The sequence below is a fragment of the Melospiza georgiana genome, chromosome 1 (genome assembly GCF_028018845.1).
Source record: "Melospiza georgiana isolate bMelGeo1 chromosome 1, bMelGeo1.pri, whole genome shotgun sequence".
Lineage (NCBI taxonomy): Eukaryota > Metazoa > Chordata > Aves > Passeriformes > Passerellidae > Melospiza > Melospiza georgiana.
Genome location: NC_080430.1, coordinates 109182787 through 109299127, shown reverse-complemented (window position 1 = coordinate 109299127; position 116341 = coordinate 109182787). Strand labels below are relative to the sequence as shown.

Genomic DNA, 116341 nt, shown 5'->3' with positions numbered 1-116341 from the left:
GGCAGCAGAGGCTGTTGAGGAATATTCTGGTGTGGTGCACATGGCTGTTGTTCCTTCAGCACTGTCCCAGCTGGAAGAGAAACTGTTGGTCAGACATCAAAATAACACCAGCTCAGCCCAGGGAAACCCATGAAAAAATGACACCTTGTTCTGTAACCTTCAGTGTAACAGCGAATCCTTGCATCGTTCCCTCTTGATTAAGGAGTTGGCAGCTTTGACTCTCCAAGCCCTTGCCCTGCTGAGTGTTAGTCAGCCTGTTTGGTTTTCAGGTTGCTCATTTCCCTCATTTCAAGCCGTTGTTCTGTCAGAGAGTGACATGGCCAGCCCCTTGTGTTACCATCGGCTGTGTCCCTGGGTAGCAGGCAGTAATTCCACGTTCTGCGTTGGAAGCCCTGCCAGCTGCTCTCTTGCAGAGTCTCTCTGGGCCACCTCTGCAGGCACGGGCTCCAGGCCTGTAGGATTTTGCAGAGGCACCACATCCCAATGCCACTGCACAGACTGCTCACGGGTTGATGTGCCAGCAACCACCACCTTTCCTCCAAAGTCTCCTTTTTTGCACTGTTACAGAATATGTGTGTTCATCCTGGTGTGGAAATTTCTATCAATGCAATGGTGCTGGCATTCCATTCATTTTGGTGACACTTTGCTATTTATTTAAGAAAGAAAAAGGGAAACTGTTAGATACATGTAACAAGGTTTCCAATATAGTCTAACAAAAAAAAAAAAAGTTACATTTTTTCTGGTTTTTATTAAAATGTGTCTGAGGACATCTTTAAATAACTGGCATCACATATCAATGGTTTGGAATTACTGAAGTGTGAAAATGGGTGAGGGAGGGGCCTCTAAAAATTAAGGTTCATTAGTGGGTTATTAGATCTTCAATGTGATGCTGATCTGTCTATTCACAGTACTGAAACAGCTGCCTCATTGAAAATGCTTGTTTTCAATTAGCAGCAAGAAGTCCTCTTACAAAATAAACAAATGCTTGCTCTTACTGCCCACAATTTGGTTGTTAGTCTGCATAGAAGTTGAAAGCTAAAACCCAGGGAAACAAATATTTTTAACAGATCTTCAAACTGTTGGGAGTGATGAAATTTGTGTTGTCCAAAAAGATGCCAGTCCCCGTGGGTTTGAGAGTCCATGGGTCCCAGTGCAAGGTGATGTGATTCTTCAGAGACTGCTGTGCAGGCTGGGGCTGGGAGGGGTGCAGCTCCTTTCCCTGCTCCTTGGCAAGCAAGCCCTGCAAGCCTGCTGCATCAGCAGCCCCAAAGGTGTCCCCCCAGTGCTGGCAGGGCCCACACTGCCTGCAGCCTCTGCGCGGGAGCTTTGCCTCTGATGCTCTCCAACATGTGGCTCTCAGAGCCAGCAGGTTGTGCTCTGCCGGTGGTTTTGCTTGCTCAGCGTGTACCTGTCCAAGTCAATGACCTTAAAGATATCACTGTGCTCCTTCCAAGTCCTCAGCTGGCTGGGCATCCTCGCATCAAGCCTGCTTTTGTTGTTGATGGAGTCAAAAATAACTCTGAGACCCTGAATGTAAATGTCTCTGCAGTTACAATGTGGTCATGGAGTAAGAGGTCATGAATATTCAAAGTAATGGCTGATGAAAAATGTATGCAGGAATAAGCTGGCTGTAGATTTTTAGAGAGCAAAAGAGATTAGTCCTGTTTGCAATTGAGGTTTATAACCATGTGTTTTTAAAATGTTCTTTAGAAAAACTGATCAACAAACAAATGAGCAATTTCTCCAGGAATGTGGGGGGAGTGGGGGGAACCAAGAAGGACCAGATTACTGTCAGCTTGTCTTTGGAGGTTAGCAATTTTGACATCTAAATTGATCTAATTTTTTATTAGAAAGTGTTGACTCCATTTTATGCCATTGATGTTTTTAATAACAAGAGGCAGAACTGCAGTGAGTGGTAGCTGCCAACGTGGTACTTCAGCAAGTTGGTTAAGCAGCTGCCAGGAGAACTCCTGCAGACGTGCAGAGATTGCAGATGGCACCAACTCCCCTTCCCACTGCGAGACGCAGGCAGAGGAATTTGGTCCTCACCTTTTCTTTGGGTAATGAGAATGCTGGATTTCTACAACAGCCATTGATCCAGGGTTTAGTTCTTCCCCTGAATGTACCAAACACTGCATAATGTAAGTATGGATCCTGGCATGCTTTGGTGAACTGAGTGTCCCATTGGAGACTGAACCAATTTACTCTGTGCTGGAGAAAGTGAAGTCCTGCTTTGTCACTGGGTTAATCTCTCTTTCCAGAAGCAGCACAGGTAAATAGGTGCTGCTAATTTATTCTGTCTTCAGGTAGGTACTAGCCAGGCACTCTGGCCCAATGAAGGATTCTCCTCTCTGTTGCCATATGTCTAGAGAAGGAAGCTGATCATCTCAGTGCTTGACTGGCACAAGCATGTCGAGTTGACACATTGTTTTATGATGCCCACTAAAATGCATAATGAAAACCAATGGGGAAAACTTAGTAAACTCCAAAAACATGAAAGTTGAGCCACCCATTCAATTATTTTCCTTTATGCTGAACAGGCACTGAATTCAATTTGAAGTCAAACATTTTGTTCATAAGCATAATTTTTTGCAGCAAGCTTTAAAAATTGATTTCTATACTAATTACAGGGTTTTTACTGACATCCAAATGACTTGTCAATTGAATTTTTCTTTAATGTTTCTATTGCATGAGTTGGGGGGGGAAGGGTTGGATTTTGGGGGATGAGAAAAGCATTTTTATTGACCAATGGTCAGTTTTTCAGAGAAATAAAAACATTTATTTCCATCTGTCATATCTTCACTGCAGAATTCTATATTATGAATTATTTCTTTGGACAACTGGTATTTGTATGTCGGCATTCAAGCTGCCTGAGGTTTATTTACAGTGGAAGTAAAACCAAGATATCCTTAGGGTCTGTAGACCAGTTGCTTTTTCTCAGATTTCAGTTTGAATGGTTTATTATTTCTTGAGGGTCTGGAGGGATCGCCACCACCAAAAATCAATATGTTGCACCAGGTCCCAGTGTTGGCTTTGGCTGCTGCCCCATTGATCTGTTTTTTTGAAGACCCCAAAACTGACTTAGCAAAGGGGTCCTCTATTTGAGGCTGAATTTGCTAAAATCATAGCCCTAATTCCTCTTAAAAAGAAAAAATGCAGGCACATGGTACACAAGTTCATCCTCTTGTAAGCTGAGCTAGTTCAGCTATCTGGTAACCAGGATGTTAACATTGATGCTGTGGGCAAACCCTAGTGCTAACCTGCTGAAGCATCTTCTGTTTGCACAAGTAAGGGCTCCAGAAATGGAAATGTCATCTGACACATGGAGAAATGCCCACTTTTCCTTGAATCTGTTTTGGGAGTTTTTTTGTTTGTTTGGGGTTTTTTGTTTGGTTGGTTTTTGGGGTTTTGGTTTGGTTTTTTTGTTCATTTGTTTGGGGGTTTTTCATATTTTTTGATTAGGGACCTAATAGGAGTCCTGTGCCCCTAAAATAATAGGGGTGTAATACTTTTCAGGTGATGTTGGAGATTATGGGCCAGATCCCATCTTCTGCCCTTCATACTCATGGTGAACTTGCCTCACACCCCAGTCAGAAGCCCAAGGGGTGCAGTGTGGCCATGGGCTGTCAGTGCCATTGCATCCACAGCAATAGTATGTCATCTCCGTTGCTTCTAAAAATACAATATTTTCCACTGCAGGTCAGTGGAAGTATGGGTTGATGAGACTCTTCTCTCTCAGCCTCATTGAAGCTCCATATACATGAGTTCTCTCTGGAGAGGCTGTTGCTAGTATGAGCAGGCTGGATTTGTGCTTCCTGGGGAGCACGGAGTGCTGGTGCCATGGCCCAGCCCATTGATCCCTGTCCTGTGGTCCTCAGAGCACAGCTCTGCCTTGCTGGTCTGAGGAGAGATGGAGAGAGGGACATTTGTCTCTGTGCTCTGGAGTTTGGACTGATAAATGATCTCATCTACAACCCTAAATGGTCTTGTGGCTTCTGTTATGTAGCTTGTCAGTGCTGTTATTAATTTTCCTGAGGAAAATGTGAAGCATGGGATGGCTGGCCTTGCCTCCTTACCATTAGGATGCAGTCTAAAAGACAGGGTGACATTGACTTAAAGCAAAAACTGCATATGGTGAAGTCCCCTAAATTCATGTACTGCATTCTTTCTGACTTCAGGTCAAACCACAGGGCTCAGTGAGGCTCAGCAGTGGATGTGTGATACTTCATTTGATTAACTGCCAAGAAATTGCAAAAACAAAAGGCAAAACAAGTAGAGCACGGATGCTTGTTCTGAAGATCTGGAGCCATAATTTCACTAATCCCTGCTGCTTCTGAATAAATATTTCAGTTCTGGGTGGCTTACATTAAAACCAAAAGCAGCTGTGCATTTCTTTCGCTCGCTTTCTCCAGCTCAGGAGGCTTGTTTTTCTTCTGCTGGGGGCTGTGCCTGGGCAGCTCAAGAGTAATAACTTTGGCCCTAATGCAATTCTTGGTCTCTTCAAAGCATTGTACAGAGCTTCAATTAAGCATCTCTCTACTTCTAAGTGAAGAAGGCAGCAAACTCACCTTGCAGCTGGGGAGGCTGAAGAAGCTTGACTGTCACTCGAGTCTCAAACTGCACATCTGGAGTCCCACTTAGCTGTCCTTTTCCACAAGCCCTCTTGCAGTACAGAAAGAGTTGGAAATCAAGGAGAACTGTGACATATTTATTTTTTTAAGCTGAGAGTTTGAAGCTATTCAAGCACATAGAAGGCATTGCTGGGATGTCTGAATGAGCTTAAAATGTTAGCATTACAACCATGTTATGCTTGACACACCTTTTGATTTCTTTTTCTAATTCCTTCCAAAGTGAGAGAAAAATAAATTAAATGAAATAAAATTTCCTTTACCTTACATGTTTTAAGTGAATTCAACTGATGGTCTACTTCATTTTCTTTCTCTGTCTCAGCTCTTCAATAGGGACTATCATTTGTTTATGGTTATGTTCCTTAACACAGAACTCGGGCATTAAAATGGGAGAAGGAACCAGTGCAGTTTGTGAAAGAGCTTCGTTTGTTCATACAGTGGTCACAACAAAATCCTGCTGCATGCCAGGATGGCAGGAATGTTTTCCAGGTGTGGTTGTTGAGATGGGGCAAGGCACGGCTGGCTCCCAGCTTCAAATGCTCCACAATAAAAATTACAACAGTGGGAAACTAGGGCTCAAACCCTCATGGATTATCTTCCTCCTTTAGCATCCGCTCATCTTTCTCACAGTTGAAGCCTTTAGATGAGTAAAAGCTGTGCTATCACTCTGCTGTAACCAGTGCAGCTATTCCAGAAGAAAGCTGCTTGGATCAGGGACAGCTGTTCTGCAGAAAAATTCTCTTCTGATGCATTATTGATAGATGTAAGTCAAAGCCATAAAGCTCACAGCTTTATCGGGCAATATCTACTAAATCCTGGAAGCATGTAAGATAACCTAAATGTAATCTACTGCATACCAGCTTCTTCAGTGATGGATAGCACCACAAAAGCAGGACTAATGAAAAATTAATGAAAACAGTTACTTCCATAAGAAAAATGATCTGTTTTCTCCTACCTTTGTATTGATTTTAACTGGCCCTGTAATTGGAAGTGTATAATTTTTTCCTCAGGTAAAGAGGATTGAGGGTGAGGGAGAGCAAGTGTATAATTCTATTCATGTTTGTGACATACTTTCAGGCTACAATAACAAAGCATTTTCCTTAGGATGTAGAAGCCGCCTGTGAATGCCGAGTTCAAGCATATTTTCTCAGCTCAGGCAAACTGCCATGCTGGTTTGCCTGAAACCAGATATTGCATGAGCAGAGTACTTGGCATACTTTGAAGGCTAGCAAGGAAGTACAAAGAAACAATGTTTAAGGAAAACCAAATGCAGTCCATGTACCTTGGTGGGTTCAACATGTTTCATGCATCTAAGTTCATTCCTGATAGATCTGCTCCTTGGTGAAAGGGAAAAATCGTCCATTGCTCTTTGGAGAGGGAAGGAATGTCAGGCTCTGAGGAAGGACCTTCTCTGTGAGACCAAACCAAATGCACCATGATGTTCATGTGCCAGCTTGGCAGAGAATTCACGCCCAAAGTGAGTCTCAGCCTCTTCTCACTAACATACTTAAACTCAACTGTCTTTTGCTCTAAATTTAATGGAGCATTTCTGTCTTTTTCACTATCTCACAGCAGAATTCAGTCAGATCTGCAGCTGCTGTAAACTCTATTTTAAATTATTCCTAAGTCTTTACCTGCTTAATGTTAATATATCCACTGAGCCTGAAGGGCAATGCTGAGATAATAAATCAATCAGAACAGCATATAGTTTGTTTTTCTAGGGTAAAAAAGTGCACACTTTTAGTGTTTAGGAAATGCTGATTTCCTGTTCCCTGTTGTATATGCTATGGGTCTTTTTCTAACCTCTTCCATCAAAGACATGATATGGGCTTGTAGTGTTTTGAGGACCAGGATGTTCTATACATTTGTAGCAAATGTTACTCTTAATCTTTGGGGATTTTTTTAGTTGATATGCCTTCATTTAAAAAGTACTCTTTTTTTTTTTCAACTTGAGAGATTTAGCCATGTCTTTGGTTTTTTGCTTTTATTCCTTGCTTTTCTTATTGGCCTGATAACAGCTGCAATACAAGATGAGCCAACCCTTTCAATGCATGTCTTTAAAAATTAGGGCGTTTACTTGTCCTCAGTGTTTGGCTTTATTTTTGTCTCAGCAGCCTGCTCTGGTCCAGCCTCAGCTGGTGCTCCACACAGCAGATGTGGTGACTGCTTGGCACCAGTGACCACAGAGCCTTTGTGACGGTGTCCTGCCCAGCTAAAGGGGCTTTGCTGCATGAGCGAGAGCTGCAGGAGCAGCACCAGTGATGGGAAACCACCCAAAAATGTTACAGCTGTAACCGTGCAGCTGCCCAGGGTAGTGCCTGTACTCACTGCTGGGGCTGGGAGAGGTGCTGCTGCCAGCAGGGGTTCTGGGTGCCCAGCTCCCTGTTCCAGCATCAGGCAAATCCTCTGGGTCCCTGGAGATAAAAGGCATCTGGACACAGCCCTGGGCAATGGGCTCAAGGTGTACCTGCTTGTGCCAGGTGAACAAGATGATCTCTAGAGACCACTTCCAACTTCAACCACTCTATGTTTTCTGTCATTTCCAAGAAGACTGGACTGACTGTGATGTGAAAGTTCCCTCAAGTGTGAGATGTGGCCCTCTTTACTTGGTGCCATTGTTGTATTATCTGGAGATTCAATTCTGTCTCTCTTTCTTTTCAATCAAGAGACATCTTTAACATTTTTTTCAGTAGGGAGCAGAATGGGAATTCTGTCCTAATGGGACTTGAAAGCCGTTGGGTGCAAGTGCTGGGCTTAATGCAATAAACTCTATTTAAAGTATTACTCACAGAAATTCTGTGAACAGTGAAGTTGTATCTCATAATTACATGTCACTGTTGCTGAAGAGCAAAAAAAGAACTTCAAGAAAGGCAGATGCAGAGCTCCTTCACATCTTTGTGGAGTCCTGATTTTGGAGGCATTTCAGATGCCCTTACATTTTGGTACAGTAGAAGTTCAGTCTTCATTTCATGGGACACCCACAGTAATGAAATTGTGTTTGTATTTCCCTACCTCACCAAGTGAAGACACAGAGGGGCAAGAATACACCAGAGAAAGCTTCCCCCAAGTTCTCTCTTCCTGATTTTTTGTTTGTTTTACTTATTGTAGGGCTAAATATTGATTTTTCAGCTCTGAAAACTGAAGACATAGCGTCTTCTTCTACCATGTTCTCAATATGCTCAAAATGATAAAAACACTCCATGACCACATTTTTCCCCTACAAAAATGTGAGCAATTAGCACAGCAGGTTCTCAGCTCAATATGTATAATTTATTGTAAAATGTATATAATTAGTTCGGCAGACAGCAAAAGCACCAACACAAGCATAAACCCTTTTATGAATCCATATGTAATACTGGATGGTGATGGATTATTACTACAGCAAGATGTCATGTTAAATAACTGATGCAGATGTACAGTAGCAAATAGTTTGCCATTTTCATTAAAAAAGGAAGCAAACAGAAAAAAATTCTTCATTATTTATTGAAGTTGGGGTTTTTTATACACTCACTGCTGGAGCATCTGGGTGTATTAAACAGCTGAATTCAATATCACATTAAGCTAAATTGCCCACAATGGGCAGCTGCCTCATTTCACTCTTCTTAAAAGTCCAAAATGTGTTTTCAGAACCTGAGGCATTTGTCTCCTTGCTGAAGTGGTGTGCTGGTTAGTATTTCACCAAAGGGAGAAGCAGTGGGGGACATGTCCTTCTGCTGCTAAGACCCTGGCCAAATCATTCTCAGTGCAGGAGAGAGGACAGGGATAGTAGGAGAGGTCAAACAGCGCTCCCAGTTTTGTCTGTGTGGATCTGGTTTAAAACCTGGCAGACAGGGAGCATCATGTGCTGTCACTGTGGGGCTGAATCTGAGGGAAGAGCCACCCTCCTCAACAAGCTCAGAAGTCTCCTCCATCCTCAGGCTCCCAAATATCAGTGTGCCATGTAGGGGTGGAGAGCAGCACAGGCTGCAGCCCTTTGGCTTCCTGCTCCGGTCTTGGGTAGCCCTGCAGTGCTGGACTGTGGGCTGGGAGCAGCAGGGGGGTGCAAAGAGGGATGTGGTGGGAGGTTTTTGTGTCTGGGTAGGGAGATGTTCTGGAGGAGCCACCTGGGTTTGCCCTGCTCACTGCTTGGACCCCATCCCTGACCTTGGCTTCTCAGTCCTGCTAGAAACCCTGAAGCCCTCAGGGAAAAGCAGGAATTCCTGCAGCACCTGTCCAGGCTTGATCTCTGGGGCATGTCCGGTAAAGTGGGCCAGACAAGGGACCCCCCCTCCATTCCTTTCCTGCTCCATTTTCCCCTATGTCTTTTTCCACAGAGACTACAAAGAGCTCAGACATTTTCCAGCCTCTCTGGAGGTGTCCACACTCCTCCAGGTGTTTCTTCCTGTCATTTGTGAGGCTCAGAGCCAGATGTCAAAGCCCCCTTATCGGTGCCTGTACCCAGAACTAGCTGTGTTTCACACCAACCTTCCTACACTTGTATCCTCCTTCTACATCTTCTTCGGCCTCTCTCTCATCTGCATGTGGATTTTCCAATTAATTTCCCACCTTTTATATCTTCCTCCTCCCTTAGCCCATTTTTCATCATCTCCTTCCAGTTGTCTGTTTTCTTTCTTCTATAATCCTGTACATTTGGATAATTTTCATTTGGACTGTTTAACATAACCACTGGATTTGTGTTTTAGCCTTGTTTAGCAGGTTGGAGGCTCTTTTTTCTATCTTATGTTCTGCATTTTCTTATCCCCCTTAATATGTCAGCATTAACAGACTGGGATCCATCTCCACTTTAGTGGGAAGTTTCACCAGTGATTTCCATAGGAGAAGAGGGAGAACATTCAAAATGTGTGAGGCTAAACCCAAGTGTCTGGGTTTGTCTACTGCTAGATTTCCCAAGCTTCTCCATGCTTTCAGCATCTCTTAGCTCCAAAGGGACCTATAAGTAGAAAGAACAATGTTTCTGAAAAGCAGGCCACATTTCCTTAAGTTACAGAGATGGAGGCAGCATCCTACCTGGAACCTTATCCCCAGCATGTCCCTGCTAGGCATGGTGCCCAGTCCTTCAGCTACATTTATACATATCAGTAGTATATTTAAAGGGAAGGAAGGAGAAAACCTTCTTTTGCCTTCCAACTTCTTTCCAGGGGAAGCTTGTAGAGGTTCATATGTTCCAAACAAACCAGAAATCTCCATCCAATCCCCCAGATTACCCAGTCACGCATTACCTGGCTATGGTGCTGCCCCACAGTTGTGTTCTGAGCACATGTATCCTGCAGACATGCTGCGGCCATCCCTAAATGACAACTGCTTTGGGTGAAGTCATTCATCCACACAGATAATCCAACAAAATCACCAGTAATGTACATTCAGTGATGTGCTAGAAAATACAGTTTTGCTGGCAGGATTTATTCTGTGACCCTGCTCTCTTCAAGCGAGCAAAGCAGTCAGAGATGTGAGGGATGCCTGCAGGAAGTCTGCCCAACCTCTGCATAGCCTGGGATGGCTGTGCTGCCAAAGCACTGCTAATACAGCCCTAGGAATGGGCAGCCCTGGTTGTTTTCAGCCTTGGTGTGTAGAAAGATTGCCACATTGCGCTCTGATCACATTCCATTTGGTTTTATTCTGCAGCTGCAAAACACCTCAGAAAAAGAATCCAAATGCACCTCAGGAGTGAAAGAAAAATGGAAGGGCAGCTGGTTTTGAGTGAGGCTCCTCTATCAAATGTTGTCAGTTCCAACCCCTCCTGTTCAGGAACAGCCCCGGTAAAAAAAGCCCTCCTTTCCAGCTTATCCTTGCTGCAGCTGTCACTGCACTGCTCTTTGTTCGCAAAGTTACCAGCACCCTGTCTCTCTATGCGATCTAGAGGCTCCCACTGTTTATTTCAATGTAAATATTTTTTTTGTTGAGAAACAAAAGGGGCTGGAAAAAGGGAGGTTATGGGAATATTCAGGATGAGATAAGGAATCTGAGGCAGAAAAGAACACACCAATTACCTCAGCTCACATGCTCATCTGCCAGATGAAACCAGTTTTACCGGCTGTTGCCCAAAGGCAAAACACCACAGGGCTTCTGATGTCATGTTGGCCTTTGGTTATGAGCCCGGGTAAATGGGTACCTGGCAGAGAGAGAAAAAGGGCTGTGCTGCTTAATGCCAGCTTCATTTATTTATGTTCCTCTAGCATCAATTAAAAATATCTCTGTCTCATTCTGCCTGCCTGCCTGCCTGCTACTGTGGTATTTGTTTTCTTTCCATAGCACTGCAGATTGCCTTGCCTTACAGTTTACAACAGTGAGAGCTGGCACTTGCCTCTGGCAGGGCAGAGGATGAGAAACCATTTCACTTTTCCTCCACTCTGTCTTTGTGTGGAGCCACAAAGGTGTTTGATGGGCTGGTTGTTGTGAAGGGGTGATGTACAAGGCCAGGGCTGTTGTTAATTTGCAGTGCTTCAATAGCATTAGCTTTTTCCTTAGGATTTAAATTGAATTGGTGGCAATGCTGGGACAATATAGTGCTGTAGATCTGAAGTGTGTTCTGTGTACTCATCTGTCTTTTTTTTCTTTATTACATTACCCTTCTTTTTCTTCCTATTTTTTTTTTTTTTGCCTTTTTTATATCACCAAGACCCAGTGAAGCAGATTTTATGCTGCAATAATTCTGCGTGTTTTGGTTATAAATATCCCAAAGCAAAGTTAAGGGTTTTTTCATATAACTATTAAAGCAAGTGTCTGCTTCAGCCCAAATTGAAAGGTATGTTTTACACATAAAAGTTCATCAGTGGATGGTAAACAGCTTCTGTCCTAATACAATTGCAAATATTCTGCTGGGGCACAGACCAACACCTTTGGTGAAACTGGTGGTATCTGACCTACACACAACAGTTCCCTGTGCTAGTTGTTGTCCCTGGAACTTAACCAGGGTCTGAGCATCCAAGAAATCCCAGGAAAATCAAGTCTTTTGCCCATAGCAATATACAACATGCTTCCAGTCTCCAGTTTCTCCTTGCATTCCTAGCTGTCTCTTTGAGAGCAAATAATGCTGCAAAGTAATTTAAAAACAGAGGAGGTAAAAATCAGTAACTTCAGCAATAGCAGCACAGACAGTTTCCTCCATCACAATCTCCCATCTAGATTTTCCAAGCAGACTTGCAATTTCAGTGGTTGCCTTGGCATGCGCCCAGCGTGATACACCTGAAAGCAGCCAGGCTGTCTGAGAGCAAATGCACAATGATTTTGAAAAATCAGAGTTCTTCAAGAGTTCTCAAGTTGATCATCAAATAATACTAAATAGTTCTCAGTTTTCTTCTTCCTCAGAGTTGCACACCCTCAGAATGGCAAATGCTTCATGATCCGAAGCCAACACAATAGCAATGGTATCAGTGGCTTGCAACAACATCTATTTGAAGGGATGTTTTAAAGCAGTCCGCAGCGCTGGAAGGCGGCCTCTGTACTGCTTCGAGCTAGGATGTGCTGATCTGAGCACTCGGCAGCATAACTTATTTATTAGGACTTCATACAATTTTTTTCCCCATTGACACAGGATTAAAATTAAACATTCCTAACTGCACAAGATGAAAGCATAGCTTAGCTCATTCAGGTACATCCGTATTACACGTGTGTAAGCGACTGTTCTCCGCTAGTTCATCCTGCTTTCGTGTACAGGCAAAACTCCCCCAAGATGACTTGCCTGAGTCGGATGTTCAGCTGAACCCTGGCTGTGCCCAGAGGTGGCAGTGATTGGAACACACCAGAGCAAACCTTCACAGCCTTTGATTCTCCAAAGGCTCCATCAATAGCTGCCATTGATAGTAAGGGGGACTGTGATGAAAGCTGAGATCCTTGGGAATGCATCAATTCCTCAGCCCCATCATTTCACCTGCCAAGCACAGTGCTGCACCCACATGCAGTGAAGCTCAGTAAGTCACCTCTTCACGAGCTGCTGGAGAGGAGGTGCATTCCCAAGCCATGCAGCTGCCTGACTGCCAAGTGCTGGAGGCACAAGACAGCCACCCCTGTGGTCACTCGGGCTGACTCCACTTCACTTGAATACTTAGCCCATACCAGTTACTAAGTCTGAGGCTAAGGGAAAGGGTGGTACCTTGCCATGGTCTCATCCCTGGATACTGCCTCTCCCAGAGACAGTCCAGGCAGACAGAAAATGTCTGGCTTAGTGTCCTGCTGCTAGTGCACAGCAACATCTCACAGGGTGGTGCTGTGGGTGCCAATATCCTAAGAGCAACCCTTGAGACCCCCAGGACCCAGGAGAAGGAAAGGAAAAGCATCCCCCACCAAAGATCCATTGTCAGGGAGGCAGCACAAGGTGCTGTGGGTGCTGGGAAAAGATCAGATGCCTGCAAAAACCCGGCTGGCAGGGAAGGCATCAGATGCAGGATAAAAGGTCTCTCTGCATTCAGCCACTGCTATGGACACCTGATTGACCCAGCCCTGAAAACCCCTGCTGGGCCCAACCCTGTTCCTGCAAGAAGATTGCATTCTGCCTCTCAGTCAATAACGTTTCTCCTGCTCCATCAAGCACTTTTATCCCAGTGTCTGGGTTGACAGGCATGAGTTTGGGGTTCCAACATGACAGATGGGGAAGAAGGACTCCAGAAGATACCACCAGCTTTTCAGGGAAGGAGTGTGACTGCACATCTTCTTCCCTTGGGGTCTTTGCTGCCCTTGCACCTGGGAGAAGAGTGGTGGGAAGCAGTCACCCACCCTGGCCATAGGACATTCTCTTTACCACATCCACCAGTCCTTTGCTGGTGGATGTGGTAAAGACAAGTCCAAGTCAGGCAGCTGATTTGGTAGTTTGTGGCATACTAGGAGCATGCACGCTGCAGACTTGCTTGAGTGGACTATGTAAAGGCCTTGTCAGGGATAGAAAGGGTTTTTTCAGGAGAAGTGTTACCTATGAGGGTCCCTAAGCTTTGCAAAGCCAGGAAGTGAGCACAGTGCTCTGAAAGGAGTGGGATGGACTGTGGTGGACTACTATGCCAGAGCAGATGTGGGCTTCCAGTGAAAACAACCCCTAGTGTTATGTAAAAGCTGAATGTTTCCCTGGGAAAGATCATGAAGGAGAGATGAAATATACCTGGAATATCATTGCTGGAAATATCACTGAATGCAGAACTTGTTGCCTTTTACACCACCTACTTTGAAACACATCTTCATCCTGCAAGGTCTGCTCTGTCCTTCAGACTCCCTCCTTTTGTGATAAGCAAGACGTGTATTACTTTGTCCATTGCTCCCTCTGCATACATTATGTGGTGACATGTGACGTGGTGATGACACTGAAACCACCTGTTGATTGCCCAAGGTTTGAAAAGGTGGCTTGGAATGGAAACTATTGTCATAAAAACCTTCACACATGGGTTGGTGTGTTGGTTGCTTGGTTGCTTGGTGACTACAGACTGTGCAGGGATGAGTGAGTAGAGCCTGGGCAGTTTTACTGTAAACACTGTGGTCCAAAGTTATGCTGTAGATGTTGGGGTGTCCTCATTCATGGAGATTAAAGCCCTCAATAGGAGAAGCCACCATGTTACTAATGCTTGCAGAAGCATAATGTATATGAAAGTACTTCCAGTGCTTCCATCTCCCCAGAAGTAAACAGAATTAAAATGTACTCTAAGTTTGCACACACAGAATCATTAACTTTGTATAGTTAGAGACTAGAGAGAGGGAGGGAAGGGGGATTTTTGGTAGGATTTTTTTTTTTTTTTTGCCCTGGGCAAAATTTTCAACATTAACTAATTAATGTTTATAAAGCACTTTGCATATATAGTGCCTTTCATCAGGGGATCTCCAAGTATTAGATTATATTATCTTGAAGGCCCCAGGCCTGTGCATACTAGCCCTATAAAGTATTAGCCTTATAAAACTTTAGTAATTCACTTTGGGTTTTTTCCTGGGGTTTTTTTTTGGTTGTTTTTTTTTTTTTGTTTTTTTTTTTTTTTTTGTTTTTTTTTTTGTTTTTTTTTTTTTTGTGGTTTGTTTTTGGGGGTTTTTTTGGTTGCTTTTTTTTTTTTTTTTTTTTTTTTTTTTTTTTTTTTTGTTTCAGTTGGGTTTTTAATCTTCCCTCTTCTGAATAAGTGCCAAGTATTTTGGCTGTGTTTGTAAAAAGGTGGTAAAAAGTGTGGTGTCAGCCAGAATGACCATATGAAAACTTAGGGCTCCATAATGAACTTCTCAAATCCTATAATTGGCAGGGTTGAGGAGTAGCAACTGTGCCAAACTAAAATTCAAGTATAAACCCCACTCATCAAGTAGGGTTGAGGGAGAAGCATCATCACTGGTGAGGGAAGCAGCTCTGACATTTGTTCTGGTAATGACAGTGGGGATAGGGAGAAAAGGGGAAGAAAGGAATACCTCTGAAATCCAGGAGCATCACGAGAAAAACCCCTTGCTCCAGCTTGGGTGCAAGCTGGTGGCTCTTCTGTATTGCATTAAGTTTCTGTTACTGGTGGCTGGAGGCTGGGAAAGCAAGGATGGGCATGAAACGGCACATCTGGAGTGTGTTCATTGCTGCCATCCTCCTGGGCAAGAGGTAGGGTACCCCAAAGCCACGCCAACAGCAGTGAATCTCCCATGTTCTAAATCTGAAAAGCCTGCTTGGGTGTGGGCTCAGTGGATGACTCAAACAATTACTTAACAATAGCTGCTTGCATGAGCTGGCAGGGATGAAGCCAGGTTCACAATGGAAAAAATGTGTGGGCATCTTGGCTTTAGCGAAACACACGGGGAGCAGACTTGCTGCTGCATGCAGGAGCTACCAACAGAGAAAGCAAGGCCTTGGGGAGCAGAAACTTGACAGGGACAAGGCAAAGGATGTCTTTGCCCTTACTTGCACATCTTACAGGTGGAATTCCCCCAGCTGAATTTAGCTGGATAAGGGCTGCTACTCTGAGGGAAAGGCTGAGCAGCAAATCCAGTCTTTTGAAGAGTCAGCAGTATTCAGAACTCCAGAATGGAGCCATCACTTGTGAGGCCATCTTGTCCACACTAAGTGCTCTTTCATGAGTGAAAGCTCACTGCAAGGATGGGAAATTCCTCTCCGTTCAAAGAAGAGAAGAATTCAGCAGTGATGGCACATGTAGCTACAACCAGACAGGTACTCTGTCATAGAAACAACCTGATAGCTCTTCAGAGTCTGCATACACTGAAAAACCTAATGGGGAGCTTGGAACACGTAAAGTGCTCACTTGCTGCTTGTGGACTGACATTCCAAATCTCAAAATATCCACTCTGCATGCAACTCCCAAGAGAGAGACAAGTGGGAGAAGCGTACAAGGCGGCTGTGGGGAATGGCTCTCCAGATAGGTTGTGGGCAGCATCTGGACATGGAAAATATCAGGAATCCTAGCAAGTAGGGATCACTCACCAGGCTTGCAATGTGGATAAGAGCTTGGTATGCTAAGCCTAGCACCCTGCACTCCTGGTCCCCAGGAAGAGTGGGAACTCCACAGAGATCTGGAGGGTGCTCACTGTGCAGACCTAGAGCAGCACTCAGATGAAGATCCAACTGTAGCGGAGCTCCTGCTGGGAGGGAACAGGCAGAGACATCTTTGTCATGTCCACATGCTTTATCCCTGGAGCCAGCACTGTGGGAGAGCAGGAGGCTCAAGTCTTGTGTTGGCAGATGCCCTAGGAAGCATGGCCCACATAGGTTGCTCTGTTGTTGCAAACGAGAGAGGGTTGTGAGGGCCAGCTGTACATTGAGAGTGAAAGAGAGAGAGTGTGTGAACTTTCCTGCTCTGGAGACACCACAATGCAGAGAGTTGGCCTGAGAGCAGCCAAAGGTCCCAAGGTCCCACCACCTTGCTCCAAGCCACAGCGTGGGCTCTTGTGATTGCACATCACTACACAATTGCAGTGAGCACTGAGAGGGACTTCTGTTCTTTTTCTCTCCCCTTCAGGCAGCTGTGGCTATAGAGGGACTGGGGGAAGAGGAATCAAAGCAAGAACTATGCTGTGATATGGCTGGGTCTGTTCTCTGGGCTCCAACGGTGCTTCTTCTCCTGGCATTGCCCTGTATGCTGGACACATTTTGCTCTTCCAGTTTCTCCAGCACTTTATGCACTGTGTTTGACTCCTGCTGGCAAGTGTGTATTTATATGGGTAAATGAGTCCATCTACCAGACAAAGGGCCTGTAACGAGGCAAGCAGACATAGTTACAAAAGGTCACTGCCACGAGCTGTCCATGTACATGTTAATCTTGCGTCCTCTTTGATGCAGATGCTTCACTTATGGGTCAGGCTAATAAGTCTGGTCTTTCAGGCCAGGATGCTCCCAAACTTGATATGCAGCAGGAGGGAGTGGTGCTGCTGGTATTACCTCCAACCTAGGGCAAGCATGGATTAATCCACACTCATCAACAGGGAGCAAGGCACCTTTTCCCTTTCACTGAACTCAGGAAGCAGACATTGCTGCACCAGGCCCTGGGGAGCTGGGAGCCGGGCATGAGGACTCACAGGTAATCATAGATGGGCTGTGAGTCATTCCTGCCCTGGAAACCGACCAGCTTCTGCTCATCAGCTACCATTACAAGAGCTGCTGCTCCTTTTAGATGTGAGTGGTTTCACTGCCTGCTGGTTGCTGTCCATCCAGTTGGAAGTCACCGGTACTCCTCTTTCACAGGTGGGTGGTACAAGTGCTTTGGAGCAAAATATGATGCTTGGCTTTGAAGGAGAAAGGCTGTGAGGTTTACCCATTGCACAGCCACAGCTCCACCCCTCACCAAAACAGGTGCAATGCCAGCTGCAGTCTTTAGCCTCAGCAGATCTGGGAGAATTGGGACTCTTTGGTTGCTCTTCCCATTTGCATGCAATTCCCTCTAACTCCTGAATCCTCTCCCTGCAACAGGTGATCTGCCTAGCCAACAGAAGCTCAGGAAGAGCCATGCAGCCTGGGATTTCCCCACATTTCACACTAATGAGTCCTGACTGGTACGAGTTGAGAGGTAAGAGCAACAAGGAGGCAACACACAAAGATGAGAGTGGCTTCGGCTGAAACAGAAAAGAAGTTGGTCCAGCGCAGGGAAGCAAAACTACCATGCTGGGCTTGGGTAGGCCATCTCATGGTGCTGTGTAGCCAATCACCCAGGAAGGGAGTGATTCCCATGGAGGTCACGCTGCTCCTTCAGGTGGGACAGCTGTAGCTGAGTAGCTGTAGCATGACCAAAGAGCTTGCAAGGACCGACCTTGTGGCGCAGATGGTAACTGAGGGACTCCAGAGGGAAACAAGAAAGGACTTGCAGCAAAGCTGACTCTGCAAGGCCGAGTTGGGCAACTGCAGTTTAGATCAGTTATAGATCTAGAGGCCCTCAAGTGAGACAGGAGACAGAGGAAGCTTCTCTCTCCTGCCAGCACATCCATATTTGGAGGTGTGGGCGAAGGCTGCTCCCTGCCTGGGGGCTCAGGCACCAACAAATTGGGCCACTTGGTCTAGTACAAAGGAAGTCTGCCACAGCACTCTTCTTCTCAGGTTTTTGGGGGTTTTGAGTAACTTTGAGGGAGGAGGTATTAATTTGTAACCCCAGATAAAAAAGCTTCAGCTTTGTCTTAAAGCAAGCTCCTGCAGAGTACGGAAAAACAATTGATGTCCCTCCAGAACAGGTGTTGCAGGCAGCTCTCCCTACCTCGGGCAGTGCTGAGCTGGCTTTATGGCCCTGGCTAAAAACATCTTTGGACTATTCAAAGCTACATCTCTCTCCTATTAAAGTCTGAGGACTAAATAAAGATGCCTCTTCCTCACCACCTATCCACAGGGAGGAGAATAATCCTGGTACAAGCAGCTGTCGTTGCCCACTGTGGCAAGGTGGGCACTGGGGCTTGGCTGTGCTTCCAGGCAGCGCATCGGGGATAAGTGGGAGCAGCAGCAATGCCCCACAGTGGGGAGAGCACTGCAACACCCAGGCTTGGGGGATTTGGAGGGCATCACAACCACCTCAGGCTCCAGCAAAGGGAGGATGGATTTATAAGCATGTGTAAGCCTCAACTCCAGCCCACCAACACTCTCTCCCCAAGGGAGGGCATACAGCTTCCCCTAGAGCATTGAAAACATGGAGGGAAATACCCTTCAGGAACTGCCCAGATTTCATACTTGGAATTCAGACCACCAGTCTTGTGATTCCTGGAGATCTGATTCATACTTTTTGAACATGTGGGTTTGGCAATCCTGTGCTTACACTTACAGCCATTTCCCAACCCCTTATTTTCCCCAGAGGTGTTCTTACTTTTCCCTCTTTTTACTCTTGTACACATGAAATAAACTGCTTGGGGGTTAGGGGGGTTGTTACTGATAGCAAAACTCATCTATTAAATTCACAGTCAGTTGCTCACTAAATAACAGCAAAAAAAATCCCCCACAATTTTATAGTCTAAACCAACCACAGCAGGTTGGAGCGACTCCTCACGGCTTTTGCTTTGCCTTGGGGCAGGATACACTGAGCAAGAGTTTTTTTCCCCAAGGAGCAGCAGGAAAATGCTGTCTCCCCACTGCAGCCATGCTGGGGGTGGCAGACAAGCCCTGTACCATTGTGGTGGATGTGACCTATCTGTCCCCACATGTTTTTGTGGGACAGGTAAGCCCCTGTCCTCCCCAGCTGCCCTGGGGAGGGAGGTCTGGGTACAGGGAGGCACATAAGCTCCTAGGAGAGCATCTAAGGGCCTTTCCTGGGGTCGTGAAAATAGGATGATTTTGTTCTGGGAGATTTAATGTGAGAGTTTTGAGCCCATATTAATTTCAAACAGCAAAAATTCCATTTTTTCCTTCCATATATTTCTTTTGTTCAGTCACAGAAATGATTGGATCTTTATCACTGTAGATATCAACCAGAGGCATAAGTAATACTGTAGCTGAAAGAAACAGTATTAATTATCCAAGCCCTGTGCTGAGCACCATTTGTATTCCCTCAGACAGCCTGCTCTTGGCACAATGGAAGGCAAAACCATGAACCCATGGGAGTGGAGACTGTTTTCCATTTTCTCTGAGAGCTCCCTGCCCATTTGAACACAGAGCAGAATCAGGAAGCAAAAGGATGAGGGAGAGGGCTTGCAAAGTGCCACCCCACAGTGGCCCCACATGCTCGGAGGTGTCACAAGATGTGACCTTTCAGTCAGTTTGGGATTCACTGCCAATTTCAGGAAAAGGTTTTGTTGTGGTAAATCTTAGGAAGGTAAGATATAGTGCTGTCCTTGGTCTACATTGCCTCAAGCAATGGGCCATGGACATCCATAGAGGATGGCACACTGGGAAAGGGAACTACCAAAAACTAGATGGAGGGAAATCCCCAGTGCAGGGTTTCAGCTGCTGAGAAGTGAACGCTTCCTTCTCATGGCATTCTCCGTGATGCCGCAGAAGCCTAACACCAGCAAGTTTTTATTGGCATCACAGCAAAGCCCAACTTGAACGAGACACCTGAAACAGCTTAATAGCCTAGAAGCGCAGCAGGTGCCTGGGACAGTGTGCCTTCTTTCTGCAGGAGGTGCACACAGGAATCTAGGGAAGGAAACCTGCTCCACCTCAGCTGTCCTTCCCTGGGAAAAAGGGAACCTGCTTCTCTGACACCTTGGAAAGGCAGAAATGACAGCAGAGACTTTTGCAGGCAGCACTCCTCAAGGCTCTTGAGAAGTTACATTCAAGGTTTGGAAGCTCTCAAGATCACAAATACCACAGGACTGGCACTGCTACTCATTAACAAAGATAATGGGAGAGAAAGTATCAGCCCTATTTTAGCCCTGTTCAAATTGATTTAATGTCTTGACACGTCCACAGGAACCCCCAAGTGCTCACAACTCCTGCCTGGACAACAGGTTTGCGATAAACTTTGTGAGCTCTCAGCTCAGACAAGGGGCAGCTGAGGACTTGCTTGTGCAGGAGACGTCTTCCGTGGAAGGCAATCAAAGCAGCAAACCTGAAGAAGGCTGAGAAGGGATGGCAGTCATCCAAGGGAAACAAATTATTTGAGGGATGGGGAGGAGAATCAGAGCAGCCATGGAAGCTGAAGAGGAAGGCAGGCCTTCTGGCAGAGCAGAAGTGCCCAACAGCTGTGAAAGATGAAGGTGGAAGCACCTGGTCTGGGTGTTGCTGGTCCATGAGCATTTCACTTGGGTTTTGCCTAAGCACAGAAGTTCAAGTCAGGCTGGAGGGTGTCTGGATGAAGCAGACAGTTCCCTCCCAGTTCAGAATTCACAGAATCATCATAGCGGAGCAGAGGGGCTGAATCACCTTCCTTGATCCTCTGACCATGTTGCATTTGATGCAGCTCAGGACACAGATGGTTTTCCAGGCTGCAAGTACATGTTGCCTGCTCGTGTCCAGCCTCTCATCCACCAGAACCACCAAGTCCTTCTCATCAGTGCTGCTCTCAGTGACTTCTTCCCACATCTGCACTCATGTCTGGGGTTGCCCCAACCCAGGTGCAGCACTTGCACTTGGTCTTGTTAAATCTTATGAGGTTTCCATGGGCCTACTTTTTGAGCTTGTCCAGGTCCCTCTGGATAGCATCCTTCAGGTGTCAACTGCACCACTCAGCTACGTGTCATCTGCAAACTTGCTGAAGGTGCACTTGATCTTCTGTCTATGTCATTAATGAAGATATTAAGTGACACCAGTCCCAATATGGACGCCTGTGGGACACCACTTGTCACTGATTTCCTTCAGGGCTCTGATCCATAGACCACTATCCTCCAGATATGATCATCCAACCAATTTCTTATCCATCTAATAGTTCATCCACCAAATTGGGTGGACTGTTCTCTCTTTAATTTAGAGAGAAGCATGTTGTAGGATATTGTGTCAAAGGTTTTACAGATACTCAGATAACATATGTAGCCCTTCCCTTGTTCATTGATGCAGTCACTCCATCATAGAAGGCCACTGGGTTGGTCAGGCAGGACTCGCCCTTGGGGAAGCTGTGATGGCTGTCCTGAATCATGTCCCTGTCCTTCATGTCCCTTAGCGCAGCTTCTGGGAGGATCTGTTCCATGATCTTCCCAGGCATGAAGCTGAGACTGACAGGTCCATAGTTCCTAAGGTCCCCCATTCTACTCTTCCCAGACATGAGTACAATGTTTCCTTTTTTCCAGTCATCTGAGTTTTCAGTTGAGTGGCATGACTTTTCAAATATCATGGAGCTTGACAACTACATCAGCCAAGTCCCTCAGGATTCTGGAAGACTTATGTACATTCAGGTTCCTCAGGTGGTCATGCTTACACAGTGGAAAACACTTTGCTCCCCAAGTCCTCATCCTGCTGTCCATCCAATTGCGTGATGTGGAAGAGAGGTTGCCATTGAAGCCAAAAAATTGTTGAGTACCTCAGCCTTGTCCTCATCTGCTGCCACCACTATCCCAGCAGTGTTTATTACTGGGAGTACACCTTATACTTTTAATATCCCAGGGGTTAAAACATCGAGAAAGGGAAGGCTGGGGAGAACAGCAAGGGAAGGCAGGCAGTGCTACAGCAGGTTTGTGCAAGGCACGAGCAGGGGGGAAAGATGCAAAACTAAGGCAGCTGTAGGGATAAAGAACTGGTGGAAAGGAGATCCAACACCACAGAAAACAGGTGGAGAGGACAAGATTGGGAGCAGAGCCACTGCATGCTGGTCAGATCTGCCTGGTGATGTTTGTTCCAAGAGCCAGGGAGTATTTGTGCTGCATCCCGACGGGAGGAGCTCGAGCCCCTCACACATGGCTTACTGCCTGCCATGCAGACTGGCTTCTCAAGGAGACCTCAATGAGAGATGTGCCAGAGGAGGCTGGTGCCACGTCACATCACGGAGTACCCAGGGAATCATGGCTCACTGAGGGCTCACACCCCCCCAGCCAGGCGTCCCACCCTCCCTCTGGCCGAGAGCCGCCGGCGCGCCGAGGGGAAGCGCCTTCCCCAGGGCAGGGCCTTTCCCTGGGGCTGGGCCGGGCCGGGCAGGCCCGGCGGCCCTGGGGCAGCAGGGTGGTGCTGGCTCCTCTGGGCCCCGAGCCAAGGCGGAGCTTTCTCAAGGCTGCCTCCGCCAGCGCAGCCTCTCCGCCGTTCCCGGGGCGCAGGAGCTGCCGGAGGGTCGAACGGCAGCGCCCGCCATCCTTCGGCCCTGTGCCACCCGCCCTGCCACAGCCCTGTGCTCATTCGGCTGCTCCCGCGTGTCAGGTGCCGCCCAAGGCGGGCGACAGCTGAACAGGAATTTTAAATCTCTTCTTGATCCCTTCTTTAAATCATCCGTGTGTTTCTGAGGGAGGGGAAAGAATCACCAAAGAATCACCCTTCCACTCTGCCAGGGCTGGGTGGCACCTCGCGGGCTTTCTTCCTTGGAGGATGCTGCACCTGGGGTCAGCCCTGCTCCCAGACATGGCTCAGAACTGCAGAAAGTTGAGCCTGTTGAGGAGAAAAAGTCTGAAAAGGCAGGAGTCTGGCTCAGGAGGTGGAGGAGCCTCACCCAGGCACAGGGAGGTCTGGAACAGCTGGGTCTCTGCAAAGTATTCAGTCCTACAAAGTTTTTATTTGAGCACGACTACAGAGAAGATAAAAAGAAAAGAAAGGGAGAGAGAAAGAAAGAGAGGAAAGAAAGGAATAAAGAAAGAAAGGAAGAAAAGAAAGGGCTCCTGACTCATTCTCTTTCCAAGACTGCCCTAGCCCAGGGCATTTTCCCTGCCTTGGGAAGTGTTGCAAAATTTGAGCTTGCCCTGGAGGGATCTCTCACTAATAACTGGATATCCTGGTTTTGTGTAAGGACATAGGCAGGACCTTCCCACAGTTCTTCTTTACCGCATGGGAAAAAAAAAAACTCGAAACGCTGATTTCTGTTCCAGCATCCCGAGCAGACTGCTGTGAAGGGCTGATTGCACACTTGAGGGGATCTTTTTCTGGAGCCATCCTCCCCAGCTCTGGGGCATCACTCCCCAACAGCTTCTAAGAAGTGTGGAATTTCAAAGGCAAAAACAAGCTTACTTTTAATATTTGCCCTCTGTACCTGATGTTTGGGTCACTTTCAGGTTTTTTTTTCCCTGTAATAAAGAAGGCTAAAGCTTTCAAATTAGAAGCAAAGACTGAGAGCTGTGTGAGATGAGGCCTCTTTGAGCTTGCACCACCCACCAACCCAGTCTGCAAAGGGCTAAGGAATGGGCTGGTGAAAGGCAGGGCGCAGAAAATTACAGACCTGGCCCTGACAAGAGGTAGCACAAGCCTGATTACCACCTCAGCTTGACACAAGGCAGGTGCTCACACGGGCTATAAGCCTCCAACCGTGGTTTATTCACATCAGTAGAGGAAAATTGCTTCAGCTACGAGATGTTGAGTAGCCCACGATGTATTTACACAGCTCCTGGTGTGTCTAATGTAGCTACACATTCTCCTTACTCCAGCTTCTTCTTTCAGCATCGAGCCACCAACTCCCATGGACAGCACGTGGCCCACAGCCCGCAGTAGCTCAGTTCTGTGCTGGTGATAGTACTTGCTACTCCTTCAAAGAGAGATGAGGTGATAATCGAGGAGTTTTCCAATTTTTAAGAGATGTGAAGTTAAAAATGAAAATTGCATTTAGCAGGAAGCAACAATATAAGGATTTTTTCCTCAGTAAGTCTGCTTCATTAAATACATAGCCTGCCTACATATAGTCACCTATTTTGTTTCTAGGAAGGTCCTTTTCTGTCTTTTCTCTAAAAGAAAGCTTCTGCCAGAATGCATGTAAATGTATCACTGAAGCTCCTGAAGAGAGGAGCAAGCTCTGTTTTCCGTTTTCTGTATGCATTCTCCTCTTCCTACCCTTCCTTCTTGAGACTTCCCGCTGATCAGCTCTTCAAGGGAGTCTTTATTCTCTGCCCAATTTTGCATAAAGGTATCAAAGGATTTTAACACATTAAAACTTGAAACCTCTTAAAGAAAGAAGATAATTTATCTCCTTCCTCCCTCTCTCCTTGTTGCTGGAGTTTCACACCTGGGAGCTGTTATAACTCAGTCTTTACATAGAGTATTTCTTTTTAAAAGTTACTCAGCCATCTTTATACACACAAAGTACATGTATATTCACACATAATTCCTTGAAAAAAATACTTCAATCCTCCTTTCCAGCTTCTAAGAGCAGAAATAAGAAACACCTTAAAATAACTGTAAATAATAAACCCCGTCATGCTAAACACTTCAAAGTAGAAGAGCAAATATCTCAAGAAGCTTGGGGAACTACACATAATTATGAATTAGCTTTCAAAAACAGATACAGATGATCTGTCAGATAATTTTTCATTTCAAATAGATTTAAAAATACTATTCCCTGTGATCTGGTAGAGACAGTAACTGCTTACTGATAACTGCAGGGCAGTTATCAAACAAAGCCTGTGGAGCAGGAGCATGGCATGCCAAACTGATAAAAGAGGCACTTTATGCCTCAGCAGTACCTATGCAAAGACCCCCACCTTTGCTCCCTCCCACCAGGGTGCAGCCCCAGGGGAGGTGGTCATTTAGTGACACTGGAAATGGGCAGAACTCTGGTGAAGCACATATTGGTAACCCTCTGGGGCTTCAGTGTGGGTCCTGACACCCCTCAGTGTCCACCTGAATCACACAGAACAGGCTCTGTACCCTTTGCTAGTTCCGAGACACACAGGGGACAATGAGACACATGGAAGAGCTGTGGGACTGTGGGATGGAGCTGGGGAAGAGAATGGACGACCATCTCTTGATAGGGTGTCCAGTAGGAACTTTGGGTGGCTCTGCCAGGGAAACATCCCCTTGGAAGATGGGAGGCACCTGCCACCATGAAACACCAGCTTCCTGCAAGGATTTTCCCGGAGCACAAAGTAGCAGCCTCAGGGCTGTGGGCTGACCTGTGCCACAATCTTCTTCCACTCAAGAACAACAAGTAAAGTCCAGGATGAAAATCTTCCTTTCCCTCCCTTCTTCACACCAAAAAAAAAAAAACCAAAAAACCTTCCAAAACCAGGTTCCTCGAAGGGAAACTGTGAAACAGGGGCTCATGAGGAGAGACTGGGTAGCAGAGTTATCAGCTAACATGCCAGAATGGCCACAGAGAGCAGGCAGTGAGTGACCAGCTCATGCCTGCAAGAGGAGAGAATAGGCCTGTGTAGGATATGTCTGAAAGGAAAAGACAAAGTTTATTGCTTATTCCTTCAGTGTTACAAATGGGGTGCTTATCTAGGTTACTGAAGGCCTGCACCAAATGAAACAGTGGCATTGTGGCCTGCACACAAGCAGCCTTTGTATCTAATGAGGGAGGGACAAGGCACTGACGCGTGGCAATGAACCCAGAACCCAAAGTGCCAAAACAGACAGGTCCAGTGTGATGTGCTCTTTAGTTTTGGTACTCAGCTTTGTACCCCTCAAAGGAGTGAAGCCTTCTCTACAGGTTGTAGTTATTTCCAGAGCTACAGCCATGGGACCTGGGATAACAATGCCATCCAGCTTTCACAGCATGCACAGACATTGTGTGCTGCATGCACAGGGAAGAGTGTGGAGCACTTGGCCTCAGAAACCCAGCAGCCCTCATTTGAAAAGCTGCTGGGAACAAGCCTGTTTCACCAAGTCCAATCACTTGGACTGTCTGCCCCTTCAGGACATCCTCACTTGCTTTAGTCTTTCTCTCTTCACCCCAGTGATTACAAATGAAGAGGAAAGCAAAGAACAGAGCAAAGAAATGAACCTGGAGAACAGCTGACAGCACTTTTGCTCAGCACAGTGCACTCACATGGCAGGACACAGGTGCCTACAAAGAGAGGGGGCCTAGAACAACTTGATGCAAACAGTAGCCTTAAGCTACTCGTGTCAAAGTGTCCAAGAGAGTGCAATGGCTTTGAGGAATCATCCAGCAATGTCTCACGATCCCCTGCTACCTTCCTCATTAAACCTCAAACAAAGCTGCAGGGTGTGTTAGTGCACTCCAGCTAGGCTTTCCCATGGGGAGAAGGGAAAAGCTGGAGTCAAAGACGGTGCAAAGGGCTAGATTCAGTGCTAAAACTTGAAAATGGCAATAAAAGGAAAAAGCAGCAGTTGGAGGAGAAACAGGCCCCCTTTTGCCAGCAAGTAGCACACAAAACTTGGCATAGAATGCTGCTGAGATAGTAGTAAAGAGCAAGCAACAACAGCTTTCCCCCCAACTGTACACCCTTTTCTCTGAAGGCTGAGCACTTCAGTGGCAGGGATAGTTGCCCAGCCAGCTCAGTGCATCACAAACAGCCACCAGGCTAGCAGGCCAGCTGGAAAGCAGGAAACGCCTGGAGCAAGCTTTAGAGCCCTCCCAGCACCCGTGGCACAGACAGTTCCCCTAGGTTCCCAAGTCTGAACATCAGCACACTGAGAACTGAAAGGCAAGGGAGCATGATAGCAGGTTTTGACCTTATAACTTTATGACTGGGATTTCAGTATTCCCATAAAGGGCAGGAAGAGCAGGGAAAAACATGGAAGTGAACCCCTGGTGATCTCTCCTTTAATTCCTGATGTAGCTGAGCAAAGCCCAGGTATCTCCTAAATAAATGCCATTTTAGAGGACACTTTTCTCAGAAGCAAAGCTGAGCTCAGCTGGGGGCAGGATGAACCCTTGGCAAGGAAACCAGTATTTTCAGTTTTTGCACCAAGGACAAAGTCATCCCTGTCTGAAATTAGGCCTAAAATCTTGCTGAAAAATCTTTTTGAAACATCTGCTACTCCTTACAGTAGGAGAATCCAAATTTTGGATTTGAGAGGTCTTTTGGGAGTGGGGTGGGTGTGGACATGACACATGGGGGAACAGGGAACACACAGGGAGAATCTACTGGTGAGAGACAACTTGTTCTGGCAGCAATAAAAGCATGTGATCTTCATCATAGGTAGGCCATAAAAACACCTGAATCATCCATAATCCTTTAGATATATCTATTTATCAATTATTTTCTCCAACATATTTCACTTCAGTATTGCACTGGTTTCAAGAGAATGAGGCAGGCCAATTTGCAGATGCTCTTTGTGGTTCTCCAGCCTGCATTTAATTAATTGTGAGTTGCTTTAAAAGTTATTTAGGACAGTGCTTCCACAGCACATTGCTGACGTCTGACACAGTTCATGCCTTCCCTTCCCAGAACATGTGCAAAGCTCTCACCTCTAGCCAGCTGTTACCAAAAACCACCACAACCCAGTCTCTGTGCTGACAGTAGGAAATCAGAGACATTTCTTTTTCTCCCTGCTCACCCTCCCTCTTTCCAGCAATCCTCTTCTCCGTCACCTCCCTGTTTTAAAACCCCTTCAAATTGAGATGTTCATAGTTAATATGTTACATGAGGAAGGCGTGCCAGCTCCTGTGATGGGCGGACAGCTGGGACTGGCTCTCCAAGTCACACCATTAGTCATGGTGCTGACAGCGTCAGATGCTCAACTTCTCATGTCAGGAAACAAAGTTACCAACTTATTATTTTTAATAAAATAATTGCTTTAATGCAGTATTTAAAATAATTTTTAACATCTGATCAATAAGATAACAGTACACAAATATGGAAAATGCTGCACTTTACATAAAAAGTAAAGCTAAGCATTTAATAATACAAAACAATTTTGCCTGATGCCATCAATATCTTGCAAACTATAGTCAAAGTACTGCTTTTCTTATATATATATATATGTGCTATATATACATATATAAATAATTTACAGCATTCATTTACTAGATTTGTTTACTACCGTTCCAACAAAAACCAACATAACTGATTCACAACTTTGTGAATTTGGGAACCATCTACAGCGGTTCTGACAGTGCAGAATAGTTGTGTGAATAGTTGCTTCAAGTTTTGAAGCAGCATGCCAAGTAACCCTAGGAAGCTTGTTTTTTGTCAAAGAAAAGAAAATTCAGCAGGGAGCCATTCAATAGTTGGTTGGAGCATGGTGCTGATAATGTTCTGCGTTCGATCCCTGTGCGGGCCGTTCACTTTAGAGTTGGACTCGATGATCCTTGGGGTAGATCCCTTCCAACTCAGGATATTCTGTGATTCCGTGAATGCAGTCAGTGTCTTTCCCACCAGTCCTGGGAAACAGCCATGCTATACAGTGCTGTGTCATGAAAGGCAACATGTTTGGAGCCTGGGGAGAAGGGTGACCCAGAGGGCTTTCCTTGCACCACAAGGCAGTCTTTAACAGCAAGCCGACAATCTTTGAACCTGTTCTAACAGTCTTTATAATCCAGAGTCCTCCTTCTCACTGAATGGGAACAAAGCAACTGTCTAAATACTTTCTATTTGAGAAGCTTCCCTGTTACACCACAATAAAGTATTAAAACAATATTCTAAAGCAGTGAATCCTGTGCTTTGCAAACACTGCTCCTCTCCAAGGAGAGTCTTCAGCTCCAGAGTTTCAATGAATCTCAACTTTTCTCTTTTTTGTAGTCAGTACAGGTTTTGTTAATCTCTTTCCACATCTATGTTTAAGTTCAATGCTATTTTTTGTATCCACAGAAAGATAAACTGTTTTTTTCTGTTTACCCTCCCTTTTTAGGATTTTTTATTCCTTTTATTTTTAGTAACTCCAAATTTTCCATGACCATCTAAGTATGCCCTAGCTACACTGTGTGGTGTACTTCAATCACTGATTTGTCCTCCTTCCCTCAGTCACCTTCTCAGAGGAAAGGCTGAAGGCAATTGAGGCAAAGTGTGGGGTACAAAGGACCCCTCATTCCTTTTACTTGCTATTTATCTCCACAAGTGAGCATCCAGTAGTAATTCTAAACACAGAAAATTTAAGATGTTGAGTCACACAAGCAATACATTAGCAGGTTTACTGACTGCTGGTTCATTATTAAATACAGTTGCCATGCTATGCTGTGCCATTATAATGATATTTGTTTCCCTAAATAAGATGGGGTTGGAAGGTGGCACTACACATAGAACAGATGTTGCAGACTCTGGAGTACTGAAACAAGTGGCATACATAAACTAGGGACACTTATCAAGCCCTCAGAGCTTGTAAGACAGTTCAATGCAAGCAGATAGGTGCTTATGTGTGCAGCTCAGTGTTTTCACTGGTTTACAGACAGATTTAAGCCAAGTATTATTAAAAACCTTACAGGTGCTAAGTTAGGTATTTAATAAAAATGTTTATCTGTAAACAAGAGTTATCCTTACAACGGATCATTTTCCAGAAACTGGAATTTCAAGACAGTGCAACAATGCTTCAGTGTTATCTTTGGCAGTAGACAGCACGGTGAAATGCAAGATTGAAATCACTTCAGAAGGGCACGGTACAAGCGTAGAGAATGCTTCATCTCCCTCTCTTGTTCCATGCAGAATATCAAGTCCCTGAGACAGACACGGGTTACTCGTGGACAGAGCATCTGCTTCGTAAGGCTAAAACCTGATGATCCAGCAATTCCATTGCTTTTCAAACCCTAAATGGGGGAGAGAGGAAGAAAAAACCCATCAGAAACATTAGAATTTCATGTAAATATAAGTTTTAACTAAACTGGTAGGATTATAATGCCTACTTGTATAAAACTAGCCCACAGATGTTCAGCTTTCCACGTTGAAAACCAGCAATCCAAAAATCCTTGCAGATTAGATACTGAAAATGACAAAGCAAGCGCTTGCCAGCTGATGGTTTATTTCAGTCAAAGCAACCACAAAGTTCTTTCTTCCTTTAAAATTATACAAATATGGTAGGATAAATAACTGCCATTTTACTGAAGTCTGCCAAACAGACTTGCACTGAGAAAGCATCAGCCAACTATGAAGAAGGTACTAACACACAGTACCTATGCAGAGCCCCAGGTCATGCACAGCCCTTACTACCACTTGCTCCAGAGGTTTCCATCTCTTCATGAGGAAAACTGTCACTGTGAGTGCACCCTAGCTTTGGAACATGGCCAGGTGAAACTCATCCCAGCCATCATCTGTGCTCTGTCCTTTAAAAGGGCAACAAATACTCAGTGAAAGCATCCAGATATTCAGAACACTGTATCTGAGCCTATCCACCTCAGTCAGCTGCCTTGCTTGGTTATGAAAATACAATTGGTAGGAGATGATGACATTGAGTAGTTTTATATTCAAGCTACTGGAATGAGCAACCCCCACGCTTTCCAAAATGCCCCAAGATTTATTATTAGGGGTGGGGAAGAGGAAGATTACCATGAGCTGCACAATAGACTGGCTACTTATCTTGGAGCCAATCTGTGCTGCACAGCCAGTCTCTTATCACTACTGGAGGGTTCTCGGTAATGAATGTAATTTGTACAAATACGAGTGCTCAGTCTCTGTAACTTCAGCAGGGCAATGCCTGCCAGCATCAACACCACTTGGAGATGGTGTTGCTTGGATGCAGTGTTAACTATATCAATTCTTACCCTAACACTCTCTGCAAGACTTCAGCAAAATGACTTTGCCCACTTTGCTTAGAGAAATCTGTTTAAACCCCCCATTTATTAGAAATGACTACCAGTGCTGGACTACATATAGCAGCAAATGCTACTGTTGTTAGGGTGGAAGCATTGAAATTTATTAAAAATATAAAGAGATTCACCAGAGAGCACATGCTAGCCACAGAAAACCCAGGGCACATTGCAGAAATGGAAGCTGTATTTTTTTACAAGCAGCACACAGGGTATTCAGCACCATTTCATTTGCTTTACAGTCAATACTATTAAACACTATGAAATGCCATCATTTGAAACTTTCAGTTTGTTAAATGGCTCGGAACAAATGCGTGCGTGGGGAAGACTGCTGGCCACATTGCACAGAGGGCACTGCTGTCCTGGTAAGACACAAAAGGGTCACAGTTCAAGTTTGTCATATGACAACCCTGAAGGATCCAGGGAAAAGATAGCTCTGCAATGCAGCTGCCAGCACGGGTTGAAAAGGAGGTCAGTCCAACAGGATGCAGCAGAAGGCCTGAGGCAATGTTATAAATGAAACAAACCCCAAGGGTTTTCAGTAACCCAACAGCAATGTCCTTTATAATTCAAAGAACTTTATTGAGGTGAAAGTATTTTCTCTCTAAATAAGTCATTAGACTGGAAGTCTTACCTTTAAAAAGACACCAAACAAAGCCACCTCAGTCCTGTTCACTCTTAGAAAAAGGGAGACAGACGGCACAAATCACCCAGCCCGCTTTGGAAGCTGCTGTAGCTGCAAGATGCTACAACAGGGAAGAAGCACCAAGCTGCCTGAATTTGAGTCAGAGTTATGGATTTGTTTATTCTTAAATTCCTACCCATCATGCTCAGTGCAGAGACATAAAGCGATATTATGCTGTAATACCACATCCAAAGTCAAAGCTTGTCCTGGGCTCCTGTTTACTAAGACAGCCATTCACAGCTCTAAGTTTCCCACAGCATCACTCTGGCATATTAAAGCTACTGAGCATAGAGTTTCAGGGGCCAGGGAGCTCTCTGACAACCAGCAGCTCCTACCACATGGAGGTCTTCGACAACCAACAGCTCCTACCACAACCAACAGCTCCTACCACTTTAAAAGAAAGTGTCCTTCTCTCAAAGTACATGTTGGTTTAAAATTAAAGAAGCCAACAGACAGCCTAGGTCATTCCAGTCCAGATAGGGACCATGCTGGGGAACTCACCTAAAGTGAATCTCTGCAGTGCTGAGCACCATCTCCTGTTAGCTACTGTCTTCCACAGTTGTATTGAAACACTGTTTTTTCCTGGTTTGGTTTTGGAACTTGGACCAAGCATTGGTCCAAGATCTGCACATCCCAAAGAACCATCACAGACCCCTCTGTTAATGTCCAAGTCTTTACTTATGAAATGCCAAGCTCTGAGCTCTCAAGCTGACACAAGTGACACTTTAGGGAGGGTCTCCTGCTGCTCCACTTTAGCAAATTCCTATTGGGCAGGAGGTCAACATTGTCTGGCCCTAGGCAACAGTCAATAATCCTCTCCTTTAGATCTCACATACCCCTTCCTCAAAAGCACAAAACTTTTGAGACTTGAAAAACACCAGCTCACTCCTTGCTCCCAGACATCTCCATTATGCTCCTTCCATTTGGGCAGCAAGCACTTGTGCCTTGCTGTTTTGGGGGATTCTTCACTGCTAGTCTTCAGCACACCCCAAGACAGCTTTGTCTGTTTCCAGGGGAAAAGTGCTGCTTTTCAACCAGGTCACAGACAATTCAAAGACAAACAAATAGAAAATGCATACCTGTAGAATCAGTTCTAACAAAGGGTACTGCAATCAGCTTGCATCCCCCTTCTGCAACATCTGATTATTAGTGCTCTAACTAGCGATTTCTTTTTTTCTTGCTCTTTTTTGTTTGTTTGTTTGTTTGTTTGTTTGTTTGTTTGTTTGCTTGTGGAGGGTTTTTTTGTTTGTTTTTTGTTACCTTGAAGTTCCCGCCTTTCAGTAAAGCCTCAGCACCCTGCCTTCCTTCCAGAAGGGAAATGACAGAGACATGCAGCCCAGGAGGGACAACTACCAGTGTAGATTCTACCAGTCTGCCTGGGTATCACAGCTGACAGACCCTGTTTGTAAGCCAGGTGAGGCACTACAGCAATGTAACTGCACCACTGGAAACATCTATCCCAGTACTGAGACAACAACTGGCTTAAAATCAGCCCCAGGAGGTCACAGCAGCAGCAGTCCTGCTTTTGAACTGTCCTCAGAACTGAGCCCAAATCAGCACCTTTTCCACAGCAGCACACTGTCACCCTTAGAGCCTTTTATAAACACCTGACAGAGATCAATTACACTCACTTGGCAGCAGAACCCATTGAGGTGCTCCTGCTGTAGTCCCAAGCTGTTGAACAGCCAGTTTCATTCAGAGGTTGCTCTGGAAACCTGTTTAAAGATCTCTAGAGCTCTCTCCAGTGGCTGGATGGAGAATGAAATACCAATTCTCTGACAAGGCAAGAGTGAAGTTAATACAGAGCCACCACTCCCACCTTACTTCTAGTCTGCAAGGTATCTGGAGCTTGGCATCTGCAAGTTTGGATCATGGATACCAACAAGGATTTCAAAAGTGCTCAGAGCTATTCTGCAGGCCCTGATACAAAGCTCATAGAGGTCTGCAGACATCTCCCCCCCCCCCCCACCAAGTTCCAGTCAGGTTCGTTCCTAGTGAAGTACACGCTCCCTTCCCAAATTCAACCAAAATTCAAAATTTTAGACTCTTGGGAGTGAGACACTTTAAAGGGGAAAAGTACTCAGTCAAATGTTTAAAAGTCAAGCCAAGAGTTCTCATTTCAATTTTTGGTGTGGCATAAACATATCACAGGCCCAGAGCCAAGATCCCAAGAGAGCAAACTGTTATTGCAGCTCTGCTGCACATAATAAAAATACCACCAGCAGAAGGAAGCAAAGTCATGAGACATTTTTCAATGACATCCCCAAACACTAAAAAATGCCAGCTGTGTGCAGCAGAGGTGTTGCTGAAAGCTGGTAAGAGCATCTAGTGAATTGAAGCAAAAGCTTCCAGGTTCAACCCCCATCTCAGTCACGTGTGGTCACGCTGAGATCAGGGATATCTAGTGTATGCAGTACTTGGCTCTCAGCTGTAAAACACAGAACACATTCCTTTCTCATAGGAAACAAGGGTTAAAAAACCACTGTGTTAACATACTGTGTTCAAGCACTTACCTGAGTCTCCTCCAGCAGCCAGGGGGAAAGGAACAGACCCTGGCAAAATTGTGACCTTTTTGCTCGTACACACAAGTGCCTAATGTAGGCCAGAGAAAGCAAAGTGAAAGAAGTTGACAGCAGTCTGGTGGCAAGCCAGCCTACTGATGCTGCCTATTCTAACAAACCTTGGTCTGACAGAAATACTCCCACATTCACAACACTAAAGTATTAGATGACTCAATATTTACAGGATTCTTTTTTTTAAAAAAAAGTTGGTTATTTTAGGTTGGGGTCTGGGGATTTTATTTTTCTTTTAACCTTACACACCATTAGGGTAGCCAATGGCTGAAAGACTCAGATCTCTATATCCAGACTGCTTCTTGTGCAGCTGAAAACAAACGTGTATTTATGATGTTATCTGCAGCCTACAAAAAAGCCTCACAGAGCTGTCAGATCTATATAATAGAAAACCTCCATTCAATTACACATTTTTCTTCAGATTTCATTGCAACATTCCTACAAGTCTTTTCAAATGTAGGCAACAACATGTTTTACATATTGAAACAAATTACTGTGAATGCAGTGTCAGTTTATTCACTATTATGCCCAAGATTCATGTACGCATGTCACTTCTTATGGGTACATCAGATGCTTAATCTGTACCTGGAGGTAATGAATCCTATACAAATATGTCATGTTAGTTAACAGAAAATTATTAAGCTGAAATTTTCTGGCTCTTTGCCACATCATTTTAAGCAATGTATTGTCAACTAAATTATAAATCTCTTGACCCTTCACATGTCATCAACATTTGTGCATTACCAATATGTTCAGCCTAAAGCTACAATGCAATTAGTCATTTAAATTGCAGATCTCTTTCACATATAAGAAGAATTAAGTTCATCTCTAGCACAGAGAAGGCACGATATGGGCCAATGAACTGTATTTCTGAAGTCTGTGAATGGCAGTTGAGAATATTTTTGCCTATTTACATGGGGAAAAAATTCAGATCAAGTGTATAGCCTAGACTGACAGGCACCAGGAAATTCAGCACAGAAACTGAAACTCTTTAGCTGACAGAGCTGTGCTTTGTTAGGTCTTGAAACAGGTAACTAAGATGCTGAAGACATTTTAGAACTTCAGTAACTTTTAGCACCCTTCTTCCCCAAAGGTATGACCATGTCATAGACACTTCAGCTGTCCAAAAGCTTAAATAAGAACCAGAAATTTAAATCAAGAGTCTACATACATTAAGCATATGCAAGGTAGAAAAAACCTCACCCTCCAGTATCACTTAATACCTATGGGCTGGGGGAAGGGGTGACAAAGATAGAAAGAGACACAGAGAAAGTGAGGGAAACCACTGAAGTGTAGAAACAGATTCTGTAGCCTTGTAATGAACACCTACTTATATATGTGGCCCAATTTGAAGTGGTTGCTTTTAAATTAATATTATGCAGCTTCGAAGAAAATACTTTAGCAGACTATCATGTACCCATGCCAAAGACCAGACAGTGGCTCCACTGCACAGGGAGCTATCATTTGCTACAGAGCCAATTCATGCCTTTAAATTCACACTTAGACACAGTCATGTCCATAACGCCAATACTGAAACTGATGAATTGTCCTGGTGTTCCCTCATCAGAAGAGCTTATGGCCAAAAAGAGTGGCAGTAGCTTCTACAGTTACTACTTACAAGAGCATAAACCCCTTCTGGAAATAAAAAATAAAATAAAGTAGAATAAAATAAAATAAGTCATTGGATTGTCACACACCAGAAAAAAACAAATCATTTCTCTCCCCATGCCACTTGGAAGAGTTGGGTTTGCTTCCATTCTGCAGAAAGGACTTGTTGCTCAAAGGCTTAGTTCTTCCTCAGACAACCTAAAGAACATTTCCAAAGCTCAAACAAGCACCATGTACAGAATATGTTTAATCGATGTGCATACCAGCATCCCAGAGTTGTAAAGCAAGAAGGGTAAGTTTAAGTCCTACTAACAATGATCAGATGTGGCAGACACAAGAGAAGATGACAAGCTCATTTCCTCCACCCACAGTCATACTAAAAATGGAACAATGACCACTGTGGTAAACAAGACATTTCTTCCATTTTTGCTTGCCAAACTTCTTTGCAGAAGGAGAATGCAAGTGTGGACTGCTGTATTAGATGTGCACAACCCTGGAAGTTATCACATTATTTCAGTATGTTGGCCAGGGCTAGGAGTTCGACAGAAAGGGAGTATTTGAATGGCTCTGCACTGAGCACAGCATATCAGCTGCATGATTTACTAATGTAGCAACTACTTGCAGTAGTTTACGCTTCCACAGCAAAGCCAGACTAGCTGTGACCAGGCAAGACCCACACTCACTAACAGAGCAGCCAGTCTTGGCAGGGGATAGAACAGACACAAGCAGTACCTGGAAAGAGGAATTTCCTTTGTCATTGGATCTGGCAAAAAGAAAGGAAAGACATGCGATGTACAACCCTGAGTCAGTCAGTGGAACCAGCCTGGGAGAAAGCAAGTGAAGAACTCAGCACCAACAGCAGGAGAGACTGCATCACTTTTAAGTACTTTAGGTGTTATCATGGAGCCGGAAAAGCAATGCAAAGCAAGTGTTCTACCCCAAAAAATTACACAGAAGTACTGGTATTCAACTAAGTTTTCCTATACAAAGTAGAAGAAGGGCCTGACCACAGTATTCAGATGAAGACCATAAGTGTAACAGCCAGTTTTCTGAGTCTTCTCTCAGAAACATTTGTAGATTTTTTTTCCTCCCTGGTGCATGATTCTGCACAAATAAATACAGAGCTCTTGGTTCAAGGCCAAAGATGACTTGCACCCAAGAAATCTCTGAATAGAAGGAAACAAAGTTTAAGGACTCAGAACCGTAGTCTTCAAACTTCTAAGATTCCAGTTACAGTGGAAATGAGAAAAAGCTGTTTCCAAAATGGCTTTGTCAACAGAAAAGCAGTAAAACTTAATAAAAAATATAAAAAATCCTTGACTATTTATCAGCATTGAAAACATTATGGAGCGTGTTACCAACCAGTAAAAGCTATGAAACAGAACAATGAATTGGGAAAATGAGCCTGTGGTTTCAAGTTTACTTTTTTCATATTTGTTTTAGAAGTGTCCTCCCTTCCCAAGATGAGTTACTTTTCAATTCTTCCTACCCTTTAATTCATTACTGTTTACCACATGCCCTCAAACTAGGGGAGGAGGAGAGGTGGGTAACAAATGCACAAACCCCAAGACACATATAAATGGAATCCAAAGGCCTCTCCTATTCATTCTGTCCAAAAGTGTCCAGAGGGATAAGAATGAGAGAGATGAAGATATTGCCACCTCTGGATTACAAGTAGCACCAATTAACACATTTTCACAACAGAGAGATTTTCTTACCAAGGCTTTCTCAAATTGCTCTTTCTGAACAATACCATTCAAATGTTAAGTTGCAGTGAAGAGAACATGCAAAACTACCCAAACTAGTGTTTCCAACAAGAAAGGAAAAAGAATTCCCATTATACTGCTGCCTTTTATTTTTTTTAATTAGGCCTAGAGCATTAGCCTTATTTTTTCATTCCATGATCATCATGGATTTGTCCCTACTGCTATTTCAACTTTCGAGATACATAAGCAATCATGGCAACATATAGATTATTCTTTTTATATTGCTTTTAGGTCCAAATTAGTTGCCAGGCACTCCTCTGGACAAGAGCCTCTTTCTGTACTTGTTACATTATGAGGTGATGAGGCTGCTGGCAAGCAGGCTTCTAGCTGGAAAGCACATGCTTGTGTCACCACATGTTCTAGCTACCACATTAAAACGACCCATAATTGGTCTCCTGGAAAGACCAAGTAAAGCACAATTTCAGACTTAAAAATAAGATGAACGTGCAGGAATCATGTGCTCAGCTATCTTGGGAAAAGCACTTTTCAGAAGAGGAGCAAAGCCCAGTGCTGGTGTGTGGAGAAATAGAAAACCTTGGGCAGAAAAATCATCCCAGTTAAACAGAGATACTTATTTGTGGATAAGTTAGCATACCATGCTCCCTAAAATGCTGGTTTGAGCCCTTCACATTTACTGCAACAGCAGGCAGCAGATCCAACCAACCCAGTCTGCTGAACTGAACTTTCCCAGTATCCATTACATTCTGGTACTGAATAAAGAAAGGCAAATAGACGACAAATTTGCTTACAGAGTTTCACTTTTTTAATACATACTGTAACTGATTATTTCTTCCCTGTCTGCCCAAATACATTAGGGCTTTGGTTTGCATCAATAATTGCTTGAAACAATTCCTTTCCTTTAATTATTGCAGTAGGCAACCATAAAAAGAAGCTGTACAGAGCTGACAGAGCCATAGGAGACACAAACATTGTACAAAGAACATTATCCAAAGAAAGCTGAAGCTGTAGTTAAAAATCTTAATCCAGTTAGCATCAGTGATTTCACTCAATAATGTTAAATATCATTCGCATTTAGGAATAACTTCTTCCATCGTACATGTCTACCAAGTTATCAGTTTTTAAAAATAAAAATAATAAAAATAATAAAAAATGGCACAGGAGTATTGTGCACAGATTTACTTGCCATTGCACAGTCTAGAAGTTCTGACATTTAAGATTATTTGAGAGTAAAGCTCTCTGTACTTTGTCTGTATTTGCAATTTGAAATGAAAAAGCACATCCTGCCTGTTTAAATTATTCTCAGACAGGTTGCCCAAAAAGATGATTTTAAAGATGCCCAAATGTGTATCAGCCTAAGGCCATATTGTACTTGCTTTCAGTTTCAAAGACCTCCTTTCATCTCTGAAGAATGGAATGTTGTTTACTGCTCAGGATGTTTTGCCATGTTATCATGAATGTATTACAAATGTTCTGCTTCTTGAACTAGAGAGTGTTTGTCAAAACCATTCTTTATTCTACATGAGAAGTCTTAAGCCTTTTATAAATCCTGCTTAGATATATTGGGACACTTAAAAACATTTAAATCTAAACATCCTTCTCAAGGATTGCTATCCTGCATAATTTCACAAAATAGAAAAAAAAAAAAAGTCTGCAGAGAAATGCTTTCCAGTAGCATGAAGCTTAAGAAGCAGGCACTGGAATGTGAGCTTGCATGCAAGAAACAAAAATGGTTTCACTGTCAGAATTACTTTCACCTACTGCCCTTACAAATCAGTCTGTATGGCAACCATATGAGAAGTTGCTTAAAATACAGCAGGTAAATTTGTGACAATGGAATGTTATCAAGGTTTATGGTCAGTTTTAGGCGTGTCGTGTCCACATTCTTTTGAAGTGGCAAAGTAAACAATGGATAACCAGCTTTCAACAGCAACACTGTTATCTGTCTCACATAATCTCATGAAGCTTTTAATAAAGCAGACATACCACAGATGATGAGAAATAACTGAAAAGTACTTAACAGGCAGACTTGTTAAATATTCAGAAACAAATCCGACAATAATTACAGAAAACCACTATGAAGAACAGGAATAGTAACCCGATAGAAGCTTGGGGGAAGATGAGAAAAGGATGGGGGAAACTGTTCTTGTGCTAGACTGATTTTTTCAAGTTTTTCCAGTGGTATTAAAAAAAAAAAAACAAAACATGCATTTAGCTTCATGTGAAAGTGCATTAAAAAAACTTCAAAGAAGAGAAGCTGCTCAAAAGCTGTGAACGCTGCTTTCTGCAGCTTGTTTAGAGAAAGATTGCTTTCCCTCACTTGTGGCTAACAGGGAGTATTCAAAGGCCTAATTTTACATCCATGTCAGGGAAAAAAAAAAGTTAAAAATTCACTGAAACAAGTCTATCTCACCTGCTTAGTGAGGCCTCTTGTCACAGTCCAGATGAAGAAGAAACCATGGGACAGCTGCCACCACTATCTCAGTTACAATGCAGATAACTGAGGACAAGGTCCTCCCAGACTCTGCTATGCTAAAATGACAGAGTAATTTCAATCCCACCATCTATTTAAGCTTCCCAGACAACAACAGTGAAAAAGACTGAAGGTTCATCAGAAAGGACAACTTCACCACAACTGCCTCCACACAAGAGTTACTTTCCAGGCTCCTGATCGTTGTGATTATGTCAGGGCAACCAGACTTTCACTTGAGCAATATCAAGGCTCCATGATAGAGGAGCAAAACTGGCTGTAACACCAATTTCTCCCATCTCCAGCAAAAATGATGACCTTACTATTCAGCACATTGAGAGATTTGCTCAGAAAAGGTTTGTTAAAAGCACTTCCAGTATCCAACATGAGCCACAGAAGATGATCTGGCTCATTGCAGGAAGTGAATGGTCTAGCTTTACTGACTTATTTACTGCTTTCAGGGAGAAACTAGCCAAGGTGAACTCACAGAATATTTGAGAAAAGTCCCTATGCATTGTGCATGGATTAATGTCCACAGTCAAATGTCAAATCAAGAACCATTTCAAAAGCCATCCAAACCAGGAACTGTGAACTCACCTAAGGGGTCATGACAATTGCCCACTGTGGAAGGCCACCACAGCTTGGTTACCCTCCACTATAGATGAGAATTTCTCTGAGTCATCATTTCATTTAGTCCTTTACACACAGCACTCTTATGTGGTCTTTCCTTTAACACACAATTACACACTCCCATCAAATTTACCAGAAACAATCCTTTCAAGCACCTAACTCACAAACTAGGTTTCTTACAGAATGCAACAAACTATTTTGTGTGAGAGAATTCACACTTCTTCCTACAGGGAAAGATAAATGTAATTCAGTATGAAGATTAACACCATGCAAGTCATTACAAGCCAGGTCTGTACCTCAATGTTCAACGAATCCAATGGTCTTTTCTTCCTTGGTCCAATGGCTGCCAAAGCTGTGAGGTTGGCTTCTCTTTGTTGCATCTGTGCTAATTCCAGCTGCTGCATCTAATTTAAAAAGAAAACACCTACATTAGTTATGACACACATTATGTTAAAGGTTCCTTTTAGAGCTGTTTCAGATAGCTCTGTAGCTCCTTCAGAAACAACGTGTTTCACAGCATCTCTCCCCTCTTTCTGGTCCCTTCTGATGAATAAGGTTTGTTATTTCTGGTTAATGGAAAATCTTGGTCTGAACTGGTTTATGAAACTGGATTAGTATTAAATTTGAAGTTACCAGGCTATGTGACCTGGTTTTATTCTTATTTCAAAATCTCAATTCCTTGCCTATCAAGCAAGATACCCAATTTCCCTACCACCTGAACTCAACACTTAATATTGCATTTGTGAAACATTGTACTACCCAATTTAAGAGGATGCTGCTGTTTGACTGCTAGTCTTTATTTTCCCAGTATATATTTGAATGTTCAAGAACATCTGAAGCAAGGCAGAGATACACTGCATGTTTATTTTCACTCACCTCCAAAACTGTTGAACACTAAGAAATCATTAGAAACAACCTTCACCTGGGTTAGGTAAACTTGGGAAGGGATAGAAACCCACAGTAAAGAGCATTAAAAAAAAATTAAAAAAAAAAAAGTTTTATTCTTGTATTTTGAGATACATTCTAATACATTCTATTCAATAATTATTGATGCCAGCTGCTCTGGAGTTCAACCCAGTCAAGTCTGCTGACAGCCTTACTGTCTTAGATCAGCCACCCTGCTAATACAAACACACTGCTTCCAGATCCACCAGCTGTCCAACCTGGAGCATGGGTGGAGAAAGAAGGTTTTCCAAACATAAACCTCTAGGTGATGTCAGCCTGGGGATGGTCTCACCTGCAACTGTAGCCCATGTCCTCCCCTAAGAAGATTAAGACTAAGAAGATTGCTCAGATGGGGATTCTCTGCATGGATGTGTGTGCATATCTTAAAAAAACTGAAGTACAACCATACCATGGGTGGGAAAGCATCCAGATTTCCTCCACTCCCCCACCATAAACCCAGTGAATTACCTGGACTTCCTCACCCAGTCAATACAGATACCTTGCTTACCAAGCTTGCAACACTATGATTTTGCTTGCTTTTCAGCTCTCAGAGATCCCACTTGGAGAGGAGAAGAGCAGCTGATAACAACTGAGCTTGCAACTGAGCTTACATGGTGTTAAGTCCCCTACTTGCTGCCACTTAAATAAAGAAGAATCCACAACAACGAAATACTTTGGGGCTCATGGGGAGTGTTTTGGGGGTGAAAGACTTTGGGTGGGTGGTTTCTAGGTGGGTGGTGTTACAAGCCTTATTTTACATTATATAAGTAGAATTTAGTGATGGTGGCAGCTTCACATCAGATACTATAGCAACTAGGCTATTTAAATAAAAACAGTATTTCAGGGCAAGATTCCTAAAAGGACAGTGTTCCCCAGAAGACTCAGGGTTTTTCAGCAGAAATCAGGTTGAGTGAGATTTTAACAAATATGCTGAGAAGAAAGTTTTCAGGGGGTTTGTATGTTTCAGTTTTGAAAACAGCACTATTTGCAAGTCATCTTTGATCACCCAATGTAGACTTTTATTGTAGTAGTACTTCTTCACACAGCAGTATTTCTTCAAAGCTAGACACCATCCTTCACTTACCATGCACACTATTCTTGCTTTTGTGTGCAGTGTACACAATTAAAACCTTATTTATCAAAATTTACTTAATTCAGTCAGTTTGTTTTTATCCAAATATAAAGGATTGCTTTCAGGAATACTTTACACACTATGAACTTTCAAACTACTGGTATTTTGCAATTGTCTGAGGTTAACTCCAGTCAGCTTACTAGCATAAAATGTGTAGGATAAATTTTCCTTTAATCTCATATATAGAGTAAATCTCATATCTAGATTAAATCTCATATCTTTATATTCAGTAACACACTTCAGCCAATAAGACATGGGGGAAAGTGAAAATAAATTAAAAGAAAAATTTGAAACTTTGCAAACTGTGAAAGATTAAGGCAGGAGCAATAAAATGCTTAGAGTAAGCCTTAAATCTCAGCAATAAAATGCTGAGATTTTTGGCAGAGGTAGGTGCTGACTTCCAGCCTCAGCTGCCCAGGCCTCCAACACCTGGAGCCACCCCTCCTTATAGGCAGCTATGGAGCGTCCCTGCAGAAGTAAAGCACTCCTTCCTGCAGCAGGGAGGAAGTTCAGCCATCACAATGGTCACAGGTACACCACAGTCTTCTTGCCATGAGAAGGGGCACTGCAACATGCCATGCACACAGCACCCCTCTGGGGAGAGATTAAACTCCTAAAGGCTCCAATGAAAAAGAAAACCAGAAGGGGAAAGGTGATTTGCTTTAATTTAGAAACCATTACACTCAAAGTAAAACAACTTTTAAAACCATTAAACTTAAGACAATGCAAAACAAAACCAAAAGCCTTTATTAGTCCAACCGTGTGCTTCCATCCCTGGGAACCACTGGAAAACACATCCCCCTTCCCTCTCAACCCTACAAAACACACACTAACCAGCATTACTGCACTTAGACTTGTCAAAAACATGTGGCTGCTGAACACCTGTGTCTTGAAGTAACATTGAAATAAGCCCCTCTCTCCTATTCACAGCTGCTGTTGATGGGCAGCCATGGCCAAGTGTGACACAAAAGGCAGAGCTATGAATTAAATACCAAGAGGGCTTTGGGTTGGCATCAGCACGGGGTGGAGGGGACTGGGCAAGTGGAGGCTCTCTTGGTGGAGCATCAGGATGCTGCTCTGGTTGAGGACTGGGCAGTGCCTTGGCACCACCACCAATTACCCCACGGAATTCTACTGGACCGACTGTGCTGCTGGCACAGACACACTGCAGGAGGGAGCAATGCTGCTGGAGAGCAGTGCTGGCAGAGGTAACAAAGGAGGGAATGACACTTGGGACACTGTATAAAAAAAGATGTGCTTTCTAGAAACAGAACTGATGTATCTTCCACCAGGCAGTTTCCAAGACAATGCTGGAATCACACATCATTATCAACATCTGCTCTCCCCAATACATTTTCCACCTCCCAGCTAGTCAAAGGATTTTTCAAATCATGAAGAATCTCACCAGGGTTTGAAGCAAAAGAAGAAAAAAAATCGTTGTCTTGTTGCGTTCTACACATCTCAGGGATTTTTCTGAGAACATAATTAAGACAAATGAATTTAAACACTCAATTTCTATAATGGACTCAACAGATCCCCATTAAGCGATATGGGCAGGCATCCAAATTACCCTGCCGAAGCCAGCAAAATCATCTTTTCATCAAGTTTTGTTCCATTAAAAATTGCAGATTAAATGTCTAAACATTATGTGAGCAGTTAAAAGCACAGGATAAGGAGAAGACAGGCAGATAATGTCAAGGGATACCCGAGGATACTGGCTGGCTAACTACTGCCAGATTTTCCTAAACAAGATTAGGAAAGAGCAAGAGGTGACTGTGTGGAGTCAAATCTTTCTTTAATGGTTAGTTTTGTAGCATGTAAGTTAGGGAAGAAAAATCACTGCATAAGGGGCAGCAAAAGTGGTAGATACACTTTATTAAAATATAACACAGAGAAGCTGCATGGTTTCCCTTCTAGAGGTCAGTTTTATTAACATTGCTGTCTTTGAGTATGATAGGATACAAAGAGAACTGTCACACCCAGGTGAAATCATACCATCATACTCATCTTGACAACAGATTGATCTTCTTCCTTGAAGACTGAAGTATGTGATGGCAATTCCAGAGGAGCAGGGGGGAGCTGCCCCATATGTTGGACCTCCAAACTAGCAGGCTGCCCCTCAACCTGACCTACTTAGTCTGCTGAAAGATGCTGCTCTTCCATCACAACACAAGAACCCAACACATGCTCTATTCAAAATTCATTCCCCAAGAAGGGCAATAAGAGGGGGTGGGTTCCAGGCAAGTGGCAAATGAATGTTCATGCTTCCTTCCCCCCTTTCCGATTTCACATATGCTAAGAACTGCAGTACAAAGAGTTCTAAAAACCTGTGTATAAAGATCAAATTGCTATGAAAACGTCTCAGAACTTGTAAAATAGACTTTGTTGCTGCTGGCCTTTTTAATAATAAAAATAGGGTTTAAAGTCTGGTCTTGCAGCAAGCAGGAATCTCTAGGGTGACACAATAACCATTTTAGTTAATCTGACCTGCAGCAGAAATCAGGAAATAAGGTACGTTTTAAAGTCCTTCCTTATAGTGAAATGGCATTTGCAGCATGGCTGTAATCACACAGAATGAAAGGTTTTAAAATTGACCTCTCTGTTCTTCACTCAATCCTCTGAGAAAAGTATTTTTTTTTCCTGCTCACAGAAACTCTCTCACGTCTCACACACCACATTTCAGAAAATACTCAAAATCTATTTTTACTGTTACACCAACGACATTTTTGAGGCACTTTAATATTAAAAAATAAATTCAAGTTGTATAAGAAGACAAGAAGTATTTCACCTATAAGATGCTGAAACTTTTACTTAAAGCAATACTGCAGACTGGTTTTAAACCCTTTTGGTTACAAAGTACGTGATAATGTGGTTGCCTGTCTTATCAGAGCCTCAATAATGCAAGTTATGCAAATCTTAAGGCTTTCCCTAGAGAAAGAATATCCCTTAAACACAACTGATGAAAAGTATACGCTGCTATAAATAAACTAATTCACAGCAGCTAATCCATGATGTGTACAGCAGAAGGTGGATGTATTATCAAAGGTGGGGGAAAAAAAAGAGTGTTATCTAGCTGAATACAAGTTCACCTTGGAAAAAGAGTAGATTAAAGTCTTTGTGTCTGGTCACAAAGTCCCCAGGACAGGATTCAGATATTTGATATAAGCTTTCATAGAGGACAAAGTACATGAAACATTTGCTCTCTAGATCCTCAAAAAACAGATTTACCAGGGAAGGTTTTTCTACAGGTAGAGATGAGATCACTGGTCTTAGCCAGGGCTCCCAGAGCAGTAACAGGACTGAGGTTAAAGAAAAGCCAGACAGGCAGCCCTTGTCCAGCAGATGACACGCCAGCATCGTGCTGGCATGAGAAATTCATACCACTGTCTGCTTCTGCAGGCACTTCAATGAACAAAGTGCTAGGAAACAAATCTGAGGAGCGGAGAAAAGAAATCTCTCTTCGTTTGAACACTAGGAACTTATGCCTGGGGAAAAAAAAAAAAAAGCCAAAAAATTGTCTTGGCAATGCAGTAATAAATAAATTCAGCTCCATGGATGTAAATGAGCTCAGAAAAAATGCTGGCAAGACAGATGTGGCTAAACACCACAATTTTGGACTTGGTTATAATTAATATAAGAGAAATACTTAAAAATACATGTACAAGATACTGGGTTTAATATTAAGTAAAAAGTGGTGATGTCTCCAGATATGACATTACAGGCAGATGGAGTACAGGACAGATTAAATAAATATTTAAACTAACAGAAGAACTGGCAGGAAAGGAAACCAGGGAAGGCTGAAGACAACTTAATGTATGCCTAAGGGTTATGTGTGCTATCCAGCAATAAGTACATCAGGAGTAATAAAAGCACTAAAGTAGATGAACAAGAATTTTTATAAGACTTGCAGAGGGTGAGGGGGGGAAAGAAAGGAATACAGGCACACAAAAGAGACAGAAGCTCCCAATCTCATCAGCTCCCTCAATACAGAAACTAAACAATAAATTAACAAATAGTAAAAGTCAAAGAAACTGTGACCAAATTTCAATGTCTACCTTTTCTAGCTTGCAACTGTGAAAGAGAAACCTCAGGACCTCTCTGAGCCTTTTACTACCCTTTACTGTGTATTTTTAATGAACTAAATACTGAGATACCTTTTTAATGGGTCCACTTATACCACTGAAATGACTTTTCTCTTTTTTGTATCCATTCTCTCTTTTTGACCAGCTTTTTCAAGCAAGGTTTCACTGGGTTTCATTATGTGCTCTGTTTAGTGCTTTGAAAGTTGTCTACTGCTCTCAGTCACTTCTCTCTTCATTGTCTTTGGAAGAAAGAACGGCAATTTTTTTCACATTCCCTTTAAGCATTTTAAGGAACTTGAGAAGAAAATGAAAAATAAACCTTAAAATCTGCTTTCAATCCCAAGCCTCTCACACTGGTTGTCATAAAGCTCAATGAGCATTACTGCCTCCAGCCTCTACCTTTCCTATACAAAATTTTCTGCCCTACAGGTTGAACGCAGCTGAATAGCAGACTTCTCATATGGGGGACATTCTCTGAGGAAAACTGACACTTGGAGGCTGCATATTTAAACATTTACCATCCTCTCCTCTTGCCTATAATGCAGTTTCTCTTCTTGCAATTGCTCCCTTTCAAACTGTTTTAATTAGCCATACAATTAGTTTCCACTGACTTTTCCCTCTGTTGTAATTTAGATTTAACAGCAGAAAGGCAGAATAGCATGCACTAGTTTGAAATGCAGCCCTGACTTATAACAGAGCTGTATTTAGTACTGTAGATTTCTTTCAGGTTAATATCCCACATACCTGCTTCAGTGGCAGGACAGGCCCTACTGTGGCTGTGTGCCCCAAGACCAGTGCTTTGCCTGTCTAAAAGGTTGCAATTAAATGTTCTGAAGAACAACAGAACAGTTTTCCAGGACACCCACAAAGTAATCTACTCATAGGAGGGGGGAAAAAAATGGCATTTTGAGTTGATATTTCCTAATATATAATTAACTCCACATGAGGAAAAAATCCAGGGCACAGTGACTTCCTGACTCCTTATTTTGTCCACTCTTGGTAAGAATTTCCAATGTGTTGGAGTGTGTATTTCCTTTTACCCATTTTTTTTTGTTTGCTTAACCATTATTGATACGTTTCTGTGTTTTCTAGGACACTTGGAACATGATTTCCCCTGTGCAGTCCCATCAGCTTGCCTTACTTGGAGGCCCAGGGAGGTTCTTGGGTGTCCAGCATCCACCATCAAGCTCTGTGTGTGCTTTCAGACCCTGCTTAGCCTAATTTTGCTGCAAGGACAAGAAACAGACTACAGGACCCCACACCAATGCAACATAGTCCACAGGTTTTGCTTCAGATGCTATCACTTAGAAGACTGTTCAATGACCATCAGCAGGCAGGTCTGTCCATCTCATCATTCAGTCCACCCAACTCTTCTTGGCAGATAACTCTCTGGATCTTCATTATCATTTTCTTTTTGTACTTTCAGCCCTAAAGTTTCTTCTATTAGCAAATTTCTAATCCAAGGTCATACTTACAACCAGTTTTTTGTTCATTCTCTGTCTCTCAGACAAACTGAGAAAAGGCTGCAAATCCAGGAACACACTTAATGGAATTTGGGGGGCAGGGGAGAGGCTGTTTTTCTGTTTTTCACTGAAGATAGTTGTTGCCATCTTTCAGGCAGATGGTTTTAGGGTATCAGGCAGTGTCTCAGCTGCTCTTTTTTTACATTCCTTCAAAACACCAATATGAGTGTCACAAACAGGCATTTGGTTTGCTTTGTAGCTCACCCAATAATCTAACACATCATCGTATTTCTATTCCTGACTTTCTATACAAGACTTGTAACACACTGAATCTCTGATGATTGCCATTTGTAATTTGTAAGGCTACACTGCAGCTAATGAAATGTTTCTCTTTGATTATCATGGTTTGGTTCTTTTGTTTTTCAAAACATGCAGAAGCAGGTAAGAAACACTACAGAACAATAAAGATGATATCAATCAGGTAATTAGGCAGAAGCTCTTAGGCTGCCACTGAAGGCTCATAAAAAAAAGCCAATTGATAACAATGAAATCTTGTTTTTGTTTGCAGCGATCTGTACTTGCTTTTTTGAGAGGTTATGGTTAACTTCTGCCCTGCCACAAGAGTGGTCTAAAATAATTTGAACCATTGGGTCCAGAAGACTAGATAGAGAAGCAGCACAAGAGGAAAAAGAAAATAAAACAGCTTGAAAGTGTGAGTTGGAGGTGGGGTAGGGTAAGCAGCAAAGCACCAAGTTACAGTAACTTGTTACCTGAGAGTGTGAGAGGAAATAAGGGAGTTAGAAGGTTATATAAAGAGGAAAAAATGATGGTTACTGTTGGAAAAGGTACTACAGAACAACTAAAATTCAGTCATTACTAGCTAAGACCAAGAACACACTGGAATCATGCTGGCTCTTAGTTTGATGTTTTCTGTAAGGGTTGTTTTGTCTCTACAAAAACCCTAGGGTTTGCCATTTTCCTCCCAGTCAGCTGATACTAAAGGTATTGAATTTGCTCAGCATCTCATCTACTGCCATCTTGTATCTGTGTCAAAAAAATGCACGAGTGCATCAAGCAGGCGGGAATAAGGAGTGGGAAGATCTGTGCAACCCCAAGTGAACAGACTCTCTGCTGAGAGAGCAAAGAATGGAGCCAGCAGATCTGCTGTCCCTCAGGTGCTTGCTCCACACACTCCTCCCCTAGCTCAAGATGCAGCTGCTCCCCTTTATGCGCTGACAAGGTGACACAAGGTAAGAGCAGGCATAAAGGTGGCTACTATGGAAATAAGCAAAGATGCTCTCAGTAAAATACCTCTTCACCTGCTCAACACCAAGCAGGTATCTTGCCCAGATACATTCTGAAAGGTTTGCCCAGGCTCAGCCTTAAGCTTCCTGAAGCTGTACTACAAAAGCACTCATTTTGAAGATGAACAGGAGTACAAAAAAATTGGGAAAAATTCCTTCACCAAAAGGGCTGTCAAGTGTCTGAACAGGCTATCCTAGGAAGTAGTTGAGTCACCATCCTTGGAGGGATCTAAAACATATTTAGATGTGGCACTTAGGAATAGGGTTTAGTGATGAACCCAGCACTGCCAAGTCTTGGGCAACAGGTTGGCTCAATGATCTTAGAGGTCTTTTCCAAACTAAACAATTCTAAGGGATCAGAGTTTATATTTAGAATTATACTACAACTGTTTAATACTGACATTTTTACAGGTCTTCTGCAATGAACTGTTCATATGGCTGGCTTGCACATTTGACAGTATCCTACACCTGCTCAATTTAGAAAAGCTCATTTCAGGAAAGGGGAAGAAGCCACAGATAAACTATAAATACAGCAACAAGAATCACATTGACTGAACTCTTTCTTTGTAACTGGAAGCATTGTGGAAAGTAGAACAGGAAATAGCAGAAGCCACCTAAAAAAAGTCAGGGTTTAATAGTGCAAACATCACGGACAATGAGAGGGCTGCATCCCCTCAGCCTGAAGAGGCAGACAAAGCAGAATGAAAAACAGGGGTAATTTACCCAGACTGCAGGAACGCCACTGCACAAAGAGCTGGTCCGTGAGGAGAGCAAGGACAAAATTCTTGAGTGCACAAAGCAGCAGCTTGGGGCAAGCCTTGCAGCTGTCTCAGAAGGAATGTGCACTTTCCATAGGTATTAAAATCTGCTGAAATAGGTGAAAGAGGGAAATAAATACAGACTTAATTCATGGCAAGCTACATAGGCTAAGAATATAGGAAAGTAAATGACTTAGCATAGGGGAAGTTTGAGGCAATAGGTCATGCAAAAAGGGATGAAAAGGTCACAGCAATTATGTATAGCCTTTTGGATAAAAGAATCCACTGCAGAGTCTCTGGATGTACTTCCAGCAATGTTAAGATGTTGCTTCCAGCTACTGGATGACAGCACATCCTGGATTTATAAGTATTCATTGTCAGGATGTACACCCTGCATTTTGGGAAACTTTGCTTTAGAACATGCTGCAGTGCCATTACTCCACACCCTCTTCCTTCTTCCAGGGGGTCATCATCAACATACAAAAGACAGCTTTGAGGAAGGCAGGTCCATATTAATGCTTAAATAACTATAAGCAGACAATCAGATGAGGCTTTCCAGCAAATACTTGACTGGAGTGACCTGGAAAGGATCTGATTCCAGATGACAGAGGCATCAAAGTTTCCAAATTTGGTTATTAGGAGCAGACTATAACCACAACACGGCAAGACAAGACAGACAAGGGTAAGCCATTTCAAGCCTTCATCCCACTGTACACCATGCTTCTGTGTTACCAGTTTTAGTCTTAGGACATTTGTTGATTTTTATTTTGCTCTTATTCCAGTCCTATTCATGCTTGCATTTTTTTAATGCAAATGTATGCTGACCAGTTTTCTCCAAACTGTCAATAAAGTGCTAATTTTTTCCAGCTCCATGTGCTCTCATTTCCACTCTCCATCTTGAGATGGTCCCAGATGAAAAAGCACCCCAGGCACAGAAGGTGGGTGTCCCCATTCTCCATGTGAAGCTTGGAGAAGCTTCTGGCTGCCTCATTCTCTGGAGAACAAAGCAGCAGGACAGAGTTCTTTAAGTGAATACCAACACAAAGATCTGTGCTGCCCCAAGAGGCACATCTGCCTCCTCTTCTTCTGGTGGAGCAGTTGGAGACTGTCATTCTGGGAGCAGCACAGCATGGGAAAACACACAGGACAAAGAGTGATGCAGGTTGTGTTAGTCTGGCACAAGATGAGATTCACTGAAGGAGGGGAACTCAAGACATATTAGAACACCAAGCACTAAACTTATATGCCTTCCCTGCTCTGTTGGCTCATTTTTTTGTACACCACTATGCCACTTTTTAAGAGAGATCTCATGAAAAATATCACTGAATCTAATCTAACCTTCTTTGTGCTCTAAATATGCAAACCACAGAGTACTTTTAATGATTTTACACATTATTGTTCAGAAAACAAGAGAAAAGAAGCTGCATAAATGAATTACTTTGCAGTCTTTATGAAAAGAAAGTACATCTAGAAACGATCAGATGATGCAGAGGTAAAGTCACCTACAAAACAAGACAGATTAGCATCACCCACTGATTGTTGATCCTGGTGGCACTAGAGGCAAACTGGGAAGGGCTTTAGGGCAACTTTGTACTCACAGATTGTAGCAATGAAGAAAGAATCGTAAGCAGAAACAAAGAATTAAAAGATAGATAGTAAAGCAAGTTCCTTCTTTCTAATTTTACAAATTTCATCTACTGTGGTGCAAATCCAGAGCATTGATTCAAATACTATTTTACTGGATTTCCATTTGTTTTGCCTGGGCTCCTACATTAATCCAAACAATAAGGGCCTTTAAAGCATTCATAAATAACCTGCTGCTGCTGCTGGCACCTAGGAGCCAAGTGCAGCAATGTTAAGCAACAACAAATTTCATAGTTCAAGAGGCACAGTTAAGGAAAAAGGTTGCTCAGAAAATCACTCTCATTTAGCACAAAGATCCTTAAAAATTGCATGAAATCAGTCAAGTAACTATAGAAACCAATTTCTTCAGCTCTGTATCACACGTCTCACACCTCAATTGTCTTTATTATCGTCTGCTGTCAGATCCTTAATCAGAAATGTGAACAGGCTTGATGATTTATTCAGCAGGGACAAGAATCTGTAGGTCAAGTGAAAAATTTCACACACACATACACACGCACACACATCTTCAACCTTAGGTACTTTCATTTCATTCTGTTCCCAGTAGCTCTGGGGGCAACTCCAGTGAGATCCAATATTAAGGCTCAATTAAAATAAGCTCCAATTAGTGGAGCTTTTTTCTCTCAGGCTAGAAAAGTCAGGAAATGGATATTGGGAAATGTAAAAAGTCAGCTACTGAGAGGAGGCTGCAGACATAAATGAACTTATTTGTTGATTTCTACAGTTGCTATGCAGAGGCCTCTGGGAGTAAAAGCTTAACCAGTCTAAGCTATAAACTAAAACCCCTGCAGCTAAACATGAACTGTGTGAAACAAGGGCTCCATTCCAGAACAGAAAACTGCTGGGCCCAGAAAATTAAAAGCCAGAGGCGTTTTCCATTTAAAACTAAATCCCAGTACCGCCTCCCAGCCAAAGAATTATAAGCAGTATCAGATTTACAAAACGAACAATTACCCTGGAAAAATGTAGCCTATTGTACAGTCCCAGATGCTAAATCTCAAAGTTTCTTTTTTTTTTTTTTTTCTAATCCCACATTATATTCCTACCAAGTGTGCCGCTGCAGTTTACAAAGGACTGTTTCGAGACAGGACTGAAACTGCAAAAATAAAATGTTAAAAAAAGAGAGCTCATAATTCATTGACCTCATTTGAAGCACTGCCCTTGCCTGTGGCAGTTCCTGTCCTTCCCCAAGGCCTCTGCAAATGGTATGCAGCAGCAAAATAAACCCTGACCTAATTGCCAGGACAGGGCTGCCAACCTTCTCTCAACACACAAAGGCAAGCATGGTAACTGCAAACTCCTACCTCTTTCGCTTTCTGCTTTAACCGCAGTTGCTCTGGATCTTCTTTATTGGAACGGCTCTACCAAAGAAAGAAGATAAAGATTGAATAGAGATTACTGGAGTCCAAACACCATCCTATCTGTTAAATATTTAATAAATGACAGTTTTCTCTGGTGATTGAAAGATTTAGCTCCAGGGCTGAATGCCTCAATCCAGACTGGCTTCCATCCCCCTCCACGCACATACGTGCACACCCCTCCTCATCTGGGCCGGCTGCCTCTGCTCTAGCCAGAGGCAGGATTAAGCTGAAAATGATGCTAACACTGTCAGTCAGGTCCAGTCTAGGCATGATGTTGTTCATGTCAGCAGCAGACACTTAAAAAGGACAGGAAGTATAGGAAAGAAAGGGAGTTCTATTCAGGCAAGCACAACACTGTTCGTTCAGCTCTAGACTAGGCTTCCACCTAAGCAGCTCCAGAATTCGGCTTGAAACAAAACCAAAAGAAAAGAACCAACAGAAGATGGTCAAGTCACAGCTGATGGAGCAACATCTACTGTCATAGCTTTTCTTCCCTCCTCTTCCTGAGGGAAAGGAAGAGAGAAGAAACTTATTCTGTACTAGCAACAGCTCCATCAGAAATTCATGGATGCTGTGGAACCAGCTCCAAGGCTAGCCCTCTGAAAAGGGAAAACAAATACACATTCAAGGGTGGTGGATCTCACCAGGCTTCTGTTTCAGTGGCAAAAAGAGATACAGGAAGGACATTTATAAATGTTTCTACTGGTCAACATGAAGTAAAAAATCTCAAAAAAGTAGTTCACCCACCACACATTTCAAAGAACTCTTGTGGACTTTTGAAAAAATGTAAATAGGTTAAATCCTTTCTATATACCTGCAATTGTCCTAAACATTATAGATTTTCAGTGACAGAATTAATGGTTACTATATTTAAAGCAGAAGTAGGAGAAACCCGAAGATGGTCACCAATCAAGAGGACATGACTACTTCCCTGGAAACCCAGAGTCTTACCTTGGCTGCTCGAAGCAACATTTCACGTTCCTCTTCATCTTTTCTCTGCTTTTCTAGGTGATCGAGCTTCTCAAGAAATCTCAGTTGTGCTCTGGTGTCACTACATATGATGTACTTGTCACTCCCCTAAAAAAAGAACTTGCTATAGACAACCAGGAGTTCATAAACCTAATGGGAACAATCTGAGAAGAACAACACTGTTTTTCAAAGCTGAAAAGTGTGGGCTGTTTTATAAAGACTTCAGGTGGTAGGTAGTTATTTACATGTCTCCTCACCACTGAAGCATGTTTCCAGGTGTCTGTGACTAGTAAGAGGTTATTGAACAAGTGACATTAACAACATCCAGTCTATACTGACTATAATAACAGAAGTCTTCCCTAACCTTAGACTAAAGAAATTTTGTTTTAAACCACCAACTCATTATCCAGTAAACATGTCAGGGAAAAAAAAAGAATTGTAAAGCAGCAGGGCATAATATCTTTTCTCCTTTGAAGAGAAAAAAAAAAGGATTTGACATTATAAATTTCTAGTGCTTTGAGTTCTAGTTTCAGCCATTTAATGCAGAAGTTGAAACAAACATCATCTGGTATTTCCAAAAAGATTATTTATGTACTGGAGGGATGGTCTGGAACCAGTTATAATGAATCTTAGGGGTGAAGAAGGTGAAATATATTATATCTGGTTTGTTATAGCTTTAAGAATAGGTATTTTTGCCTCAGTGAATCTTTCAAGTCCCAGGATAGCTTATGTTGAAAGGTAACCTAGGGAAGTCATCTGGTCCAGCCACCTGTACGAAGCTGGGCCAGTGAATAGTGATGATCAGTTTTAGTCCAACAATCACTGGACACACAGGCATTGAAACAGGACTGAGGTCCTTTTGGTCTCAAGAATAGCAATCAGTAGTTTATTTTATGTTCTATTTTTGCCCCCACTGGAAAGCCTGAGTTGACATTTACTTTAGCTCAGAAAGGCAGAGAAACGAAAGATCCAAAGCATGGTGAACTGGCAATGAAAAGCTTGGTTTTACTACTCTGCTTTTCCAAAGACAGACTTCTTGAGCCATGCGTTGGCCAGATGGCAATTAGGCAACACAAGACAAGGAGCCCATTCTAGATGAGGCATGTCTGTGCCACCTGTTTGTACCACTTTTTAGTGCACATCCTACAGCTGTCTTCTTTCTCTGTTACTTTGTGAACTTGCCTTTTTTTTTCCTGAGAAATTTATCCTGGGGCATTCATCAGCCAAAACCACCATGTACTTTCAGAGTCTCTTCGTTCTATCTTACACCAGTCACACATTGTACTGAAACAATTCTGACAAACAACTATTCTAAAAGAAGCACAGGATTAGGCAAGGTTATATGTTAAGTATATGGACTATCCATGACTTCAGTTATTCACTTTTTAGTATTCAAGGACACTATACTCAGACTCTTCTTCCCACACCCAGTTGTGCACTATGACAAGACAGAAGGAAAGTTAAAGTTTTCTTGTGGAGCATTGTTGTCTCCTGATCTGAATTTTCACAACTGAGTCAGAGCATGAAATCAATCCCTTTTCTGGTATTACGTTTGGTCCTTTTCAATGAGCCACCTCATTGTCACATATTACCAACTGTGGCTCAAAACACACCATAGAGTGCAACCAGAGACTTTCCCAAGCAGTCTGTGGCTCTGCAAAAAAGTCCAACAAACCTTTTCCTCTCCACTTCTGTCAATGCTCAAATCTTTTTTAACTGCTCTTCACAAAGCATAAGCTATTTCTGAGTCACTCTCAGTACATCAATACAACTTGTTTTGAAGCAGCAGTTTATAATAATCCACCACCATGCCACAATCCTTTTAAAAGGACAAACAAGAAAGCTGTAGTACCAGAAGATTATTTTTTCCAAAGTTTAGAAGTGTTTCGCTTTGGAATAGCCAGATATTTACACATTTTAAGACAAATCCATGACCCTATACCAACCAGCAATGTAAGTCTCTCAAGCAGAAGCTCCCCAGTGCACTACCATGAGCCTATACGGGACAAGAAATAGATGCATCTATTTCAGTAACAGTATTTCAGCTCATCACCTGATTTAAGATAGCTTATTTCAGGAATTTTTAGAAGAGGAACACCTCCAGTTGTATTTTGTCCTACTCAATGAACATCTCTGTGGTCATTCAGCAGGGAATTGCTGACACAGAAAACATTACATTGTGCCCCATTGTATCATGACTTGTAGCCAGGGCTGTTATGATGAAACATTATCCCCCCCATCCCATGGCCCTACAGATAATGCAGCTTAGTGCTGTGGTGTTTCAGTGCTACTGCATGAGGGGAAAATGTTCTCTTGGAGCATCATTTATAGCTCAGCACCACACCATGCCTCTTGGAGCCATGAGCTCAGGGCCTCCAACCACAGGAGCATGGCAGCTCCCATGAGCTCAGGGCCTCCAACCACAGGAGCATGGCAGCTCTTTCATGCTGGGATGAATCCACATTAAAACCCTTTCCCTTTATGGTCTTCCAAAGGCTCTACATGAGCGCTGCAACAAGAGCTGCATCACAGAAAGCAGCTCCCAACCATCTGAAAGGCTATTCCTACTTCATATAAAGAGATCACCATCATAGTTTTATCCCAATTAAGTCTAATTTTAATTTATTTTCTTAAATTTAACAAAAAAAAATTACTGAAGTTGACAAGTCTATGTGATGGCATAGCATGAAGCTTTTACCCTGCCAATTCACTCTCTCTGCAGGGCTATCTATCAGGTGAAAGCTGCTAGGCATGAGCTGAACAAACTGGGAAGAAGAGTTTCCCGACTATGATCCCATGAATTACTGGCCTTTTTACACCAACTCCCACCCTAACAACAGTTACTTTGGTTTCACCACAACTACCTCTATTGCTGTCTTTTTGTAATGAAGATGGGCCAGTACAAAACCCCTTATGGAGCAACCACCCAACCCTCCTGGAAAGACTCTGGGAATTTATCTGGCGTAGATGTAGCCCACATGGTGCAGGGGTACCAATCAAAAGCCATGAGGGAAAAGAGAACAGGGGGTAAGCACCAGGGCAGATGGAATACAGGCCTGTATAAATATCTATATTAATACATAACGGGACTCCAGCACCCTGCAGTGCTCTCTTCTTGAACTTTAGATTCCTAAAAGCCTGTCAGCATCTCTCACAATAGCATTGCTCACAAAGGTAATCCTGTAGGACACTCCTCTGTCACATAATACCATCTTCCTGACAAAAGAGGGTATCTGTGCCTCTAAGATTACTGTGCCCGTTACTTTTGATTTTTTTTTGTTTGTTTTGCTTTTGAGAAAAGAGGAAAAGAAAGCCAGCTTATTGCAATCTTATAATCTTATCACTGCTTCTGGCAATTCAATCAGACAAAAACCTGTTTTTCTATTGCTTTAGTTCAATGAGAAAGAAACTAGCCCTATCCAGCCTACTGTCCAAAACCATTTCCTTCTGTTCTTGGTGTCTGCAAGACACTATGTCCTACTGGTTACTCTGGACTTCAGCTTCCTCCTCACTTTTGCTCACAAGCTCAATAGTACCTCCCATTTTGGAGAAAACAACATAGAACAAGTGCAGATTTCTGAAGTCTTTTCATACAGAACTATGTACTTGTTCTGTATTGATTTTCTTTTACATCTTCTTCCAGGAAGTACTCCTACTGCTCCAGAAAACACCATAAATACTCAGAAGTTTCCAAATAGTTGCCCTCTTTACTATTGCTGCTCCAGTGCTGAAAAGCCAATAAAAAGTGTTCAGTACAAAAATAATTCCTATTCCATCAGTTGGTTGCTCTTGTTAAATTTGATTAAGTATAAAGTTCTTGTAAAAAAGCTCAACCTGAACAAACAGGAAACTAAGAGTTGACAGATACATTTGCTTCTCTTTCTTTTTTTTTTTTTTTCTCTAAAACAGCTTCACATTGAAAGATGTAAGGATTAGTATCTTGCTATTGAATGACAAAAGAAAAAAAGAAAGAGCTCGTTTGGCCAGTAAATTATCACTTCCCATTTGCACCACACAAGCATCTTAAGGGATACTAGCTCACTGGGACACAGTATACTTTATATTGAATGAAGCTAAAAAAAGACTTAAGAGGACAAAAAATCTTAAGATGAAAAGAGCCTCTGCCTTCATGGAGCACTTTCTAAAAGTAAAATAATCAATTCAGTTTCCCAAGGCTTTTTACTGAGCCAATACTGACTGCAATTCCATCAAGAGTAAATGCATAAAGAAAACACAAGTCCCTAAATCAACCCACCATCAAGAGCATTCAAAGTCAGCTTTCCATTTACCTTGTAAGAGACTTTTTGTAACAGCCACCACTGCTATGGAAGAGAAGAAAAATATGCATTCAGTCTTATGCTGGGTTTTAAGAGCACCTGTCCAACAAATCAAATGGAACAGTTATATGCTGGGCTAGACACAGCTAAAACCAGCCTTTGGTAGATACTGAGAAGGCAAATGTTGCCTGTGATGTGCCCACACTTGGAAGAGGTTTACCTTCAAGGCTGCAAAGCAGGAAAACTTTGAGCAAAACTTGCTAATGATTTCCTTTACCTTGTGGGTTGATACTCTGTGCCGAGCAATTACAGTTAGTTTTTCCAGGAGCCCTCGTAATCTTTCCTGTGTAGCGTGGGAGATCAAGTTCACAACATCAGAGTTAAGTTCCATAATGTCATGCCTTTTACCTGTGGAAGCAGAGAAAATCCATTATGTGTTTTAGTAGTAGCTGATAATTGAAATAATTAGCACAGCAGGTATTCTGTTCCCCCTGGAAGTCATACCCATTATGAATAAAGGTTTGGAGATTATGATTTTCCTGGTAAAGTCACAACTTCAAAGATCTTAGACATTACATTAATAAAACTTAGCCTGGAGCTTCAGAAAATATAGACATTGTTTCACTTAGCCTCCAGAACCACTCTCCTTGCAAGGTCATTTATAGGACAAAGTTAATAAGAACACAAATCAAGCTTCATGTTCAGGGAGGGGGAGAAGCGGTAGCTGTAGAAATTAGTGCCATATTCTGTTAATTCCAGTAATTAAAAAAATACAGAATTACATTTTGCCCTGCTTGACACCGTGCTTGTTAACAACTCATGACATTTATTTGACGAGCAGGAACGGGTTTTGCAGCGCACTCCAGGCACACGAGACCCTCCAAAGTGCCTCGGCCGACCGGCAGGGGCAGCCAGAGCCAAGGGAGCCACAGCAGCCGCTGGGACAGCGCGGATTCCAGCCCAGCCGGGCTCATCCTGCCGCCACCTTCAACCTTTCCTCCCGGGCTGCTGCTGGATCTCAGCGTCTCAGCAGCTGCGGCCGAGGCTGGTGCCAGCTCCAGGCAAGGCTGTGCTGGCCCTGCACCCAGAGCTGGGCATCACCTCTGCGACCTTGCGCGGCTGCGGGCTGCCAAGGAGAAGCCTTCCCTCGGCTGACACCATCCATCACTCAGCGCGGCTCCCCGAGACACCTGGGCGGCTGCGGCTTTTCCCTGGTGGGCACGGCGGGCAGCAGCTCCACATGCCTCGTACGCTGTACCTGTCAGAAGCACTTTGCCTTGCCCTGCACTGCATTTACAGCAGCTATAAGACTTTATGATGCAATATACAGCACGCCTTCAAAACCCATTTCAGTATTTACTGCCAAGCGAAGTGTTAAGAATGGATAAACAGAGCACTGTAAAAAAACTAATCACCTATTTCATTTGCTTTTGCTACTGTAACTGAAAATGAATGACAATCTCACAAGGCAGGGAGAACCTAGAATGTTTTTTCCCAGATACAATCAAAGCATTCCCCTGTTTGATCAGTAAGCACTGGCCTGTAACTTAACTGAGTGCAAAGCTCATTTTGCTCAAGCACCTTGCAATACTTCCACTGCAGCTTCTCACTAGACTATCAGATTACTGAAACACCAACTCAAAGACAAAATAAAATCCCCCCAAACCTCAAAACCTCCCTACACACACATTTCTTAATCCGGAGATGGCTCGATTCAAAAGCAGACATCTTAACTTTCTGAATTGCTCTACTCCCTGGCAGCATTCCTTTCCTTGCAAACAACCACTTATCATTTATAACATGAATTATTGATATTGCTATGATTATTATTATTAATTTGGAACAACTACCACTCTAGCTATGAAACAGCCAGGCTTCTATTTTCCATCCTTCAACACAATGTCTTTACACCCACAACCAGCAAATTATTCTAGAAATAATCTCTCTGTTTTTGCAGAGCTCTTTATTTTTCCTTATAGCCACTTCCCACAAATGACTGATTCATCTTCAAATGAACTTTGAGAATATTTTCTAGGCACCAGGCCTGATGTGCATTTTCCCTTTGCCACTAGTAACACAGCATTTGCTATGCCCCATACAGCTCGAGATGACACATCTGGTCATCTGACTGGGGCAGGAGCATCAAGGTCACAGGCAGCATTTGCAGGTTACATGCTTGTCACAGGCTGGCTCCTGTGTGTGGAAACAGAAAGACTTTGTGAACACGTGGTTAAGCCACTGTGACAGAATTGTGACTGTACATTCAGGCTTTCCTGGATGCCCAGCTGTAAAACTCAGTGTTCCAGTACAGCAAGTACTGGGCAGAGGGCACGAGCAAGGAGCTGAGCAACAAGCATGAAGTTTGCTGATGACAAACAGCAAACTGGGACCAGCCAGTGTGCTGCTACACAGCTCCATGCTCCCTGCTCTGACCTAACACAACATTACTAAGCAACACTTACTATTTTTGCTCAAAAGAAATGATAGCTACATTAGAAACCTCCTGTAACACAGGCATTCATCATACATTCCACAGTATTATTCATTATACAGACAAACAGCTTAAACATCTCTTTTATATAAAATTAACAGAAGTTTTTTCCACGAAGGGAGTCATAAACAAAGCTGTGCTCTGTCTGCATTGGAAGTTTGAAATTTCTTCCTAATGTTAGTCAATAGAGTCAAATTTGAAATTTCTTCCAAATGTTAGTCGATTGGCAGACGAATGCAAAAACTGTTAGGGAAGTCAGTGTAATGCAACAAGTTAGAAGCTGCTGAGACTGAAAAAGCACATTTAAGTGTTTTGAGGCTAGCACCTTTATGGTTGTTAAGTGTTGCATTAGGTTTAATAGTAAGAAAGTTGCTCACTTCTCACATGTTAAAGTGGCATCAGTTTCTTTTTTCTGGTTGTGCTTCATACTGTTTCCATGTAAAGAAAACCTTAAAGGACAGTTGCTTCCTAGAAGGGGAAGTGAAAACTCAGTACTGTTTGGTGGAAACACATGAGATGGTAGATCATAATAGTTCCAGGTCCTTCTTCAAAGACTGGAGGCAGGCTGATGAAAGAGGCAAGGGAACAATACATCCACACATATCTGCTGTGTGTGCTCTGTTCTCACCTATGTTCAAGATCTTACTCTGAAGAGCCTCCAGAGACAGAAATGGTTCATCTGCACAAGAGTGAATCACTGTGCCAATGAGCTCAGAGTTTGCTGCCAAAATGCAGGCATTCTCCTCAGTGAGATTAACCCCAGCCATAGAAGTCACATCATTCAGGTCATCTTCATCTCTACAAAAGACGAGACCAACATTTTATGCTTTGTTTAGAACAGACACAATGAAAAAGTCTCAACTATCAACAAGCAGCCACATTCACATTTCCTGTATGCAACAGATGTTCAGCGTGGGTGTGGACAGGGAGCTCCTAAAGCTCCCACACTTTTGCAACGTGGCTTTGAAACATTAATTTGGCTAATGCCTCAGTTGCTAGGCATGCAAATCCTTTATATGAAACTGAAATTTTGAGCCAGCTTGGAAACCTAGGACTGAGTTAAACCCAGATTAAAAGTTCCCACAACGCCTAACCCTGCACCACCACTCTCGCAGCCTGAAATTTGTTCTAAAACTAATTCACCAGGTAGAACCAAGTGTAGAATGAAGTCAAATGTCGACTCACTGGACTATAAACAAGCTAGTTTTCTAACCAAGATGCATATCTTGCAAACTGAGGCTTAAAGCACAGGCTTATTAGCACAGACATGATCTTCAGTTTTCTTTAGCGAGTTCCCTTAAAACACAGGACACAAACACTCCTTGATTACTTACTAAAACCAATCCAGACCTTGTACTTTGGATCAGTCCTACCATACTTGTGTACATAGCAGAGAAGATGCCACTGTTTCTGAAGCACCATGCCAGAGCTCTAGCTGATAACATCATTAGCTGGATTCTCATGTAGCAGCTTTGGACTGTATGTTAATAATAAAAACTCAGTTAGGGTGAACATCATTCAGACTAGCTTTAATAGCCTGTGTGCTTCAGCCTAATCTTTTTTTTTAAGAGATCATTTAAGTTAAAATACTGAATGAATTTTATGGGAAAAGTTTTTGCACTACTTTGGCAGTGAAACAATCCAAGTTTTTATCAAATGAGTTCAGACCATCAAGAGAAAGCATTTTTAATTCACAATGTGACAAAGGCCCTAATGGAGGCTTCAGGGATTTAGGACCAATCCAAAACAGACATCCACAGTATTGGGACAGATAAGTAAAATCACTCAATCTGAACATCTTTTTATTTGGAAAACACAGAAAACAAAACCAGCACACACACACCCCTCTTGAAGAGTATTCTCTGGCAAGGTTTGATAAAGTTCACCTTCAGAAAACATTGCGTGGCCTCAATAACTCTTGAACAAGGGTTAGCCAGGAATTTGTCATTCTAAGGTGAAATGATATTTCTTGGAGGCTATCCTTTGACTGACTAGAGGCAGAAGCTAAAGTTATTAGAACATGAGTTAGGGTGGAGGTTAAGCAATACTCAAAAGACACAAGAAAATGTTAGGATATTTTTCTTAAAACTATAGATGCATTTTCTCTTTTGGGTTTCAGTATATTTCTATGGCACAATTCCTCTGCAAACTTCCAGTGAGAGACCCAGACAGAAAAGGAGTCCAGCCTTGAGTCCAGCCACCTTCTACCCCTCCTTCCATTCGTGTGCCCTCAGTGGCTAGCAGTTCCTATGTGTGAGTGTGTTTAGGGAAAAGGAGACCCAACAGATTCTCAAACCAGCTCCAGTGCTTTATGTCTAACTAGACACAATAGCTTCCCAACCAGACCCGTGCCCCAAATCCATCATGCTAAGAAAAGTGTTAAATCCCAGGACTGTCAGAACAGTTAGATGTCCACAGCTACAATTTAAAGCTGAAGCCAAGAGTGCCAGAACAGCTTCCCTCCTCCTTCCCTCTCAACCAGCAGCTGAGCAGCTCCAAGTGTCAGGCTAACAGAGACCCTGAACTTCCAACAAGCATGTCAATGAACCTTCATGGGACCATAATTGAGTGCTAACTGATCTTCACAGGGGCATTCCATTTTCCTCTTCACAGTGACCACTACAGAGAAGTCTTTGCTGATGGCAGAAACAAGAATCCAGATGAAGCACAGTGGCTGCCACATATCTGCTGACAAAATCAGCACAACCAGCACCAGGAACACACATCACAAGCCATCGGTGCTGGAACCTGACATTACTCCAGTGGAACTGTTTATGGAATGCCAGGAAGGACGCTTGCCTTCCCAGGTACAACTGCATAGCATGCAGTTTCAGGAAATCATTTTTGCTTTTAATCTGACCACATACTCAAAACACTCAAGCAAAGAACAGATAAATTTCTATAATGTACATCTATCCATTTTTCTACAGAGAGGAGTTTAATTTCTTTATAACTTGCCATTAACAGGTTACTATTTTCTTGATTATTTCCATGCACACAGTCTCTCTAGTGGGTACAAGCATACAAGAGTTAAATGCAAGCATACCTGTACTGTTCAGTACAAATTCTAACTTTTTCACTGAGACACCTAAGCTTGCATTAAGACAAGCTTTGATGAAATATATGAAAACACTGTTGCACTTACTTCACTTAACCCAAAGAAATTACCACTATATTCCTTAGAAAAGTGCTCACTAAAGATTAATGGAATTTTCAGAAGCCATGGTAAGTTCACACTTTTTACTACTCTTTTTTCTTTGTTCAAACAAACCTCAATCATTTTAAGTAAGGTGTCATGTACTTTGAGTAAGCTGTAGAAATCATTCTACTAAGGTGATAAATTTAAAATATTACAGAGTGTACACGAGGGTGTTTCTGATGGATATTGACTTGCTTTCACTTTCAGCAATCCCCCCCATAAACACCCTTTCCTGCACCACTTCCTTTAATGCTCTTTACATTTGATCATGTCACACTCAGAAATGAGCAGGAAAAACTCACCCAGCTGTTACAAGCCTCCAGTGATTTAAGTTTACTAGGACAAGGTGGAAAGCAGAACTCAGGAGTTCTGAGAGATAGACCACAAAAAGTCAGGTTTGACGTTTCTACTGGATATTCACTGCAAAAGAAGCCCAAGCAATGCAGATACACCTCACATCTGTGAATTTGCCTGCTGCCTGAAAACTGAGTCTGTGGCACCCTCTGGTGTCTGACGGCCGCACTTGTCTCCTGAATCCCTGTAATTTACTCCATTTTATCCAAGAGTCAAAGGGAAAACTAGGAAGACACACTGAACCCAAACCTCTGTGCACCATCCTTGAAAACTACCCAGGCCAGAACAATTCCAGCCAAGCCAGAAAGTTGCATGTGCTTTGGAGAAAAACTCTATTAAACAGAATAAATTCAAAACAAATATTTGAAGATGAAATATGTGATTTTTTTTTCCCCAGAGTGCTCTGGCACATTCTTTACAGAAATGTGTAGATCTGTTTAAAAAAATCTTGATATTTCAAAACCAGGCTATTTCTTGACATGCCATGGTGCAATGTCCATGCTTAGCTGAAACAACACCTAGAAGGCTGGAATGCTTTGTGTTTTGTTAGGTTTTTTGTGTTTGTTTGCTTTGGGGGCAAACAAATCTTTTTACTGCTATCTCGGGCAACCTAAAGCAGCGTGTTAAAGAGCAGACAAGGTCAAACTGCAGCTAATTAAGTACAGCTCAGTGAGTAGAATGTCCTCAAATCCTAACCTAGCCCAGTCACAGAACGGCACAGGGAGTCAGGCTCCATGACACACTGCAGTGAGAGGGCACAGTAAGGGCACTCTCATTAGTGCCACATGTGTAATCACATCAATTACAGGACACTCTCTGCTTGTAACAAAGTTCATCACAAAACCTGAAATCAGGCCATGGTGCCTCTCTCTGCCTCACACAGGATCGGCAGTTGACTGATCGTAGGTAAGAAAGTTTGATTATAGCAGTGAAAAGAAGAAACACCAAGGGTGTATCCAAAGACAAATTCTTTGTTAGAGATTTCCTATCTAAATTCTCATGGACTTATGCTACTTTGAAGATCACAATCCAAAAGCAAGAGAAATCTCTACTGAATCACATTGTAAAAGCAATTTTTTTCCTACGCTACGAATCTAACAATTCATGATTTACAAAAATTCAAATTGATGATTTACAAATGATTTACAAAAATTCAAATTTCTCATGTAAGACAGCGAATATATTCAATTTGGAAGATCACAGAAATTTTTTTTCTTTTTTTGGTATGATTTGTTCATTGTTGCCTTTTTTATGACTATATTTATGAAGGGCTGTTTTTTTTAAACACCACTACCCAAAATTACATCCCACATTACATTCTAAAGTAGATTTCATAAGACCTTGAGGCAGATGAACAGAGCTGTTGCTTTAAATATGAGCTTTTCATTTCAGCTTCTGGCAACCACTCTTTTTAAGTGTTCACCGTATATTGTATGCTACTGTAAACAGCAACAGTTTTCTGTGTATACCAGTGCATTCAAAGCTGCAGCTTTCAACAGATGATAAGTCAACTGGTCAACAAGTTAGAGGGTGTCATCATGTCTGCTTTTTTCCCGTGGAAGAGCAAAGTCAAACTTGCCCTGAAGTGGTAAGACTAATAATGCTTATGGCAGTCTGTACCTCTGTTAAAATATCACACTTCATAGCTGCAAAAATAATTTCTGCCTTTGAAAAGTTAATCAGTTGCCAGCAATAAAAGCTTTAAGCACTCTTGCAATCCAAAGGCCTAGAGAACATGTTAGAAATCATGTAGTCAAAGACTTTCACCATACACACAGAAAAAAGGAGATAATTAAAGATTCTGAAATGCAGCACAGAGCTTTAGACAGGTTACAAGCCAGTCCAAGTAGCAGTTCACTGCTATCAGACTATATGCAAAAAACAGAGGTTCTGACTGCTTTAATCCTGTTGAGAGACTTTACTACAAGATAACTAGATTAGTAATTGTACTCATAGGATGGAAAACGTGTTAGTGACAAGCTGACACAAAACCCAACCTCACCAGGACAGTTTTCTTACACTAAGAATAATTAACATCTGTGTAGAAGTTTTAAGGTTACCCATTGCCCATGAGTATTGTGACATGAAAAACATGTATCAGAAAAAAAGCTTCTGAAGAAAGTTGCTATTATTTGGGCTCCATTCCCATCTCTATACTTGCTTCTTCCTTTTGTTCCTTTTATACTTTAACTTCTGATATTGTTCATTTTTACCTGAAGGAAGTTGCTCCATTCTCTTTCATTTTCACTTTTTGAACAGGAGATGCTTGAAGCGACAGAATTTTATTTCTTGGCAAGGTAATTTGCTTCAGAATGGAACCTAAAACAAAACAAAGAGCATGCTGTAGTACAAAGAAAAATGCTAAAACAACTGTTTAGTTAGTTAATTATTCTAGGTAAGGTTACTCAGACTCAGTAACAACTAATTGGGTCCATCTGAAAACCAGACACTCTAGAATCTTACATTCTGCAAGTTCTGTATGGCCCAAAGTCTCACACATTCCCAGCAAACACCCTCCCTTCTGTGCTAGCCAGGGAAATGTTTCAGTGAAAACTCACTGGCTGAGGCAAACTCTTATTGAGCACCAACCTGAACCTGTTGAAGGAAAAAGCAAGGCCTCATGAAGCAACTCTCAAAATCATCAGCTTAGAGGAAGTTCACTGCAAGGAGCTCAGTCACAGTACTTTAACAAGTACAAATATTTGACTGACGTGCTCGTAACAAGTGCCAGAAGTAGATGTGACATTGATTTTCTCATCAGAGCTCCAGACAGTAAAGATGTTCAACAACACACAGAGCTGCTTGCTCCCGACAGACAGCCACATTCTTGCACTCCTACAATCCACCAACAGCCTGCATTTATCTCTACACCTCAGCAGTCCTCCCCCTTCTCCATGAAAGGGGTTCTTGCACTTTACCTGCAGGAAACTGGCTGCTTTGAACAAGTGTATTCAGTGGCATTTTCTTCTCAGCAGATGTCTGTAGGGTGAGCACTGAGGGCTGTGGGAGTGTGGATACTTGCTTGACAATGGCTCCTGATGGTTGCTGGACTACCTGGAAGTGGAATATCCAATATCAACAGTGAGAAGAGATAAAAATACAGAGAAGTAAACAGCATCAATGTTTCAATTTAGCCAGAAGTGCCACTGGGCAGGTATGCTTGTCTAGTTTTCAGTTTAAAGCAAACAGCATGCTCAGAAAAGACCTTTTTTTTTTTTAAACTTCATGTCAAGAAATCTTAACAAGTGGCAGTGAGCTTTAAGCTCATTCAGTGAGCTCTAACAGACACTTCACCTCTATTCTCTACTGATGACTCCATTTGACAAGTGTCACTAATTATCACACAAGCCATTACACTGAGAGGCTTTCCTCTATGTAAGTCTTGCTCAGCAGGCTAACCATTAAAGAGTGAGTCTGCCAGTAACTTCAAAAGGGTAGGTATCACAAACACCTAGTCAAAAAGGGAGAACACCAAAACAACTGAAGTCTTGCACAAAATACTGTACCTGCTAAGAATTAAAGAGTACATGCTATAAAATTACCGATGTGTTTTTGGAATTGCAACATCAATTGTTAATTGAGACGCTGAGTTTCAAAGCGTTAAGCTAAAATACACCTAAACAGTTGCCAGGAACATGAAGCACATAAATAGCAACACCTATAGCAAGTAGAGCCTCTACACAAAGACATCAGCACACAGCTGAAGGGTAAAAAGGAAGGCAGTTCATAGTTTTGTTTAAAGAGACTCTTCAAAGAAACAAAACCAGACAGCAGGATGTCACCACAGCACAGACCTACAGGCACAGCCCATAAATACTAATCCTTCCTCTGCAGGGGCAGCTATTAAAATGCAAGAAAGTAATAAAATTGCAGCATCCCTAAAAATCTCACTTCTAAGCCTCCTAACTAGCAGAATGTGGGCTGCAGCTTTGATATATGCTTTAAAAAGTTCTTGATTACAGGCAGTAGAAAGATGTTACTTCACCAAAGCATAAAATCAACATCTTCAGACTGAATCCTATTTTTTTAGCAGAAGAAAGCTAAAGAAGAAAATGTCAGAGTCAAGAAGCCTTTTTTCTCCTCTGCATCTTTCATTCTTACTTCAGAAAGTCTAGAGGGTACTTGCACAAGTGTAATTAAAGAATTGACATTTACAATACTTCAGAAATTAGGCTCTCTCCTGTCACCAAACTTCTCTGCTATTAATACATGGCATCAACATAAGCATCATACATTCACAAAAAGATACTTTGTGTATCAAAGAGTCAAGATAACCTCTCAATCATCTCTGTATTGTCAGCACTAAGGCTTGGTGTAGCAGCAGTAATAGAATAACTGATCTGAAATTGGTATCTGAAAACCTGACAGACAGTTAACATTAAGAACTAGAGGAGGAAAGAACTACAGGAATACAGGGACAGACTGTGGACAGAGATGAGGCTCACATATACAGCACTCATGGAGCAGAACAGATGCTAAGGTCTGCTTCTATGTGTTTTTCCCAAAGCTCAGTTTGATCTCTCAGAAAGATCCAGCTTTCAAAACTGCAAGTTGTGAATAATGTCAGCAGCATCTTTTGTGAGTTCAGGTAACTAATGAGGAGTCAAGCAGCTTGGACACACTACTCACAGGCTGCACTAGCACTAACACACACCTAGAGATCCTCCTTATCACCAGGAAGAATGGTGCTTCATCCTCAGCATGCAAAACACTGCAACAGCACAGGAGGAAACACAAGCATTCCAGACTGAGGTACAGCAGACAACAGAAAAGAGATAGCTTTGTTACAAGAATGGTCAAAGTGGAGACTGGGATGTAAATCAAGTAACCAAGGAGGCTACATTGCCAAGAAACAGAGAGGATGTGCTGGCAGTAGAGCTCATTGTCTGTTTGCCATTCTAACTCTAGACTAACAAAAGCTAGAAGTCCTTGAGAGCTGCAATGGGAGAGAACAAGAATACTGGAAATTTCAACATGGATCCAATGCCAAAATGAAGCATTACCAGCATCAGTAATATCTGTGAGAATATCCTTTCTCCAGGTTAGCAGCAAGAAATAATAAAGAAAAGGGACTGTTCCTTTGTGCCCTGTTAAGCAGGCTGACACAGACATCAGAATAAAATTATTGATGTTCTTAGGTTAAAAAAAAATGCAACACAACATTCAGCTGACAATGAAGAGACAGCTGCCTGAAAGAGACTTTGATTAGCCTCACTGAACCTGTTTTACATTCATAAAACAAAGTTTGGAGATCAGCAGAGGAATGCTCAGGTATCATCACACACAGGCAATATTGCTTCATGAAGGAAGCCTCATTAATTGAATGCAAGAGCAATAACCAGGACAAACAAAAATAATGGAGAAGGTGGTTCATGAAAGCTCAGCTCCAAGGGGCCAAGACACTAACAACTCACTAAGAGCAAGCAGTTGCAACAGCATAAACACTTCACTCCTTGGTTCAATCATTAATAATCTCCAGGCAGTGTGTCTCACTGCTAACTGTGGGGTTTACACCATAAACCCCTAGCTGGTTATACCTGACATGAAGCTGTAATCTCACAGCAGCTTTCTCACCAATGGATGCCAGCATCTGGTAATGTAAATTTTCACTTATTGTGCTTCAACAAGAGACAAAACAATACCAGAGCAACAAAAACTTTATTTCCAAGATGAAAAGTCTTTGTAAGCCAACAACCTTAAATGAGGTGGTGTTGAGAAAATCCTTCCAAATATGCAACTTCCACAGCACAGTAGTGCAGTCAATCCCAACAGTACCCCTGAAGAACGGGCCCCTCAGTGTCCACACAGAGTTTTGATAACAATGCTACAGAAATGAAAAGTTTCATGTTGCATTGCTCCAGTCAGAATTTTGATATGAAAATACAGCAGTGCTGCACTCTTGAGCACCATCAATATTATAATGGAGCTGGCACGTGAAAGTTCAAATTCTCTCAAGCACAAGAAGCCAAAACTAGAAAGGGTCATATAGAGGGAGTGTATGGCATCAAACATCCCTGTGGGCTGAAAAGGGAAAGAATTGCTGGCAGCATTGTACAGACAGATTTGCACAGCTGGCAGTGTGCTTCCTTTTTCAGCTGGCAGTAGGACCCTTCTGTTTAGGGAGGGCAGGTCCAGATTTGCTTTCTTATGGGAGAATATAGACCCTCTGCCCTTTCAAGAGAAGGCACCAGGATAGCCATAGGAGATACAGCCACTTCTACTGACTTGCCCTTTGTGCTAGTAAGTTGTCTGAGCAAACACCAAGCTCCTGATATGGCCAAGCTGTGAAGTAGTCAACTCAGTCCTTCAACTGCATCTGAGAAGAGCAAGTATTTTAATCACTGTGCCTACCCAAATGAGGATAAAAACATGTTTTGTATGCAATTCAATATATGTAAGGCACAGCAAAGAAAGGCAATTGCAGCAGACTGCCACAGTGCAGCAGTGTAGAGGCAGAAGCCATTTCTTGAGTTCACCAATATCAAATTCAAGAAGTGTTTTGACTCCCCTGTGTGGAGCTAAGCTTCCTTGCCTATTTGTACAGATGGTCAACCTTTCCCCTGGATTACAAGCCTTGCTGTGTAGCCAACAAACTGTTCTCCTGCCCTTGTACTACCTAAGAAATTCTCCTTTTCTTCTGGCTGGAATTTCAAACTTAGTCCTCAAAGACAATATGAGTACCAACTCCTTTTCCAATTTGACTTTAGCTACTACTAGCGAAGATGCCAGTGCATATGCTTAATAACTCTTCTTTGGAGTTTTGGGGTTGAGGCTATTTTTCCTTTTTTTTTTTTTTTTATTTAACAAATCCACTCAGAAAAAGGACTCCCCATCCATCCCATACAGTTTTAAGCAAGTCTGGAAAGGTGAAAACTCATGCTTACGCTACCACAGCATGAACTCTTTATTTAGAATGCAGGATTCTTGCATTATATCTACCTTATTCCCTTTGAAAGGAAAGGAACTAAAAAGACAAACCATTTTAGGGGTCTGAACACTGTTAAATCAAGTATACACAATATCCAAGCTAAAAAGAAAACTCACACAGCAGATGTCCTACCATACCTGTGAAAAGTAAATCTAGTTTCACAGGAAGTCTAATGGTTTTCCCACTTTTTAAAGAAAACTAATCTTTACAAGGAATTCCTTTGCAAGAATTGAGTTCTTTATCTGCCAGAGGGAGACTGATTCTCTCAAAATACTTGAAAGCATTACTTACAGGTAGACCAGCTGGACACCATGCTACTTGGTATCTTAAACACCTATAAGTCAAACCTAATTTATTTCACAAAGTTGCTCTTTCGGGTATACCTGTGAACCACAGTTTCTTGGTATTTAATATTAATATTAGCAAGAAGTTAACCTGTGCCAAGAATAAAAAATGTTAACACTTTGCTTTTGAGAGTATTGTTTTAATAAGACAGTTATTCCTCCTGGAATTTGTTAGCTAATGAGGCCTGATAGAAAAAACTCACTTTTGGACGACTTCATAATTAACATGTCTTAGTAAATGTGGAGGTCAGAACTCAGCTCAGAAAAGCTCCTTGAGGTAGTTCATGCATTTCTGATAACATATCACTGAACAATATCAAGCCACCTGTGCCTGCCAAGTAGCCAGGGCAGGAACTACCAGGGGAGAGTGACTGGCATCCCTGGTGGCTAGCTGAGGCACAGCCCTAACAGGACATCCAAGAGCAATTAATGTAAGAATCTCATCAGCAGTTTCTGCTTCTGACACTTGCATTTCCTACCTTTTCTTCCAGGTGCCAACCTAGCCTGGCTGTGGTCTTACTGGGGGCTAGACCTCGTATTTCTCTGATTCTCAAAATGGGTGTTCAGTCTGGTGAAATGGTGGTCAATGTGTCTTACAATAGAGCAAGCTGACAGCTCGGCCTTAGATTCACCTTTCCAGCAAGGGCTCAGCATTTCTAAACTATCACAAACATAACTGCTGGACTCATGACAGACTAGTTTCACATATTAAAAGAAAAAACAAAAAAAGAACCAGAGGTCCAAACTGGTATCCCCTTTATTAAATGGCAAGAATCAAAGTAAAGGAGGCTGGTTATTACAGAGAAGCAGAGAATCCACCTTACCAGCTGCTTCACTTTAACCACCTGCGGAGCACCTGCTGACCGTGCCACGATGGAGCTGGGCTGCGAGATTTTAATGGCAATCGGGGTTCCCACGACTGGTTTCAGAGGCTGGAGAGGGGTTGTTGCTGAAGATGCCACAGTAGAGACCAGCACTGGCTTTGCAGCCTGCAGAGAGGGCGCTGGCAGCGCAGAGGTGAGGACTGGCTTGCCAGGCTGGACAGCGGTCAGCGCCGACGATGCCACGGTGAGGACGGAAGCTGCAGGCCCCAGAGCCACTGTCCCGGTGGCCGGGGAAGGAACAGCCTTCACAGCCTGCAGAGGAGCTGCTGCTGATGTGCTGGCAAGGACTGGTGTGACAGCTACAGGGGCTGTGACCGCTGCAGGTGAGGGTTTTACAGCTGGAAGAGCAGCTGTCGCTACAGCCGAGGTTGTCGCTCCTGTGGAAGGAACTGGTGCTGCAGAGGGACAAGTGGAAACCTCTTCTTGGGCTGGAGCTGGCTGCTCCATACACTGCTGGATAAAGCTCTGAGCATCAGGCATTAGCTGCCGTAAGGCAAGCACACTTTTCTAAAAGAAAAAATGAAAAAACGCTGGATGTAGTAGCAGCAGAGTTTTCCACAATAATAATACATTTCTAACTGAATCCTCTTCCTCCTTTTCCAATTAAATCTTTCATGAGACAATAAATGGCAAACAAGTTTTGCTAGATTTCAGGCACACTTAAATTGATGACAATCTTGTTCAGTCAAGATGACAACACCAACACCAGCTGAGCAAAGGTCAACCATCACCACAGCTACGCTACACACAGTAATCCCATCTATGGGGAAACTCGCATATAACTTTGTTCTTCTGTTTAGATTTTTCAATTTGGTATTTATGTTTCAGAGTAATATGATTTTAACTGCTTTATTACCTCAAAGAATTTTGTTTTGCCAAAAACCCCTGCTATATTGGAACAGCTGTGTTTATTTCATGGAGCCTGACAGGGAGCTACGAATTATCCAATAAAGTCAGGAACAAGCTCTGAAGACAAGACACTTTTATACCAATACAGCTGTATCTACACTAGGGGGGGATACCACTTTAATAATGTCTGTAGAGCTGCAGCAACACAACCTCAGCCAGCTACTCCTCTGCAAAAGGAGAAGAAAAGTAAAGGAATCTGGCAACATCTCGTTTTTACTACAGCTGTGCTTGAGAAGGTTAATGGACAGAATAATCTTCAAACTCTCTACAGATTTTTCTCCTTCACTGTTTTATAATCTGCTATGGCTCTGAACCAGGGGAAATCACTTCTGCAGCTACCTGTATATTCTTGAAAACCTTTGTATTTTCTCCTCCTCTCTTAACAGTTGCCAAAGTTTCTAAGAGCTCCTAACACAGTGCTGCCACTTTGGACTTCATGCAAAAGGTGCATGTCTCACATGCTAGTGTACCAAGTAATCACACTGTTTGCACAACTGGACCTTTTGCATCCCATCTGTTTTTTAACATTCACTTCCTTTTATTTTAAAAAGCTGCTTAGCTCCTGATGCAATTTTTGTACCAAAAGCATCCAGCAGACTTGAAAATCAAGCAGGTTTCACAGCCAAAGCCACAGTACTTTTTCCACCTCTTGGAACAGACAAAACCAAACACATGCACAACTTCATCAAAAACCTGCAGCTCGAAGATAAGAGCTGGCTCCAGAGAGACCTCCCTAAAATTCCACTTCACTAGCTAAAAGTGGATTGGCAAAAAGCCGTATCACATTTCTTTCCAGACTCAAGCTGCAAACATTTCCCCCACAAACAAGGCCAGCACTGATCCTCTTAGCACCTTCGAGAAGTGCTCCTGAAGTCATCCTCCAGTTGGCACTCAGTCCTGTCACAGCTGCTCAGAGTTACAGATCAACCTAATTGTGTGTATCAGCCACACAACCTTACAGTGTTTCAGGAAAAGACAATCTGGGTGCAAGATGTTTTAAAGGATTGGCAACACTGCAAAGTCAGCTAAATCTGACCATGTCTGAACAACACTTCTGAAGTCACAGTATATCTTTGTTAATGTAGCACACAACAGGGAGAGAGCACCATGCCAAGGATTATATGGTGTGGAGACTGCCCAAATCAGAGAAGCCTAGATGATGCCAGTACCTGGCAGTGCACTGCAGAAGAAACACACAAGAGCTCTGCTGTGACAGGGCAGGGTTTGACCCACACTGATGAACCCAACTTAACCCCTGCAGAATTGCCTTGAGTTCTCTGCATCAAGTGTAGCAGCTCTTCACATCGTTGGATGGCTTCTTGTAAGAGCTGAGCCCTTCTGTGAGTGCCAGTCACACTGACCTTGTACTCACAGCCTGGTCCTTCTGCAGCCAGAGCCACACTGCATGCAGAAAACCCATTCTCAGAGCTGTTTATTCTTCTGGCTTTTGTACAGCCATTTAAGAAGCCTCCAGAAATTAAACAGGTAATAAATGACCAATCATAAAATTTTATGTATCATAGAGTCATCAAGGATGGATGAGACCTTATACCTTTAAAATCATCAAGTCCAACCATCAGCCCAGCACTACCACTGTATCCCCTAAACCACTAAATCTCATCACCTAGCACCAGATCCAGATCCTATTAAACACCTAAGGGATGGTCACTGCACCACCCCCCTGGGCAACCCATTCCAATGCCTGACCATCCTAACAGTGATTTTTTTTTTTCTAATATCAAATCTGAATCTCTCATCTCAGCCCAACGTCCTGCAGAGAAGATTGCACTCTTTCACTCATGGTAAACTTGCTAGCAAGGCATTTAAAAGTTGCCATTGTAAGGAAAATTTTTATCCCAGATTTGAGCAGATGAGCACCAGCCATCTAGAGCACTATCAACATTACCATATGCATTGTTATATGGCCTGTCCAATACCAAGGAAAAGGACAAACAAGAAAAACTCTGTCCCAGCTATACCACTTAACTATTCTTCCTTTATTCACCATCATGCCTATAATGAATGTACAGGTCTAACAAACCTAAGAGGATGGTGTACATCGGAATTTAGTAAATTTAATATAATTTTCCATGTTTTCACTGAGATTTAAAGCTTGCTATATAATTAATTTTTATTTTGTTAATACCATTCTATAATATGATTAAAAGTCTCAAGGAAGCATTTTTTCCTTTATATTATTATTTGCTTGAACAGAAGTAGAGTCCCCGGAATTCTTTTCCTAAGCTACAGTAGTGTTGTCAGACCCTTTCTGGAGCAAGGGGTAGAGGTTCTTCCTTCCTCCAGCTAAACATAAGCGAGCAGAAGATGAATAGCTTTATGCAGATTCTTTGATCTTTAACATGGCATAAGCTTGTGCATTGCCACTGTTGTTAGCCTCTGAGTTAGAATTCAGAATTGCTACAATTTTGATGAGAAAGTAGGAGGTCATCTTAACACAGCTGCTCTACTGTAGATTAGATGCACAGCTTCCAACACACCAGTCTCCACTAACACCTAGAGGGCAATTACTCTACATTAGGAACACAGCGAAAATTACTCCTCAAAAACTGCTCTTCCCCTTAAGAAAGTCTTTCCAAGCACAACAGTCACAGAGGTAACCTAAGCACCATTCTTCAACTGACCTGAAAAAATCTGAATGCCCCAACTCTCTTCTCTTTTGGTCCTCCTCCCTTCCCTCTTTGAATACTATATATCCATAACCAGCCACTTACTTTGAGGAAAGGAACTAAATATGGTTGTGGAGATGACTTAAGCTCTGTGTACAACTCCTTTGTAAATTCTTCTGGTTCAATTTTTGCTTCCTAAGAGAAAAATAAAATTACAATTGTATGTTATATAATTATATGTTATAAAATTACAATGGTATGTTATAAAACCACCTCAAGACATATCAAAAGATCATGGAAACTTAGATTATCATATCATTGTTAAATTTCAGTACTCAAATGATTTTTTCCTGCTTTATTTAAAAAAGGAAAAAAAGGGGAGTCAGGATAGAATAATGTTGTAATGTTCATATAGTATTACCCAAGTTGTTTATGCTTTCTTCAGCTACAGGCAGTTAACACACTTAGGGATAGGTGTTCACACCCAGTCACTGAAGTGAAGGGATAGAAAAAACTTTATAAGCAGCACTGATCCTTTTGAGTATCTCACTGTTATGCAGATATATTTTAAATCAACTACTAATACTTCTTTCAGTAAAGGTAGTTTATCTGCATAAAAATAAACTTAGAGACATCGAAGACTAATAACAACTTAGCAGTTTTTGTAAGACAGTTGCAGACTACTGCATACACAGCATAAGAGAGCATCTAACAGAGCCTTTCCAACGCAGTTAAAACATTTCTGCATACCCTCACAGTAACAGTCCTCTGAATTGCAGAGTACTGGTTCCTTCCTTAATGCTTTCCAGCCTGTCCCAACACAAACACCTGACTCAAGGGCTTGGGAGGGTTAGGAAGCTGGAGTAAACTTCTGAGACCCTTCACTTGTTCAGAGGGTTAAGCCCCAGACTCTGCAGCCCTTCCTCAGCATCCCAGCATCATCAAGAACATTACCTCCTCCAAAAAGGCATAAACACACAAAGGGAACACCAATCTGCATTTCTGCTGAGAAACTACTCCTCTCACCCACATTCACCTCTGGAGAAACTGTTCCAGGTTGCTAGATAAACAGGACAGGGATTTTAGAGACTGTGTTTTTGCAGACAAACAGAGCTTCCAGCAGCTCTCCCATTTAGCCACTTGATCTGTTGCCTGTTAGATTCCACAGAGATGCAGACACAGGTCACCAAAGTCTCACTGATAGCGATGCAAGTGGTTTGGCACACTAAAGCTCAGTGCATACAGGGTACTTGACACCCACTTCATGAAACGCTGCCTTAAGCATCATTCTGCTGCCCAGCTGCAATTTACTCATTTCTCTCATACACACAAAACTTTATTTTGCATTTAAATAATACACATACTGAATAGCAGAATTTTAAACTACTACAAAAAGCAAACAAGTGTGCAGTTAACAATGTACTAACATATCTTAATAACTGCTCTTTAAAAAGAAACAAAACCAAAAAACAACAAGTACTGTAAGCACAAGAAAGAACAACTCAATTTTTCCCACAGAAGGAAGGTGTACTGTCCAGTAGGGACAGAGGCTAAGGAATCAAATTTTTGCAAGGCTGCATTCTTCAAACAATCTGCTCTCTGAAATTAGACCTGTCAACATCACACCTTCCCAGACTGAAAAGCCCTTTGGTACCACTAGCAAAGCCACCCCTCTCCACCAGCACACAGCCTTCTGCTAGGGTGGAACAACAACAGAGCAGCAGCGGTCAAATGCCATGACAAGAAGTGGCAGGAGAAATCGTTACCAGGAAAACCCAGCTGTGCTGGGATACAGCACGGAGCACCATACGGAAGCCACCTGCAAGGAGAGATCTTGGCAGCCACCACACTGCTTGCTCCATCCTACTGTTTTAAACTATTGATAATGTCATTCCTGTGCCACTGCTCAGTTCTGTCTTGGAGTAAAGCAGTAGTATGGACTTAGTGCTGCACTGCGACCTCCACATCAGATTCTTGCTACTGAGGACTCAAAACTACACTAACATGAAAAAAATAAACCCAGAAGTTCTGTTAATACTACCAGCTCCTCCTGCTGTTGGTTACCTGTGTGCATAAAGTGAAAAAGAAATGTGAGAGGGGAAATAACACAGCATGGGTTTCAGTTAAAAAAAAGTAAGATTTATAACATAAGACTTAATAAGGGTCAGATGCATTCAGCCACAAGTCCAACTCCTGAGCTTTAAAAAAAAAAAAGCTATAAAATAACAGGAACAAAACTCCGATAAAGTAAATGTAAAAAATCCACAGACAAATGACACAGACTTTGTTTTGAAAAAAAAGTCTCACCAGTAGGTTTTGCACCAGATTCTTCACATTCTGCCCCATCTCAGGGGCTTGAGGTCCGCTAGACGCCAATTTTACTAGCGTAGCAAGAAAATTCTTGCATTTCTTCACATTCTCTAGCATCTCCTAGTGTGGAAATAAAGAGGAGACTGTTAGATGTTGCACTGTCTCTTCAACCTCTGATGAACATACAGAATGTTAATTTTTAATTAAAAACTTTTTTTTTTCCTTACTGTAGAAGCGCTGGTCTGTGCTACTGTTGTGCCCTCTGCTTTCACAGAGACTGCCTTTTGGGAGATAGCTTGTGCAGGTGGTCCTGTAACTGGAAGTTTTACAGGTGTTCCAGTACTCAAAGGCTTTACAGCAGTAACTGTAGTAACACTAGCTGTTGCAGCTGCTGGCTGAAGAGAAAAATTAACACTTTTTAACCAAGGAACAACGTGACAAACATACTGGATTCTGCTAGCATACAAAGCAGCAACTTCCCTGCATTCTGCTAGCATATAAGGTAGCAGCTTCCCTCCACACTGCCATCTGAAGCACAAAGAAACAATTCTTCTCCTTGTTTTTAGAGTTCAGATTAATTTGTTTTGGGAGGCTCTATTTAATATAGTAAGTGACAGCCACAGCAATAATTCTATTTATAAATCAAGGGTAGAGGGAAGAAATTACAGAGACACATCCAGACCAAAGCACTGCCTGCAACTTCGAAGGAAGAGGAAGGTAAAATTTGTCTTGAAGATACCAATATATTGACTTTGCCAGGCTCCTACAGTCTAAGACTAATGGATTTTGGACAATGCTAAGCCAGGTGATACTACTCTGAAGACAAACAGAACCATAAGTCATTATTTATCTTCCAGTCTTGCCCTGAAGCTCCTCTCCCAATTGCAACACCCCTTGCTTTTCCTATCACACACAGAGCAGGCAAAAGACATCATGTCAACTTTGGAAGGATGCAAGTGCCAGCAGAAGCAGCCAGCTCAGCAAATGGACCTAACAAGTTTTTCCTGCTTTTTCCTCGTGGGCAGCAATTTGGATCTCCTTCTCCTCTGCCCTGACAGAAACTCTCACAAAATCCAGTTATTTTGAGACCCGTTTTTAAAAGCTCATTATAATTTACCAACAGATTCAGAAGCTCCAGCAACAGGAGAGTAATTAAGGTTTAGGAAAAAATACCTCCCTTCTTTGCAAACTAGGCTAAATGTAAAACCCACTAAACTATTTCTACTTCAGATTTTAAAGAGTACAAACAAACAAATGATACCCAAAACACCAACACAGTTCGTTTGATACAACAGAATACAATACAATTAAAACAATCTGCCCAGGCAAAAAATCACAACTTTTGATTTCTCAACTTAAAATCTGAAAAGCCAGAGGGAACCCGCAGGCAGAGTTCCAGGTTAACATTTGAAACCTGGAACTTTATTTGAAATAAAGTTGGCTGTCATCCCCCCTCCAAGCCTGTGAAGAGGAAGGGAAAGTCTGGTTTTGTAGTTCAAATTTTAGGTTCAGATCTGCACAATGTAATGGGTTTCACTCACACCTAACACATTTAAGCACCCCAGCTTAGTCAAACAGGCACAACTAACACTGGCTAATTGCATCAATCATAAGAGAGTTAGACAGGAGTCTAACTTACCATACCATGGATAAAACAAAAAACTAATCAAAAGTGGGACAGACATCACACAGAACAGCAGTCTTTCAGGATAGGGAAATTAATGAAGAAACATTTAAAGCTAAAGCAAAACCATAACGCTTTTGTCATACATTTACAATTTTTTCTTTTCTAGGTGGGTGTCCTCTCCTCCCCAAGCTGCTGCCAGCTTGACATGAGAGCAGCAGGCAGCTACCAGAAAGCTTTCTAGCTCAGGCTCCCACTGTTGGTAACACTTTAATAGCTCTCTGCAGGATCTTTGCCACCACCACTGCCTCTTCCAAGGATGAGGCTCAACAGCTCTGAGACCACAGGGAGGCAAACTGGGCACAAGAATCCCACAAACAGATGGGCAGGAGGAAGACGGAAGGGGACACAGTGCAGATCTGCCAAGTTGCAATGCCCTGGGCTTCTAAAAGTCGAAAACAGGAGCTGATCTCTTGCAAATTCCAGCATGCTTACACATCAAGACTAGAAGAGCATTTTATCAGCTGAGGGAGGAAACAACAGGAAGTCTGCTGGACCCTTTTCCCAGGAAAATGAATATATGGAAATTAATTTCTGTCATCTGCCGTCAAGCTCTTTCGCTACCGACAATTCTCATTCTCACTTTGAGCAACAGAGAAACGGTCACCACAAAAAAAAATGGCATTAATCCTGCATATTTTGAAGTCATTTCAAGAGAAGAAGTGCTCTGCATCTAAATGAAAGTGTCCCAGCATGATGCTAATTAGACACTTTGCAGCTTTGTTATGCCATCTGGGAAACAGGTAAAAAAATAAGAATGTGCAGGTAATTTTGTCTAACCTCAGAGCTTACACATTCAGGAATGTCAGAAAAGGGAAACATTTTCGATGATGAGGAGAATAATCCTGCAGTCAGTACCTACAGGGAGTATTCCAAGTTGGATTTCACACGAGACTGAAGATGCAGAATCAAGCCAAGTATTATTTCCTCTCCACCACTTTCTGTGGTGACATCATACTTCCAGAACAACACTCCTGTGACCTCCAAAAATCATCAAGACTAAGATCAGGAAGTTATTTTAAGACTGATGAATGAATTGCTGCCAAGGAAATCAGACTCAAGGGCTCTGCCATCCTTTCCTCGGATGGTTCCATCAACTTTTTGCACTGGCTCCCTTTGCAGCACTCTTCTCTTGTCCACCCCAGGGTGAGGAGCAATGTGACCACATGATGGCAAGATGTATCCACATTGCATCTATTTACTCTTCACTGTACAAGGAGCTCCTACAGAGGGCTTTGCAATCCTCTGTAAAACAGAGGGGCTTCAAGGAAGCCACTCCAAACAAAACAGCTCTGTTAATGTTTCCTGGAGTCATCATTCCTGCTGTCTAAATCTAGCCCTACAGCTCATTCCAAATGTTCCAGTTTCTATAGTGGGGGGGGGAAAAAACAGCTTACAAAAACCACTCCAAGTCTATGTCTTTAAATATCTCAGAAGAACACAAGTTCAACAGACTACATCAAAACTGAATTAAAGTACAGAAAAACCAAGCCAAAGGCAGATAGAAGTTTTAAAAAGAGAAGTTAATAGCATGATGAATCTCAGTGTTTACCCACATGAGAGTGTGAGGATGCATGCGACTTCATCCATCAGATGATGGACGACCTTCATCTCTTTTCCCCAGTGCAAGGGTAGTATAGTAGATGACTATTGTTTTTATATCCTAAAGACCTCTATGCAGAGATCACAAACACAGGGTTTGCAAGCTAGTATTCCAAAACAAAAGTAAGGAACACCCATTACTGTATTTAGACACAAAGCATACACTGTTTCCATTCTGAGCAAAACAGAAAATGTTTTAAGAGAGGCCTCTGGGTTTTCCACTTTAGCCCCAACATTATCCGTCTGTAGTGAGAGGGAAGTGAAAAAAGAGCACAGAGTGTGAGTAGTGTTCAGCTGCTGATACAGAAGAGCAGCAGAAGGATGAACTTGTTAGTCAGAGTGTTACCACTGTCAGCACACACATCGCCAACCCTTCAAACACCCTCAGGGTCAAGAACATACATCCAGCATGTTTTCTTGAATGACTGATCTTGCTCATTTACTGAGTGTTTTGTCAACTGCTACAGCTCAAGTCTCCTTCAAAGTCTTGTCACAAAACACAAGTACAAGCCGGCTTTCTTCATGACTTCTCCTGCAGATTACGAACAGAACATACCATCTGCAGAAAAATGTAGGTTTTTCATTCCACGTGCTTATCCAGAAGCCTGGTCCCCAAGAACAGAGGATGAACCACACGTAGGAAAAACCTCATACTCTGCAGGTGATAAAACCCTCTTCAGAAGAGAACTACAACATTTTTTCTCTAGAAAAAGCAAAATAAGACCTAGGAAATAAGACAAAATACTACCTGAAAATAATGAGGCATTTTCAACCACTGCCTATTTACAGCTGTACCTGTGGAACCCATCTGCCACACTCAATTAGAGAACAGGTCTTCAGCTATGACCTTCCTTCAGCTTATAATGAGGGGGAAAAACATCATATACATGAAAAACAGCTTGATTGGTGCAGACAGCTCATTTTCCCCTCAACATCATCTCAGGTATACCATTTTCTGCACTAAGGAATCAGGGAACCCCAACAGCATCACATCTCCCAGAAAAGATTCAGCAAGAGGTTGCAGGAGCTCTGTCACAGCACACAAAAGCACTGGAAATGGCTCTCTGAACTATTCACTGTATTCATTGTTCATGTGCTTTCTACTGTAGTGAGATAAGATTATCTGACACACGCTGACAGAAGCCTAATTAAATTATGCATTTAAAAAAAACAGATTTGGGAAATAATTTGTTATGAGGACAAAGGTTACTAAGCTTACTGAAAACCAGATTACAGTTAGAAATAACAAGAATGCATCCATATTTTCTCCAGTTCTTTCTGTCCCTTATTCCACCATACTATAAAGCTTGCAAAGTACCTGTATTACAGCAGGTGTCTGAACAGTAGAAACCACAGCATTTGTTGTTTGAGATAACGTTTTCACAGGAGCAGCTGCTATTTTCTTTACTAACTGTGTGCCAGAATTCTTTGAAAAAAAAATTAAAAATAATTACACATGGGCAGAGAACAGTTGTCAGACAAGTCAGTGACAAAACAGACATTGAAGTTGGGGTCAGATACAAACTGAGGCACATCCTCTTAACAGTAACAACACAGGCATCATTCACACAGTCCATATAATTTAAACACTGCTCAGCAAAGCTCTTTGTCTACCACTTGAATATTCAATAACAGATTCAGAGACATTTAGAGAAAATGCATAATCAGAATAAAATGGTTAAAGAAATACATGAATTGTTACTTTTATGTAGCTCCTTACTCTTGCATGCTGACCACACTACAAGAGATGGAAGCAAAAAGCCAGCAGAGTTCAGGGAAGGAGGAACATCCTAGGGACATGGGAAAGCTCCTCAGCTTTGGAGAAATATCCCAACAGAGGATCACAAGGTTTAGATAGTAGCAGTAACCATTTAGGCAATTTTGACTAGGATTTTGTTTCTTAAAATGGTTTACATCATCATCGAGAAGTTCACTAATTTGACCTTTACCATATGTAACAGGTCTCAAGTTTTCACCCAAGCAAGAAAGCAAAGCACATAGTGATGTTTATTGGTGCAAAAGCAAACAGCATCACCCCACTCAGAAAGGGTTCAAACGCTTATTTAACCCTCCACAACTTATTTGCAAACCCTGTTCTCACTACATAACATATAGCTATGCCAAACTAAAGTTATGAGAGAAGTTACCTGCACAGCACATATTCTGATTGCAGGTGTGCTGGTTGGCACAGATGGTCTCACACTTGTGTTGTTTTGTGTCTGGTTCTGTGCTTGTCCTATTGACTGTTGAGATACCAGCATTAGGTGGCCATTACTGCTTCTGATAAGAACAGTTCCTGTTGAAAAAAAAACACATTCAGACTGTGAAATTAAGTTATATTATGGCTTTCCTATATTTCTGTGGAAGAAATAACTAGACCACACTAGAAAATGTAATATTTACTTTATTACTCCAAGGAACAGCTGCCAAGAATTATAAGAATAAAGTGCACATCAGCTTGACTATGCATCTCATGGCAGAAAATAATTCCTAAATTCAAGAGAAAAACTTAACCACTGGCCACGCTGAAACATGGTGTGCATACAAGATGCAAATTGCAAAGCAGCTCACCATTTGAGTCAAAAAGATATTCTGAACATTAAAAAGACAGACACACAAAATATACACACACTCTGGGATTACTTTAGCACTACTTTTAAGCAGTTCTTCGTCTGCAAAATTCACCACCACTATCGCACTTGGCTGCCTCTTCAGTTTCTGAACACTTAGGCACATACTTAGAGGTGAAAACACAGCTTAGAGAAAACTAGTGAGAACTGAAGCCTGATTAGTATCAGCTCACCTACCTGTATCAAGATCATCCCCTCCAGTCAAGAGGGCAGTGGTCTCCCATGGAAATCAAAGTCACTGAGATATTTGAACCTCTCCCTCTGTCAAGGGTGTGTCCAAAAGCATTAAAAGCCAGGGTTTTATTGGAACAGTTTGAAGCCAAATAGGGAGATTCCAGTGGGAAAGAATTAAAAAAGAAAGTGGAAAAAAAAAAAAAAAAGACCATTCAGCTACTAAAGTCTCCTCCCCTAAAGGCTCATCTCTGAAAAAATCAGAGGATTCAAAACAACCACAAATACAAAATGCCAGCTGGATGCTCAGTCTGTACAATGTCAGATCCTTCAAGGCAGCTACAGAGGACCCTACCTTTGTGGTGTCTCACCTCCTTTGCCTCCAGCAGCAGCTGCTGCAAGTCCACCACTGAAAACACCATCCTCAAACATCCTCACTCAACACTGATCTTTCAAATAAAAGGAAGGAGGAGGTACAGGAGAATCCAGTAAATAAGACTACCTCAATGTTTCTGGAGGAGTGCATTAAACTTTCTTGCAAGTTATCCAATATCTGAAACCCAGATCTTCTATGCACGCTTACAATCTTTCCTAGTGTAAAACAAGACGGCAATTAAAGACTTTTTACGACTTGGTTAGTCTGAAAGCTGACAAAATACAACCATACAATACAGCCTAAAACACTGTTTCTGTCTGAGTTCAAATGCATACAACAGAAAAAACCACAAGCTCCCCGAGTTCGGTTTTGCTGAGTATGTTTTGGGGTTTTTTTTTTAAACAATCAAGCTATAACCACATGCTTAGAAACAGCTTTTCATCCTCCACATCTAAAAGCATAAGAGGATATTGCAAGACGACACAAAACCTGGTATAAAATTCTGTAGCATCAACATATTGCCATTTACATAGCAGACATAAGCTGAGAATTGCAAGAGCAGCATCTACATGATCCCCTCCTTCCTCAAGCAGCTTTTACTACACGGGGCAGATGCACAAGGCAAGTTGCATATTCAGAAAAACACTGTTAACTCCATCTGACAGCTCAGCTTTCTCCTCCTCCACTGATGACTTGACTATAATTATATTTAGGTACAGATGGATCATTTAATTTAATCAATGAATAACCGGAATTATAGAAAACATATTAGATTTCTCATTTTCTTTTCACGCCATCTCATTTAGACAGTGATTCATGGCAAACAATTTATCATCTGCCAGGAAAAGAGCATTGTCTCCCTTGTTCAGACTACATGCTTATGCAGATTTCACCGAAGGGAGAAAGTTGACCACATTTTGCTAGCAATAGCATTTCTCTCTGCTCTAAGTCTACATTCAGAATGGCAAAAGTGTTGCTACTGGAGATTTTAGGCTGTTCTTTTATAAGCCTGGTTTAAAACATCACTGACAGCTATACTACTTTGAGAAGGCACATATAAACTTATCATTTCATTCCTTTAGAGGTTTGGAATGCATTAAGAGTAAGTTTTAATGTACTTGGATATTTTGTCAGTACTCATTTGTCTGTTAAGTCAAATTATCAGAAGTGTATTTTCTGCTTCTGCATTTGAGAAACCACATTGATACCAGTCAACTTGATTACAGGGCTGGGACTGGTTTTGCACTACTGTTCTGCATTTTCAATTGGCATTCAACAGAGATAGAGACCCTGCTGGAAAAGTATCCCATCCTCCAGTCACCTGAATGGGGTGAGTTTCCAGCACAATCTACTTGCTTGACAGGAAATTACTTCAAGAGAGTTAGAAAGTTTATACAAATACAATACAGTTCACATGTAAATTCATTAACATCTCCAAAAAAGAAAAGGGAAACAAGTAACCCCTTTACATTTGAGCAGGAGAGCAGTGATCCTGAAAAGGATGTAACCCAAAACATAAAGCAGGTTTCCAGCCCTAGCAACAGGATACGGCAACACAAGGACGTCCACACTGAATTAAAATAACTTGGTGAAAGCATCCACAGAAGAAGTTACCTAAGGCTAATCCGGTGGTCACAGCCTTGATTGGAACATTCAACGATGATAATGCCTGTTACTTGAATATAAGTTAGAGTAACAAACAATCATTTCCCTAACTTTGTTCCATTTGGCAGAACTTTTAATGAAGCGTGGTAATCTTTTCATGGCAGCAGATCTTTGTGACGCCGGCAAAATTGTAACTCCAAACCAGTATTATGGTAATCTACTAACTACTGCTTCTGCAGGTTTAATGCTATTGATGCCTGATGCACAGATAAAGCTGAAGGCAAATTTGAAACAGCTGTCAGAGCTACAGCTCCACACACTGAAGAGCCACATCTTGTCCAAGCAGGAGAGACAGTTCTGGGCAGTTACAACCTGATGTCACACAGGGACAGTAAACTGACACATGAATTGCCTGGAACACTTTGAAAGCTGTTGAGAACAGCGCTTATTTTTTACCTCTCATTGCTACAATTTAATTACAGTTTTTCACAACTTTGATACTTCCCTTCCGCCTGGAAACAAAAGCAATAACCCCACAGCACAGCCAATAGCACAGACCCCAAGAGGCAGCACAGGAGGTCTCTTATGCCAGAAGAAGAGGTTCCATGGCTCTCAAAACCAATGCCTGAAGTCTCATACACTTTATACAGCTGCACAAGTGTGAAATGAGGTAACAGCAGGTGATGGTAACCTTGAGGCTCTCAACAGAAAGGTCACGTAAACAGACTCGTGCAGCTACCAGGACACTGCTATCAGAAATGAAGGTAAGTGCAAGAATCCACATTCTCCACTTGGCAGGGGGGAAGATAGTACTTCTTATCAAGAGCTGTTTTCACATTCACTAGAAGGCAAACACTAACAAAATAAACATAAAAACGTGTCTGGCAGTCACTGCAACTCCCCAAGAAAATGGGAGGAAGAAAGAGAGAACACATGAAACAACACAGGATCTCTGAACAGCTAAAGCACGAAGTTTCATCTAACACCTCTCAGCACTGTATTTAAAAACAGAAAAGGTATTGGCAATTTGGGCAAAATATCAGCATCAATGGTAGTAAATGAAGAGCAATGAAGCATCCTCATAACACCAGAGATGCCCTCTTCTGGGCTGCACTTCCAGGAACATTGTTTGATAGTTTTACTGGAGTTGTTTCAGAGAACAGGAATGACTTCCCCACTATTTAGGCACTTTGATAGGAAGAGCAAGGCACAATCCCTTTGGGGCCACAAAGCTGTTCCTGTTTTCAAACCAAAGTGACCAGTTACCATCAGGGATTATTTCTTACATGCTTCACTGAAGGACTCAAGTGCCTCCAGCAGATTAAAAAACAAAAACAAGCCTTTTTGCAATTAATTGATACTTCTGCCCCCAGATATTCTGTCTGTCCTGCCAAAAGCATACTTTGGAAAGTTATTTGGTTTTCCTACACTGGCTGAAAACGCAGTTAAAACACAATCAGCTCTTTCAGTAATTTGTTCTCTGCACACCTTCATTCATCTGTAACGCTGTGAAAGGAGCTAGAGGGGAAGTACCTGACAACCAAAACCCACATCAGTTTCCTCCAAAGCTACACAGAAGGAGCCACGCTACACCTTCTTACCTTGAAGAGGTCTCATTGAGCTCTACACCCAGTGCCCTGCCTTCTCCTGGAACCAGGGCTGCAGGTACCCTGCTTTGAGGAGGAGAGCCTGGCAACAGTCCTGCAAAGCTCTGGCAGCCACCACCCAGATCAGCCTCTACTGAGACATGCCAGCACTGTGAGCAATGGAAAATCAGAGGTCTTCTAATGAAACTTCATTTCATTTTGCAAACTTGAGATCCCTCTGCTACAAATTTTCGCTGTCACAACACCACTGGTGAAGGAAACCCAGCTTATTCTGAAATAGGTTTAGCACCCAGCCCAGGAACCAAGAAACACAGGTTAGCAGCTTCCAGATACCTCCACATTTTAACTAAAAAGCACCAAAACCTCACTGGAGACATGAGCAAGAAGCTGTGGGATAACGGCAGAGATCTGTTTATGCCACCTGCAGGGGCTTCACTGTATTTCAGGGAATAGTGTTAAGGAAACCACAACGCTGTTAACACAAACCCGTGCTGCAACTGAAGCTCTGGGCTTCATCCAGCAGCACTGAGCACCAATGAATGCTGAAAGCATCCCACCACAAGGGCAACCTCCACCATGTAACACGAGCCTGAGACATGTCTGATGGGGAACTTCCCCCAGGAATTTCCTGAGATGAACCAGCTGGCATTTGCGCTCCAGTGGAGATACACCTTATGCTGTTACTACAGGTGAAGCTCAAGTTGTCACGTTAAGCCACCACTTTGATCACAAGGTTTCTAACCCCACTGCTCAACCAAGCAGCTCTTGGGAACTGCTGCTTAGGGAATAACGTGAGGAAATGAAGAGCAGTCTTTTGCTCCTAAAATAAAATACAAGGAAGAACCAACCACAATGAGACCAAGCTCATTTAAGAGAACATAAGTCACAAAAGCTGCATTCAAAGACGGGTAAATCTAGCTTATTTCAAAACAAGGAGTGCCTCCATCGGGTATGCTGCCAATCTTAGTAAAGTACACTTAAACACAATTAAAAAACAAGGCTAAATGGGGACTTCCAGGTCTCAAATCAGTATCTAAACAACAAAAATGTTTTAAAACAACAGTAATGTGTCAGAGCTCTCCGTTCCTAAACAAATCCCGTTCTTTCACTGAGCTAGTCAAAACAAAGCAATAGCTTTTAAGGAAGTTATTTCAAGCTAAAACCAAGCTTTAAAGGATGTTTTCATAGGAAACTAAGTGGCAATTAAAAAGGAATAGTGGTTTTAAGTTTCTTTGACTATTTAGGATCATTCAAAACTTGGAAAATAACATACCAGACACTACTAATCCATGCAACAGGTTTGAATACAGGTTTTCTCTCTAAAGACATTCCGTAGGCTATAAAAGCCTGTTTTTTCCTCTTCAATTCCATTTATTGAGCCCCACAGACTAGGTCACCTAAAAGTATTAAAAAATACATTACAGGAGTGAATAAGACAGACCAAAAAAGGGACTTATTAGAGATGTAGACTGTTCCTGTAGTGATTGTATCAAGGTGCATTATGTCAGTAGGTTAGCTGAAAAAGCGTGCTAAAGAGGCACAAAGTGTTAATGAAATACTGGGAAAGACAGTAATTAACTTCTACATGATTGACATAATCCTTCTAATACAAAGGGGCTGTAATGTTTTCAGAAGAAGTTTGGTCTGTAGTGCATGCAGGAGAACTACTTACTCCCTATGAACCTCACTCAGTACTTGAGTTTTCCTAGATGTCTACTGCAAATTTCTGTAGTGGACATGAAGAAACAAGGACAACAGCCCAGTTTGGAGGACATACCTAGCTGTGCTTTTCACTGCTTTAAGAATGAAGCCACAACAGTGATCTGGAGGCTACTCCAAGTTACCTCATCACAGGCTCCCAATAATGTTCTCTACCTTCTATTTTTAAATGCAATTGACTTCAGACAGCAGTTCTTTTGTGAAGTCACAAAGACTGCCTGATTTAGGCTTTTCTTGGGAAAAACACCTGTGCTTGTTCTCATATTTCCCAAATAAGTAGGGGAGAGGGCTCATCTACACTATATAGGGTCAAGATAAGTTGTTCAGCAACTACACTATACCCACAAAACATTTTGCTCCATACAACAAATCATTCCAACCTTTGGAAGTTAATTCTAGATGATATAAGGATTCAAAAATGTCCAACCCACAATCAAGTACTGCTATTTCATCAACCAGAATCACTCACCACAAGGCCCTCAAACAATTAATTCCATTCACATTTTGTTTCACAAAATAAATAATTACATATCTCAGAAATCACCCTCTGTGCTCTTTCCCTTTGTTCTAGGGAAGCTTCTACACTAATGGGTCTTCATAGCAATGGCTCAGGACCAGTGACTAGCATGTAGATGTTGCAGAGTCACAATGAAATGTCATTTTGAATTCCAATGAAAGACACCTTGTTTTAGCCATGGATATGGAAATCCTTAATTTCCATGTCAGGAGAAAACTTCAAAGGGTATAATCCCCATATTCTTTCATGCTACAACAGAACACAGTCTACACACAAGGTTATACCTGTAAGTATTTTAAAGATGTTGGTGGCATCTCTGCCAGCTGCACAAACTGCACTGCAGACTCATACAGACTCTGGAATACAGCTTTCAAGGCTGATGTCTGACATCTCACCTTTTCAAAGCCAGTGACCATCTTTAATTGCAGACACCACTGTCCAGCTGACAGCACAGTTCCACCCACATTAACATTTCTCAGACTGTCTGGGTTGCTCTGAGCAGTGTTTTAAACAAGCACCATGTACACACCAATAGCTCAAGGGGTTTGCACTCCAGCAAAGGCAGCTGCCTCCAGTAACTCCAACCTGTCTCTGGCTAAGCATCTTCCTGTGCTAGCAGCAGGTACCAACTCCTGAGATAGCCAGTGTAGACACAGGCTTTCCAAGCACAGAAATCCAGGAAAGGGATGATGCTATCTCTTCTAGGCAGGATGGAGCAGACTCTGGGATCCTACTGTTTGAAACAGTCTGGAATAATGGACACCACACATCTTTCTCAAGAGTGTAAACAAAGTCCCCTCTCCCTCCCTTTCTCCAGGAACTAGACACAAAGTGCTAAAACTGCAAAATTCTGAAGCCAAGTTCCACATGCTGCTCCACCAGCAAGTCTTATCCAAGCTGTTGAAGACTAGCTGCTCATCAATGTATTTTGGTGCCCAGATGGATATCTGTTTAACAGTCTAGCAACTGGGCCCCCTTAGTTTTCACATTTTCTGATGCCTTTTCACAGAACACAGGCCCACATTTCAGCATTAAGAGTTCTCCTCGACGGCGCATACAGCTGAGCTTCTTTCCTTGAGAACACATTTATACCCACGTAATTTTACAGTTATAGTAGAACTCTTAAGCAAAAGTATAACTGTATGACCAACAACAAACAACCAATAGGTTTTCTGGGCATAGTTACAAGATGGCAATACCATTTCTATTTGGATTCAGAGTGTATTTATTACACTTGAATCCCAAGAGGTGCTGCTTTTATTATGTGTAGGCATCAGGGATTCTCAGCCAACACTGTGCATGGTGCAAATAAGGCAGAGCCCCATTTGATATTGTGATAGCATCTAGCTCTTGTCCTTGGGCCACACCTTTCAGCAACTGGGATCATTTCCCATCAGCATTTCCCCATTGCATCTTTGTGGTTTGCAACTTTGCACCTTGAGGCTTGGTTCCTTTCCTATCTGAGTAATCAGACAGTTCTAGGACTGTCTACAGCCAAGATGATCTGACTTGAGCATTCCCTGGGACCAAAATTACCTCATACAGAAGCTTCAAACATTTGCTGGGGACTCAGCTGATGGCAGTGAAATAGTACCTCAAAGGAGCAAAGTGACACTTCCTTACTCTCAAGACAATTCCTACTGCACTGAAAGAAGCATTGAGTCTCTATACCACATTATCTTGTGTACTCCTAGTATTCACTGGAGTGAAATTCTTCAAACAGCAAGTTATGTGCTTGGCACACGGCAGCCATACATGTAGAGCAGACAGCTTTCTAAGGACCAGAAGGTATGCCAACACCCTGCACTTGCCATTCCTGGAACAGCCACTGAGCTGTTACTGAGAAATCTGAAGCTGAAATGTTGAACCACAAATCTTAACTTTAAACCAAGAGTTGCTGAAAACATCATTGGTGTTTTAAAAAAGGACAAGAGCAGGCCCCTCTAAAACTCTGTCTCCTTTAAGTAAGAAGAGACTCAAGTCAGTTAATTCAGATTAATTTTACAATGTGACATTTGTTTCCTCATTGCTCACTTGGGAACCAGAAGAAAGCTGAATTCCACTTCTGAAAGTGCAAATTCATTCCTTGGCTGGTTGGTTTTTCACTTGCAAACAAGGGATCAACACTGAATTTTAACACTGATCACCACCTTGCTCTAAGTGTGACGGAGCAAACAAAAATGATTGCAGAAGACAGCAAAACCTTCATGGGAAGCATTACCTTCTGTCTACACAGATATTGTGGAAACTGTCACCAGAACTGTGTGATATTTGTCAAGCGCCTGGTATGGCAGCCATGTGTAAAGGTGTTCTGAGTGCACTAACCTCCTTGAACAGAGAACATGAGCTGCCCTACTGAGTAATGCACCACTCACCACCCACCATTCACCATTCACGGGACCTGGCCTCCAGGGCTCGGGCGGCAAACTGCCCCCGGGCAAGCTGCCAGGGAAAGCCTTCAGGTGCTGTGCCAACCAGGGCATGCTGTTTCACCCAGCTGTTACTCTAGCTTGGACACCCACCCAAGGAACGCTGACTTCCCAGGCGACTCCTAGGAGCAGCCAGAACTAATGAAAGCATCTCCTCTGCCCCCACCAAGCTGGAAGTGTGCTCTGGAAGAAGCCTGCAAACATGAGCTGTGAAAATTAAGTGTTACCATATCATCGGACTGTTCTTACAGCACAGTAAGATCACTGAGCTTCAGCAGTTCTCCAGCCTTAACAGACCCTGGATTTCCTCACTGGCAACAAGAATCTTCCATCTATTGCCATTTTTACCACACTTCAGTTGCAATAAGAGACTATTTCCTCAAGACACCAGTGGAAAAGATCTGTTAGTGGACTTTGTTCTAAAGGTGATCCAGATAGCAGAGCAGACATTAATCCTGGCAACCTGAATAGTAAGACACTTAAAAACATCTATGGTGATCTTCTCAATTTTGCAAATTACACCTAGTTTTCTTCTAACATCATCAATTTTCAGAAAATGCCAAGAGAATTCTCAAAAATGTATTTGCCTTTTGCTTTTGTCTAAATGGTTAAGGCAGTACTAATTATTCATCTTTGATAGTTATCAAAAGTGTTGCAATTTACATCAAAACTTGCATACACACATCCTACCCAGGCACAGCACAGACTCCAGCCAAGTGGCATAAAAAATACCTGGTTCTCTAAAATGCCTTAAAAATCCTGGTATGGTTGCTACTCAAAATAACAACATATGAGCTTACCAAGATTTTATCAGCATATTTGGGAAAAAGAATACTGAAACATAATTAGTATTTCCTCCAGCTGTCACCTGTGTGAGTGATGCTATTTTTACTGCTACAAGCTGAAAGGTCCTTTAAATACTGCAAAAGTAACACAAGTCATGCTCACGTTCTCTCTCTTTTAAGGATTAAAAAAAAGTTTACTGTTCACCAAACTGTGGCTGTAATTCTTTGCAATACACTCCAATTGACTGTAAAATCTGAACAGCATTTAACATTAATTTTACTGAGCATCATAGTTCCATGCTTCAGGTTTCAGAATGCATCTAATTTTTTTTCCTGTGTGTTTGAAAATCATAAATCTAGGCATTAGCTTTGCATCTTCTGCCAAGATTTAAATCTTAATTCCCTCATGACTGTGCATTTAATCATATGAAGGCATTATTTTGCTAGACATACTCAGTCCTGAAAGCAAAATCAAGTCCTACAGTGCAGCTGAAATTCCAACTAGTTACAGCACAACACATTTCCTCGCTATTATCTAAGTTTGACTTAGTTCTTCAAGCCCACCAAAGCTTTGCTCACCCTTCCTCAGGAAAAAGAAAGTTGATCAGTGTCACCTAATGTGAAGAGAGAAGTTTGCAGAGAATCCATCCCCAGAAGCCTGCTAAACACAGGTCGTTATTGGGATACAAAAAGTTACAAGCACTGATGTAGCCCCTACTGGTCTAAGCATAAATACTATGCTCAGACTTCACGGGATTACCAACATCCAGAAACTGCATACTTTAAAGGAATTTCTATGGTTTTCTGCCTGTTGAAACAAGAAACCTTTAGAGAGCCTACTCCTACTCAAACATAATGTAAATCAAGAAGTATTTTAAAATCAGCATTTCCTCCTATTCTAAAGCAACGGACCAGATACACATATGAAAATATTGAATTCCTCATATGGTTTTACCACTGAAAAACTACAACTAGAACATGACAAGGGAGATTCACAGCACTCTGCATGAGACGTATTAGGTCAACTTCAAAAGCAGAAGGAAGCATAACCCCAATGTTTATCAGCCCTTACCTCTTCAGGTTATCTACCTTATGTTCTGCAGACAATTAAGAGAAACTCGACAAGACCAGGCTCCATCCCAGCCCACTGCAGTTTTGGAATACCCACACTGGGTCTTTCCTTCCCACCCACAGGAGTGCACATGCTGCCTGCCTGCTCCACACCACACAGCCCAGCCGCCTGACACAGCAGTGGCTGCGCTTTCTGAAGTTACCCACTATCAGCCTAGATAAGCTGCAGGCAGTGGAAAACCTGCCACAGACGAGGCAAAACATCCAAGCAAAGACAACTGAGCTGCAAACAGAAACCAAGAAGCTGAACTTGCTGCTGTTCCCCTCTAAGTCAGGTGCAAAGGAAACCTTACACGGAGACCATGCCTCACACCACACTGCTAGTGAAATTACAGCACACTCAGGGCACCTCCTCTTTGCTGACACCGTGCTTGCTCAGCCCCACTGGTGTTAGCAGTAATGGAAAGCATAAAACAGAAACGCACACACCAGAGGCAGCCAATGCTACAGTGCAGAGTGATGGCAGCTGCTGCCACAGCCCTGTGTGGCATCAGGTGAGGTTTTCAAAGAATTTTCCTGCTCTAAGCAAATTGAAGGTAACAATGGAGGATCCCTGGCATCTGGTTCAGTTCTGTCCTTTTTCATGGCATCAGCAGAGAAGCAGATTTATATACTAAATGTCCTCTGAACACCTGCTTGTAATGAGCATTCCAGGTCCAGGGATAGACTGAAAGTACAGACACAGAAGTGACAAAAGCCTAAGTTCAAGAAAAGTAAACAAAACCGAGAAACAACATTCTTTTTGTTGCTTTTATGCTCTTTTTCTACCCTCCACTTCTCCAAAGCAGTGTGAGGCCCAAGGACACTAAGGTGAACTATAGACATTTGTCACGGCCCTTGTCTCTCCTTCCCCTTCCCAATTATTTCCTCCTGTCTAATAGCACAGCCCATCCATTTCTCCCCCTCATTAAGCTCAGGTTAACCAAGGACACAATTTCTTGTTAAGCAGATGGTCCATGACACGAGACTTTTGCAGGTTTGTAGCATCAGCACAGGCCACATGGAGCTCAGGACTGAGGCAGCGCTGCGCTCACCACGCCGCTCTGCTCTCTGCAGACCCAGACTGCGACGTGCAAAGCCTTCTGAAATGCTGCTAGCCTTGTGCTCCTGTCAGCAAAGAGGGCAACTGAGGAAAGGTCCCTCCGGCAGATCAAATCCCCTTCATTTGGGAGGACATAGTCCAACCACTGTGTCTGAGAGCTAATGGTATGCACGATAAGAAGACCAAAGCCATCCCTGAAGTCAGACCAGCTGGAGTCCCACTTTGTGCTGAAGCCTCCAGTGGTGGCCAGCCAGGGATGGACTGGAGCAGGAGGATGGCCTTGGGTATCTGCAGCACTGCTCTGCTGAAAACCAGCACTTTGTAGAGGAAATTATAGGAAGGTGATGAAAAACCCTTGTTACTCATCAGCAAGCCCGAGTCCTTCAAGACTAAGAGAACTTGTAAAACTCAGTGGTCTTTCCTGGGCAATCAGATGAAAAGAGGCACTTGGCAAATGGGCAATCTCTGCTCAGGGACATGAGGAGTCAGTCATTAGCCAGTCATCTGCTTTTCCCAACTCCTGGCTTTATTCTGAGCAAGAGGAAGGGGGAGGTAGAGATGGAAGAGAAGGAGCAGTATAAATCCCTGATTTCCATGAACCTCCACTGCCCTCCAGGTCACAGAGGCACACACAGCTCCACTGATGCCCTTCCTTGCCCAGACTGCAATAGTGTGGAAGCAATGGCCACTCTGGGTCACAAGCAGTCCATCAGAAACTCAGCATGACCAGTAAGGGCAGTGCTGCCCAGCCTTCCTCTGAACAAGCCACCTCAAATACTTCCCTCTAAAACTCAAGGGAAGGATGTCTTCTGGATGCATTTTTCTTAACAGGTGCCCCAAAAGATGAATGTCAGGATTTTAAACCTAAGTGCATCCTCCCTTCTGTAATTTATCCTGTGTGGCTAGATTTGGCAGTTTATTTGAAGTAAAAACTTTTCAAGCCTAGGAATTTGGTGGTTTATTCCACTTCTTTTTCTTAACACTGCTAGCTAAGTCTTGTAGCTTTAATGCTATCCATCTTGCATTTTTTATTATTAATTAAAAATTGAATCCACCTAGAAGACAGAGGTAAAATACTAACACTTTTTCAAGACAGAATGCATTTTTATATAACCTTGCAACAATTACATAGACAAATTCCCCTGAAACATTGATCCATTTGAAATCTGACAACGTCTAGTTTCTTCTGAAGCACTGAAGCCCATACTGTTATTTTTATTTACAATGCTGCAGAGTACCAGCACCTCTGAACTTCTGATACAAAGGCTGCATTGTCCCAGGAGCAAGGAAAACAAGCTGATGCAACTGAGGAGTAATACTACTTTTGTGACATCTGCTTCCTACCACAACACAAGTCAGAGGACACTCAACAGTATACCTGGATGCAATCAAACCTAAGCTACTACAAAAAAACTGTAAGTTTTGCCAACTTGTAGTTCCCAAACCACAGGCAACTCACATGATCATCCACCTTCACAGAAAAGTGTTTAACTGAATGTCAATACATTCCAGAAAGCAAAAGTATTAGGTACAAAACCTGTAAACCTGGGAAGCCCTGCTACAAGAAGTTAATATATTTCCACTATGGTTCATGTCAGAGGAAAGCTGGCAAGGATTTAAACTCACCCTTGACTGCTGACTACCCAGACATTACAGCATCATGAGTGCTGGGAAATGTACAGCAAAACTGACTGACTAAAGACTTTTTTTTAAATTAGCATTATATATCTCTTTGGGAGGTGCATGTCTTTGATAAAGACATTAGGATTTAAAAAAATGAGGAAAGAAAAAAAAAGCAAATATGCACTACCAGCACAGGAATTACTGTAAAGCCAGTCATCCTTTTCAGTAACCTGAAAGTAATTGCAACAGATGCTCCAACAACAGAACTGTCCTGGCAGGAAATAATTATAGCATCAAATAGCAGTGAAGTCATTACATATCTTGGGGTCTCAGCAGAGAGAGACCAAAACCAGTGGAAGCAAAGTAACTTTTTCTTTTTTTTTTTTTAAGCACTTAAGCACAGCCCAGCAGGGAGAGATGAGAAGATCAGAACCAACAGCACGTTCTCCCTCTTAAGAGAAAGTACAGGTGGAAGACCTGGCAATCCTCTGTTGCTATCCAAAGTATTAAGGTGTCCGTATCAGCACTGTGCAACTCCTACGTTAATATTTTCACTGCTGCTATAGGAAGCACATCTGTAAGAGTAATATCTCCCCGAATCCTTACATTTCCCACAGAGGGTTTATAGAAAAAAAGGGTTTCAAGGAGCAACACGTAATGAACTTTCAACTCTGTCCTCCTCAGGCACGGCAGTATTTTGTTCCATGAGCAGTCGCATCGGCCTGGTTGTGCCGGCGACAAGAATTCCCGCGGGACCGCCCGGTCGGGGGCGAGTGCGGGCAGCCGGACCCGCTCGGTGAGTTACGGAGCCGCCCCGCAGCCTGCAGCCCACGCTCACACCCCCTCCCCGAGGTACTCCTTCATCCCGGTTCCACCAGAGCCTCCAGCAGTCTTTTCCAAGTCACACATAAGGGTAACTTGGCCGCTGAGTTTTTGGTTACTTCTCCTGCTCTTCGTGCTATCCAGCAAAGTAAGGAGTTGCATTTATCCAGAGACTTCCAGATTCATCCTGCAGACAGGCTGTAAGCATCCCCAGCGCAGCCACCCGACTGAGCCCAGGCAGACCGCCCATGCCCCGCAAGGCACACGCACACGCCGGTTCCCAGAAGTTTGGGGCAGACAGGGAGCCCGAAACACACACGGCCACTACATCACCGCCACCCCCGCCGCCCTGCCCGTCCTTCGCCACGGCTCGTCTCCAGCAGCAAGGGCAGCGCGCCGGGCTCCGTCCTGCCCCACCGAACCCCCGCCAGCGAGGACCGCGACAAGCCGGCTAAGTCGCGACATGGCACGTACCCCAGCCGGGGCAGCCCGGGAGGGATCACTCACCCGGGGGCAGCTGCAAGTTGGCCGGCAACTGGAGGGTGGCTGCGGGCGGCCCCTTGGGCGCCACTGGCCGCGGGACGCCGGGAGCGGCCCCCCGCACCGCCGGGGTGCCCGCGGGACGCGGCGGGGCGGCGGCGGGGCCGGCGGGCACAGCGGCGGCGGGGCTGCCCCGGTCGGGCGCCGAGCCTGCGGCTGGGGCGCAGGCGGCCGCCTGCTCCGGGTGCCCGCCGGGCATGAGCCTGACGGGGGCCGCCGAGGCGCTCATGGAGGAGGAGGCGGCGAGGGGACCGGGGGCGGCCGCGTCGCGCAGAGCCCCGCGGCGCCCCGCAGCATCGCGGGCGGGGGGCGCTCAGGCGGAGCCCCGGCCGGCGGCTCGCCCGCGGAAACACATGGCAGCGCCGCTCCGCCGGCTCCCGGGCGCCGCGCACGTGGGCCCGGCCGGCCCGGCCTCCCCTGCCGCCGGCGGGAGGGAGGGAGGGAGGGGAGGAGGGAAGAAGGGCGGGCCAATGCCGCCAGCGCGTCCTACTGCGGCGGCGCCCGGCCCGGCCCCGCCGCCCCTTTGAGCCCGCCCGTGTTTATGGAGCCATGCGGGCTCCAGCGCCTGCACCACGCTGAAGTTGGCGGCGGCGGAGAGAGTCCGGGCGGCCGGAGGGGACGCGGCCGGAGCCCCGGGATGGGGGTGAGTGTGCGTGGCCACGGCAGAGCTGCGGAGCCTCCTCCCGCCGTGCCAGCCTCCGGCCCGCCTACCTGCGCCAGACCTCCCTCCCCCGGCTGCACCTGGGCTGCAGGTGTCCTTGGGCTTGCATTCAAAACAAGAGCGGCTCCGGCAAGTGTCAGAGTTCGTCCTGCCGTGATGGGAGCGTGCTGACAGGCCGAGACTGCAAAAGGAGCACGGATCTGTAGGATGAAGGGGACAACGCTGTCCCGTTTGACCTTCGTACCCGGGGCTCGACTTGAAAAAAGACGGAGGGAGGATGTGGAACTCAGTCCCCTTTGTAAAGCAAGGGGGTGATCCTGACAGCATACACACGACACAGCTCTAAAAACAAATTTTAAAATACAACGGAAAGTTTTTGCACGTGTGATAGAGAGCTCAGCATGACCTTCAGTAATTCTGCTTTGAGGTCGTTGTGTATCATAACCAAGTCTAGATTAAATTTCAATTCATTCTGAAGCATGCTGATGGCCATGCTTTATTTTATGCATAAAATTTAAGGGGTATTGCTTATAACTACCCAAACTGAGCACTGCATAAGCAATTATAAAATACAGGGCCTATTGTATGGCTGATTAAAGTGGTACAAAAAGCTCGAAGTAAAAAAAAATTAGGAGAAAAAATAATAATTAGTCTTATATTCAACTTCCCTTGCAATGATGTTTTTCAGATAGAAAGGTAGACAAGAAAGGGAAACACTCCTCTTCTTGGCCATTTTGAGTAATAGCTTTGCTTGATTCCACAGCGTTAGTGCTTTAAATTGCTGTCAGCAGCAACAGATACAGAGAAGAGAAATTGCTCACCTTTTGCCATGCCTACTCTATTCCAGAACAAATCAGCCCAAAATCTCAAAGAGGTGGCAGCAGCAATGGTCAGTTTCCAGGTGTCAGAGCAAGCTAAGAAGATGGTGAAAAAGAAGAGGTGGTAACACAAAAGAGGGCATCCTCTCTACCTTTTACAGCTCTGCCAAGTCTGACCAAATTACACAACTTCTTACCCATGTGAAGCTGTGTTACACACATAAAGTAACAACTAGGGTACAGCGAGTTACCTCCTACATGCCAGAGGATGCACAGAGACCAGGAGAGAGGGGTGCTTCAGTTTCAGCAAAGACCAGCAGTGACTGATGGCAGAAGGGAAAAGGATGCAAAGCAAGGCATCATGTTTATTATTCTTGGACTTCAGGAAGAATGGAGTTGGCTTCTTGCTTAAAGCCAAATTTTTACCTTCTTGCAGCCATTGAACTTTAAAGGGAATCTCTAAAGATCCCCATGCAGATGCTCAGGAGTGAAAGTGCATCTGAAGGAGGCAAAAAGAACCAGCTAAAGACAACAGAATTGTATGCACCAAAGCTGCAAAGCACAGCAGTGTGTGGAAATGAGAAGTAGAAAATACAGCATAGTGAGAGAAAGAAATACACGAATCAAGGAGCAAAGGAAGCAATATGAAATGCATTACAAGAAAAGGCATACCACAATTACAATAAAGAGGAAAAAAATCCATACCTACAAGATGTAGAAATATGCATATCTTTAATACAATTAAAAAGTTTAAGTGCCATAAGTATCTTGTCCAAACAAGGCAGAGGCACCCATCATTGTATGAAACTGCACAGGAAATAAAAGGAAGAGTCCTTTTCCCACACTGGAAACATGTTATCATATAGGTCCAGTATGGACTCTTTATTAGCAAAGTTAAGGGAAATACAAAAAGTCATTCAGAACAAAAAGGAACAAAGAATCTGGAACTTGAAAGCTATTTTCATAACTGAAAGAGGTTACAGCGCATGTAAGGAAGTTACTTTTGTCATTACCTGGAGTTCTGGAGTTTTAAAAAATCTCTATTCTCTTGGGTAAATGCTACCATCAAAAAAAAAAAAAAAAAAAAAAACCCCAAAAAAAAAACCAAAAAAAAAAAAAAAAAAAAAACCATACATTAAAAAACTCTGAATTAAATCATCATTCTTGTCTATGCTCTTTTTTACCCCGAGACCTTGTCTGTGGGATACTAAACATGGTAATTGCTTTTCAAAGTCAGCTGAAGATGCATCTAAGCATGGAACTGTTCCTTCCAAGAACACCCAGCCTTGGCAAACCGACCTGCTCTGCTACTTCCAATAACCCATGAATGGGCACATCTGACATTCATAAAGAAGTCCCTTCTTTACCTTCCAGGCACAGGAAAGCATTACAGCAAACAGCAGCTCCGATTTCCTTTCCAGGAGCTATTAGGTTAGATACTGCCCGTAGTTTGCTCTGCATGACCTGTTTCCAACAGCTGAGACCTTCACAATGCACATTGAATCAGTCTGTGCTGTTTTAAGTTTCTGGAGGCTTTCAAATAGCATATTAAAACAGAAACCACCCTCCACAAAGCTACTTGCCCTCCGAAATCTCTGTCCACACAGCCGGCCTTAACTCTTCCAAAGACGGACATTTTTAAGTTCTTAGGTGTTAAGCCAGTTCCACATACAACAATGGTTTCAGCTTCCTATAATCCTAAAAAATCTATCTAGTATGCTTCAAGGGTTTTTAATCTGTCCATGATTCTTTTTACAAAAGTTTTATATTCTCTTAGTTAGAAAATCAGGAATAGAATACATGAGCAAAAAGACTAAGTTAGGGGAATCAAAGTTGTACATGTGTATCTATTTACTAATGAAAACAAAGTGAAATTGCAGATAGCTATTTAATATCAGCAGTAAACACACCTGCATTTTGGTTGCAATTTCAGTAGATTTGTTTGTTTGTTTATAGTCAGAGATACAGTCTGCCCTGGGTTTTTGTGTTGACTGATGATCTTTTTATGGAGGTGCCTCTTTCAGATATTCAGGTCACAATGTATATACAGATCTGCGTAAGTCAAAGTCTTTGTTCCATGAGGTACAATACCCTGCAGCTTTAAAACCTTATAAAACATTTAAAAGTACAACCAGAAGGTATAATAAAAGAACTGGGCATACACTTTTATACTTTTACATAACATAAAGCTTGGTTGACTATACTGAGCTACTAACAGCAAGAGAGCTAACAGTGAGGCACATGAAGTCCCAGCAGAGGAATTCCTGTCTGGCTGTGCACCTGCAATGCCAGCTGATTTGAGGAACCCCAAGCTACATCACAGAGTCATAGAAACATGTGTTGGAGAAGACCGCCAAGACCATCAAGTCCAACCATTACCCTGCACTGCCAAGTCCATCACTAAACCTTGTCCCTCAGTACCACACATACAGATTGTTTCAATATCCCCAGGGATCATAACTTAACCACTTCCCTGGGCAGCCTGTTCAAATGCTCAGCAGCCCTTTCAGTGAAGGAATTTTTCCTAATCTCCAATCTGAGCTTCCCCTGGCACAATCTGAGGCCATTTCCTCTTGTCCCACCACTTGTTCCTTGGGAGAAGAGACCAACTCTCACCTGGCTACAGCCTCCTTTCAGGTAGTTGTAGGGAGCGATAAGGGCATCCCTCAGCCTCCTTTTCTCCCAGCAACTCCCGTAGCCATTCCCCAAACAATTTGTGCTCCAGACCTTTCCCCAGCTCCGTTGCCCTTCTCTAGACATGCTCCAACACCTCCATGTCCTTCTTGCCTTGAGGGGTCAAGAACCGAAAACAAGATTTGAGGTGCAGCCTCACCAGGAGCAAGTACAGGGGGACAATCACTGCCCTGGTCCTGCTGGCCACACTATTCCTGACACAGGCCAGGGTGCCATTGGCCTTCTTGGCCACCTGGGCACAGCTGGCTCATGTTCTGCTGGAAGTGATCTGGTGAGGTAGGAAGGTCTGGAAAGCACGCACACCTCACAAGCTTAGCTCTAAGTAAAAAAGATCAGAAAACTAAGTGAAAAAAGGAAGAAGGGAAGAATAGGCATGAACAATAGCCATGAGGAGCTGAAAATATACAATAACAGGAAATAGGTACGTTAAAAATGCTTCTACAAAAGAGATCCACAAATTAAGCTTAGCCATTGGGCACAAATATATTCTCAACAGAACAGAGAATAAAATCAATTGATCTCAGACTTAATATGGTAAGAATTACAGAACTATACTATGAAATTATTCTGGATACCACTTGCTATCCAGTAAAACTCACTCAAAGAAAAGAGTTTTATCACTGATGCTGCAGTGGTCTACAATAATACAGCATTATGTATTCAAGCATTATGTAAGGTGACATTGCTATTTTATTTATTTATTTATTGATATTGCTCATGAATAATGTACAGTATTGCAACACTTAATAAATGAAACAGAACACAAATAAAATATTTACTGGATTCATAATACCACTGAGCAGTAATTAGCCTATTTGCAAAAATTACAATAAAAAAGGAGGAAGAAGAGGTTCTGACAGTTTTTACATATCCTGTACCACTAATAACCCAGGCCAACCATCAGCTTCTGGAAAACACATCAGTAATTTTTTGTGGCAAATATATTTGCGAGGAAAAAAAAATCCTCTTTTTTATACAGCTCAAGCATATTGGAAATAGCACAACTCTAGCTCTATCACGTTTCAGGAAAACCTCAAAACAGCTCAGACAGAAGAAAGTTCATTCAGCAACTCTGTGCACTGTGGACAGTTAATGCCTCTTAGAGCTTCAAAAACATTATGGTGTCATAATTGTTCTGTGACTTAGATCTTTTTCCCTTCTCCATTTCTGTAACTTGCATTTCAGTATCTTTTGCATTAAAAATCTGAGTAAAACAAAATTATTAATGCCATGGATTTCCAATTGTGATGCTCTGATGTATTTTTCCTTTATCCTCACAAGTATCACATTGTATAAAACTGTTGCAGGAGTGCTGTGTTAAATTTCCACCTCTCTGTGCTTGCATATTGTCTTAGATTAAGGAGGTGCATGTTTTTTAGCTGAACTGCTGGTCTCCCACTGGGAATTCATAATTTGATTCACCCTTAATGCATAAAGAGCATAAAAGCATAGAAAGCTAATGATTTCTGAACCTGGAACTGCAATCTTGTTTCCTTGTTTTGTTCCATGGATAATTCAAAGAAACTGGTTTACTTGATCAAAAAGTGCCTGCAAAGAATGCCTGGATTTATCTTTTTTTTCCTTTTGGTCATTAATAAAAATATTGAGGTTTTTTCCTTTCCTCTTCCTTCCTTCACACTGTTCTCATATCTGAAGGGGGAAAGAGGGGTATTTTAAACTTTGAACAAATGTTAAAACTGAAAAATTAGTCTAATTTCAAAAGCATTAATGTAAAGCAAATTGTTTGCCCTATGTAAACATTTGGGAAAATGCATTTACGTATTGCTCCCTCCCCTATTTTTTCTGTGCTGTTTCCAAAACATCCAAGTAACAGTCACTTACTGTACTGTCATACTGGGAGAGAGGAAACGCGTACTGAATTTCAAAGCACGCACTCGTACAATTTGTTATTCAAGCTGAATACCTAGAGACAGGCAACACTCTGGTGCTCCATCACCCTCATTGTAAAAGAAAAGAAAATTAAACAAAATATCCTGATGTTTCAGTTTGAGCCTGTTAACTCCAGTCTTGTCACTGAACACCACTGGCGCTGTCCTCTTCATACCTTCCCATCAGATATTTATACACATTGACTTCATCTCCCTGAGCCTTCTCTTCTGCAGGCTGAGCAGTCCCAACACTCTCAACCTTTCCTCACAGGAGAGATGCTCCAGTCCTTTTATCACCCTCGGGGCCCTTTGCTGGACTCTCTCCAGTAGATCCATGTCTCTCTTGTACTGGGCAGCCCAGAAGGGAATGCAGCACTCCCGGTGTGGCCTCACCAGAGCTGAGCAGAGAGGAAAGTTTGTCTTCCTTTAACCTGCTGGCAATACTTTATAGAGGTAGTATTACAGTAACTACTATGAAAAATGAGAATACCGCATTCTGATAATATTTTAATGCAAATTTTTATATAATATATACCCTGTATCTTCCACTTGTGATGGAAACAGAAACTATTAAGCTACAAAGGGACAACATCGTGTCAGAAACACTGTGGTAAGGATCACTGTTTCATAAAACACTGCTATAATTTTCATCATTTTCAAAGACAATGATAATGACTTATACAACCCACACAAGTAGCATGTTGCCATACACCTTCCTACACTGCTTCCTGCATGAAGTGTTCCCAACAGTGCCTTACACTATTATAAATCAGCAGCAACCATGATAGCTCCCAGCACTATCAATCTACAGAGACACTACAAAAGTCACCTAACATTGTACCTCCAGATGTTAGGGGAGATTTCATACATCAAGTTGAATGCACAGGTGTCACCTGGAATAATTTTTGTGAGAAGATTTTGCATACCATTTATATAATTATTTCCTATAGAGTTATTAATACATACCAGGGATGGCTGGTTTCTCCTTATTATAGAAAGTTCAATGCTTTTTCCACCAGATTTCACAGTGTAGCATATAATGAAAACATTACAACAAGTATATTTACCAAGTATTTTGCATTTTCATGAAGAAAAGAGGCCCAGGCTTTTCTTGAAGCTTTTAGCATGCACTTCACACTGGATGACTTCTCAGCCAATTTGATGGTGTCCTTTGAGCTCCTGGAGCAGCTCTGGGATACTCCTGTCCCAAAAACTCTTACCCAGCTTTAGCATTGCAATTGCAGATGACAGAAAGGAAGTTGCAAATCTCACCACAACACACATGAACTTACCTGCTTAAACTGATCTTATAAAGGCTCACATACATTTCGCAAAGGGACTCTCTCACAGTCACTGTGCAACATGCAGTGCATAACTTTTCTGTCTGCCAGGTCAAGACTCTGGTTGTTAAACTCTGCTAACATTCCAATACTTCATCGTAGGATTTCTAGGAACATAAATACATGAGAGCAGCAGCAGTTCTCAACTATTTTTATGCCACACGTCTTTATTCTCTGGCAACTCCTGTTAGCCAGAACCTCTTCTGATCAACAGCTATGGAAAGCACAAAAACTTCAATCCTTTAACACACTCCTGTGAGCAACAATTGAAAGAACTCAAATTCTGTCCATAGTAGAAGCATCCCAAGTAAGCTGGGATGTAGACTATTTCATTATCTATATTCAGCATTTTAGGAATGCCATGGCTGAATTAGGCAGGGTTTTTTGCAAAAACAGCCAAGAAGCTCAATTTGAAAGAACTGCAAAGTTTGGTACATAATTCTTTACATCAGAGAAGAAAAAAGGCATTCACAGGGTTTCTCTCAAATGGAATTCCAAACTTTTTCCAGTTTCATTGGCATCTAAATCACTGTCAACTTCCTAGTGAATTGAAGATTGTCCACATGGTCTAATGTGCAAGACCACGTGGACAATCTTCTAGAGCTGTGTTTTCTTTTCTTACATTATCTAGAGATAATGTAAGAAATATTTGTAGTGCTTCAATGATTACCTTTCCCACCCTGAAGTTTAATAATAAAAAAATTTCTAATATAATAGCACTAAAAAAACCCCAGTAGCATTTGTTCATTTAGAAGAGATGCAGAAAGTGGGCAGAAGCTTCACCTGGGTTTACTGAAGAGCTGATTATGACCATTTTCACCTGTGCCATGATTTCTCAATAAATGGTATCCCTGGTGGTCCAACTGCCAATACACATTCACCAGTCCTGAAGACAAGTATCATCCATCAGCATTTTTTTAAAATTAAAATCAGAATGGCAAGAAAGGTGTTCTGCACTGTGTACAGTGGGGGAAAAAAGTATATTCAGAGATGGGAAAAGCAGATGGGACAACAGCTTCCCTGCTTTCTCTCTTTTGGGAATCAGAGAATGTGAACAGTAATCCAATTAACTACACTCTTGAGACAAAAACTAGGGAATAAAAGGCAAATACAGGCAGGTCCTAGCAGGACAGGGAGCCAAAAAGGTGTGATGGGCACATCAGAGTATAGAACAGTAGAAGACTGCAAAGTTAAACACCATCCCTTGCATTGGTAAGTAACTCTGCTACTCTATTCTTACCTTGGGAAAAATAAAACCACACAAACAAACATGCAATACTTAAGAAAGGAGAAAAGAAGTAATTAGGACTTGTCATTACCTTTTGCCCATAACCTCCAGTAATGTGAGAGTTAAGCTGATCTAAGTCAGTGCTGTGGCTTTGCTCTTTGAATTGCTTCCTCTTCTCAGTCTGTGGCTCTCACCTGGCCTGGGTGAGACACTGCAATAAACCTTCTCTGGTTTTCCTGGCTTATCTCTCTGCCCTGCAGGGCTTCCAGCCTGCTTTACCACACCTCAGCCAGGCAGCAAGGCCAGCACAGAAGGGACAGTGGGAGAGCACAGCCTGGGTTGGGTAAGGCCTTTGCCTTGAGGTGCCAGGTAGCAATGCCCAGTTGGTTTAGGGGTGCCATGGAACTGTACAGGGGGATGATATGTATGCTCTAGGCAGTTCTGCTAACCATCTGCTGAGCTTCCATGCAGTTTTTCCTTCATTCAGTCCTCATCTGAAGAAAAATATTCCTTGTGGAGCCAAATGTTCTAAAGTGTTGGATTATATATGTTTGGAAGAGAAGTCTCTTTTAAGAGATGGACTTGTCAAGACGCAGCAGCTAGGGAAGGGGAGGAGGAGAGCAGCAGAGATTTAAGCCCAAAGTTGTGTTCCAAGTCTCCAGAAATATTTCCAATATCATCCTCATTTGTTTTGATGAATTTTATCTGTAGATTAGTATTTCTTGTCCCTTTCAGTCTGCCTATTGCCATTGGAATTAGTAAAGAGCAACTTCTGCTGAACAAGTGGCTTGCTCCTAATAACAAGATGCAAACAGACCTAAAAAATTATTTAAAAAAATGTACCATTAATTTTGCAAAATGAAAATTATAAATTATTCCCACTGGCCCCATAAGAATCCCTTGGCCATGTTCAAAACAGTTGTGTAGAAGCCTTCATGTCCTAGTACCAATGTCCCAAACCATAGTGTCCATCTTCACAATATTCTTCATAAATTCATTGTTATTCAATTACCTTCATATATTCAATCTTCATAAATTCAGTTTTAAAGGTCTCCTATGTACCATATACTTGCAAGGCAACATATTGTGGTACAATAACTGGTAACAATACCTGCAATAACTGGTGTGGTGTGATCAATAACCTACCAATAACTGGTGTGATCAACCAGTGCACATGTTCTGCTCACAGTTCTTTCCTCTTGAAGCTTGGCAACATTTTCATTTTTGTATATGCAACACAGCTGTATCCAGCCCTCAAATTCCATCCTGTTCAGTAAAGATAAAATTTTCTTATCCCAAATATTTATTTATGTTATGCAGAGATGTTGTAATAATAAGTCTTTTCACAAGGACATTGGCAAACAGTTATCTGGAGGCTGTGTCATCCTCCCCAAATTGGAAATAATAATAATATCTGACACCTGTTAAGGAAAAAATTCTAAGGTATGGTAAAGATCACACCAAAAAGTTTTGAAGTTGCAAAAGTTGTGGTTTGCAAATGCAGTACAGATAGGTGGCCCTGGACAAAAGGCTTATAACCAAGCAAAAAGGAAAGGAAATAAGGTGGTTAAGACATGAGAGCCCAGGCAGATAGCAAGTCTGCACAGATCAATGTGGTGAGTAGTATTCCCAGTATATTCACTGTTCATGGGTGCAGTCATGGCTACAATCTTCTAAAAGCTAACTGCTGACAAAGAGCTTTGGTATATCACAACCAACATCAAACTTTACAATTTCTGTGACTATTTTATATAAAGTATACACAAGGTAAAATATCACATGCAAAAATGTAGACAATAGTTTATTATTTTAAAAGACATAAGCTGATATTTTTGCCATTTAAGAAGAATAACAGGCTATGATTTCATAATTCTAATATAAAATATTTGCTCTTTTCAAAAGTCCAGACCATAGGTACATACAATCTAGCCATCAATTATACTTGTTTTAGAGCTCATAAAACTTATTTCTTAAAATATGCCAGCAAAGAGTTTTTATAGACAGTTTCATGTTACGTGTCAGTCAACTAAAATTTTGTCCTTTGTTCTAGCCTTACAATTCTTTACATTGCTTAGAAAAATTAGGTCTAAACAATAAATATCAATAAACATAGAAGGTTTAATCTGCTTCTCCTCATCTGATTTGACCACTCTCTTTTCCACTTGGCTCTCCTTGTTATAATTTCTGATTAATTCAAATTTTTTTGTTTCTTTTCTCCAGAGAACAAAGTTATTTCAATTCTTCATTCGTGGGTTATAATTTATTTTCCTTGACTCTATCTAATCAACTTTCCAAGTTGATGATGACCAACTACTGGGAGGAATTCTGAGAAAGACAAAGAAAAATAAAATCCATGTTTAGTATTTTCAATAGATATCTAAATATTGAATTGAACAAAAGATAATTATTCCAAACTGAATTATTCTCACTAGCTAAATCAACAGGGTAAAATGATGCATCATGGATGGAGAATCAAAGGCTCACTTGGAATGACTAAGGAAGAATACAGCATTTATGAGTAGCAAAGAGCAAAATGGGGTAATGAATTTATTTGAGCAATAGTGCCTTATTCTTTCACAAATATATGCACACTATTAGCTAGACTGTGAATGTATTTAGAAAATGACACAAAACTGTATTTTGTCATTACTCCAAGACTAGTAGTATTTAATAATGAAGGTTACAGTCTAGGAAAAAAAAGCTTTCTTATTCCTATAGACTCAACATAAAAGAGGCATAAGTATTTTTATGGCCCCCATTCCCATCAGCAAGGTTTCTAATTAGTCTTTTAACTTAGAATTTTTCTTACCGATACCAAGAGCAAACTCAACTTGATTTTCAGACTGACTTAATAGTAAGATATATTGTTATTTTACTTGGAAAAGACTATATTGCAATTATGGAATAACACTTTCTAAAAGTATATTTTTGTATGAGAGGCATGCTTTAAAATTTCATGCCGGATAAAAGGAAAAGAAAGCATTGCAACATCCATAAAAGAAATACTAGAAAACAACGTAGTTACTATTTTTTCAATGTTTTCTCCTGTTTTTCACAGCAGACCTTCTCTGCCTTGGGACCCTCTTCCTACAGACTGTACTCACACAAAGTATCTTCCTTCTTCTCCTTTTTGCTCCTTCTTGAAAAGAAACACACACGCAAAGATGCAAGGGGTCTGCATGGATGAACATGAGCAAGCAGCTCCTGACAAAACCCAAACATAAAATGCAGCATACCAGAGGTGGAAGCAAGGACAGGCAATCTGGAGGAATAATATGAAAATACTGCCTGAGCAGAGAGGGGTATTTTAATATCTCAGCTTTAGTTAAGTCTTTAGACATTATCTCCCTCAACAGTCTCATAGGCCAGCTGATGGCGTACAAACTAAAGAAGTGTACAATGAGGTGTAATGAACATTGGCCGAACTGTCAGTCTCACAGAGCTGGGATCAGCAGCACAGAGTCCAGCTGGGGCCAGCCAACACCGATACATCTCAGGAGTCACTGCTGGGGCCAGTGCTGCTCAACTTCTTCATTACTGGCCTGGCTGACAGCAGGGAACTGGACCCTCAGCAAGTTCACAGATATTCCAAGAGTGAGAGTTGTTGATACACCATTGCTCTTGGATGACCTCAGCAGACTGAAAAAATAGTCAGACATGAACCATATGAAATTCAACAAAGGGGAGAGCAAAGTCCTGTGCCTGGGGAGAACCAACCCCATGCCCCAGTTCATGCTGAGGGATGTCATTATAGAGCACAACACAGTACAAAGTACCACGACTCCATCAGAAGGGTGAAAGAGAGATTTATTACAGCAACATGTTGCTTTTATACTTTTTCAAGATATTTACATTCACTTAACATACACATTCACTGCCCATTAGCTATAGGAAAGAAAGAAAGTTCTCAGTGGGTGACCAAGGAGCCACATCATTCTGTGAGCCAGCTAGAGTCTGTATCTCTTAACTTTCTCTCCTCCATCACGTCTCCATGGTGACAACCTTGGTGTCTTCCTCAGGAGAGATATGGGGCTTTCCTTTATCTTCAGGAGGCCTTCGCTGGCTCACAAGAACAGCACAGAATATCTCTCCTACAGAGGGATGACTGCAAAAAGCACCTGAAAGTCCTGGTGGACAAGGTGGTTGTAAGCCAGCAACATGCCCTCCCCACAAAGGGCAAGAGCATCTCGAACAGCACTGGAAAGAGCACTGCCAGCAGAATTAGGGGGTTCGTCCTTACCTCATGGGATCAGAGTCTCTGAAAGGAAATCACACTCGACATAATTTGCACTTTCTACTTCCCCTCAGGAAGCTGATGGGAATTGTGACAAGGTGGAAGTACTGCCCCCTAGTTGTTCAGTCATCTCCTCTGTCCTTCATGGTCATGAGTCTTCAGAAGGTAGATGCTGGAGATGATGCAGATGATGCAGAAGTGAGAGTTCCCAGAAGAACAGTAGGGCTCTCCACTGCAAATGTGTTGCCTTTTACCAGATATGCAAGTTCAGTGATTTTCCAGATCATTGCTACCTTTTCTTCAGTATGGCTTGGCAGTGCCTTCTCATGTTTGTCTTTCCTGCTTTGCTTTCAACATTCAAAAACTGAAGTTAGTGAAGTGTAGCACTTTGCTTCTGTGCCATAAAATAAAATATTAACCTCTAAGAATACTTGAGGAATTTGCAGCTCTAAGGAGGTTTAGATTAGATGTTCGGCTATTTTTTATTTATAGCATATGTTCCTAGTAGCTGGAGATTCCCTTTTGAAGAATAAAATCAGGACATGGAAAGATTTTCTCACTGCAGATACTGCACTTACTCCCATTAGTGCAAACTGCTGAACCTGCTGTGAGCTTCTTTATTCTAAATATTTATATTTGCCGACTAAAATGACAGGTAGTAGAATAAAAGTTTAGCATCCCAATGATTTTTTTTTCTGGGTTTGTTATTGCCCCTCTGGAATGTGGCAGAGCTGCCAATATCCTTGAAGTATGCAGTGCTGTTTGAGTACTTCATTTCATACAGGAATATACAGGCTTGCATTTCACATGCTGCTTTTTATTACTATTCCACACAATAGCCAACGCAGAATGGAAATTACAAAATTCTGTGAAAAAAACCCCCAACAATCAGGCAAGAAGCTGGCAGAATAAATTCAAGACAAATTTATTCTGTTAGCATCATCCCTTTTAGGAAGCAAAAAGCACTATTTACCCTAAAAACCACTCTAATATTGTTGTGTATTTTGATAACAAGTTGCTGGGTTTAAAATACACAGAATTTGAACATCAACCATTTACATAGGCAGACCTTGAGGTGCAAGCTTCATTTTGCCACAAGATGGATTAACAGAGACTGGGCATATAGAAAATCCAAAAATGTTATGAGATCACCAAGTTCAGTTAGCAAAGAAATACTAAACCAAAAATGGCATTTTTTCTTCTACCAAACCAAAAAAATGGCATTTTCTTTTTCATCTACCAGAAGACCCTTTTTCCTTGGGATCTGCTCTGTTATCTGATGGTATTGTTGATGTTACAAAACACCAGTGTAAACACACTCTTTTTTTTAATAAATTTCAAGATGAAAAAGGGGTCTGAAAAAGAGACTCAAATTCACCACTATCCTATTACCAGTAGATCCTGAGTTATCCTTATTATAAAGTGGGTAGGTTGCTATCAGTTGGAGTGAGGTCACAAAATTAGGTGCTTTCACCAAAAATGATGTATGTTAAAAGCTTTGTGAAAGAAACACCTGGCTCACAGGAAGAATCTTTAGCTTTCTTATCAAGACCTGTAGTAATGAAGGTTTTTAAGCAAGTGGTACTACCATAAAATTCTTTGCTGTGCCTTTGTTGCATATATAGTTTCATAAATACCACATTTAATTTTTTAAAAAATTTAAATGTACATTTGAAAATGTTAATGAATCAGTATTTTCCTTCTTGTGGATGGAAATGTCCATGACTCTGTGGAAATTTAGATAATACAAGTGGCAGAAAAAAACTTGTTACTGAGAAATATGAGTTGGAAACATAGGAAAAAGTCTTTCAGAAAAGGACTGATCCTCCTATGCCCGAATTCTTCTTTCTTCAAAAAGTATGACATACTCAAATGCAGATCAACAAAAAAGAAAGACTACACTGACAAAAGTTGGAATAGAGGTGGAAGTAAGATCTCATTGAAACATATTTGCATTTGAAACTCTTGATGATGACTGAGATTTACGCATCTAAATTACAATTAAATAATGTTAAGGTTGTGAGTAACTCACAAGAGCAAAGAAATGTGCAATTAAAGGGAAAATATACCATATGTCCTTTGATATCCAGGCATATTGCAGTGCATTAAGGAAGTCATAAAAGAGACACCCTGTTGTGGTTATGTGTTCTGAGACATGTGGCACATTTCCATTGTAGCTATCTATTTCCCTGCTTGTATGCATCTGTGCCATTATTTAAATGTTGATTTTGAATGTGAAGTTCCCTTTGCATGGTTAAAAAAAAAAAACAACAAGTTTCAGACTGGCTTTTTTTCAATGTTTGTTTAGATTTGTTGCTATTTATGAATGTGGAAGTCCAAAATGTTAAACACATGAATGAAAAAACATCACAAATGGCAAAAAAAAAAAAATCTCCAGAGAAAATGAGGCAAAGGAGATAGTTTTAACAGCTGTGAATGAATGATCTTATATCTTCCCTCTAGAAACTGACAGAGTTGCATTTCAAACACTGCTCTCCTGTATTTTGCATGGAAATAGGAATGAACTAAAATAATTCACATATTTAGTTTGGACCATTTGTGGAAATAAAATGGGAAATTACTCCTTTCATTTTAAGGTTCCTCACCTGTGGCCTCCCACAAGCTTTTTTTTTTTTTTTTTTTTTTTTTCCCCTCAAAAGCCAGCCTGAAAGTGTGGAAGAGCAAAATGGAACATTCAGATCCCAGGAGCAGTGTTTATGTGGCTGGCATCTAACCCACATTGTCTCAAACACTGCGATCACCAAAACACCCCAGTGCAAAATCCTTTATACACAGGAGTTGGGTAACCAGAGCATGGCATCTGGATGTCACACTTGTGGAAAAAGAAAAACATTTTGCGGCATTCCCAGTGTTCAGTGTATTTCATGGGAACATGTTTGCTGTGCCTGTAGCCTTGGGACACCTTCAGACACCTCACCAGTTCTCCAGGGACAAGTATATGCTAAAAAAACCCCAGTCTTCATAATTCTATTACTAACTGGGTGGGAGATGGCTGGTTCTGATTACACTGATTTAGCCATGGCATTCTTCACTGGTAGGGTTCTTTGCTGCTGTTTGTAGTAACTAAAAAAGTACCAATTTGAGCACACAGGTACTACAACAGTTACTCTCTGAGCTCACTCCAAGACCATGTAATAATAACCATAGATCACCATGAAGCTCAATTCAAGACCATATAATAATAATAACCATAGATCACTATGAAGCATATCAACTTTAGAAAAATACGGTTTCTTCAAATTTTCTTTTTTTATTTTTGGTTTCCTACAAGTATTATAGTAGTGACGATGATGATGGTGAAGTGTGTAGCAAACAGAAAAAATGGACCAAAATAGTCCAAAAAATGGAGCACAGTCATGAGTGAAATGGTAAGAAACACAAAGTAATGGACACACTGGCATTGCTCCATCTTAGCATAACCTACAGAGCGAGCACTGAGAAGAGTGCTTTCCTGGAGAAAAGCAATCCAGATTAGCATCACATCAACTCTGGATCCTGTATAATCTGAAAAGAAAGGGCAGAAGTGTCATTCTGGTAACATTCAGAGCATCAGGCCCAGGTGGCGACCCCTTGGGGAGTGGGATGCTGTAGGAATGCAACAACAGCTTGGAGCCAGCGAGCTCGGGAACTGGCTGCAGGAAGAGCCAGGGCCTTCCACCAGCACTGCTGAGAAACAGAGGAAGCAAGGAAGGATCGAGATTCACGTCTTGTGGCTGTGGTACCCTGTCGGCGTCCTGCCAGCCACAGAAGCACACACACCTCGGCCAGCTGCAAGAGCAGCCCCCAGTTGGCCAAAGGCGAGGAATTCTGTACCCACAGCCTGTAGCGTGGCACTGGAATGCACACAGGCTGAGCAATGGATGTGGCCAGGAAAAAGAAGGCTTAAAATGCTTTGGCTGGGGACTTTCAATGTCTCTGTACCAACTGCCCGTTGCAACTCTTCATTCTTCCAAAAACTGTCTTAGACCGTCTTAAACTTCAGCGACACCGAGATTCCCTCCAGTGGCTGCATTGAAACAAATCAAGGCTGGTTTCAGGGCTTCAGCGTTTGTAATTTTATGTTTAATGTTGCAGCCGAGCTTCTTCCTGCTCTGTTTCACTCTCAGGGCAGGGAACCTGCAGCCGCCCAACTCATCGGGGAAAGCCGTCCCAAGCCCCTGAGCAGCCTGTTCAGTGCTCTGCCACCCTCCATGTAAAAAAACCTCCCTCACGTCGAAGTGGGAACTTCTTGTGTTCTAGTTTATGGCCATTGCTCCTTGTCCTGTAGCTCGGCACCACTCTCTTGGCCCTCTCCTCTGTGTACATGCATTAATGAATCATCTATTCTGTAGACTAACAGGGTCAGTTCCCGCAGTCTCTCCTCAGGAGAGATGCTCCAGACCACGTCCCCTCCGACTCCGAGCGCCTCCCATGAACGCCTCCCATCAGCACCTCCCGTCCCGTCCCACTCTGCTCCGCCCCGGGCTGCCGCCAGAGCGGGCTCCCCGGGTGCAACCAACTGCGGCGCTGGGAAGAGGGGGGAGTAGAGACTGCCGCCC

General features: G+C 42.4%; 1 protein-coding gene across 1 annotated transcript; it reads right to left on the bottom strand.

The window, feature by feature from the left end:
* Positions 1-28064: 28064 nt before the first annotated feature.
* TAF4B (TATA-box binding protein associated factor 4b) lies at positions 28065-99147 on the bottom strand. Its single transcript, XM_058029649.1, has 15 exons — positions 98886-99147; positions 84069-84217; positions 83240-83347; positions 78863-79030; positions 78633-78755; positions 76431-76520; positions 72730-73296; positions 67552-67687; positions 66847-66952; positions 61709-61878; positions 58867-58997; positions 54295-54420; positions 53287-53343; positions 40951-41058; positions 28065-29968 (listed from the first exon to the last, which is right to left on the bottom strand). The coding sequence occupies exons 1-15, from the start codon at positions 99145-99147 to the stop codon at positions 29804-29806; spliced, it is 2466 nt and encodes an 821-aa protein (XP_057885632.1). The 3' UTR covers positions 28065-29803.
* Between the last annotated feature and the right edge of the window lie 17194 nt (positions 99148-116341).

Coding starts and splice junctions, on each gene's coding strand:
- TAF4B (XM_058029649.1), bottom strand. CDS start 99,147: ATGAGCGCCTCGGCGGCCCCCGTCAGGCTCATGCCCGGCGGGCACCCG. Junction 61,879..66,846: donor AATGGAGCAACTTCCTTCAG/GTAAAAATGAAC, acceptor CGTCTTTTGTAG/AGATGAAGATGACCTGAATG. Junction 54,421..58,866: donor ACAGAGTATCAACCCACAAG/GTAAAGGAAATC, acceptor TTCTTTTTTTAG/GGGAGTGACAAGTACATCAT.